This window comes from Oncorhynchus mykiss, chromosome 25, assembly GCF_057628025.1.
Source record: "Oncorhynchus mykiss isolate SJ-2025 chromosome 25, ASM5762802v1, whole genome shotgun sequence".
Taxonomy (NCBI): Eukaryota; Metazoa; Chordata; class Actinopteri; order Salmoniformes; family Salmonidae; genus Oncorhynchus; species Oncorhynchus mykiss.
In genome coordinates, this window is record NC_143046.1 from 53,628,380 (window position 1) to 53,750,275 (window position 121,896).

At 40.9% G+C, this 121,896-nt stretch overlaps 4 protein-coding genes and 2 non-coding genes across 16 annotated transcripts; all 6 read right to left on the bottom strand.

Moving 5' to 3' along the window:
• Positions 1 to 62,767: 62,767 nt before the first annotated feature.
• On the bottom strand, positions 62,768 to 78,107 carry LOC110505287 (heterogeneous nuclear ribonucleoprotein R). 11 transcript variants are annotated; one of them, XR_016491882.1, is made up of 14 exons: positions 76,640 to 77,588; positions 75,014 to 75,171; positions 74,293 to 74,411; positions 74,082 to 74,189; positions 73,854 to 73,967; positions 73,402 to 73,581; positions 73,064 to 73,199; positions 70,865 to 71,070; positions 70,540 to 70,689; positions 70,308 to 70,429; positions 67,416 to 67,960; positions 65,472 to 65,548; positions 63,576 to 63,669; positions 62,768 to 63,506 (listed from the first exon to the last, which is right to left on the bottom strand). XR_016491882.1 is itself a non-coding variant. In XM_090220496.1 (13 exons), exons 2-12 carry the CDS (start codon positions 75,165 to 75,167, stop codon positions 65,517 to 65,519), a joined length of 1,866 nt encoding a protein of 621 aa, XP_090076622.1. In that variant the 5' UTR covers positions 75,168 to 75,171; positions 77,955 to 78,107; the 3' UTR covers positions 62,768 to 63,669; positions 65,472 to 65,516. The 11 variants fall into 11 exon arrangements, 10 of the variants coding, with proteins under 10 accessions (XP_090076622.1, XP_090076621.1, XP_090076623.1 ...); XM_090220496.1 differs by lacking the exon at positions 76,640 to 77,588 and adding an exon at positions 77,955 to 78,107 and having other exon boundaries at positions 62,768 to 63,669; XM_090220495.1 differs by having other exon boundaries at positions 62,768 to 63,669.
• A 279-nt stretch (positions 78,108 to 78,386) lies between these two features.
• On the bottom strand, positions 78,387 to 81,300 carry LOC110505289 (large ribosomal subunit protein uL13). Its single transcript, XM_021584433.3, has 7 exons — positions 81,195 to 81,300; positions 80,487 to 80,559; positions 80,146 to 80,211; positions 79,788 to 79,889; positions 79,267 to 79,352; positions 79,028 to 79,087; positions 78,387 to 78,632 (listed from the first exon to the last, which is right to left on the bottom strand). Exons 1-7 carry the CDS (start codon positions 81,213 to 81,215, stop codon positions 78,423 to 78,425), a joined length of 618 nt encoding a protein of 205 aa, XP_021440108.3. The 5' UTR covers positions 81,216 to 81,300; the 3' UTR covers positions 78,387 to 78,422.
• On the bottom strand, positions 78,780 to 78,861 carry LOC118944381 (small nucleolar RNA Z195/SNORD33/SNORD32 family). The gene has a single exon (XR_005039607.2). It is a non-coding gene; the product is annotated as a small nucleolar RNA Z195/SNORD33/SNORD32 family (small nucleolar RNA).
• LOC118944380 (small nucleolar RNA Z195/SNORD33/SNORD32 family) lies at positions 80,644 to 80,726 on the bottom strand. The gene has a single exon (XR_005039606.1). It is a non-coding gene; the product is annotated as a small nucleolar RNA Z195/SNORD33/SNORD32 family (small nucleolar RNA).
• A 13,882-nt stretch (positions 81,301 to 95,182) lies between the features above and the next one.
• Positions 95,183 to 99,022, bottom strand: LOC110505290 (ATPase inhibitor B, mitochondrial). The gene is made up of 3 exons (XM_036962393.2): positions 97,842 to 99,022; positions 96,866 to 96,978; positions 95,183 to 95,474 (listed from the first exon to the last, which is right to left on the bottom strand). Exons 1-3 carry the CDS (start codon positions 97,908 to 97,910, stop codon positions 95,333 to 95,335), a joined length of 324 nt encoding a protein of 107 aa, XP_036818288.1. The 5' UTR covers positions 97,911 to 99,022; the 3' UTR covers positions 95,183 to 95,332.
• A 947-nt stretch (positions 99,023 to 99,969) lies between these two features.
• LOC110505291 (CAAX prenyl protease 1 homolog) lies at positions 99,970 to 115,682 on the bottom strand. Its single transcript, XM_021584435.3, has 10 exons — positions 114,739 to 115,682; positions 111,950 to 112,096; positions 111,728 to 111,814; positions 111,513 to 111,629; positions 111,219 to 111,371; positions 106,631 to 106,772; positions 105,939 to 106,114; positions 105,487 to 105,591; positions 104,685 to 104,828; positions 99,970 to 101,237 (listed from the first exon to the last, which is right to left on the bottom strand). The coding sequence occupies exons 1-10, from the start codon at positions 114,841 to 114,843 to the stop codon at positions 101,013 to 101,015; spliced, it is 1,401 nt and encodes a 466-aa protein (XP_021440110.3). The 5' UTR covers positions 114,844 to 115,682; the 3' UTR covers positions 99,970 to 101,012.
• Positions 115,683 to 121,896: the final 6,214 nt, after the last annotated feature.

The following is a 121,896-nucleotide window of genomic DNA, read 5'->3' on the forward strand; positions in this document are numbered from 1 at the left end:
AAACAATAGATATTATATTCCTTCTCTTTTAGCCAGGTAAATACTAATTGTCTTTTCTTATTATCTGCTAAGCCATTACAGTTGTAACTGGCTATACTTACTTCACCACTTACCATAATGAAACACAACTTTCAATTATATTTATCAAAATATATGTTTGTAAACGTACCATTAAAAAGTAACATGATGATTGAGTGTTTATATAGCTCTACCATGATTTTTGCATTGCTACTAAGTAAACCTCCAATTGGTCCCCACTTTTCCACCCGCTAACTCATCCCGAGTTGGGTTGTCATCCCAATGCCCAACAGACCACCCCCGACCCCCCGTATCCCATAGCCCTGAAAAGACTGGGATCCATCCTTCGAAAAGAGCACATTTACAGCACAGAAGTAGATCAACCACCAAATGCATTTCCATCACCTTCACCTCGATTTGTATTATATATAGCAATCCCAAAAAATAAATAAATATATATATATATATATATATATACACACATTTTTTAAATCCTGTTTCTTAATTTCCATAATTATCTATTAATATTTGTAGTAATGTAGGCAATTTATGCAAAGGACTTGACCTCTCACCAGTCTCGCCATTACCAAATGTACATTATTGCAAGCAATTATTATATTAGCAAACAATTATTGTGAATCATCCTATATTGTCCCTAACATATTTTACTCCTTAGCAACAGTTGTGGGACACACACATACACACTCAACCCTTTCCTCCCACACAACCATAGGCTCACATTCTCAAAAGTTGCACGATCCCAGAGCCCAACTCAAGAAAGGTCTTGATTTACAAATGCATATACAGTTGCAGCTGTATAAGAAGGCCTGCAAGACCGTGCAGAAAAAATGGGCAGAAATTGAGAGATTTTATTAACCATCGCCACGTCCTAGATGATGGAGGTCAAATGTACACGTGTGTGAGAGTGAGCTAAGGTGCAGAGAGTCAGTGCAGGTGGTCAGTCCAGTTTAAGTGTTCAGCAGTCTGATGGCTTGTAGATAGAAACTATCTCTGAGCCTGTTGGTATCAGACCTTATACTCTGATACCATCTGCCTGAAGGTAAGGGAGGGAACAGCTCGTGGCTGCGGTGTTGTGTGGGGTCCTTGACGAGTGAGAATAATGATGAGAGAAAGTTATAGATGCATAAATAACAGACTCCCAAGAAAATCCTAACTTCAACTGTTATTTGTAATGGCACTCACTTCTGTCATCATGAAGTGCTTTGAGAGGCTAGTTAAGGATCATATCACCTCTACCTTACATGACACCCTAGACCCACTTCAATTTGCTTACTGCCCCAATAGATCCACAGACGATGCAATCGCCATCGCGCTGCACACTGCCCTAACCCATCAGGAAAAGAGAAATACCTACGTAAGAACGCTGTTCATTGACTATAGCTCAGCATTCAACACCATAGTACCCTCCAAGCTCATCATTAAACTCTGGGCCCTGGGTCTGAACCCCGCCCTGTGCAACTTTGTCCTGACTTCCTGACGGGCCGCACCCAGGTCGTGAAGGTAGGAGACAACACCTCCACTTCACTGATCTTCAACACACGGGCCCCACAATGGTGGGTGCACAGCCCCCTCCTTGTACTACCTTTTCACCCATGACTGCGTGACCATGCACGCCTCCAACTCAATCATTGAGTTTGCATATGATACAACAGTAGTAGGCCTGATGACCAACAATGACTAGACAGCATACAAGGAGGAGGTGAGGGCCCTGGAAGTGTGGTGCCAGGAAAATAACCTCTCACTCAGTGTCGACAAAACAAAGGAGCTGATCGTGGACTTCAGGAAACAGCAGAGGGAGCACGCCCCCATCCACATCAATGGGGCAGTAGTGGAGAAGGTGGAAAGTTTCAAGTTCCTCAGCGTAGACATCACTGACAATCTGAAATGGTCCACCCACACAGACAGTGTGTTGAAGAAGGCGCAACAGCTCCTATTCAACCTCAGGAGGCTGAAGAAATTTGGCTTGATACCTAAAACCCTCACAAACGTTTACAGATGCACAATTGAGAGAATTCTGTCGGGCTGTATCACCGCCTGATACAACAACTGCACCACCGAAAACCTCAGGTCTCTCCAGAGGGTGGTGCAGTCTGCCTAACGCAAACTGCACCACCCTCATCCTAAAATGACCCGCCCTCCAGGACCTGCCCCGCGAGGTCAGTACAGGTGCATCAAATCTGGGACAGAGAGACTGAAAAACAGCTTCTATCTCAAGGTCATTAGACTGTTAAATAGCCATCACTAGGCGGCTTCCACCCGGTTACATAACCCTGCAACTTGGAGGCTGCTGCCCCATATAAATAGACTTGAAATCACTAGCCACTTTATTAATGGAACACTAGTAACTCTATTAATGTTTAAATATTTTTGCTTTACTGATCCCTTATGCATATACTGTATTCTATTCTACTGTATTTAGTCTATTCCACTCCGACATTGCTCATCCTAATATTTATATATTCCTTAATTACATTATTTTACTTTTAGGTTGTGTGTATTGTTGTGAATTGTTAGATAGTACTGCACTGTTTGAGCTAGAAACACAAGCATTTCACTACACCCGCAATAACATCCGCTAAACGTGTGTATGTGACGAATAAAAACTGATTTGATTTGATTTTGAGAGATGTTAGCATGTTTTGGGGGCATGGTCTTTGTGCTTCTGTAACTTTCTCATTCACCATTATTCACGATTCATTCAGGGTTATTTGTAATCATGATAGCATCCACATTTTCTGTATAAATGTCCAGAAACATATTCTATTTCCAATCAAAGTAACTCCAAAATGACACAATGCATGATGTACAATTAATTTCTATTGGGTACAACATAATCTGAAACACAACCAAAACAAACTGCACATGCATCCAACAAGTTTGTAGTCATAAACTTGATGTAGTCATTGCATGCTAGGAATTTGCGACCAAACACTTAACTTTTGACGAAATGTAATACGCTATAAGTGAATTTGTCCAAATTCTTATTTGCACCTTCTAATGGAGAGGGGACTATAGATATATAAAGTTCAATTATTCTAAATAGTAAAACAGATATGTATGAAAAAACCCTCAAATGGAAGGTGACATACTGTACTGTCGTCTCATATAAAGCATTTGATCTCAAATCCAAAATGCTGAGTATAGAGCTAAATTAAACGTTTTAGCTTCACTGTCCAAATACATACATAGGGAAGTGTATGTATACTGAACAAAAATCTAAACACAACATGCAACAATTTCAACGGTTTTATTGAGTTACGGTTCATAAAAGGAAATCAGTCAATTGAAATCAATTCATTAGGGCCTTATCTATGGATTTCACATGACTGGGCAGGGGCCCAACCATTGGGGAGCCAGGCCCAGCCAATCAGAATGAGTTTCTCCCCACAAAAGGGCTTTATTACAGACAGAAATACTCCTCAGTTTCATCAGCTGGCCATGTGGCTGGTCTCAGATGATCCCGCAGGTCCTGGGCTGGCATGGTTGGTTACACATTGTCTGTGGTTGTGAGGCCGGTTGGACATTCCTGCAGCCAGCATGCCAATTGCACGCTCCCTCAAAACGTAACATTTGTGCACAAAATTTGAGAGAAATAGGCTTTTTGTGTGCATGGAAGATTTCTAAGATCTTTTATTTCAGCTCATGAAACATGGGACCAACACTTGACATGTTGTGTTTATATTTTTGTTCTAGATATATGTGGGTGAGATAGTGGGCTGTAAACTAATTCACAAACTAAGTCACATAATTTTACAGACACTATCCTCAAATGCACTTCACTGGAAATATGCATCCCACTCCTTCCAATGGAAGCTGTCCACTTAGCATTATCCGAGTCCACTGAGACTGTACTGGGATGTTTGGAGAGGACCGATAATGAATGGTGGACATAATAAAAGCAGGAAAGCCTCTCTCACCCAAAGCTGACAGAGGTATTTGGAGGATTAAGAATCCATCCTCTTGGCTCCCTTGCTCAATGCCAAGGTATCCGTGGAAACCGTTGCCATGCTCAGGCCATCCATATCCTGGTCATGATCTGTCTATCCTGGGTGACAGACAGAGAGAGAGTCAGCATTTCATCTCCGCCAATCCGTCTCTCCTCCCTCCTCCTCTTCCCTGGTTTTTAGTACTTCGTGTGGTATGCCTGTATGCTGCGAAGCTGGTGGTGGGCAAAGAGAGAGATATGAGAGGCAGTGATGATCGATAGGACAACCAGGTCTCAGTGTATTGATCAGGGGGAGATTATTCTTCCACTGACTGACTCCTGAAGACCTTATTACTGAGAGGCATCGACGCCAGCCTCAAATAATGAGCTTGTCAGACGTGTCACACACGGTAAACGACTCGGCAATGACCACTGAGTGCATTTTGGCACTTGTACCACGGCTCCAGTGTCAAGGACAATTGAAGCCTTGAATTCCCCTGTCATGTAATGACAGACCTTCAGATGTTTAGAGACAGGCAGGATCATTGAAGGCTTGACCAAGTGGATGATACCAGACTGTGACTGGTATTTTTCTGCCTGACCTACAGTGGGGTGCAAAATGATTGACACCCATCATAAAGATGACCAATAATGTATAAAAAAAATATAAATTGAGCTAAATTGTATGCTGAAACAAATTGGGAAATTATATTATAATGAACAAAAATATAAACACATTTAAAGTGTTGGTCCCATGTTTCATGAGCTGAAACAAAAGATCCCAGAAATGTTCCATATGCACAAAAAAGCTTATTAAACTAGACGAATGTCGCAAGTCATGACTTCACAGGCGAGCTGTTTGAACGTAAAATGTATATCATTTTTTCTGTCTATTTGAGCTCGTCAGTCTGTGTTGGTAATCCTGTCAAACGCAGCTTTTTTGTAAATGTATTGTGTAGTGGAGCTGCATAAGTGTTGCTCTCCACTTTCTGGAGGATCAAGTTTTGAAATCAGTGGAATTAGAATATGATAGCTAAAGAGATGGATAAAACACCTGTCTCCGGATTACATCTTCAAACTAAGGGCAACCTTGGTATGGCATTCCTCACTGGGAGGCACGTCCGTCATGCATGATGATGTATACAGGTAAGATAGTCTGGCGTTAGCTAGCTACATTTTCAGATATTACACATTCTAATTTTGACAGAAAGTGGTTTCATTTCAAGCTAAAGTGTACTGTTAGCTAGCTAGCTAAGGTTAGCTGGCTGGCTCCCTAGCTGACGTTATTATTAGTTTCCCAGAGCCGTCTGCTTTTCTAGTTAGAGCCTAATGTTAGCTAACTAACATTGACCCTGGTTGGTTAGCTCCCAGCACTGTGGCATTGTTGGCAATTTGTTCATTGTTGTTTAACTAGCTAACGTTCGTTGGCTGGCTCGTTAGCTAACGTTATGTGACATGTGTGATGTTAAACATTGTTTACCTAGCTAGGCTAATTGTTTACTTAGCTAGCTAGCTAGCTATATATGTCTTCAGCTAAAGTGTACTGTTAGCTAGCTAGCTAATGTTAACTGGCTGGCTCCCCAGCTGAAGTTATTATTAGTTTCCCAGAAACGTTTGCTTTTCTAGATAGAGCCCAATGTTAGCTAGCTAACATTGAACCTGGTTGGTTAGCTCCCAGCACTGTGGCATTGTTTGCACTTTGTTCATTGTTGTTTAACTAGCTAACATTAGCTGGCTGGCCCGTTAGCTAACATAACATAATGTGTGTACAACACCAGTGTAATATGGCTGGTGTCAGTAAACGTCTGCAAAAAAGCATTAGGACATTTTTGCCAGCGGAGCTGGATAGTCTGTTTTCATGTTATCCAGATATAAACAAACCATCGGCCAGAGCATCAAGTGTTCGCTCCGAGAGCGTCAACTGTGCACTCCGAGCCCGAAACGAGATGGGTGGGGCTAAAGCTTAAGAGGCTGTGAACGATGCATAATGGTGGTGGACAAAGAAGAGCTCTTCACTAGATACAAAATCATTCAAAGGCCATTTTCTCAAAAGTGAGTTTACAAGTTGATCAACTTTCAAAGCATAATAACTTTCCCATTGTTCCTCAAATGCAGTGTATGATATACCATTTTGCAGCTGTGAGTCTCAACTTTTACCCAATGTAAAAAACATAATATCAAATTTTGTTACATAAGACCAAATCCAGGTGATGCGTCACATTTATCTCCAAAAAATAGCACCAATATACAGTTGAAGCCGAAAGTTTACATACACATGAGCCAAATACATTTAATCTCAGTGTTTCACAATTCCTGACATTTAATCCTAGTAAAAGGATAGTTAGGATCACCACTTTATTTTAAGAATGTGAAATGTCAGAATAATAGTAGAGAGAATGGTTTATTTCAGCTTTTATTTCTTTCATCACATTCCCAGTGGGTCAGAAGTTTACATACACTCAATTGGTAGCATTGCCTTTAAATTGTTTAACTTGGGTCCAACGTTTCGAGTAGCCTTCCACAAGCTTCCCACAATAAGTTGGGTGAATTGTGGCCCATTCCTCCTGACAGAGCAGGTGTAACTGAGTCAGGTTTGTAGGCCTCCTTGCTCTCACATGCACTTTCAGTTCTGCCCACACATTTTCTATAGGATTGAGGTCAGGGCTTTGTGATGGCCACTCCAATACCTTGACTTTGGAGATGATTGTGGACTTCAGGAAACATCAGAGAGAGCATCCCCCCTATCCACATCAACGGGACAATAGCAGAGAAGGTGGCAAGTTAAGTTCCTCGGCATACCCATCATGGACAAACTGAAATGGTCTACCCACACAGACAGCATTGTGAAGAAGAACCTCTTCAACCTCAGGAGGCTAAAGAAATTTGACTTGGCCCCTAAAACCCTCACAAACTTTTACAGATGCACAATCGAGAGCATCCTGTCGGGTTGTATCACCGCCTGGCACGGCAACTGCGCCGACCGCAACCGCAGGGCTTACCAGAGGGTATTGCGGTCTGCCCAACTCATCACAGGTGGAAAACTACCTGCCCTCCAGGACACCTACAGCACCTGATGTCATAGGGAGGCCAAAACGATCATCAAAAACATCAACCACCCAAGCCACAGCCTGTTCAACCCGCAATCCTCCAGAAGGCGAGGCCAGTACAGGTGCATCAAAGCTGGGACCAAGAGACTGAAAAACAGCTTCTATCTCAAGTCCATCAGACTGTAAACTAGCCATCACTAGCCGGCTTCTACCAGGTTACGCAACCCTGCACCTTAGAGGCTGCTGCCCTATATACATAGACTTGGATTCACGGTCCATTTTATAATGGAAAACTAGTCACTTTAGTAATATTTAAATAATGTTTACATACTACTTCACTCATCTCATACAGTACTAGTCAAAAGTTTGGGCACACCTACTCATTCCAGGGTTTTTATTAATTTACACTTTTTTTCTACATTGTAGAACAATAGTGAAGACATCAAAACTATGAAATAACACACATGGAATCATGTAGTAAGCAAAAAGTGTTAAACAAATCAAAATATATTTTATATTTGAGATTCTTCAAAGTAGCCACCCTATGCCTTGATGAGAGCTTTGCACACTCTTGGCATTCTCTCAACCAGCTTCATGAGGTAGTGACCTGGAATGCATTTCAATTAACAGGTGTGCCTTGTTAAAGTTATTTTGTGGATTTTCTTTCCTTCTTAATGCGTCAATCAGTTGTGTTGTGACAAGGTAGGGGTTGTATACAGAATATAGCTCTTTTTTGGTAAAAGACCAAGTCCATATTATGGCAAGAACAGCTAATATAAGCAAAGAGAAACAACAGTCCATCATTACTTTAAGACATGAAGGTCAGACAATCTGGAACATTTCAAGAACTTTGAAAGTTTCTTGAAGTGCAGTCGCAAAAACCATCAAGCACTATGATGAAACTGGATCTCATGAGGACCGCCACAGGAAGGAAGACCTAGAGTTACCTTTGCTGTAGTGGATAAGTTCATTAGCATTACCAGCCCAAATAAATGCTTCACAGAGTTCAAGTAACAGACACATCTCAACATCAACTGTTCAGAGGAGACTGCGTGAATCAGGCATTCATGGTAGAATTGCTGAAAAGAAACCACTACTAAAGGACACCAATAAGAACAGACTTGCTTGGGCCAAGAAACACGAACAATGGACATTAGACCATTGGAAATCTGTCCTTTGGTCTGTTGAGCCCAAATTTAAGAGGTTTGGTTCCAACAGCCATGTCTTTGTGAGACGCAAAGTAGGTGAACGGATGATCTCTGCGTGGTTCCCACCGTAAAGCATGGAGGAGGAGGTGTGATTGTGTGGGGTGCTTTGGTGGTGACACTGTCAGTGATTTATTTAGAATTCAAGGCACACTTAACCAGCATGGCTACAACAGCATTCTGCAGCGATACGCCATTCCATCTGGTTCGCGTTTAATGGGACCATCATTTGTTTTTCAACCGAACAATGACCCAACACACCTCCAGACGGCGTAAGGGCAATTTGACCAAGAAGGAGAGTGATGGAGTGCTGCATCAGATGACCTGGCCTCCACAGTCACCTGACCTCAACCCAATTGAGATGGTTTGGGATGAGTCGGACCGCAGAGTGAAGGAAAAGCAGCCAACAAGTGCTCAGCATATGTGGGAACTCCTCCAAGGCTGTTGGAAAAGCATTACAGGTGAAGCTGGTTGAGAGAATGTAAAAAGTGTGCAAAGTTGTCATCAAGGCAAAGGGTGGCTACTTTGAAGAATCTAAATTATAAATTATGTTGTGATTGGTTTCACACTTTTTTTTGGTTGCTATATGATTGATTCCATATGAGTTATTTCATAGTTTTGATGTCGTCACTATTATTCTACAGTGTAGAAAATAGTCAAAAGAAAGAAAAACCCTTGAATGAGTAGGTGTGTCCAAACTTTTGACTGGCATGAATCTGCAGGAAGCTAACCAACCAGGTTTAATGTTAGCTAGCTAACATTAGGCTATAGCTAGCCAAGCAAATGACTCTTTCTATGAAAATTAGAAACGTGTAATATCTGAAAATGTAGCTAGCTACACTATCTTACCCGTATATATAATTCATAGCTGGACATGTCTCCTGTCGGATGCCATTGTTACCCTTAGTTTGAAGATGTAATCCATCTCCTTAGCTATCATACTTGAATTCCACTGATTTCAAAACTTAGTCCTCCAGACAGTGGAGAGCAACACTTGTTTTTATATTTTTTATTTAACCTTTATTTAGCTAGTTAAGTTAGTTAAGAACAAATTACTATTTACAATGAAGGCCTACACGGCCAAACCTGGACGACGCTGGCCCAATTGTGTGCCGCCCTATGGGACTCCCAATCACGGCCGGTGTGACACAGCCTGGATTCAAACCAGAGTGTCTGTAGTGATGCCTCAAGCACTGAGATGCAGTGCCTTAGACCGCTGCACCACTCGGGAGCCCTTATGCAGTTTTAATACACCATTTTAAAAAAATGAAAGCCGCGTTCGACAGGATTACCTAGATATACTGACCAGCTTAAATAGACAGAAGTGTGCTATATGGCAGACCAATCCAAAGTCATCTCTCGGCATGTCCAGCCCACTCATTTACTCAGCAATCATGGCTAGCGGGAAGGTTGCTCGCTTTTTCTTTGGCCAAACCAACTAGGTTCGTAATTTAACAATTGAATTCGTATTTACAGATGGCATACACATTTGTTATTAAGGCACGTGAAAGTTCACATGTTCCAGAAGGCATTTCTACCAAAAAAAAAGCATATTGATGTAAAAAAAAAGAGTTTACGTTCGAATGTCTCTCCTGTGAAGTAGTGACCCGCGACATACGCCTAGTTTCCTGAAACCGGTTACAAATTAACTTTGAACAAGGCCCCACTGTTAATTGAAATGCATTCCAGGTGACTACCTCATGAGCTGGTTAAGAGAATCCAAAGGGCGTGCAAAGCTGTCATCAAGGCAAAGGGTGGCTACTTCCGTCGAAGTTGGTCCCTCTCCTTGTTCGGGCGGCGGTCAACGTCACCGGTCTTCTAGCCATCGCTGCTCCACCTTTCATTATCCATTTCTTTTGTCTTGTTTTCCCGCACACCTGGTTCACATTCCCTCATCAGACTGAATGTATATTACCCTCTGTTTCCCCCATGTCTGTGTGTGGAATTGTTCTTTGTGTAGGGTGTTACGCTACAGGCTGGCTTACGCTAGGTTTATTTCAAACCTAGGTTTGTTTGTTTTGTTTCATCCGGTTCATGTTACAGTGGTTGTGCTTTGTGCTGCCTCGCCTGTGCCTTTGGGCCAGGGTGTATATTAAAGTTCTCCTGTTATCACCCATCTCTGCTCTCCTGTGCCTGACTTTCCGGCAAAGAGTCACTCACCCTGTTACAGTTTAACACTTTTTAGTTACTACATGATTCCATAATATGTGTTATTTCCTTGTTTTGTTGTCTTCACTATTATTCTACAAGGTAGAAAATAGTACAAATAAAGATAAACCCTTGAATGAGTAGGTGTGCCCAAACTTTTGATTGGTACTGTCTCTTGCTGACATTTCCTTGGATATAAACCAAAGTCATTCCTGTTATTAAAATATTTTTGTTTGAATCCCAACCGCATTAAGGGAATTTCTGTTGAGATAGTGACAATCTCTGTTTCCTTTTTGTGCACTTTGAAATTGTAATGCTTTGAATTGTTACCAAGCTAGCTTTACAAGCTTTGCTAACTAGCCATGTGGCAGCATCCCATCTCTGAACTGGCTCTCTAGTGCCGTGTGAGCTGGCTGCTCTAAGCTTCATACTGGATGTAAAATATATAGATTGATCCACAAATGATTACCTCACTCGTTCAACTAGTCTTTGAATGATTTCCTTTGCTCTGTGTTGTAGTTACCGAACATTCATGCCATCACTTTTAAACTGAATTTTTTAAATGAGCCCAAGAGATCTTGTCAAATGGGCTCCATTGAATTAATTAATGAGCAATGCTTCCATTCATGGCAAAGACCAGGTTGGTAAGAGCCTCTTGCCCTTTTACAACACATGGTCAACTAGAATGAATCACCTATTAAGACAAATCTTGTTTATGATTTCTTAAGGTCAGGAAAACATTAGGTGGCACACGGTTAAACTCCCTCTGTGATATGGGCATTTCAAGATTGTGCCACAACTTTTGGCTGACCTTAGTTTGATGAGAAAAGCATGAAATAAACAAGCAGGCCATCGGGGTCTGTCTGGGAGTCCGGGGAATGTTGGGTACCCAGAATGCATTCCTTCAAAAGAGAGACACAGCAGCCAGCTGTGTCGGACCATCGCATTCTGTTCATCTCTGTAAATCAAATCGCCTCTCCACCCGCCATTTCTCGAAGGCAAAGCAATAACACTTTTGTTAAATAAACCAAGACAGATGGCAAAGGAGACACACTAACTCCTATCTGCCTGAAGCGTAATTCAGAGTCCACAGACTCAGAGACGCGATAGTCCGGTGGCCCATTGTGACATACCTACGTGGCTCTGAGACCACCGTTAGTGGAGGATGCACAGCCTGAACGCGCACCTCCCCCATATTCCCAACCAGTGCGGCTCCGAGGACGTGTCTTATATTATTTTGAATGGGGTAGCAGTTGGTCCAATATTCGTGAACACTGCTGTGCAAACGCGTACACATTTTTGGACTCTGATAGATGCTTGAGTAGAGAAAAAGCTGCCTTAAATGATAGCACTATGTGTCTCACTTCATGCTTCCTGCCAATACAATCTCTGCTTACCCTGTGGCAGATGGAGGGAAGTCCTGATATGTATTGGTAATGATTACATCACCACCAATGCAATGCAATGTGGCATAGAATTTGAAAAACAGCACAATGAAATGCCCCCAGAGAGTAAAATCTGGTGTAGAAAAATATAATTACAAAGCAGTCCCTCTGCCTGTGTTTGCCTGTCACTCACAGCCAGAAGAGCCAGGAGGGCTTCTGGATATGGCGACTGGTTCCTGCTGTCCCATTGGCTTGAATATGATTATAATTAATTAAGTCTGGAAGGCAGTAGGTGAATTCCAAGATTCTCTTTCAATGTTTTGTGATCAAGGGTCTCAAGGGCCCCAGTGTGTGATAGAGGGGTCAAATACTGATGGAGCTACAGGGTGAACTGGGATCTTCCCTCCAATTCCTGATTGAGTGAAAGAAAACTGTCTAATGCAGCGCTGGGGGTGCTCAATAATCATTACTTTTCCAACGCACACATCTAAACTGGGTTAATCTGTCTTGACAGTGACATCACTTCAAACTACAACTTTGCTAACTGTTGTGACAGTTTGCACTGGGAAAATTCATTGGATAACTGTCAGATGTTTTCAACCCATGCCATCGGTTGCATAGATCCAGCTATATGCCCCAACCCCAATAAATGAAAAAGATAAGCACCACAAATCTGGAAATGACATGTCTCTGATCTTTTCCATACATTTTGCCACACTGTGCCACATTATTCTTCCTCCCCTAACTTCTTCTATTGTAGATGCTAGTTCATGTTCCAGTCTCCTACTGGGTACAACAACATGAGATTTTCCAACCAATTTCTTACATTACAGCCCAGAGCAATTCTCCCCAAATTATATTTTGATTAACTAGATGTTTTCCAATTTTGGAGGACAACCTACAACTGAGAGGGGGAAAATAACACAGTTATGGATGTCCTTTCAAATAGCATCTTGTTAGCCGTCGATATGGCATTTTATTGTATGCTGGACATTTACCCTGCATTTGCTATCTAGCACAAAATCAGCTCATTCCAGATGGCATATCTCTTCAAGAGTTCCCTAAGCTTCAGTTACCTTTGAGCCCCCCTCACACCGCCTGGGGTTTGATAAACACCATTGGCACTTAGATTGGAACCAGTGCTATGGGCAGATGACATGAAAATAGAGCTCTTTGGCACACCACTGGTGGGTTTGTCATTGAAAAACAGAAGCATGTGCAGAAAAGTACCTCATACCTATAATAAAATATGGTGGTGGATGTTTAATGTTATGGGGCTTTGTCGCTTCAGCTGGTCCTGGGGCCCATGAATGGTCTATGATCTCTCCCGACGTGTTGTCCAATCTCATAAAACATTTTTTTTTTAAAGGCTCAGTGTTATCCTCACAAGGGGAGGGTGCTAGAGTATTGAAAACATGGTTGTCAATTTTTAAACCTATCTTTTGGGACTTTTTCTATTATTACTTGTCAAACAAAATCTCTTTCTCTGAGCAACTGTATTAGCATAAAATAAAATAAAAATGTAATTGGCCATACAATATGGCTCAGTATTTATGTAATTTATAATACAACATTTGTATTGTATTACTTTGTTGCTCATCTTTATCAAGGGTGACAATAATTATGACCTTGACTGTATTTGGACAGTGAGGTTGAAATGTTACATTTGGCTCTATACATCAGCATTTTGGATTTTAGATCAAATGTATCATATGAGGGGACAGTACAGAACGTCATCTTTTATTTGAGTGTATTTTCATACATATCTGTTTTACCGTTTATCTGTTTTAATGAGCGTATTTTCAATATTCTTTACTATTCTCCTCTCACTTATTTTTCTAATACATAAGAAAGGGACATGATATGATAGATATATTATATGATACAGTGCCTTCAGAAAATATTCACACCCCTTTACTTTTTCCACATGTTGCCTGTGAATGTAAATATCATCCGGGTGGCCATTTCATTAATTGTTCAGCAGTCTTATGGCCTGGAGGTAGAAGCTGTTAAAAGTTTTCAAAAATATTTCTAAATAGGATTGGGTCAGAAGCATGATATAATATATTTTTTCTCTCATTCAATGGCAGGCCTAAATGTCTTGACACATAACATCACTACGTGGTCAAACACGACTCCAACACCATCAATACATTTTCTGATGAAAACAACTGTAGGAGGTCTGATTATTCAAATACGATGAAGAGACAGCATATACTGTAGGGAGGAGGTCAGAGACCAGGCAGTGTGGTGCCAGGACAACAACCTTTCCCTCAATGTGAGCAAGACCAAGGCCGAACAGGCCCCCATTAACATTGACGGGGCTGTAGTGGAGCGAGTCAAGAGTTTCAAGTACCTTGGTGTCCACATCACCAACGAACTAGCATGGTCCAAACACACCAAGACAGTCATGAAGAGGGCACGACAATACCTTTTCCCCCTCAGGAGACTGAAAAGATTGGGCATGGGTCCCCAGAACCTCAAAAAGTTCTACAGCTGCACCATCGAGAGCATCCTGACCGGTTGCATCAATGCCTGGTATGGCAACTGCTCGGCATGTGACTGTAAGGTGCTACAGAGTGTGGTGCGTACATCACTTGGGTCAAACTTCCAGCCATCCAGGACCTATATACTAGGTGGTGTCAGAGAAAAGACCAAAAATTGTCAAAGACTCCAGTCACCCAAGTCATAAACTGTTCTCTCTGCTACCGCACGGCAAGCGGTCCCGAAGCGCCAAGTCTAGGACCAAAAGGCTCTTTAATAATTTTTCTTAAGGTTAGGCGTCCCACTAGCGTCCCACCTGTCGACAACATCCAGTGAAATTGGAGGGCGCACAATTCAAATAAATAATAATAAAAAATTATGGATATTAAACATTTATGAACATACAAGTATCTTATTTAGGTTAGAAGCTTAAATTCTTGTTAATCTAACTGCACTGTCCGATTTACAGTAGGTATTACAGCGAAAACATGCCATGCGATTGTTTGAGAACAGTGCCCCACATCAAAATATTTTTCAACCAGCACAGGCTTCATAAAATCACAAATAGCGATTAAATGATCACTTACTTTTTGAAAATCTTCCTCTGTTTGCAATCCAAAGGGTCCCAGCTACATGCATGGTCGTTTTGTTAGATAAAATCCTTCTTTATATCCCAAAAAGTCTGTTTAATTGGTGCCATTGATTTGAGTAATCCACTCGTTCAACTTGCAGAGAAAGGAATCCAAAAATCTACCCCTAAACTCTGTTTCAACAAGTCAAAATACGTTTATTTTTACTCCTCAGATACCCTAAAATGAAATCAAACTATAATATTTCTTACGGAAAGAAGTATGTTCCACAGGAAACCGATTTTAGCAGGTGTGTAATGTCTTCATGGCGCGCAAACACGAATTTCCAAGACTGTCCTTCTGCTAAAACTGATATTTCTTATTAGTTTTTGAAGTTACAAGCCTGAAACCTTGAACATAGACTGCAGGTTTTTCTTTGGATTTTCTCCTACCATATATATTGTGTTATATTCTCCTACATTATTTTAACATTTCTACAAACTTCAAAGTGTTTTCTTTCCAATGGTATCAATTATATGCATATCCTGGCTTCAGGGCCTGAGCAACATGTAGTTTACTTTGGGCACGTCATTCAGACAGGAAGTGGAGAAAAAAAGGGGCCTAGCCCCAAGAAGATTTCTTAACGAGTGGAAAGGGGAGAAGGTAAGGAACTTGTCTGTCGGCCCTGCATTAAAGACCAACATTGGCTGAAGAAAATTGTGATGAATAAAAAAGTAGACCAGTTTCATTTAAGGACCAAACAATTGACAGCTGTGCCATAAAGGTTGCAAAAGAGTTGGGAGGAAATATTCAATGAACTGATTCCATGGCTTATAAAATGACTATACAAAATTCTTGCAACCAATATAATGCTATATTTCAGTGCATTCGTAAATGATTCGTACCTCTTGACTTTTTCCACATTTTGTTACATTACAGCCTTATTCTAAAATTGATTGAATGTTTTTTTCCCACATCAATCTACACACAATACCCCATAATTTTTGCAAATGTATATAAACAACTGAAATATCACATTTACGTAAGTATTCAGACCCTTTACTCAGTACTTTGTTGAAGCATCTTCAGCAGAGATTACAGCCTCAAGTCTTCTTAGGTATGACACTACAAGCCTGGCACACATGTATTTGGGGAGGTTCTCGCATTGTTCTCTACAGATCCTCTCAAGCTCTGTCAGGTTGGATGGGGAGCGTCGCTGCACAGGTATTTTCAGGTCTCTCCAGAGATGTTCAAACGGGTTTAAGTCTGGGCTCTGGCTGGGCCACTCAAGGACATTCAGATACTTGTCCCGAAGCCACTCCTGCATTGTCTTTGCTGTGAGCTTAGGGTCGTTGTCCAGTTCAAAGGTGATCCTTCTCCCCCAGTCTGAGGTTCTGAGCGCTTTGGAGCAGATTTTCATCAAGGATCTCTCTATTCTTTGCTCTGTTTATCTTTCCCTCAAACCTGACAAGTCTCCCAGTCCCTGCCCCTGAAAAACATCCCCACAGCATGATACTGCCACCACCATGTTTCACCGTAGGGATGGTGCCAGGTTTCCTCCAGACGTGACGCTTGGCACTCAGGCCAAACAGTTCAATCTTGGTTTCATCAGACCAGAGAATCTTGTTTCTCATGGTCTGAGAGTCTTTATGTTCCTTTTGGCAAACTCCAGGCGGGCTGTAATGTGCTGAGGATAATTTACTGAGGAGTGGCTTCCGTTTGGCCATTCTACCATAAAGGCCTGATTGGTGGAGTGCTGCAGAGATGTTTGTTCTTCTGGAAGGTTCTCCCATCTCCCCAGAGGAAGTTTGGAGCTTTGTCAGAGTGATGATTGGGTTCTTGGTCACCTCCCTGACGAAGGTCCTTCTCCCCCGATTGCTCAGTTTGTCTGGACGGACAGTTTTAGGAAGAGTCTTCGTGGTTCCAAACTTCTTCCACTTAAGAATGATAGAGGCCACTGTATTCTTGGGGACATTCAATGCTGCAGAAATGTTTTGGTACACTTCCTCAGATCTTTGCCTCGACAAAATCCTGTCTCAGAGTTCCAAGGACAATTCCTTCAACCATAATGGCTTGGTTTTTGCACTAACATGCCCTATCAACTGTGGGACCTTATATACACAGGTGTGTGCCTTTCTAAATTATGTCCAATCAATAGAATTTACCACAGGTGGACTCAAATCAAGTTGTAGAAACATCTTAATAACGGTCAATGGAACAGGACGCACCTGAGCTCAATTTCGATTCTAATAGCAAAGGGTCTGAATACTTAAGTAAATAATGTGTTTCTGTTTTTTATTTTTTATAATTCTGCAGAAGTTTCTAAAAACCCGCTTTTGCTTTGTCATTATGGGGTATTGTGTGTAGATTGATGAGGGAAACAAATAATTTAATCAATTTTAGAATCAGGATGTAACGTAACAAAATGTGGAAAAGGGGAAGGGGTCTGAATACTTTCCAAATGCACTGTATATCCTATATTACATTTTATTCTCCCAATATATTAAAAACAACATACCACATTTTAAGTGAAAATTAGGCATTAGTCTGAAGTCGAAAAAGCTAGGAAATTCATGAGCACCACAATGCCTACTTCACCCATGCTCTACCAAGGTTTTACAGCACACAGCTTTGACTTCGATAACTATGTTGGTCTATTGTACTTCAAACAATGTGTCGGCAGCCGGGTTGCCATGTCTGCGGTTTTCCCTGAAAATGAGCTACTTTGAAAACAATGTCTTGGGTGAAAATGTATTGACATGGGTTGCAGGTTTTTGGGCTTCTAACTTGCACCACGGCCTCCATGGCATCGCTTTAAAAACTGTTTTATTAATTTCACTGTGACCTGCTACTGCTAACTGTCAGCAGTCAAGCAGGCAGTTGCTGAGTCAGTGAGTGGGGGGATGGAGGGAGAGGGCCGGAGGGTTGTGTGTGCTGAGCACAGTCATTGATTTTGAGAGACCACTGCAATAGGCAGTCATGACAAGTCATGTGAGAACAACAAACAAATTAACTAGCAAAAGCTAGCTACATACTTCTTTCTCCCTCATAATTCTTGTTTGCCTCGTTCGTTGTATCTTGACCGCCCCCCAGACCTACCAATCATTACTAGAGCCAACACAGCAAAGAAGAGAAACTGAGAAAAAAATCATTCAACCGTTTCAGAGAGAGGGGGAGAGGATTGAATAATGTGCTTTTTCTCTGAGATGTAGCCAGGGCTCTAAATTAAGGGCGTCCCATTGTCCAGGGGGATACATTTTTTAAAATACTGTAATGGCTCAAACAGACTCTTGGACAGTTCTGGGATGATGGATCCAAAATGTATACAACTAAGCCAACTGTACATAAAGAAAAAAGCAATGAGGCTAATGCAACAGATCAGAACGTTTAGCTTAAAAGGTTGATAAACTATTATTTCTTCACCTTATAAATGCACTAAGCACAGCAATGTGCACACAGCAATAAGCTACGCAGGAATGTTCCAAAATGCAATTAGCAGGAACACCACACATGTGAGTGGTTTCATGTGACAGAGAGGAAAATATCAGTTTGAAATTTTGAAAGAGGGGAGATCTAAAGATGCAACAACTTGCATGGGTTGCTAATATGACTAGGATTTTGTCTTTGCCTGCTGGGCAATGAAAAATAGCTTATTTGAAAACCAATAGAACAATCAGGAATGCTGGTTTCAAGTGTTTCTAAAATAATTCCATTTGATTTTGGCTAGGCTATTTTGAAACAAGGTAAGACATGCCTCATATAATGAAATAAAAACGACATATTAAAAAAAATATATATACGTTTATGGTTAAAGCTGCAATATGTAATTTTTGGGGCGACCTGCCCAAATTCACATAGAAATGTACGTTATAGATCTGTCATTCGCATTGAAAGCAAGCATAAGTAGCAGTAGATCTGTTTTATATTTCTATGCATCCCGTTCTTAAGTTTCGTTTTTGCATCTTTTACTTTGGTAATTTACAATAGTTTTATTTTTTATTTAACTAGGCAAGTCAGTTAAAAACAAATTCTTATTTTCAATGACAGCGTAGGAACAGTAGGTTAATTGCCTTGTTCAGGGGCAGAACAACAGATTTTTACTTTGTCGGCTTGGGGATTTGATCTCGCTACCTTTCAGTTACAAGTCCAACGCTCTAAACAGTAGGCTACCTGCTGCCCCCACATTGCATGTCTAAGAAGGGTACTGGATGTATACGCCATATCAGTTAATAATAAGGCTGGTGGAACAGATCAGAATGTTTAGCTTAAAGTGTTGATAAACTATTATTTCTTCAAACTTTAGGCATAGCAATGTGCACTTGATGTTTTTCACATATTGTTGTGTTACAGGCTGAATTTAAAATTAAAATGAAATAGAGATAATTTGTCACTGACCTACACACAATACCCCATAATGTCAAAGTGGAAATTTGTTTTAGAAACTTTTACAAATTAAGAAAAACTAAACAACTGAAATGTCTTGAGTCAATAAGTATTCAACCCCTTTGTTATGGCAAGCCTAAAGAAGTTCAGGAGTAAATTTGCTTAACAAGTCACACAATAAGTTACATGGACTCACTTGATCTTCAACAATAGTGTTTAACATGACTTTTGAATGACTGTACTCCACACACACAATTATCTGTACGGTCTGTAAGGTCCCTCAGTCGAGCAGTGCATTTCAAACACAGATTCGACCACAAAGACCAGGGAGGTTTTCATGTCCTGAATACATAGTGTTGTTTGGGGCAAATCCAACACATCACTGAGACCACTCTTCATATTTTCAAGCATGGTGGTGGCTTTATCATGTTATGGGTATGCTTTTCATCAGAATGGACTAAGGAGTTTTTTATGTTAAAAATAAACGGAATAGAGCTAAGCACAGGCAAAATCCTAGAGGAAAACCTGGTTCAGTCTGCTTTCCAGCAAACACTGGGAGACAAATGCATCTTCAAGTAGAGCAATAACCTTATACGAAAGGTCAAATTGAAGATGACATTAAATGTTCCTGAATGTCCTAGTTACAGTTTTGACTTAAATCGTCTTGAAAATATATGGCAAAACTTGAAAATGGCTGTCTAGCAATGATCAACAACCAACTTTACAGAAAAAATAATAATGTGTAAATATTGTACAATCCAGGTGTGCAAAGCTCTTAGAGACTTACCCATAAAGACTCACAGCTGTAATCACTGCTGACACCAATATTTGAAGCATCAGGGAGTTTTTTGTTTTTGTTGGTGATGTCGGGTGCCACTGTCGAAGGAACCAGGGGTGCATCAGCTGGCTCGACTGGCTTCCACGCCTTAGCTGACTCGAGAGGTTTCCTTTCCTCGGGTTGGCTTGGCAGGCTCCCATCCCACATCATGCCTCTGCCGGCTCGTTGGGCTCCCACGCCTCGGCCGGGTGGCGCCCCAAGAGGGGGGGATACTGTCACACCTGCTCCCGCTCCCCCTCCATGGCGCTCGAGGGCGCCAGGCGGCCCATCATTACGCACACCTGTCACCATCGTTACGCTTATCAGCGCTCCATTGGACTCACCTGGACTCCATCACATCACTGATTGCTTCCCCTGTATCTGTCTCTTCCTCAGTTTCATCCCCGTGTCAGCATTAATGTCGTTTTGTTTCTCTTGTCCAGATGCTGTTTTTGCTTTGTCTCATGACGATTCATATTTAATTAAATCCTCACCCTGTACTTGCTTCCCGTCTCCCAGCGTGTCGTCTCAAGACCATTACAGAATGCAGACACCACAATTGGAAGCTTCAGCATGTCACTTTGTTGATTTGCCCACTCTATATCTGTTTGTTCCCCGTGTCAGCATTGATGTTGTAATGTCGTTTTGTTCCCCCTGTCCAGACGCTGTTCTTGTTTTGTCATATGTCCGTTTATCCATTAAATCTTCACTCCCTGTACTTGCTTTTCGTCTCCCAGCATCTGTCCTCACATGGTTGAATAATTATCTAATGAAGAAATGTTAGTGTTTTATGTTTCGTGATTTTTTTAAACAAAATGTTAGAATTTTTCTTCTGCTTTGACATTAGAGTATTTTGTGTAGATTGTTGACAAAAACAAATACATTTCAATTCATTTGAATCCCACTTTGTAACACAACAACATTTTGAATAAGTAAAGGGTTGTGAATACATCCAACCTAATCATTTACAGTATAATAGGGTTTCCTCCAAGCTCTTTCCCCTATGTGTGATAATTAAAGTTTTCCCCTGACTCCTTTGCCCTACTCCTATGAAGTGCCTTCTCTGCAGTCCAATCCGTACGTCACTTACTGTGTTTCGGTATATGTTTTGATATATTCCACCTCAACTATTGATGACTGTAGGGCCTTTTGTCACAAAACCGTAATAAAGAGAGCAGACATGTTTCAGAGGATAATGGAAGCTCCCTCAATCCAAGTCTGAGGATATAATACATGCAGGAGAAGTAGTCGTTGTTCCTCAATTATGTGCTCTGAATGGTGTTGAAAAGATTTGGGGTGAGATACAGTACTGATGATTCACAGACATTTTGGGGAGGTTGTTGTTAACTTCCATAACTTTTCATATGGGAACATTTCGATAGGTTTCTGTTATGTTAGTCATCAGACAGAGGTGGAATGAACAAGATACACAAAATTGGATGTACATTTCAAAATGTTGCTGCAGTACATACCCTCAACACAACCCCTTCCTCAGATAAGTTTGGGTCCTAGATTTGGACGGCGTTCTCTGTTGTGCATCCCAACCAAGATAAAACATATTTACTGACGTTTGTTTGCCATCTTCAGCACCAGCTCAGATATATTATTCAGTAAAAAATACGTCCCCAAGGGTGGCACCATAGCTATTATTTTAAAGGGAAAGGGGGATTCCTAGTCAATTGTTCAACTGAATGCATTCAACTGAAATGTGTCTTCCACATTTAACCCAACCCCTCTGAATCAGGCTGCACCATCCCTACTGTTCCTTTGTTTTTGACCCTCAGGCACACTGGGTCTATGGGGTGTTCTGTACTGCCACACAGCAGCTTCTATCTTTGTGCTCAATATAAAGGGAGATGGGAGCCTCTGTGTGAAATAGATAGCAAGGCAAAAATAAGAAAATCCATTGAGTTATAATTGATCCACTTTTATTTTTATCGCTTGTGGTAAAATTGTTCAACTCTTAGTGCAAAACTCAAAACAGATCATCATAAAGGCTGTTTGTTTTCAAAACTTTAAGCACATTTTCAGTTGACTAAAAGTACAACACATAAAATCACACAGTAACTTTTTCACGAAAACCTAATCAGTGTTTAATATAGAAATCCTGTACCATTCATATAAAGTAATTGCCTTTCATAATGCAATGCTCACAATTATTTTCATATGATTCTCTTCTCATTTGTTTAAATACATTTGACCATTACTTAATCCAACTGTGCTGAATGGTTAATCACTTAACCCATATTAAACCTATAGATTTTTAAATGGTTTGCCTACTATATATGACATGTATGATACATGATAACCATACATAATGACTGATCGTTATTACTTATTGATTTCACATAGTGGTAACCACAATTGGTCACCATAGAAACAGGGTGTGTGTGAATACTTCTTTCAACATGGAGCAAGATAGACCGCAAGGGAGAGGAAGAAATCAAAGAGCAAGTGGACAAGGGGACTGTCAGAAAGGTGGGCATGGGTGCCATCAAAGAGGTCAAAGAGGTGGGCATGGGCACCGTCAAAGAGGTGGGCATGGGCACCGTCAAAGAGGAGGACATCAGAGAGAGGGAGGCCGACGGCATGGAACTGTTGTGTCTAATAAAGTCTGGTTCATCGTCGTTGACCATGTGGTAAATGTGACACACACAAATATGTATTTTTGATGTTTAATTTTATTTGTTATTTTATGGGGCCACCCCTTGTGTCATTTTTTAGGCCTCCTAGGTATTCGCGTTTCAATTCATGTATATGAATACTGCCACATACTGACGTCAAATGGGAGTGTTAGTGAGATCTTCAATCTTGGAGAATGCCTACTACTGAACACCATTAACGTTTCTCCGTCTCATAATTGTGTCCCGTTAATTCAGGTATGTGTTGTGCAAAAGTGCAATATGATCCTCAAAATATTGAGGTAACATGGCTAATTACATAGTCCATGAGTTTGGTGACGTTTGAAGGCAATTGGAGGGAGTTTTAATCGAGAGAAACTTGTTGGTACTCTCCCCATTGAAAGTAATGGAGGTTGGCTAGGTTGCTAATGGTTTACGTTTAAGAGAAGGGATTAAGATAGCGTCCAAACTTAACGTTTTTTCAACAACATTTTAGCTCTTATTTGTTTTATTTTATATGAACGAAGGCTCAGTTTAGTTCAGGGAATATATGTAAATATGTGATGTGACAATAAAATGTGTTAAAGTGGTCATATTTGTACAAACATCATGTTTAACAGTTCCCTAGCTTGATGCTAACCAAATTTAGCTTGGCTGGGCACTAGCTAGCTCTAGGCTAGTTAGTTTCGGTCAATGTTAGCTTACATGTTGGTGGTTAATAGTGTAATGGTTGTAGTATTGTTAGCACAGGCCTCCAGTAATTTACAACTTTTTCTAAATTGACATATATATATATATATATATATATATATATATATATATATATATATATATATGTTAATGTGTAGAAATATGGTAGGTTTTTTGAACCTGAAACCTATTTTTTGGGATAATGGAATGGGAAGATTTAAACCTACAATAGAGTTGTAATGCATAAATGATTTTGAGACAACAAAAAAAGATGAAGAAAATATAATATTTGAATACATCTTGGAGAATGCCTACTATTGAACACCACTAATGTTTCTCCGTCTCATCATTTTTTACTGTTAATTCCAGTTTATTATCTGCTGACCACATCTCAGTCCGAGGCGTGTAACATAAACAGAGGCCTTACCATGGCAGAGGCTGACAGATTAGTTCACCCCAATCTGAAAAAGATCAACTGTCAATATGATCATGAGAGCATTTCGCCAAGAAAACCATTAGGTCTGCAAGATATGCACTAAGCTTTACCATTACATTTGCAGTAAATGACATATTGTAATGCATGTAAATTCACAAAACATGTTACAGTATTCTTACAATAGGATCTATTGTCATTATACTCTGTTCTACCCTCAGAATTGACAGAAGACCACATGGTGGTGGCCATGGCCGGGTGCTGACCGACCAGTAGGAGTGGGCAGTGGTGGAAAATAAATAACATGCGGCTGTCCGAAATAAAGCAGACCATTGAGGAGAACGGTGACACCTTTGCCAAGCCTTTTGAAGAGGCACCAGGTATCTATTAAAACATTTACCTTGTGCCTTTTGAGAGAAACAACGACCGCGTGAAACAACTACGGGCCGAGTATGTTCAAGTACAGCATTATACAGTATCTCTGAAGATGGTGTGGTAGGACCTAGGCCATGACATGGATCCTACAACGCTGCACACCTAATTGCTTCCCAATGAAATTGATCAGGCCTGTCAAGGTGAATGGGTCACCAGTGGTGCATGAACAATGAGGACATTCACTGTGATGTGGACGAGAATTCATGGCCAAGTGCTCAAGACAGGCTTGATGCAAACGTGCTAAACATTGTTTTATTTTCATTCATTGAATTTGTTTAATTGAATTTCTTACATTTGATTACAGATAGTACACCTACACTGAGCATACAAAACATTAAGGACACCTGCTCCTTCCATGACAGATTGAGCAGGTGAATCTATGTGAAAGCTATGATCCCTCATTGATGTCACTTGTTAAATCCCTTCAATCACTGTAGATGATGGAGAGGAGTTAAATGAGGATTTTTAAGCCTTGAGACAATAGTACCAAAGCGATAAAAAAAAAAGATATAATGAAGGATAAAGGTTGTGTTGTTGGTTTCTAACTAGCCTACTGTTGGTTAATTACTATATGTGTGCATCTCTTTGTGTTTATTGGCTGTGGTCTTGAGGGGCTCAAGCCGCCCACCCCACAACATCCATAAGAGGAAGGGAAGAGATGGGAACATTACGTTCCTATCGGAGCTTGCGTTCGTGCTTGTCTGTTTGTTTGTCTATCCACCTCCATGAAATGCAGGAGGTGTGAGACCATAGAGAATGTAGTTAAAAAATAATCCTGAGTCTCTTCTTCTGCTCTGCCTCTTTTCTCCCGGAGAACGCTTGTAATAGTCTGTCACCATTCTAATAATGTAACCAATCTCTCCCAGAGATTCCCTCTGGACGTGACTGGCATTTAAGCTCTGGAAAAACTGAAGGGGTCAGAGGAATTGAACTGACTGCCACGATGCTGCAGTGAGGGAGCCAGCGGCTCCGTGTCTGGGGAGAAACTCAAATCAAATCAAATTTTATTCGTCACGTACACAGTTTACAGCGGGTATTAAAAGGTGCAGCGAAGTGCTTGTGTGCTAGCTCGCTCAACAATGCAGTACAAAAATAAGTAATAGAAGATGTAGTATGCATAGTAATAACGGACTGTATTTACAAATATAAAGTGGGTAGTGTCTTGGTCACGAAGTAGAATAAAGAGTATATGATAGAACAGCAGCCGTATGTGTGTGTCATGTCGCTACTGGACAGTCATCTGATTATCTCATCCTCTGCGCCTCGCTCCAACCTCTCCCAAAACACTATCTTCCAGGCAGTGCGATCAAGCATTCACTGATTTCCTTTGTTCTGCTCAGATGACTGAACATGTTCCCATGGTAAACAGACAGGGTTGAGCCCAGGACACAGATTGACGCTGTTTCACTGGGGGTCAAATTAATAATTTTGGGGGGGGGATTTAATGGTCTATTTCTGTTCCACTAATTGTTTTTTCCTGCAGTCACAGTTGTAAACACGGGCCAAACACAGTCAGAAGAACCCTCCACATCAGCCACAATGTCTCTGGGCGGTGTGGAGTCATGATTCAATTAAAGGATAAAATGTATTTTACATTATAAACTCGACTTCTGCTTTTAACCCAAAACCTCTGAAGCAGAGAGGTGTGGGGGGCTGCCACATTGGACGACCGGAGAGCTGTTCTGGGGGTTTAACTGCCATGCTCAAGGGCAGAAAGAAAGATTGTACACCTTGTCAGCTTGAGGATTCGAACAAACAACTTTTTGGTTACTGGCCCAACGCTCTAACTGCTAGGCTACTCTTCATCGATGCCACCAAACACCCAGCATACCACAGGGCATTTACAACCACCCACTTGAAGGTCTGCTTCCTGTAAAGGCTGAACTGCATCTCGATATGACCCAGGAAGTGTGCCTTGTTGCTGGGTTGGCACTTTGGAGAAGTACAGCCCTCCTGGACGAATTTATCCGGAGACATAGCCTTGGTGCACTCTATTTTAGAACTGTGTCTCCTGAAATGGCAAGCATCCTTACTGTAACAAATCTAATTAAATCAAATAACATTTTATTTGTCATATACACAGGATACAGCGGGGTGTAAACAGTGCAATGAAATGCTTACTTGCAAACTACCTCTCAACATAGCCCTTGATCATGCCCTTGTTCCATTACATTACACAAGTCATTGGATGAAGGCGACTTCTGTAGGGGGGAGTTTTATTAAGAGCCTGGACGCTCGGTCTAAACATTAACACGCATCGCTTGCGGTACAGTTTTGGAAGCATAAGGACTTTATCTTTCATATCAGCAAGAAATAATTTTCAAAAAACAGACGTTTGAATTGATATACACAGTGGCAATCTTGGTGGGGCAAACTCAAAATACAGTGCCTTGCGAAAGTATTCGGCCCCCTTGAACTTTGCGACCTTTTGCCACATTTCAGGCTTCAAACATAAAGATATAAAAATGTATTTTTTTGTGAAGAATCAACAACAAGTGGGACACAATCATGAAGTGGAACGACATTTATTGGATATTTCAAACTTTTTTAACAAATCAAAAACTGAAAAATTGGGCGTGCAAAATTATTCAGTCCCTTTACTTTCAGTGCAGCAAACTCTCTCCAGAAGTTCAGTGAGGATCTCTGAATGATCCAATGTTGACCTAAATGACTAATGATGATAAATACAATCCACCTGTGTGTAATCAAGTCTCCGTATAAATGCACCTGCACTGTGATAGTCTCAGAGGTCCGTTAAAAGCGTAGAGAGCATCATGAAGAACAAGGAACACACCAGGCAGGTCCGAGATACTGTTGTGAAGAAGTTTAAAGCCGGATTTGGATACAAAAAGATTTCCCAAGCTTTAAACATCCCAAGGAGCACTGTGCAAGCGATAATATTGAAATGGAAGGAGTATCAGACCACTGCAAATCTACCAAGACCTGGCCATCCCTCTAAACTTTCAGCTCATACAAGGAGAAGACTGATCAGAAATGCAGCCAAGAGGCCCATGATCACTCTGGATGAACTGCAGAGATCTACAGCTGAGGGTGGAGACTCTGTCCATAGGACAACAATCAGTCGTATATTGCACAAATCTGGCCTTTATGGAAGAATGGCAAGAAGAAAGCCATTTCTTAAAGATTTCCATAAAAAGTGTTGTTTAAAGTTTGCCACAAGCCACCTGGGAGACACACCAAACATGTGGAAGAAGGTGCTCTGGTCAGATGAAACCAAAATTGAACTTTTTGGCAACAATGCAAAACGTTATGTTTGGCGTAAAAGCAACACAGCTCATCACACTGAACACACCATCCCCACTGTCAAACATGGTGGTGGCAGCATCATGGTTTGGGCCTGCTTTTCTTCAGCAGGGACAGGGAAGATGGTTAAAATTGATGGGAAGATGGATGGAGCCAAATACAGGACCATTCTGGAAGAAAACCTGATGGAGTCTGCAAAAGACCTGAGACTGGGACGGAGATTTGTCTTCCAACAAGACAATGATCCAAAACATAAAGCAAAATCTACAATGGAATGGTTCAATAATAAACATATCCAGGTGTTAGAATGGCCAAGTCAAAGTCCAGACCTGAATCCAATCGAGAATCTGTGGAAAGAACTGAAAACTGCTGTTCACAAATGCTCTCCATCCAACCTCACTGAGCTCGAGCTGTTTTGCAAGGAGGAATGGGAAAACATTTCAGTCTCTCGATGTGCAAAACTGATAGAGACATACCCCAAGCGACTTACAGCTGTAATCGCAGCAAAAGGTGGCGCTACAAAGTATTAACTTAAGGGGGCTGAATAATTTTGCACGCCCAATTTTTCAGTTTTTGATTTGTTAAATAAGTTTGAAATATCCAATAAATGTCGTTCCACTTCATGATTGTGTCCCACTTGTTGTTGATTCTTCACAAAAAAATACAGTTTTATATCTTTATGTTTGAAGCCTGAAATGTGGCAAAAGGTCGCAAAGTTCAAGGGGGCCGAATACTTTCGCAAGGCACTGTATATATTTTTAGATGCATGGCAGCAAAGCCACTACACAACACAATACTAAATACTACATGAATTGCGCTATAACGGTGCCCACAAACTGTTAGGGCCTACATAAAGCTGTCCCAACAACACCTTTCCGCTGCTACACCTGGCCTATAAGTAAATGGAGCGTAAAAGCAGACAATGAAAGCTCTTACAATATTTGATGATGACATTTGTCTAAAACAGGCTAAATTAAAAGGACTAAAATACTGGTTTTGCCGGAGTTCCTTCACCTCGAATGGACTGGGAGTCTACAAACTTAGCCGATGCATGGCGCAGGTTCAAACAGCATGTGGAGCTAATGTTCACGGGTCCTCTGGAGGAAAGAGGAAAGGTGCAGCTACCTGCTCCTGTGGATCGGTGAAAAGGGGAGAAATATTTCCAACACATGGACTCTTACCGAGGCTGAATCAAAGGTACCGAAAACATACTACGATCGTTTTGAAGCATATGTTGTGCCGATGACCAATGCAATTTTCGCTAGGTACAAATTCCATGAGAAGGTACAGGAAGCTGGCGAATCGTTTGAACAGTTCGTGACTGCGTCTGCTTGTGAAAGACTGTGATCATGCAAACAAGGACGAGATGGTCAGGGACCGTATTGTATTTGGAATGCACTCACCGCGAGTGAGAGAGAAACTTTTGAATGTTGGGTCTGAGCTAACGCTGGACAAAGCTATCGACATAGCCAGATCTCACGATCCCATTTCGGGTGGTAGCACGAGTGCATCACATGAACAAGCAGTGCACTCAGTCTGGCAGACATCAAAGCACAGACAGAATTCCAAAACAGAGCGAATCAGACTCAAAACGCCCCAAAACATGTGGATATTGTGGATACAAAGTGCATGGCAAACAGGGAAATCGCCCAGCTGAAGGCAAACAGTGTACTAAATGTGGAAAATGGAATCCTTTGCAAAAGTGTGCAGAGCTTACCGTGAAAAAACAGTATTTGCAGTGAGTGAAGATGAAATGTCAATCAAAGAGTCAAATGCTGATGAACTGTTTATTCATTCAGTGACATAGAAAAATCTCATATCAGAGACAGAGCAATCCTTTGCATTGAGATAGGAACACAAGGCACGGAGCTAAAGTTCAAACTAGACACTTGTGCACAAGTAAACATTATTCCTCTGAATAAGTACCTCGAGCTACAGCCCACCACGCGCAGACTGACTGGTTATGGTGGTGAACAGCTCCCAGTAAAAGGCACATGCACTTTCAAATGCAAATACAAGGAAAGTGACATGATGTTGGACCTTTACGTTGTTGACACTCGAGCACCTGCAGTGCTTGGTCTTATAGCATGTTTAGACTCATCAAGCTAGTTTTATCAGTAGAGACAAAATGAAATGGAGGAGTTTGCTGATGTTTTTACAGGAATATGACTATTCCCAGGAGAATGTATCATTCACCTTGACCCAGACGCAACCCCTGTGGTCTACCCACAGATAAAGATTCCCCTTGCTCTCCGTGCCCGTCTGAAGAAAGAGTTGGATAGCATGGAGCAATCTAACATAGTCACCAAGATTACAGAACCAACAGATCGGGTAAACGTGTTAGTGGTGGTAGAGAAACCACGCACAGGCAAGCTCAGCGTATGTCTTGACCCAAGAGACTTGAACAAGGCTATCAAACGCCCCCTTTATGGACGCTAGATGGCATCACACACAAGTTAGCGGGAGCACGCTACTTCAGTGTCATGGACGCCAGATCAGACTACTGGGCTATCAAACTCACAGAAGAGTCATCTAAACTCACAACGTTCAACACACCGTTTGGATTCTACAGGTTTCGTTGCCTGCCTTTTGGGATTATCTCAGCCCAAGACAAGTTTCAGCGAAAGATCGACAAATTGTACAAAGGCCTCAACGGAGTTGTGGCAATTGTGAATGACATACTTGTCTATGGTCAAACCAAAGAGGAACACGACAGAAACCTCCTACGCGATGCTGCAAAGGTCCTGCGAGAGAGGAGTCTGGCTCAACCCAGAGAAGAGCACAGTTGGCGCTACAAAGGTCCGCTACTTCGGACATCTTCTCACAGCGAAAGGAATCAAGCCAGAACCACAGAAGATCTCAGCCATAAAAGAAATGGAGCCACCAAAGAACCGCACAGAGCTGGAAACAGTGCTTGGTATGATCAACTACTTAGCCAAGTTAGCACCCAGCCTCTACAATGCTAATGCACTCCTGTGTCAGCTGCGAAAGCAGCCCAGTGAGTTCCTCTGGGACAAGGGACAAGCAACAAGACATTGCTTTCCAGAGAGTGAAAGACGTTTGATCACAAGAGAACCAGGACCAATCCTCTCCTACTACGCCCCCAGCAAAGAGCTCAGACTCCCAAGTGGATACACTTAAGTAAATGAAGATACAAAGTATATTAAAAGCAGATGTGGTTCCTGAGTTAATTAAGGAATTAACATCCAATCATGCTTAGGGTAATTATTTTGGCTACCATGGCTATGCCCCCATAGGATGACAACGCCCCCATCCACAGGGCATGAGTGGTCACTGAATGGTTTGATGAGCATGAAAACGGTGTAAACCATATTCCATGGCCGTCTCCGTCACCAGATCTCAACCCATTGAACACTTATGGGAGATTCTGGAGCAGCGCCTGAGACAGTGTTTTACACCACTATCAACAAAACACCAAATTATGGAATTTCCCCTGGAAGAATGTTTTTTTAGTAGTCGTATGTACAGGATACACATGGTATACAGCGTCCAACAGAAAAAGGGGGGATTGGGGGGCAAGTGTTTAAATTGTGCATTATTAGCAATAGTAAATAAGTGTCTGGTAGCAGCAATTGTGATGGGTGTGTATCATGAATGTATGTGTGTGTGTGTGTGTGCATGTGTGAGTGAGTATATGTGTGCTAAGGTGTGGAGAGTCAGTACAGATTTTCAGTTCAAGTGTTCAGCAGTCTGATGGCTTTTAGATTACAACAGGCTCAGAAACAGTTTCTATCAGACCTCATGCCCAACGGTAAGAGAGTGAACAGCTCCAGGCTGAGGTGTATGGTATCCTTGATGATGCTGCTGGACTTCCTCAGGCACTGTTTCAAGTACATGTCCTGGATGGGAGGGAACACGGCCCCAGTGATGTTCTGGGCCATCTCACCACCCGCTGGAGGGCTTTGCGGTCGTGGTAGGAGCAATTCCAGTCCCAGGCCATAATGCAACCCGTCAGGGTGCTCTCGATTCCTGGATCTACGGGCTCATGTTATAATACCTCTCGCCCGTCCTGACTTTGGGCAGAAATGTGACTATTCCTGGTGCAATGTCCTATCCCGGAGCTTGAGTAAATTACATTACTAAGCTGCTCCCAAATGTACTATGCCAGGACATGGATATTGAATCTATCGTAGTCCATCTCGGTTTTAATGACAGTATGAAGGGCAGCTCTGAACAGTTGAAACTGGACTTTAAAGAGCTGACTCTCCGCTGGACACTAATAAAAGACCCATCATACCTGGCCCTGTGCCCTCTCTGAATCGTGGCATTGAACGCTTTAGCAGGATTCTTTGTCTTCACAACTGGCTACGTGTTTATTGCAGCTCAATGGGTGTAACTTTTGTTGACAATTTTGATACCTTTTGGAAACAAAACACGTTTTATAAGGAGGATGGGATCCACCCAAATTATTTGGTTTCCTGGATCCCTTCACAGCATTATAAGTAGAGGTCGACCGATTAATTGGAATGACCGATTAATTAGGGCCAATTTCAAGTTTTCATAACAATCGGAAATCTGTATTTTTGGGCAATAAAAAAAAAAAAAAAAAGTATTTTATTTTATTATTATTTTATTTTTTACACCTTTATTTAATCTTTATTTAACTAGGCAAGTCAGTTGAGAACACATTCTTATTTTCATTGACGGCCTAGGAACGGTGGGATAACTGCCTCGTTCAGGGGCAGAAAGAAAGATACATTTTCAACTTGTCAGCTCGGGGGATCCAATCTTGCAACCCCACAGTTAACGAGTCCAACGCAATAACGACCTGCCTCTCTCTCGTTGCACTCCACAAGGAGACTGACTGCCTGTTACGCAAATGCAGTAAGCCAAGGTAAGTTGCTAGCTAGCATTAAACTTATCTTATAAAAAACAATCAATCATAATCACTAGTTAACTACACATGGTTGATGATATTACTAGTTTATCTGGCGTGTCCTGTTTTGCATATAATCTGACTGAGCATACAAGCATACAAGTATCTAAGTATCTGACTGTGCGGTGGTAGGCAGAAGCAGGCGCTTAAACATTCATTCAAACAGCACTTTTGTGCGTTTTGCCAGCAGCTCTTCGTTGTGCGTCAAGCATTGCGCTGTTTATGACTTCAAACCTATCAACTCCCGAGGTGAGGCTGGTGTGACCCAAGTGAAATGGCTGGCTAGTTAGCGCTCGCTAATAGCGTTTAAAACTTCACTCGCTCTGAGCCTTGGGGTGGTTGTTTCCCTTGCTCTGCATGGGTAACGCTGCTTCGATGTGGTGGCTGTTGTCGTTGTGTTGCTGGTTCGAGCCCAGGGAGGAGCGAGGAGAGGGACGGAAGCTATACTGTTACACCGGCAATACTAAAGTGCCTATAAGAACATCCAATAGTCAAAGGTTAATGAAATACAGATGGTATAGAGGGAAATAGTCCTATAATAACTACAACCTAAAACTTCTTACCTGGGAATATTGAAGACTCATGTTAAAAGGAACCACCAGCTTTCATATGTTCTCATGTTCTGAGCAAGGAACTGAAACGTTAGCTTTCTTACATAGCACATATTGCACTTTTACGTTCTTCTCCAACACTTTGTTTTTGCGTTAATTAAACCAAATTGAACATGTTTCATTATCTACTTGAGGCTAAATTGATTTTTTTGATGTATTATATTAAGTTCAAATCAGTGTTAATTCAGTATTGTTGTAATTGTCATTATTACAAATAAAACATTTTTTTAACCGGACGATTAATCGTTATCGGCTTTTTTGGTCCTCCAATAATCGGTAACGGTATTGAAAAATCATAATCGGTCGACCTCTAATTATAAGGCTGCATTGAGACAATGACTTATCAATGACCCAAGCCCAGCTCAGTTAATCCCTACCATTGTGTTGCTGAGTCATCATTATGCTTTAGCAAATGTACACTATACCAGGGGCGTTGGTAGACACAATGTAAGTAACTTAATTTTTGTCCCTCTAACTGCCCTGAATGCCTCTGTTGATCCTACAGCCATTGTATGCAGCAATCATGTGCCTATGAACCAGATGTATGCTGTTAGCCCTGAGGTGTTGTGCCCTAGTAGGAAGTCCACTGTGTGCAGCTCACCCCGCATTAACATAAATAACATGAGAATATCTACTTATGCTAAGCTTCCCAGTAAAGCAATGGAAACAAGCAAGCATCCCATAAAAGTGCTGAAAATAGCCCACATGAACATATGTAGCTTAAGAAACCAGGTTCATGAAATGAATAACTTGCTAGTAACAGATTACATTTGTATTCTGATTATCTCTGAAACTCACTTAAACAATACCTTTAGGCCTCCGGGTGGCGCAGTAGCTGTACTGCAGCGCCAGCTGTGCCATCAGAGTCCCTGGGTTCGCGCCCAGGCTCTGTCGTAACCGGCCACGACCGGGAGGTCCGTGGGGCGACGCACAATTGGCCTAGCGTCGTCCGGGTTAGGGAGGGATTGGTCGGTAGGGATCTCCTTGTCTCATCGCGCACCAGCGACTCCTGTGGCGGGCCGGGCGCAGTGCGCGCTAGCCAAGGTTGCCAGGGGCACAGTGTAGCCTCCGACACATTGGTGCGGCTGGCTTCCGGGTTGGATGCGCGCTGTGTTAAGAAGCAGTACGGCTGGTTGGATTGTGTATCGGAGGACGCATGACATTCAGCCTTCGTCTCTCTCTCGAGCCCGTATGGGAGTTGTAGCAATGAGACAAGATAGTAGCTACTACAACAATTGGATACCACGAAATTGGGGAGAAAAAGGGGTAAAATTCAAATAAATAAATAAATAAAAAATAACAATACCTTTGAGATCCTTGGTAGTAATACATTTACAGAAATGCCAGTGGTGGAGGTGTTGCTGTTTATATTCAGAACCACATTCCTGTAAAGATTAGAGAGGATCTCATCTTAAATAATGTTGAAGTAATATGGTTGCAGGTTCATATCTAGGAAAACCAAAGTTCCAAAGGCTGGGCCTAATATAGTGTATAAGAGGGCATACAATAAGTTTTGTAGTGATTCCTATATTGTTGATGTAAAGAATATTTGTTGATCCGTGGTGTGTAATGAGGAGCAAACAGATGTTGCACTTGACACATTTATTAAATTGCTTATCCCAGTTTTTAATAAGCATGCCCATTAAGAAAATGACTGTAAAAAGTGTTAAATTCCCGTGGATTGATGAGGAATGGAAAAAATGGTTGAGAGGGATTAGGTGTCACCCCCTGATCTGTTTCACCTGTCCTTGTGATTGTCTTCACCCCCTCCAGGTGTCGCTTATTTATCCCTGTGTTTCCTGTCTCTCTGTGCCAGTTCGTCTTGTATGTCTTTCAAGTCAACCAGCGTGTTTTCCTGTACTCCTGCTTTTATTCTCTTTTTTGCTAGTCCTCCCGGTCTTGACCCTTGCCTGTTTTCTGGACCCCGTACTTTCCTGCCTGACCATTCTGCCTGCCCTGACCTCGAGCCTGCCTGCCACTCTGTACCTCCTGGACTCTGAACTGGTCTATACCTTTTGCCTGTCCACAACCATTCTCTTGCCTACCCCTTTTGGATTGATTAATAAATATCAAAGACTCAAAACATCTGCCTCCCGTGTCTTCATCTGGGTCTCGCCTTGTGCCCTTATATTAGGCAAAGGGAATGGCACATAAAGTCTGGCTGCACAACCGATTGACAAACATACTGCAAATTGAGAGATTTTGTGACTAAACTACACTATGAAACAAAGATAAATGACAAAGAATGATAGTAAAAAGCTTTGGAGCACCTTCAATGACATTTGGGGAAAAAAGGCAAACTCAGTACCATCACTGAATGAAATTGAATTTATTTTGGGTAACAGACATATACAACAAAATGTACAATGTGCACCCAGAGGATATCACTTGAAAGTATTAATCAAAACGCTTGTTTCCAAAGTGGTCCTCGATGGTAAAAACAATAACACATATAATGATTTAAAAGGCAAGACAAAATTACAAACAACCATAAATAGATTCATTTATATTGACATCCTAAAAAGTGTCACTATTCACTGCACTTCTCCCTAACCTTAAAAATCAACCATATTCATTTCACATTAAAACAATCTATTAATTGCACATCATACCGATCCTTCAAATAAATACACCTGACCAGCAGTAGGGGGCACAAGGGGCAGTGGAGTGGTTTCTCTTATTTAGACAACCTTGTTCAAATGAAAACCTATGCCTGCTTTTTAAAGCTATTTTTACTTGATCTCCAAGGGAAGGCTATCCCATAGACACATTCCTGTATAGAAGAATGTGCCCCTCGCAATGCTGTGTACTCTTGGAATTGTACAAGACAATACTAGCTCTAGTAGTATTGTGTTGGTTATAGACCATATCAATGTGGTTTTTCATGTAACCTGGGGCACGATCCTTTCAGATGTCAAACATGATTAAGTTTAAATTGGTCCACTCTGGACTCCAAAGGCAACAATAATTTGCAAATAAATTCATTAAAAATCCTACAATGTGATTTAATTTTGTCTGTCATAGTTGAAGTGTACCTATGATGAAAATTACAGGCCTCTCTCATCTTTTTAAGTGGGAGAACTTGCACAATTGGTGGCTGACTAAATACTTTTTTGCCCCACTGTATATGCATATTATTATTATTATTGGATAAAAAACACTCTAAAGTTTCCAAAACTGTCAAAATATAGTCTGTGAGTATAACAGAACTGATATTAGAGGTGAAAACCTGAGGAAAATCAAAACAGGAAGTGGCTTCTATTTTGAAAACTCCATGTTCCATAGCCTCCCTTTGCTGGATTCAAAGGGATATGAACCAGATTCCTTTTCCTATCGCTTCCTCAAGGTGTCAACAGTCTTCAGACATAGTTTCAGGCTTTTATTTTGAAAAATGTGCCAGAATGATAACATCGCGTCAAGTGGTCACATGAGTTTTGCTCGCGCAACAGAGTTTGGATAGGTATTGCTTTTCCCTCTCCTACTGTGATAGACATTTGCGGTTGATATATTATCGATTATATATTTTTAAAACAACCTGAGGATTGATTATAAAAACGTTTGACATGTTTCTGTGGACATTATCGTCTGCGTTGTCGTGACCGCTCTTTCCTGTGGATTTCTGGACATAACGCGCCAAACAAAAGGAGGTATTTTGGAAGTAAAAATTATCTTTATGGAACAAAAGGAACATTTGTTGTGTAACTGGGAGTCTCGTGAGTGAAAACATCCGAAGATCATCAAAGGTAAACTATTATTTTGATTGTTTTTCTGATTTTCGTGACCAAGCTACCTGATGCTAAGTGTAGTTAATGTTTTGTCGTGCGATCGATAAACTTACACAACTTATTTTTGCAAATAACAGCTGGTGCACGATATCTAAGGAAGTCTCAGGGTTTTGCTCGCCTGAGGTAGAGTGTCTCATGATAAGCTGTAAACCACATCTCTCTAGAGAGTTTTCATCTGTACTTTTCGGAGCAGTTTACATACCACCACAGACTGAGGCTGGCACTAAGACCGCACTCAATGAGCTGTATTCCGCCATAAGTAAACAGGAAAATGCACTCCTAGTGGCCGGGCACTTAAATGCAGCGAAACTTAAATCGGTAATACCACATTTCTATCAGCATGTTAAATGTGCAAACTGATGGGGAAAAAAACTCTGGACCACCTTTACTCCACACACAGAGACGCATACAAAGCTCACCCTCGCCCTCCATTTGGGAAATCTGACCATAATTCTATCCTCCTGATTCCTGCTTACAAGCAAAATATTTAAGCAGGAAACACCAGTGACTCAATCAATAAAAAAGTGGTTAGATGAAGCAGATGCTAAGCTACAGGACTGTTTTGCTAGCACAGACTGGAATATGTTCCGGGATTCCTCCAATTGCATTGAGTACACCACATCAGTCACACGCTTCATCAATAAGTGCATTGATGACGTCGTCCCCACAGTGACCGTACGTACGTACATACCCCAACCAGAAGCCATGGATTATAGGCAAAATCCGCACTGAGCTAAAGGCTAGCCAGAACGAGTCGGTGCAGCCAACTGGTTTCTCCACGCATCGCGCAGACAGAAACAAACATCTTTCTGGTAAGAAGAGGGGCGGGGGCGTATGCTTCATGGTTAACGTGACGTGGTGTGATCATAACAACATACAGGTACTCAAGTCCTTCTGTTCACCTGATTTAGAATTCCTCACAATCAAATGTCGACCGCATTATCTACCAAGGGAATTCTCTTTGATTATAATCACAGCCGTATATATTCCCCCCCAAGCAGACACATCAATGGCTCTGAACGAACTTTATTTGACTCTTTGCAAACTGGAATCCATTTATCCGGAGGCTGCATTCATTGTAGCTGGGGATTTTAACAAGGCTAATCTGAAAACAAGACTCCCTAAATTTTATCAGCATATCGATTGCGCAACCAGGGCTGGAAAAACCTTGGATCACTGCTATTCTAACTTCCGCGACGCATATAAGGCCTTGCCCCGCCCTCCTTTCGGAAAAGCTGACCACGACTCCATTTTGTTGATCCCTGCCTACAGACAGAAACTAAAACAAGGAGCTCCCGCGCTGAGGTCTGTTCAACGCTGGTCCGACCAATCTGATTCCACACTCCAAGACTGCTTCCATCACGTGGACTGGGATATGTTTCGTATTGCGTCAGACAACAACATTGACGAATGCGCTGATTCGGTGAGCAAGTTCATTAGAACGTGCGTTGAAGATGTCGTTCCCATAGCAACGATTAAAACATTCCCAAACCAGAAACCGTGGATTGATGGCAGCATTCGCGTGAAACTGAAAGCCCGAACCACTGCTTTTAATCAGGGCAAGGTGACCGGAAACATGACCGAATACAAACAGTGTAACTATTCCCTCCGCAAGGCAATCAAACAAGCTAAGCGTCAGTATAGAGACAAAGTAGAATCTCAATTCAACGGCTCAGACACAAGAGGTATGTGGCAGGGTCTACAGTCAATCACGGATTACAAAAAGAAAACCAGCCCCGTCACGGACCAGGATGTCTTGCTCCCAGGCAGACTAAATAACTTTTTTGCCCGCTTTGAGGACAATACAGTGCCACTGATACTGCCCGCAACTAAAACATGCGGACTCTCCTTCACTGCAGCCGACGTGAGGAAAACATTTAAACGTGTCAACCCTCGCAAGGCTGCAGGCCCAGACGGCATCCCCAACCGCGCCCTCAGAGCATGCACAGACCAGCTGGTTGGTGTGTTTACGGACATATTCAATCAATCCCTATCCCAGTCTGTTGTTCCCACATGCTTCAAGAGGGCCACCATTGTTCCTGTTCCCAAGAAAGCTAAGGTAACTGAGCTAAACGACTACCGCCCCGTAGCACTCACTTCCGTCATCATGAAGTGCTTTGAGAGACTAGTCAAGGACCATATCACCTCCACCCTACCTGACACCCTAGACCCACTCCAATTTGCTTACCTCCCAAATAGGTCCACAGACGATGCAATCTCAACCACACTGCACACTGCCCTAACCCATCTGGACAAGAGGAATACCTATGTGAGAATGCTGTTCATCGACTACAGCTCGGCATTTAACACCATAATGCCCTCCAAGCTCGTCATCAAGCTCGAGACCCTGGGTCTCGACCCCGCCCTGTGCAACTGGGTACTGGAATTCCTGACGGGCCGCCCCCAGGTGGTGAGGGTAGGCAACAACATTTCCACCCCGCTGATCCTCAACACTGGGGCCCCACAAGGGTGCGTTCTGAGCCCTCTCCTGTACTCCCTGTTCACCCACGACTGTGTGGCCACGCACGCCTCCAACTCAATCATCAAGTTTGCGGACGACACAACAGTGGTAGGCTTGATTACCAACAACGACGAGACGGCCTACAGGGAGGAGGTGAGGGCCATCGGAGTGTGGTGTCAGGAAAATAACCTCACACTCAACGTCAACAAAACTAAGGAGATGATTGTGGACTTCAGGAAACAGCAGAGGGAACACCCCCCTATCCACATCGATGGAACAGTAGTGGAGAGGGTAGCAAGTTTTAAGTTCCTCTTCGTACACATCACAGACAGACTGAATTGGTCCACCCACACAGACAGCATCGTGAAAAAGGCGCAGCAGCGCCTCTTCAACCTCAGGAGGCTGAAGAAATTCGGCTTGTCACCAAAAGCACTCACAAACTTCTACAGATGCACAATCGAGAGCATCCTGTCGAGCTGTATCACCGCCTGGTACGGCAACTGCTCCGCCCACAACCGTAAGGCTCTCCACTTACCTCGACTAACCAGTGCCCCTGCACATTGACTCTGTACCGGTACCCTCCTGTATATAGGCTCACTATTGTTATTTTACTGCTGCTCTTTAATTAAGTGTTACTTTTATTTCTTATTCTTCTTTTCTTTTTTTTTAACTGCATTGTTGGTTAGGGGCTCGTAAGTAAGCATTTCACTCTAAGGTCTACTACACCTGTTGTATTCGGCGCATGTGACTAATAAGATTTGATTTGATTTACTATAGGTGTACATACTTTCTTGTCAATGTATTGAGTGTTAATATACACATTTCTTCTGTGTGTTCAGACAAAAAAACGCTTACATGGGTAACGTTTCCCTTAACCCCAAATGACCGCTTTTATCCAATTAGAGTATAAGCCCTCCTTTGCTTCGCTTCCTACTTTTCCCGGGGGGGGTCGGGGGTCATATTTTTTACTTTTCCATCTGGAACGAAGCCCTGTGTGGAAGGCTCTACAACACCTTAGCTTTGGAGTGTTGTCACTTTAACGAGGCCATTTGAATGGTTCAGAACAATGATGCACTTTTTTTATTTCAGCATAGAGAGAAAAGAATATCAATATTTAATAAAAGGAAAAAGGAAGTTGTCTTCAGTAACATGTTTAATAGTATATCATTACATAGGCTAATCATTACCCATGTGACTGAGTTGACAGCCTGTTACTAATACCGCATCTTTGGGATTAATAACGATGTTTATGATCAAGTTTTCAAGTTTTTCTGTTCCAAGTACAGCCTCTTACATTGAGCTGGATATATGATAGTAAGTACTATTCTGGTAGGTATGACCTAATTGTTACTTGTTATTTCCTTTGTCACTGCTTTTCATGTAACACACACACACAGTTTCTGCTGTTATATCCTGTGAACTCTGCTCCTCATCTCTCTCCTGGCCTCCGCAGTTAAGACAGGGCCTGTAGACAACAGTGAGACTGACTATCACAGAAGGCAGCACTGGACAACCATGCAGGCGAAAAGGTAACACCATACACAGTTTCAGCCTCTCATCTCTCTGAGGGATGAGGAAGGAATCCAGCAGGTTGTCCTACAGGAAAATGGCCCTGGAAATCTTGTGGAATTACCTGCAGGACTCTTACCTACAGGATATCCCACAGGAATAGGGGCCATTTTGGTGTAAGACAATTCCTACAGGTAGGGTATTCAGGAAATTTCACTGCACAGTTAAATATACTAGCTATAGCTAGCAGGCCAGCCAGCCAATCTTGTATAGTTAGCGAGCAACTGGTACTTGCTTGCTAGCTAGCTCTAAGATGTTTTTATGTAGGTGGTTCAAATGTAACTAAAGCCAGCACTATGACTGATACTTAACTTCTTGGTGACAGGGGGGCAGTATTGAGTAGCTCAGATGAATAAGGTTCCCAGAGTAAACTGCCTGCTACTATGTCCCAGATGCTAATATATGCATATTATTAGTAGTATTGGATAGAAAACACTCGGAAGTTTCTATAACTGTTTGAATGATGTCTGTGAGTATAACAGAACTCATATGGCAGGCGAAAACCGAGAAAAATCCAACCAGGAAGTGGGAAATCTGAGGTTTGTAGTTCTTCAACTCTTTGCCATTCCAATATACAGTGTAAATGGGTCATATTGCACTTCCTAAGGATTCCACTAGATGTCAACAGTCTTTAGAACGTTGTTTCAGGCTTCTACTGTGAAGGAGGGGGAAATGAGAGGGGATTGAGCCAGGTGTCTGGCAGAGTGCCACAAGCTCTGAGGCGCGGTCACGAGAGAGTTAGCTCTCGTTCCATTGCTTTTCTACAGACATAGGAATTCTCCGGTTGGAACATTATTGAACATTTATGATAAAACATCCTAAAGATTGATTCTATACTTAGTTTGACAAGTCTCTATGGGCTGTAATATAACTTTTTGAACTTTTCGTCTGACGTTCAGCTGGACCTGAATGCGCGTTTGGATTTGTTTACCAAACGCGCTAACAAAAGAAGCTATTTGGACATAAATTATGAACTTTATCGAACAAATCAAACATTTATTGTGGAACTGGGATTCCTGGGAGTGCATTCTGATGAAGATCATCAAAGGTAAGTGAATATTTATAATGCTATTTCTGACTAATGTTGACTACACAATATGACGGATATCATTTTGTCTGCTTTGTTGTCTGAACGCTGTACTCAGATTATTACATGGTTTGCTTTTTCCGTGAAGTTTTTTTGAAATCTGACACAGCGGTTGCATTAAGGAGAAGTATATCTCTAATTCCATGTATAACACTTGTATTTACATCAACATTTATGAGTATTTCTGTGAATTGATATGGCTCTCTGCACAATCACTGCATGTCTTAGAACTACTGAATGTAACGCGCCAATGTAAAATTAGATTTTTTTGCTATATGCATTTTATCAAACAAAACATACATGTATTGTGTAACATGAAGTCCTATGAGTGTCATCTGATGAAAATCATCAAAGGTTAGTGATTAATTGTTTCTCTATTTGTGCTTTTTGTGACTCCTCTCTTTGGCTGGAAAAATGGCTGTGATTTTCTGTGAGTAGGTGGTGACCTAACAATCGTTTGTGGTGCTTTCGCTGTAAAGCATTTTTGAAATTAGACACTGTGGCTGGATTAACAAGAATTTTATCTTTAAAATGGTGTAAAATACTTGTATGCTTGAGGAATTTTTGTTTTGAATTTGGCGCCCTGCACTTTCACTGGCTGTTGGCGAGGTGGGACGCTACCGTCCCACATATCCCAGAGAGGTTAAGTCAGAAACAACTTACACACCATTGACACGGATTTCCACAAAGTTCCCACTTTAAGCCCAAATATATCATACTTTGACTAAAGCTATGATTTGATTGAAATCGTTGTGCAACATCATGGGTAAGCTGGAATGTTAGCTGGTGTGGGTGTTTAAAGAATAGCACTAAATAAAATCCAACTTTAAATGCACTTCAAATAAAGTTGAATTTAGTTCTATTCTTCAACTTAGATTTTTGGTTGAGATGGCGATGTGAATCCAGCATGTTAATTATTAACTTGTAGATTAATTTGGAAATCAACAAACCATCCTTCATATAAAATGCAATATCTAAAGGTAAGTGTGTATTATTAATAGCATGAATTTGACATCCTATTTATAGGGCTAAGTACTTCTAAACTTCAACCATGGATGAATGATAGTATACCTAGCTACATCAGATGTCAATGTAGCCTACACGTAAACCCAACCTCACTCCGAATTTACTTAGTACACATACAGCTTGTAAAAGAAAAGTTAGGAGTTACATTCAACTATTCAATGTTATTTAGGTAGTCTGCACACAATGAATATGGAAGCTGATCCAAGTCTGTGTTGACATGATAGCTCAGCTGTAATGAACACAGCTAGTTTCCAAAGCTAAGCAGGGTACATATACTAGTAGGAGTCACTGTTCAGGCAGGAATCATTGGCAGTGGCAACCCGTCAGAACCACCTGTTTTAAGCCCCACCTGTTTAGCTAAAAATATATATATATGTTTGCGCAACGTGACTACAAAATATCTCAAAAGTTACCTGTAAACTTTGCCAAAACATTTCAAACTACTTTTGTAATACAACTTTAGGTATTTTTTTACGTAAATAATAGATAAAATTGAAGACGGGATGATATGTGTTCAATACAGGAGGAAAACAAACTGTAGCTAGTTTTCTGGTCACTGCCTCTAACAGTACACTTCAAGTGACCCTCGTTTTGAACAGGGCTACTTCTTCATTACACAAAGTCAAAACCTCAACCAATTTCTAAAGACTGGTGACATCCAGTGGAAGTGGTAGGAACTGCAAGAAGGTCCCTTAGAAATCTGGATTCCAATGAAAACCCATTGAAAAGAGAGTGACCTCAAAAAAAAAAAACATCTGAATCGTTTGTCCTTGGGGTTTCGCCCGCTAAATAAGTTCTGTTATACTCACAGACATGATTCAAACAGTTTTAGAAACTTCAGAGTGTTTTCTATACAAATCCACTAATAATATGCATATCTTATCTTCTGGGGATGAGAAGCAGGCAGTTGAATTTGGGCATGCATTTCATCCGGACGTGAAAATACTGCCCCCGGTCACCAAGAAGTTAAGTAAAAATACTTGAAAGTACAAAAATAGTTTTTTTTAGAGTATCTGTACTTTACTATTTATATTTTTGACAACTTTTACATTTACTTCACCACATTCCTAAAGAAAATTATGTACTTTTTACTCCATACATTTTTGCTGACAACCAAAAGTACTCGTTACATTTTCAATTCTTAGCAGGACAAGAAAATGGTCTAATTAGCACACTTATCAAGAGAACATCCCTAGTCATCCCTACTGCCTCTGATCTGGCACTCACTAAACGCATGCTTCATTTGTAAATTATGTCTGTGTTGGAGCGTGCCCCTGGCTATACATAAGTAAATTAAAAAATATATAAAAATGATGCTGTCTGGTTTGCTTAATATAAGTAATTTGAAATGATTTATACTTTTACTTTTGATACTTAAGTATATTTTTGGAATTACATATACTTTTGATCCTTAAGTATATTTAAAACCAAATACTTTAATACTTTTACTCAAGTAGTATTTTACTTGGTGGCTTTCACTTTTACTTTAGTATTTTCTATTAAGGTATCTTTACTTTTACTCAAGTATAACAATTGGGCACTTTTTCCACCACTGGGTTTAAGGGCCTCTTTTCCAAGATTAAAAGGATAAACAGCAGGACTTTTGCCACGTTCAAAACAACCGGAAACAAACGAGCTCAGACTGGGAAAATACATTTTGAACGGTCATCTAACTGGGACTTCCAAGAAGGGAACTCTGGCCTCTTTCTAGAGCTCCGACCTGAAGATCCCTGACGTCATGATTAGACCCCCCCCCCCCCACCCCCAGTGCTGCTGTTGGGACTGCTTTATATAGGCCCTAACAGTTTGTGAGCACCATTTGCCCCTCTAAGATTAACATGCTAAAATCAACACTAATCATTGGACTGTGGCTTGACATTTTATTTCAATATACCTCTTTATTTAGGTTGATGGCATGACATTGAAACAATGACGTTGACTCAAACATACCATTTTACGATCAACATTGAAACTATGTCAAATAAAATTCAACAAGATTGAAAATTGTTAAATTCAATTTCAACGTATACATAGTTCTGATGATTATGTTGGAATTAGATTGATGTAACAACCTGTAAGTCAGGTTAAGTAATTGTATTTAAGTTGAAGTTTTACCCCAATTTCAATGTTTATAACACTGGTTGAAATTAGATGAAAGCAGTACTGGTTGATGACTTGTTTTTCACATAGATTCCACCTCACAATAGGTTGACAAAGGACATTGAAACAACATTGATTCAACAAGTGCAAGCCCAGTGGGATGGCATAGGCCCCATCACCGTGGGATTTACTTAAGATACTTCTTGAAGAGGTAGGGTTTCAGACATTTTTGGAAGATGGGCAGGGACTCTGCTGTCCTGATGTTAGGAGGAAGCTCGTTCTGACTTGAAAATTGTACAGCCAAGCAGAGCAGCCAAACCCTCTGCTGACAGGAAAGGCTATACATTCTGATTGCCTAATGAACCCAATTTAACTGATGTGTTATGGCTTTTCAACCTCTACCATATTGTGGATTCAGAGCTATAGATCTAATACAAAGCAGCATATGCTAAGGCTGAGGGGTGGGGTTTTCTTTGAGGGTTTTCTTTAATGGAAGCTTCTCTAATGTCAAACACGTAAAGTGTGGTGTACTGCAGGGCAGCTCTCTAGGCCCTCTACTATTTCCCCCAATGACCAGCCACTGGCATTAAGCAAAGCATGTGTCTCCATGTATCCTAATGATTCAACCATTGACACATAAGCAACCACAGCTAATGAAGTCACTGAAACCAGTAATATACTGGTCATGAACATACAACTAAGTTGTAGGCTTCAGCTGACTCTGTTAATGAATGGTGTGGCTGTTGAAAAAGTTGAGGAAACTAAATTACTTGGTGTTAACTTAGATTGGTCAAAAAACATAAATTCAATGGTTATAAAGATGGGGAGAGGTGCTCAGCTTTTTTGACACAAAGAGATGCTCTGCTTTTTTGACACCACACTCCAAAATGCAAGTCCTATCTTGATTATTGTCCAGTCGTGTGATCGAATGCTGCAAGGAAAGTCCTACACTGCATTCGGGAAAGCATTCAGACCCTTTGATTTTTCCACATTATGTTACGTTACGGCCTTATTCTATAATGGATTATATAAAAATGTATTATCATCCGACTACATAAAAATACCACATAATGACGATTTGAAAACAGGTTTTTAGAAAATATGTTAAAAATAAAAAACAAAAATACCTTATTTACGTAAGTATTCAGACATTTTGCTATGGGAATCGAAATTGAGCTCAGGTTCGTCCTGTTTCCATTGATCATCCTTGTTTCTACAACTTGATTGGAGTCCACCTGAGGTCAAAGGAATTGTCTGTAGAGCTCCGAGACAGGATTGTGTCGAGGTACAGATCTGGGGATGGGTACCAAAACATTTCTGCAGCATTGAAGGTCCCCAAGAACACAGTGGCCTCCCTCATTCTTAAATGGAAGAAGTTTGGAACCACAAAGACCCTTCCTAGAACGGGCTGCCCGGCCAAACTGAGCAATCAGGAGAGAAGGGCCTTGTTCAGGGAGATGACCAAGAACCTGATGGTCACACTCCAGATGGTCACACTCCAGAGTTCCTCTGTCGAGGTGGGAGAACCTTCCAGAAGGACAACCATCTCGGCATCACTCAGCGAATCAGGACTTTATGGTAGAGCGGCCAGACGGAAGCCACGCCTCAAGATGAAATAGGTTGGTGGCGGTAATGCACGTAATTTAGGAAAGTTGCCAATCGCAATATAAAGTCAAGAGAAGAAAAAGCCTGGAAGGAGGAGAGATGACTAGAAACGATTCAAGAAAGCGTACAGTATTATATAGAGCCATTATTGCATGGAAGTCTGTTCCATCTCATATTGCTCAAATGAACAGCAAATTTAAAATATACATATTTTTTAACAGATAAAGCAACACTTCACGGTACAACGCCACTCTCGTACTTGACCTAGATAGTTTGTGTATGTATTGATATGTTGGCTACGTATGCCTTTTTAAAAATGTATGTAGTTCTGTCCTTGAGCTGTTCTTGTCTAATAATGTTCTGTATTATTTAATGTTTTGTGTGGACCCCAGGAAAGGTAGCTGCTGCTTTTGTAGCAGCTAATGGTGATCCTAATAAAATACCCAAATATCCCACCCCTCAGCCTTAGCATATGCTGCTTTAATGAGCCTAATTGGGGTCTGGGTGAGAACAATAGGGAGGCGGTTGTCATCAGATGCCATTGCTACCATTTATGGCTTAAAGATACGTTTGTCATGTAGACCTAGTCATCTACTATGGCAACACTTTCCTCATCCAAACCTAACAAGGTTGCTCTTGAGGTCTCAGGCAAGGTTACGCATGTGAGTGTGGTTTTACAAAATCACGTCTCGTTATACCTCACTACTTGTTAGGTTGACTGGGGAAGTATTGGGTATCTCCCTACTCACTGACCGACCACCATGGGGTTGGTTTATGCCAGAGTTTGATCTCTCATGCAGGATTTTAAGATTAAAAATCACTTTCTTGGAAAGCTAAAATCTCCCGTCGAGAGACAAAATCTAAATTCACAGTCAGAGTGCATGGTAAGCATGTAACTTAACCAAAATGCATTATGACCGCCATGCGTCAAGCCACTTCCTTTAGTGTCCCTGTGCACTCAAATACTGTTTACTTTCTGTCCTATCCAAAGTTTGAATTCCAGCCTTAAAGTAGCTGTCCAGTTAATATCTCACTTTAAAAAGTTGTTGACTCATCCTACACTCGTACTTGTGGCCAAAGCATAAATTGGAGAAAAGAACACTTTAAAAAAACGACCTCTAACAGGGCTGCGTTCAGTACATTTTTACGTTCTGGAACGTTCAATTGAACGCAAACCATGCTGTACTGAACGTCCAGTTGAAAAACAGGGAGGGGTTGTGGGTTGGGGCACGCTTTCAGCATGGCCACTGCCCTTAAAAAACATCACTCATTGCTTCAAGCCACAACTTGCCACACCCACCAAACAGAAGCAAATGTAACTCAGTCTGTTCAAGAACGTACAAGAATGTTTTGGGGGAAACGTCTCATTCCACAATGTAGCAAACGGTCAAGAGAACTGAACGCACCTCTGACCATTTAAAAAAATGCTTGCTATTTCCTCAGAGGATGATGTCATCCTGCTGGCCAATCAGTGGTCTACTCGCATGAATATTTCTCACTTTAACAGTATCCCTCCAGCACTGGGGGACCAACCGCCTATGGTTAAAGAGAGCTCTATAGCAGCACCATCTAAAAACTACATTTTTTGGAGTAGTCATGGCAATTTCTCAATCTGTTTTCTCATGCACACCATTTCCCTCTTAAGTCAGGTACATTTCTCCTGCTCATTTGTCTCCGCTTTTCTCTCTGATTTGAAGGCCTGAGCAATTAGCCACCCAGGAGTTTGCGTGTGCGTCACACACACACAATCCTACACATGCCTTAATTACATTAATAAGCTGCAGTTCATGATCGGGTTGGAGCCACTTGAAATTAAAACTGTCAAACACACACACAATGCCGAAACAACCCTGCCCATAATCACATTAGCACAAACTCTATATTCCGCTCTTCTCACAGAGGCAGTGACTCAGATTCTCTGGTGTCTTTTGTTGGTGGGATGTGCTCTAGGCCCGTCAATATCACCAATGCTCCTTATAGGACACATCACTGCACTCTACACTCTTCTGTAAACTGGTCTCTGTATACCCGTCGCAAGTCCCACTGGTTGTTTCTTATTTACAAAACCCTCTCAGATAGGGGGGAGTGAGGCCTGAGATATCTGCTGCAGCCCTCATCATCCACATACAGCACCCATTCTGCCAGTCACATTCTGTTAAAGGTCCCGAAGGCACACACATCCCTGGGTCACTTGTCTTTTCAGCTCGCTGCAGCTAGTGACTGGAACGAGCTGGCTGCTCTTTTTTCTGCAGTTTTCTTGAAGATCGCTCCGCAACAGCAGCGCTGTTGTTCAGCAGTAGATGATGATACGCTGTCAGACATTGACTTGTCATTCCTATTCGCCCTCACTAACCACTGTCATCAAATGGACTCAAGCTAGCCACAAGTTCTGACTGAGCACAATTGTCATGAAACGCAAAAACATCAATGAGTTTCTCTCTCTTGGTTTTATACAAACTTAAAATAAGGAGGAGCACCCACAATGTGTTTTGTGTGGGGAAGTGCTTAGTAATGACTCTCTCAAGACTAACTAATTAAAATTACATACTGACCAAACATCCACAGCATGACGGTAAACCCAGGAAGTTCTTGGAGAACAGGGCAGGATGCTTCAAGAAATAGTGTTTCGACAGTGTGTGAAAAGTAAGCTGGCAAGGCATTGATGTCATTTTATAACAGGTGATAAGCAGAAATAAGTGAGTACTATCACATCTCTCATAGTAGGTGTGAGTTCCTCTTTCAAACAATCCTCTTGTACACAGCTAATAGCTAGCTAGTGTTAGCCAAAGCAAATTAGCTAGCTACTGAGCTAGTGCAACCCTTAGTAACAGTACAGATGAAGACTACATATTACTGTAAAAATGACTTGGAAAAAAAGTCTAGGTTGGAACTGTTGCTATTATAATACAAGTAAACATTTTTATTCTGTAAATAAGAATTTGTTCTAAACTGCCTTGCCTAGTTAAATAAAATAAAATAAATAAGAGATGTAGACCATAACAGACAGACACACACTGCTGATAAATCAAGAGCATGGAATTTATTTTCTGTGAACATTTACAAACAACATGGGGAGAGGACATTTTCAGCATGGTAGACAATAATTTGAAAGACTTACAAATTGACTGGGCAAATTGTGTTGGGATTTACACTGATGCTGCAAGATGCATGACTAGCTGCAACTCGGGATTCATAGCTCATGTCCGCATAGTGGGGCCCAATGTGAAGCTGACACGTTGTTTCTGCACAGGGAGTCTTTGGCCAGCAAAGCATTACAACATAACCTAGGGGCAGTTTTCAACTCAGTTGTAAAGGTAATGAATCTGATCAAGAAGAGACCTCTTCAAACAAGGCTGTTCAGAGAGCTTTGCAGGGAGATGGGAGCAGACCATGAGCACCTGCTCTTTCAATTTGAGGTTAGGTGATTGTCCAGGGGGAGGGTCCTGGAGGGCTGTGGGAACTGAGAGAGAGGAGGTTCTGGCCTATCTGAAGAAAGAGGACAGCGACCTTGCAGACCTCTTCCGTGACAAACTATGGCTGGCTATGCTGGCTTACCTGGTTGACATTTCCAGAAAGCTCAATGAGCTGAACACAAGCCTCCAGGGCAAGGAATCAACCATTTTGGAGCTTGAAGATGGCATCAGAGGATTTACTGCATCCCTGGGATTGTGGCAGTCGCAGCTGAATGCTTGAGCATATGGCATGTTCCTTGTTCTGTCAGCTCACTTGTGAAGGACATGGCTGAGCACACGGCCAGCCTGCAGAAGAATTTTGACCGGTACTTCCCTAACCGACAGATCTCGAAAACTTAAGTGGGTGAGGTATCCCTTTCAAGTAGTGTCCTCATCAGACCTAGGACTAAGTCTGCCAGAAATGGAGGCCTTAGTGACACTGGAAGCAATCAATGGCAGGAAGCAATATGCTTTTTGAGGCAAACACACACAATACTGGGATGCTAATCTATAGCATGAAGCAGTCTCCTGCCTGGCTGAGAAAGCAGTAGATGTGCTAATACAGATTGGCACCACATACCTATGCGAGTCAGTGTTCTCAACTCTGGCGTACTTAAAAAACAGGTACAGAAACAGACTCAATGCTGAGCTTGACCTCACGGTTGCACTGTCAAACTGAGCCCATAATAGACCTGCTTGTTAAACTTTAACCAGCCACACACCTGTCATTAGGACTGTGTGTGTTTGTTTTCTGGTCTACATCTATTGTGATGCGATCAATCAGTTTGTTCCAGTTCAAAATTTTTATTTTACTTTAACAGCAACCTACATTTTCTTCAAAAATAATTTATGCAGTAAGACATACAGTAGGCCTCATCTGTACTATTACTTAGGGTTGCACTATAAACAACTGAACCTGTGTGTGTGTTCTGTTATCTGTGTGATGTGATTAATCAGTTAATTCCAGTTCAGAATGAAAATGATTTATTGTATTTTAACAGCAACAGTTCCAACCTAGACACAAGAGTCTTTTTAATTGGGGAAAATAAACATAAATAGCTATTTATATGGGTAATTCATTGTTATTAGTTTTATTCTATATTGCATTTGTTTTAGGCATAAGGGCAATGAAATGTACCGATATTTACATATAGTTGCATGTTTTCATAAACTTTTTCTGCCTGGGACCCAAGCTTAAGAAACCCTGCTCTAAAGTAAGCAGAGCAGACAGGAGTTTAATGTTAAATTTTTAAGCTGTCATTTGTTCAAGGTTTTATATTTTGAAATGAGATTTGGAGGAATGAGACATGGCCACTGAATTTAGATGATCAACATCCAAATAAATGTAACTTTGCTATTCGTCAAATGACAAGCTCAAATGGTCTTTGTCAATAAAATCACCATCACAACTTCACTACAGCAAACACTTACGGCAAACATCTGTACCAGTTTGACTTACATTTCAGTCATTTTAGTATACTCTGTCTAGTAGATCATTTTTCATATTGTAGAGGGCCAGGTAAAAGTAATAATACCATGAAGCTAGTACAAGCCAAGCACTTCAAAAGTGAGGTGGTCCTATTACTATACTGAACAAAAATATCAACACAACATGTAAAGTGTTGGTCCCATGTTTCATGATCTGAAATAAAATATCCCAGAAACTTCCCATATGCACAAATAGCTTATTTCTCTCTAATGTTGTGCACAAATTTGTTTACATTCCTGTTAGTGAGCATTTCTCCTATGCCAAGATAATCCATATCAAGAAGCTCACTAAACAGCATGATCATTACACAGGTGCACTTTCTGCTGAAGACAATAAAAGGCCACTAAAATATGCAGCTGTCACACAACACAATGTTTAACGTTTTAAGGGAGTGTGCAATTGGCATGCTGACAGTAGGAATGTCCACCAGAGCAGTTGCCAGATAATTTAATGTTAATTTCTCTAACATAAGCTGCCTCCAACATAATTTTAGAGAATTTGGCACTATTTCCAACCAGCCTCAAAATCGCAGACCATGTGTATGGCATCGTGTGGGCGAGCGGTTTGCTGATGTCAACGTTGTGAACAGAGTGCCACATGGTGACGGTGGGGTTATGGAATGGGCTGGCATGAGCTACAGACAACGAACACAATTGCATTTTGTCTATAGCAATTTGAATGCACAAAAATAGTGACGAGATCCTGAGGCCCATTATTTTGTTATGCATCTGTTGGCTACAGATACCTTATCTGTATTCCCAGTCATGTGAAATCCATAGATTAGGGCCTAATGAATTTATTTCAATTGACTGATTTCCTCATATGAACTGTAACTCAGTAAAATCTTTGATTGTTGATTTGATTTGTTGCATGATTTGTTGCATGTTATGTTTATATAGTAAGAAGCATCCTCAAAATATAGTAAGAAGTATCCTCAAAAGAAGCATCCTCTTCATTCTCAAAGGGAAGAGGGTCAGGGAGCGGGACGCAATGAAATGTCTCTTCCCTGCCCAGTAGCCAAGCATAGAGCCAGCATTGAACAATTAGGAGTGTAGCATATTACTGGTGTACTGAGATAGGAAAACTACAATGAATATGCTCATAACACTTAAGCGTTTGGCAGTGAGTTTAATGCTTACTATTATAAAGAAACCGCCTGAGAGAGCAACAAAATGGTCCAATTAACAGCCTAGTTCTAAATCACCATTTTATCAAGGAGTCACTTATACAATAAAAAATGTATGGACACTTCCATTTAGAAAAGCAATAGTTACATTTTTCCTATGTGTAAATTGAACAGTTAGTGAGATGCAACTATTAATATTTTAAACAGTTTAGAGGGAAGAAAAGCTGGACCCGCCTTCCTTCTCTGCTACAAGCAAATATTTCACTGCCCTCAAGTGGTAGCAAAAGGCCATTTATTTTGAGATTAAATCATCTCCAGACACCAAAAGAATTTCCCAAAATGAAGCCATTGAACATGTGGCATGAGCCTGATTAAAAGTTTCAACCCCTTGACCCCTGATTGGGTTGGATACAATTGGTGTTCACTGAACAACACAGCTGGAATATAATCACGCAGATAACTGAAATGATTCAACAATAAATCCAGCTCAGTAACCCAGTCCATGTCTCGGTCTTGGTCTTTGCAGTCAGATCACAGTCTAGCAGTTGGTCAATAAAGGTACACTAACAGAGGGCAGACAGATCAATAAATCTCAACTCATTAATATGCATCACAGTACATTTTGAATTGGACTGCGAACTCTAATTGCGATTTTGGGGGGACTAATATTCCAATTGCGATAATGAATTGAGATTTTCTGACACTAGGGATAAGGAATATCAACCAGATTCCTTTTTCTATGGCTTCCCTAAGGTGTCAAGTCTTTAGACATAGTTTCAGGCTTTTATTTAGAAAAATGAGCGTGAAAGATCACATTGCGTAAGTGGATAGGTGGGGGCTCTCAGAGTGAGTTTTTGCGCTACAGAGTAAAGAAGCCATTGTTCCTGCCTCTTGTTATTGAAAAACCTACACACTCTTGATATATTATCGAATATATATTTTAAAAACTACCTGAGGAATGATTATAAAAAACGTTTCACATGTTTCTGTGGACATTATGGAGACTATTTGGAATTTCCGTCTGCATTGTCGTGATCGCTCTTTCCTGTGGATTTCTGAACATAACGCGACAAACAAACGGAGGTATTTTGGGTATAAAAATGATATTTATGGAACAAAAGGAACATTTGTTGTGTAACTGGGAGTCTCGTGAGTGAAAACATCCGAAGATCATCAAAGGTAAACGGTTAATTTGATTGCTTTTCTGATTTGTGACCAAGCTTCCTGATGCTAAGTGTACATAGTGCTATGCTAGGCTATCGATAAATTTACACAAACGCTTGGATTGCTTTCGCTGAAAAGCATCATTTCAAAATCTGAGACGACAGGTTTATTAACAAAAGGCTAAGCTGTGTTTTGCAATATTGTACTTGTGATTTAATGAATATGAATATTTTTTTGTAATATTATTTGATAGTTGCGCTATGCTATTCAGCGGTTGCCGACGAAAATTATCCCGCGACAAGGATGGGTAGCGTCAAGAAGTTAAGCAGACAATGAAAGCTCTTATAATATTCAATAATTACATTTCTCAAAAACAGGTTAAAGGCTACATGTGCACCACCAAGTCAGAACAGTATGTGAAATAAAGAGGTGAAAATAGACCAAATTATTAGGCTACTAAGAGCTTACTACACAACATACACTTAGTATTACTTTCTTAGCTACAGTATACATACGCTTACCGGTCAAAAGATTTAGAACACCTACTCATTCAAGGTTTTTCTTTATTTTTACTATTTTCTACATTATAGAATAATAGTGTAGACATCAAAACTATGAAAGACCCAGAGATACCTCTGCCGCAGAGGAGAAGTTCATTAGAGTTACCAGCCTCAGAAATTGCAACCCAAATAATTGCTTCACAGAATTCAAGTAACAGACACATCTCAACATGAACTGTTCAGAGGAGCCTACGTGAATCAGGCCTTCATGGTCAAATTGCTGCAAAGAAACCAACCACTACTAAAGGACACTACTAAGAAGAGACTTGCTTGGGCCAAGAAACACGAGCAATGGACATGAGATTGGTGGAAATTTGTCCTTTGGACTGGAGTGAGACGCAGTGTGGGTGAACGGATGATCTCTGCATGTGTATTTCCCAACGTAAAGCATGGAGGTGGTGTGATGGTGCTTTGCTGGTGACACGGTCTGTGATTTATTTTGAATTCAAGGAACACTTGGCTACCACAGCATGGCTACCACAGCATTCTGCAGCAATACACCATCCCATCTGGTTTGGGCTTAGTGGAACTATCATTTGTTTTTCAACAGGACAATCACCCAACACACCTCCAGGCTGTGTAAGGGCTATTTTACCAAGAAGGTGGGTGATGGAGTGCTGCATCAGATGACCTGGCCTCCACAATCTCTCAACCTCAACCAAATTGAGATGGTTTGGAATGTGTCGGACTGCAGGAAAAGCAGGAAACAAATGCTCAGCACATGTGGGAACACTTTCAAGATAAGCATTCCATGTGAAGCTAGTTGAGAGAATGCCAAGAGTGTGTAAAGTTGTCATCAAGGCAAAGGGTGGTTACTTTGAAGAATCTCAAATATATTTTGATTTCGTTAACACTTTGATGGTTACAACATGATTCCAGACATGTTATTTCATAGTTGCGATGTTTTCATTATTATTCTACAAATGTAGAAAATAGTAAATAATCATCTAGTTTTTCAAAAGTATCTGTAATCGGATTACAATATTTTTCCTAGTAACATAATAGATTAGTAAATAGTAACCTTTTTATTGTAAACCCTGTGTGTGATACACAGAATAAGAACAGACCCAAGTCAGACAGTTAAAAACATGTTTTATTGATGAATGACTTATGGCGTACACTCAGACTTCTCCTGTCGCAGAAAAGTACCCAATTATCATACTTGAGTAAAAGTATACTTAATAGAAAATGACTCAAGTAAAAGCGCAAGTCACCCAGTAAAATTCTACTTGAGTAAAAGTCTAAAAGTATTTGGTTTAAAATATACTTAACTTTCAAAAGTAAATATAATTGATAAAACATAAAGCAAACCAGAAGGCACTATTTTTTAAATATATTTACAGATAGCAAGGCGGGGCACAGTCCAACACTGACATCATTTACAAACAAATCATGTATTTAGTGAGTCCGCCAGATCAGAGACAGTAGGTACAGTGCCTTGCAAAAGTATTCATCCCCCTTGCCGTTTTTCCTATTTTGTTGCATTGCAACCTGTAATTTAAATTGATTTTGGGGGGGATTTCATGTAATGGACATGCACAAAATAGTCCAAATTGGTGAAGTGAAATCAAAATTATTTATTATTTATTTTTCGACTCCTCCACAAATGTCTTGTTAACAAACTATAGTTTTGGAAAGTCGGTAAGGACATCTACTTTGTGCATGACAAGTAATTTTTCCAACAATTGTTTACAGACAGATTATTAAACTTATAATTCATTGTATCACAATTTCAGTGGGTCAGAAGTTTACATACACTAAGTTGACAGTGCCTTTAAACAGACTGGAAAATTGCAGAAAATTATGTCATGGCTTTAAAAGCTTCTGATAAATGATGTCAATTAGTCCGAGTCAATTGGAGGTGTACCTGTTGATGTATTTCAAAGCTGACCTTCAAACTCAGTGCCTCTAGTTGACATCATGAGAAAATCAGAAGAAATCAGCCAAGACCTCAGAAAAAAATGTGCAGACCTTAACAAGTCTGGTTCATCCTTGGAAGCAATTTCCAAATGCATGAAGGTACCACGTTCAGCTGTACAAACAATAGTACACAAGTATAAACACCATGGGACCGCACAGTCGTCATACCGCTCAGGAAGGAGATGTGTTCTGTCTCCTAGAGATGACTATACTGTGGTGCGAAAAGTGCAAATCAATCCCAGAACAACAGCAAAGGATCTTGTGAAGATGCTGCAGGAAGCAGGTACAAAAGTATCTATATCCACAGTAAAAACGAGTCCTATATCGACATAACCTGAAAGGCCGCTCAGCAAGGAAGAAACCACTGTTCCAAAACTGCCATAAAAAAACAGATCACGGTTTGCAACTGCATATGGGGACAAAGATGGTACTTTTTGTAGAAATGTCCTCTGGTCTGATGAAACAAAAATAGAACTGTTTGGCCATAATGACCATCGTTATGTTTGGAGGACAAAGGGTGAGGATTGCAAGCCGAAGAACACCATCCCAACCGTGAAGCACGGGGGTGGCAGCATCATGTTGTGGGGGTGCTTTGCTGCAGGAGGGACTGGTGCACTTCACAAAATAGATGGCATCATGAGGCAGGAAAATTATGTGGCTTTATTGAAGCAACATCTCAAGACATAAGTCAAGAAGTTAAAACTTGGTCTACAAAGGCCTACAAACCTGACTCCATTACACCAGCTCTGTCAGGAGGAATAGGCCAAAATTCACCCAACTTATTGTGGGAAGCTTGTGGAAGGCTACCAGAAACATTTAACCCAAGTTAAACAATTTAAAGACAATGCTACAAAATACTAATTGAGTGTATGTAAACTTCTGGCCCACTGGGAATGTGATGAAAGAAATAAAAGCTGAAATAAATCACTCTACTATTATTCTGACATTTCACATTCTTAAAATAAAGTGGTGATCCTTACTGACCTAAGACAGGGAATTTTTACTAGGATTAAATGTCAGGAATTGTGAAAAACTGAGTTGAAATGTATTTGGCTAAGGTGTATGTAAACTTACAACTTCAACTGTATTTAACCCCTTGTTATGAAGACCCTAAACAAGATCTGGTGCAAACAATTACCTTCAGAGGTTACATGATTGCAAACAGGTGGACTTTAATTAAGTGTCACGTGATCGGTCACATGATCTAAGTATATATATACACCTGTTCTGAAAGGCCCCAGAGTCTGCAACACCACTAAGCAAGGGGCACCACCAAGCAAGCGGCACCATGAAGACCAAGGAGCTCTCCAAAAAGGTCATGGACAAAGTTGTGGTGAAGTACAGATCAGGGTTGGGTTATAAAAAAATATCAGAAACTTTGAACATCCCACGGAGCACCATTAAATCCATTGTAAAAAACATGGAAAGAATATGGCACCACAACAAACCTGCCAAGAGAGGGCCGCCCACCAAAACTCACAGACCAGGCAAGGAGGGCATTAATCAGAGACCACTTTAAGCCATACACTCTACAGAGCTGGGCTTTACAGAAGAGTGGCCAGAAAAAAGCCATTGCTTAAAGAAGAAAATAAGCAAACACATTTGGTGTTCGCCAAAAGGCATGTGGGAGACTACCCAAACATATGGAAGAAGGTACTCTGGTCACATGAGACTAAAATTGAGATTTTTGGCCATCAAGGAAAATGCTATGTCTGCCGCAAACCCAACACCTCTCATCACCCCGAGAACACCATTCCCACAGTGAAGCATGGTGGTGGTAGCATCATGTTGTGGGAATGTTTTTCATCAGCAAGGACTGGGAAACTGGTCAGAATTGAAGGAATGGTGGATGGCGCTAAATACAGGGAAATTCTTGAGAGAAACCGGTTTCATTCTGCCAGAGATTTGAGACTGGGACAGAGGTTCACCTTCTAGCAGGACAATGACCTTAAGCATACTGCTAAAGCAACACTCGAGTGGTTTAAGGAGAAACATTTAAATGTCTTGGAATGGCCTAGTCAAAGACTAGACTTCAATTCAATTGAGAATCTATGGTATGACTTAATGATTGCTGTACACCAGCGGAACCCATCCAACTTGAAGGAGCTGGAGCAGTATTGCCTTGAAGAATGGGCAAATATCCCAGTGGCTAGAGCTTATAGAGACATACCGCAAGAGACTTGCAGCTGTAATTGCTGCAAAAATTGGCTCTACAATGCATTGACTTTGGGGGTGTGAATAGTTACGCACGCTTTCTGTTTCGTTTTTTCTTCTGTTTTTTGTCTTATTTCTTGTTTGTTTCACAATAAAACATATTTTGCATCTTCAAAGAGGTAGGCATGTTGTTTAAATCAAATGATACGAACACCCCCAAAAATGTATTTTAATTGCAGGTTGTAAGGCAACAAAATACGAAAAATGCCAAGGGGGGTGAATACTTTCGCAAGCCACTGTATGACATGGGATGTTCTCTTGAGAAATGTGTGAATTACACAGTGTTCCTGTCCTGCTAAGCATTCAAAATGTAACAAGTACTTTGGGTGTCTGTGAAAATGTATGGAGTAAAAAGTACATGATTTTCTTTAGGAATGTAGTGAGGTAAAAGTTGTACAAATATAAATAGTAAAGTAACGTACAAATACCCCAAAAAACGACTTAGTAGTACTTTCAAGTACTTTTACATCACTGCTCCTCTCAAACTCTACTTTGTGACTACTGAATAAATCAGGTCAACATATTCACAAAGGAAATTTGCCAACCAATGAAATTGGCAAGATTCATGGGAAGAAAGATAAACAATTACAAAAGTACTATCATCTCTTTTCATTCAATCGCGCTTGCAAACCTCAACACTTACAGCATGTGCACCTCTAGCAAAAAATATTGGATGAGGCTATATTTTGCATGGTCGGAAAACGAACATAATAAAGTAGATTAATTAAACATGGCATTATAAATTCAGGCTGGAACACAACAAAATGTGGAAAAAGTAAAGGGCTGTGATTACTTTCTGAATGTACTGTATATACACTGAGTGTATGAAACACTAGGAACACATTGCTCTTTCCATTACATAGAGTGACCATGTCAATCCAGGTGAAAGATATTATCCCTTAACGATGTCACTTGTTAAATCTACTTCAATCAGTGTAGATGAAGGGGAGGAGAAGGGTTCAAGGATTTTTAAGCCTTGAGAAGATTGAGACATGGATTGTGTACCATTCAGGAGGGTGAATGGGCAAGACAAAATATTTAAGTGCTTTCAAAGGTGTATGGTTGTAGGTGCCAGGCACACCAGTTTGTGTTGTGAACTGCAACGCTGCTGGGTTTTTCACGCTCAACAGTTTCCCGTTTGTGTCAAGAATGGTCCACCACCCAAAGGACATCCAGCCAACTTGACACAACTGTGGGAAGCATTCAAGTCAACATGCATCCCTGTGGAACGCTTTTAACACCTTGAAGAGTCCACACCTGACGAAATAAGGCTGTTCTGAGGGCATTACGCAATATTAGGAAGGTGTTCCTAATGTTTTATACACCCACTGTACAGGAGTCAATGTGTACCAATCTCTGTGGTCTAGAACGGGCTTTAAAGCGTCTGATCGGTCCATGCTCTGGATCTGCACCAACAGTGCTGACTTAAATTCCTAATCTACATTTAAAGAGCTTTTATTAATGCAATTGGATTTATGAAAACCATGCAAGTCATAATTGAAATCATTTCTAAAACACAAGTGATTAAAACGGATAATGGCTCCAACATACTACTCTGATCTACATGCACAAATTCCATGCATGGTCTTTTGAATGTGAAACCTTTTACGGCAGTAAAAAAGGAAAATGCCTATGGCTAATATAATATGAATGGAGCTATGAATTTGCTAATTGTAAAACTAAGATTTTTTTTTCTCTCTCAATTCCATTTTAGGTGGCCAAGTGAAGTCATGTTAATGAATCAATCTTCAATTACCTAAGGGGCATTGGATTGAAATCATGTAATGATAAATTTAATCCTAAAGAGGAGAAAAAAAGTAATAACTCCCAACATTGGTAGCTGATGTGCAGTGAGTGTTGGAGTAAGCTCAAACCCAACACATTTAGAGTACAATGAGGTATTTTTGTTTTTCCCTTCTAAAATTGTTTTCCAATTGCCAATCCTTATGATACATTACATTTGATAAAAGCAGTGAATGTTGGGTGTTTAGTGTAGGTTTCTGTAAACTAAGGCTTTTGATAAAGAACATAAGGGACTTTTTTGGAGGGGGGGGGGGGGTATTCAGAATCAGGGTGACTGTATTCTTTCTACAAGTAGCTCAAACATTCTCCCAACTCCAAAGTGAACTTATCTACCCTTTACACTTGTGGAAATTAGCCAATATGGACAGGGCTAAATGTAACTGTTTCTTACAGAATAAATATGAAAAGCATATGCATACGCATTTTAGCAATTGAAAGGGAACATTTTGGAGATTATGGTAAAATTATAAGACCCAAGTTGAGGACAAAACAGTTAACCTGACACAAGACTGAATACAAACATTACCCTGTTTAATTTACAGTACATTCGGAAAGTATTCAGATCCCTTCCCCTTTTCCACATTTTGTTACATTACAGGCTTATTCTAAAATTGATTCAATTCATGTTTTTTTCTCATCAATCTACACACAATACCCCATAATGACAAAGCGAAAACAGGTTTTTATAAATTTTAGCAAATGTATAAAAAAAAAAAAAGTAGGTATTCAGACCTTTGCTGAGACTCGAAATTTAGCTCAGGTGCATTCTTTTTCTATTGATCATCCTTGAGATGCCGCCCGTCCAATTTCAATGACAACCATCTCTGCAGCACTCCTCAGTAAAAAGGCACATGACAGCCCACGTGGAGTTGTTGCACATAAAGGACTCTCAGACCATTAGAAACAAGATTCTCTGATCTGATGAAACCAAGATTGAACTCTTTGGCCTGAATGCCAAGCATCACGTCTGGAGGAAACCTGGCACAAATCCCTACGGTGAAGCATGGTGGTGGCAGCATCATGCTGTGGGGATGTTTTTCAGAGGCAGGGACTGGGAGACTAGTCAGGATCAAGGGAAAGATGAACGGAGCAAAGTACAGCAAGATCCTTGATGAAAACCTGCTCCAGAGCTCTCAGGACCTCAAGACTGGTGCAAAGGTTCACCTTCCAACAGGACAAGTCTCTGAATGTCCTTGAGTGGCCCAGCCAGAGCCCGGACATTAACATTTCTGGAGAGACCTGAAAATAGCTATGCAGCGTGTCATGGAAATTAAGTACTGAGAGAGACTTGATCATTTCTTCAAACAATCATCTTTATTAATATTGATTAATTATTGCAATAATGAAACCGTCACCCCAACACAGCCTAACTGAAAATGAACAAAACTGATATTATATAGGACCTACAAATGCTTCGTCACAATGGTTCCATCTCCCATAAGCCACCTTGGTTATCTACACAGGATGGTGTTTTACCCCCAACCTGGCTTAGTTTCCCAGATGCCAGGAAGATAAGACAATGAGGCATTGTTATAAACTCTTCTAGGCTATCACTCTCTTGGATCACACACACCACATCTTGTATATAGAATGGCAGTTTTTAGGTTATCACCAACATCAATCATTTGTCAGTTTCAATCTCTAGTAGAAACCCATGTCCTCAACACCCAGACTAGGTGCAGGGTGCTAGAGTGGGGACCATAAAACACAGAATTAGCAGTATGGAAATATAATACTGTTTTTTAAGTAAATAATTTTTACATATCCAACAAATAAGGTGAATACATAATTTTTCCCCATCCAACCTGATAGAGCTTGAGAGAATCAAAGAAAGGAATCAAAGAAACTTCCCCAAATACAGGTGTGCCAAGCTTGTAGCGTCATACCCAAGAAGACTCATGACTGTAATCACTGCCAAAGATGCTTCAACAAAGTACTGAGTAAAGGGTCTGAATACTTATGTAAATGTGATTTCAGTAAAAAAATAAGAAATTTTGCAAACAATTCTAAAAACCTGTTTTTGCTTTGTCATTATGAGGTATTGTGTGTAAATTGATGCGGGGAAAAAACGATTTAATACATTTAAGAATAAGGCTGTAACGTAACAAAATGTGGAAAAAGTCAAGGGGTCTGAATACTTTCCGAATGCACTGTAAATTAAACAGTGTAATGTTTGGATTCAGTCTTGTGTCAGGTGAACTGTTTTGTCCTCAACTTGGGTCTTATAACGTGCATTTGACATTGTGGGTTAGGTGCAACATAAGGGTTTGAATGAGAGGACTAACTGGTGTTCAGGTTTTTTTTTAGCTCTCCTAGCTGTGCTGTTGAGGAACTAGGCCAAGCACACTTGTAGTTGTTTTGTTTGGAAGACAACCCAGCAATCACACAATTACTGTTGTTGTTTACGCAACCCAAAAACAGCCCATTATAAATTGCAATCAGGGTCAGGTGGGCTTGTTAAATGCTTGTTTTATTGCCAACATGACTAGCTAAGTTATAAAATATGATCTTACAGTGTTAGGCTTTCACAAAGCAATTCAGAGAAACAGATTGTAATTTTGGTGCGCATAGAAAGGAGTCATGAGGTGTATTCAGGCAAGATTTTCTTCACAACAGACAAACATAGGCTCCATCTGTTCAGAACAACCCAGGGTATGACATGTCATCTATGTCATCTTGTAACTGTACAAACAGTCATCATAAATGTTGACACTGTATATGACATGAGTTTTATGATATGGAAATGCACATTTGGACTTACAGGTATTTGGCTTGCTTGTATGACATCAAAGCAGTATTTATTATAATCCTCAATGTCTCATCTTTCAAAATACATTGTGGAGTCCTCTTAATTTGCAGCATTTCCCTCTCCCAGAAAACAAAACAATTACAAAAGTTGCCCAATTAGCGGGAGATGGGGGCAACGTCTTGTCGCATGCGGTGCTCAAGCTCAGAAAGGCTGTCAGTCAAAACTCACACAGCGCTGTGAAGCGCAGAGCCTGTGCTCTGACGTCATTTATAGCATGTTACTGTACAGCCACTGCGTTCCAATTTAAGCGCTTATCAGTGCCCAAAACTGAAATGTTCAACCCGTATACGTGTAAAGGGTTAAGGGATACTTTTCTCTCTTACCTCACCCAGAAACTGACTTCTGCTTTCAGGATCTTAATCCCCACAGGAATTTGGTCAAACCTGAATAATGGGAAGTGTAAGAAAAACAGTGAAAGAGAACGGTTTAGGAAGAAAACGTCCTAAACTTACCCCCATAGTCCTCACAGCTGCCTCTGACTGCAAGCCCCACCTAGCAAGTCCACATCGTGACAAGACTGGGTCGGGGCCACCTCTGACACGCACCCTGATAGATAAGCCAGGTGACAAAAACAAGGAGTTAAAATATGATACGGAAGTACTTGCATCACTCTTTCTGGAAGTCATCTGAAATTAATCAGACTATTTTGTTGATTCCTTTCCTGTTTTTTTTAAACCACAGGTTAGAGATTCAAAACAGTTTTGGTCGTGAATTTGTAAAGTTGGGTGTGGTGCTTTGGCACTGATTGGTTGTTGAATCATTTGTAGCATGGTAATAATCAATTGTATTTAACTTCTGGTTCAGTGATGATTTGGTTCTAATTGCAAAATCTCATTGCAAACCGAGTATAAAACACTTTCTGTACATGTTGTTAACCAACGTTTTTCAATTGATTTCAAGCATCTTGATAAAGATGAGCAAAAAATACTATATAAAATGTATAATATTATACTCAAACAATGTGGGAAAATATATTATTTTCATGACGAAGGACACCAAGGATCTGTATGAATGATTGTATTCGTATAAAAAAATATATATAATTTCCCAATTTATTTGCATTCATTGTAGTATTTGAATTATTTTATACAGTCATTTTTGCTCATCTTTATCAAGGGTGTCAATATTTAGGACCGCACTGTATAAAACATTTCCTTTTCGTACAAAGCAATATTAATAATAGAAAAAAAATATTGTATTATCATTTGTCTCTCTAGTAAAAGTCGACCATCAACTGTACTAAGAGAAAAAACTCACACCAGATGCCATTGTATCGAAAATACTAACACATCAAATATCACTAACCTCCAGTAAAATAATAAACACTTGACAAGCAGTCCTATTGTAAACAAAATGTATTTTGCCTATAATACAATAGTAGCAAGCTAACGGCTATATTCTGTCCATCTAATAGTCTGTCAGAAGACATATCTGATCAGCAAAGTAATGTCTGAGGGTATAAACAAATGACTGAAGGGGTTGTTGGTTCAACTCCAAGGCATAGAATTTCTGTGCCCTTGAACAAATTAGGTTTGGCAAATTTGAAATTGATGTATATCTGAGTACACCCTAGATAGGGTGCCAGAGTAGAGACAATGATCAGAGATCATGAAGTCCATCTGTACTTCCAAAGATCCATTATGAGGCAACAGGATCCAATCAGTCTGTACAAACAGATTAGCCAATCGTGTGGTCCTTCCATGAGAAGTTCAGCAGACATAATATTCCAATTGCATTAGTCCTCGAGATTCAAAATGGTGAGCAGAAAAACATTTATCACAATGTTCAGAGGATCACTGGTTTTCCAAATTTAGACATGAGCATTTGGGACATGATAGGTCTATAAAACAGGATTGTCCTGAGTGCAGGCTAGTCTTTTTCGTCTGCCCTCTTATAATTCTTATTCAGGATGGCAGTGAACTTTTGACTTTAAACAGGTGACACCTAGTATAATATGCAGCATCTGTACCCATCTTTGGTCTCTGGCAAGGTAGTCTAATATCTGTTTAAGGCAGTGCTAGTTTTGGGAAGCTTTGTGACTGAATTCCTTATAAGAGGAAAGCGCTATTTTCTGTTTTACTCAGTAAACACACCACGGCATTATCTTTGTTCACACGTGTACCTCTTATTATTAAGCTGAAATTCCCATTCATGTTACCAGAATTTGTTTTTACTAGAGGTGTTTACTAGAAAACTAATTGTCATTTTTAACATTAATTAAAATCAGACACTAGCTGATGTAATCAAACTGGTGTATTATTTTACTGAGCAAAACAAGTGATGTGGGCTGAGGCCCCTCAGCAGAGGGGTAGCGCCAGTTTAGCAGTGAAGAGGTAAACCAGGCTCACCCTTCTTTGGGGAAGAACACAGCAGAGAATAGATGTGTTCCACATTCACTCAACCGCTGCCGTTCTCGCGTCTTCACCTGGGGTAATTCGGAATAAAAGGAGAAACTTAAACAAAACACAAAATAAAACTTAAGTTGTAATAAAATGGGAGAGTAGCTAAATAAGAAATCAAAACGATAAAAAAATGTAAGAAAAAGATGCTGTACTATTTATATTGCCAGGTAATAGATGGACGAGGAAAGAGCACATTAGCGTGAACTGCCAGGTGTTTGGTGTAAATGCGTTGGTCACTCAACTTACACTTTTTGGTGTAAAGATGCCCAAAACAGAATAGTACAACATCAGTGAAATAACTACTTGATCTCAATAGATGTAGTTGTACTGTGTCTTTCATTAAAAAAATTATATCTCACATTCGAGGCCAAACATGGAGATAAAAATTGGTCTGATCAAAATATTCCACGACTGAATTTGAAATAGCTGATAATTCATTGTAGTATGGTTGAGTTTTATTGAAAGGTAACAATAACATTTTTATAAATACAAACACAACAAAGAACAAATTGTCTTGGCGATTAAGGTTTTGCCAGACCCATTATCTAAAAGGGGAAATTTGAGAGAAAATAGATGAAGTTATACATTTAGAAAAACATAAGTTTGTCTACTTCAACAAATGCTAAACATACAACTTTAACGCAACTGTTACGGTAGATGAAAAAGTCTAATTTTCCTTTTTTACCCACCTCTGCAACAGCTCTCACTTTAAAGCCTTGTACAAGCAATGTCCTATGTCTACCTATCAGAGGTAGGGGAGGAAACTGTCCAATAAGGAGGGGGTTCTGGGAAGGGGTTGGTCGCCAGTCACTGAATAGTTCTCATGATTGCATATGCTTTCTCAAATAATTGTTATTTTTTTAAATGATTGTCCACTTTTTCCTATAAATGCCAACTTAAAAAATATATAAATGATAATTTACTTTTAAAAATAATAAAATAAATGGCTTGCTTTTTAAGCCCAAGATGTCCCAAGTAGCCACAAGAAAAGCAAAAAAGGATTAGAACAAATTAAGCAAATTATTTGATATGTACTCTTTTGCTCCATATTGGTTACTGTAGTGAAACCAATCTATATTTCAAAAAGGGTAATGTTTAGCCAATTTAAACATGCATTTTTTGTTACTATTTCCTTAGAATGTGAAGGTTGATATATACACACAGTAGAGCTGGGACGATAAACTGAAAATTATCGACACCGTCCACTTATCGTGGACATTTTGCTGCTATAGTTGATTATGATATATGGGTTACTGTTAATGGGAAAATTGATAGGTATATCATTCAAAGTAGTAGTAGCAGTTTTAAGGGTAATATCGAAACATGTGGTGCACATTAAAGGCCCGGTGCAGTCTAAAAATGCGATTTGGCTGTGTTTCACATACATTTCCATACTATGAAGTTGGAATAATACAGGGAAAATTATGATAATGCCATTTTAGTGTAAGAGCTGTTTGAAAAGTAAAATGTTTTGGCCTGCCTGTAAATTGGTTAATAGACCAATAAAAAGTTTTAAATCTCTCTGCCAATAACAGCCACTCCCATACAGTCCTAGCAAAATTCTTGCTTGACAATTGCTTTGTTAAGAAGCTATTTTTGTTTCTTTTTGACCATTTTAATTGAAAACAAATCACAGTATAGTACTTAATTGTTACCCAGAAATTATTTGATATTGAGATAAAAACGTCTGCATTGGACCTTTAAAGTTAAACATATCGTTCAATTTAGTTATCTTGATAATTCGGTCAATTTATCGTGATATGGATTTTTGTCCATATCGCCCAGCTCTAACATACAGGCAATCAAAAGTTCATTTTTTTATCTACTTCCATTGTTGCCAATAAGAATCTTGGTAAAACTCCTGGTTGTCATTATTGTAACCATAGTTACCAGAATAGTTGCCACCTTGTTGCAGGGGTTGCTGGGCAATGGGTTGGGAGCCCCAGTTCTGGTTGTTGGTCTGCCGGCGCTTGGAGTCTGGTTGGTTGTAACCGTCAGCCTTCCTCTTCCCGCCCACATTGCCCCCGCGGTTCCCCCTGGCCCCTCTGATGCCGCGGCCCCTCTGCAGCTGGGGCGGGCCTCCCCGGCCCCCACGGCTCCCCCTCGGTACGCCCATAGGAGCCCCCCTTTGGACGTAGCCACCTCTGCCACGAGGGGGTGGTGGTCCTCGGCCTCTGGCAGGGAGGGGGGCACCTCGATTCACCCTGCCCCTTCCTCTCGGCACGTAGACGTCATCGTAACCACCGTAGTAAGGGTCGTCGTAGCCACCTCTGTAGTCATGGTAGTCGTAACCACCGCTGTAGTAATCATCGTAGTAATCCTCATAACCGTAGTAGTCCGGTGGGTATGAATATCCACCTCTCCCGCCTCTCCCCCTGCCACGCATTTGAGGTGGCATGCGTGGAGCAGGATAGTAGTAGTAGTAATCATCATACCTGTGACAACAAAGCAAGAGAGGCAACATGACAGTTTTTTTTGTGCAGACAGGAATATAGAGTTGCACCCCCTTTTTCCCACAGAACAGCCTCAATTTGTCAGGGCATGGACTCTGCAAGGTGTTGAAAGCATTTCAGAGATGCTGGCCCATGTTGACTCCCAATGCTTCCCACAGTTGTGTCAAGTTGGTTTGGGTGGTCGACCATTCTTGATACACACGGGAAACTGTTGCGCGTGAAAACCCTAGCAGCGTTGCAGTTCTTGACATACTCAAACCGGTGCGCATCGCACCTACTACCATACCCCGTTCAAAGGCTCTTAAATATTTTGCCTTGCCCATTCACCCTCTGAAATGGCCCACATACACAATCCATGTTTCAATTGTCTCAAGGCTTAAAAATCCTTCTTTAACTTGTCTCCTCCCATTCATCTATACTGTTGATTTAACAAGATGACATCAATTAGGGATCATAGCTTTCACATGGAGTTACCTGGTCAGTCTATGTAATGGAAAGAGGTGGTGTTCCTAATGTTTTGTACACTCAAGTGTGAATACTTCAGAAAATGTTCATACCCCTTGACTTAGTCCACATTGTTGTTACAGCATGAATTTAAAATAGATTAATTTGAGATTTGTCGTCACTGATCTACACACAATACCCCATAATGTCAAAGTGGAATTATTAAAAATGAATAAATAATTAAATGTCTTGAGTAAGTATTCAATCCCTTTTTTATTGTAAGCCTAAATAAGTTAAGGAGTAAAATGTTGCTTCACAAGTCACATAATAATTTGCATGGAATGGACACTGTGTGCAATAATAGTGTTTAACATGATTTTTGAATAACTACCTCATCTCTGTACCCCACACATACAATTATCTGTAAGGTCCCTCAGTCAATCAGTGAATTTCAGACAACGATTCAACCACAAAGCCCAGGGAGGTTTTCCAATGCCTCGCAAAGAAGGGATCCTTTTGGTAGATGGGTAAAAATTCAAAAGCAGACATTGAATATCCCTTTGAGCATGGTGAAGTTATTCATTACAATTTGGATGGTGTATCAATACACCAAGTCACCACAAAGATACAGGCGTCCTCCCTAACTCAGTTGCTTAAGAGTAAAGAAACCGCTCAGGGATTTCACCATGAGGCCAGTGGTGACTTTGCAACAGTTGCAGAGTTAAATGGCTGTGATAGGAGAAAACTGAGGATGGACCAACAACATGGTAGTTACTCCACAATACTAACCTAATTGACAGAACGGAAAGAAGGAAGCTTGTACAGAATACAAATATTCCAAAACATGCATCCTGTTAGTAACAAGGCACTAAAGTAATACTGAAATAAAAGGGTCAATTCACTTTTTGTCCTCAATGCAAAGCATTATGATTGGGTCAAACTTCATACCACACATTACTGTGTACCAATCTCCATACTTTCAAGCATAGTGGTGGATGCATTATGTCATGGGTGTGCTTGTAATCGTTAAGGACGGGTGAGTTTTTCCAGGATAAAAAAGAAATTGAATGAAGCTAAGCACAGGCAAAATCCTAGAGGAAAACTTGGTTCAGTCTGCTTTCCACCAGACACTGGGAGATTAATTCTTTACAAACAATTGTTTACAAACAAATTAGTGCATGCGCTAGAGAGCTAAATAGCTACCTAGCTATCTAGTTGAATGCTGTGGCTAGCCAAAAAGGACTTGCTTGGATCAAGTTGGATCATGTTATTCTTTGAGGCTTTAAGTGTTCTTAACCTATGATTTTGAACATTCAAAGCAACTGGGAAATATTAATGGTAGGCATTGTTGTCAATTTTGCTTGCTACATAACTTCTGAGTGATAGGAAGCACAAGCACCACCACCAAAAAGCCTACACCCGTCATTACTATGAAATCTAGCATAGCCTCGTCAGCAAATGACTGATGTCTGAACACACACAAATCCAATTTGGTCATTTGCTGTTCGGGACAGTCAGTAATCCAAAATGGATTTGAAAAACAAAAATGATTTCAGCATCAAGGCCTGCAGTGTGAACAGGGCTTTAGGGACTTACCCAGAAAGACTCACAGCTATAATCTCTGCCAAAGGTGCTTTTACAAAGTATTGACTCAGGGGTATTTCTGTATTTCATTTTCAATAAAAACATGTTTTCCCTCTGCCGTTATGGGGTATTGTGTGTAGATGGGTGAGAAAATTGAATTCAGGCTGAAACACAACAAAATGTGGAATAAGTGTGAATACTTTCTGAAGGCACTGCAAAACACAAAAACAGGTCATAAGACGGTCACACCAGCCACTCCAAGCAGACTGGGTGTCGCTAGGTGTGGTCGAACACTACTCACCCTGTGGTCCTGGATGGCTGTCTCTGGGCCTGCCGCTCTTTCCTCTTCTTGTCCGGAGGCTTTGCCAGAACAATCTCTATCTCCTCGCCTTCCAATTCTTTGCCGTTCATTTCTTGCATTGCCTAAACGGGGGTGGGTTTCCCCAAATGAATTTCCCAGAGATTCTCCATAAGCACAAGGCAAACACACAGCATGCATACTCAAAGGAGGCGTAGAAGACGCCTGTACTCACCTTCACGGCAGCATCTCTGTCCTCAAAGTGCACAAAGGCATAATCTTTCAGCTTCTTGACCCGTTCCAACTTCCCAAACTGGGAGAAGGTTTTCTCCAGGAGTTCCTCTGTGACTGGTGTGGCCAGGTTCCTCACAAACAGCACTTTTACCTGGTGCAAGACCAAAAGCGAGCCTTTAGATGTGGTTCTCTGACCAAGGATGACCATTTTATTTCTAAATGAAAGATATCTGCATATTTTCTCTACACCCAAGTATCTGTGATTTATCATCGCTTTGCTGTGTTCAGACACTAGACCCCAGAGGTGCAGGTCTTTAAGATCTCACCTTTGCCATAATCTCTGGATCCGGTTCGTCTACTGGGTCTGCCCACTCAACAGTAACAGGGTTCCCCCACACCTTCACCTTGCCGCTCATGAGGCGCCGACGGGCCTGGGCTGCAGACTTGTGGTCCTCGTATTCCAAGAAACAGAAGCCACGATTTTTCTTTTTGTCATCTGGCTGGTGGTAGAGTATCACCTCCATGAGGCTCTCTGGTGGAAGCAAACAGAAGTGCATGGTCAAAAAATTCCTAGACAAGCTTCCATTACACTGATCGTATAATATGATTGACTAGGATATGTCGTCACTGGGTGGTTGTCAAGTGTGTCTCCGGTAGGTTTCATGATTAATGAAATCCTTTAGGGTGAATATCAGAACACACAGGGCTGTACCAAATGGTACAGTACGGCGGCAGGTAGCCTAGCAGTTAATTAAAAGCGTTGAGACAGTAACCAAAAGGTTGCTGGTTCGAATCCCCAAGCTAAATAAAGCATATGCCGATATGCACTTGAGCAAGGCACTTAGCCCTAATTGATCAAGGGTACGCACCCACCTAATTATAATTGTGCATTATTACAATGTAAAAGACAGAGAAAGAATGGCAGGTCTTTATGTCTAGGTGGAGTATGCAGGTATTAAAGCATGAATACCGAATCACTGATCTTCTCAGATAGCTTAATAACTTGTTGAAAATCTCCATCTACAGTAAAGTATTCCTACCACTTGACTTACTCCACATTTTGTTGTGTTACAGCCTGAATTCAAAATGGATTATATATATTTTTTTACTCATACATCTACACACAATACCCCATTACGAAAATGTACTTAAAATTAAATACAGAAATATCTAATTTACATAAGTATTCACACCCCATAGTCAATACTTTATAGAAGCACCTTTGGCAGCGATTACAGCTGTGAGTTTTGCAAGTCTCTAAGAGCTTTGCACACCTGGATTGTGCAATATTTTATTTTTATTTATTTTTATTTTCAAAATTCTTTAAGCTCTGTCAAGTTGGTTGTAACTCGGCCACTCAGGAACCTTCACTGTCTTGGTAAGCTAGTCCAGTATAGATTTGATGTTTTAGGTTATTGTCTTGCTGAAAGGTGAATTAATCTCCCAGTGTCTGGTGAAAAGTAGATTGAACCAGGTTTTCATCTAGGATTTTGCCTGTGCTTAGTTCCATTCTGTTTTGTTTTTATCCTGAAACCGATTACAAGTATACCCATTACATGATGCAGCCACCACTATGCTTGAAAATGTGGAGAGTGGTACTCAGTAATGTGTTGCATTTGCTGCAAACACACCACTTTTTTCAGTATTACTTTAGTGCCTTGTTGCAAACAGGATGCATGTTTTGGAATATTTGTATTCTGTACAGGCTTCCTTTTCACTCTGCCAATTAGGTTAGGATTGTGGAGTAACTACAATGTTGTTGAACCATCAGTTGTCTATCACAGCCATTAAACTCTGCAACTGTTTTAAAGTCACCATTGGCCTCATGGTGAAATCCCTGAGCGGTTTCCTTACTCTCCAGCATCTGAGTTAGGGAGGACGCCTGTATCTTTGTAGTGACTGGGTGTATTGATACACCATCCAAAGTGTAATGAATAACTTTACCATGCTCAAAGGGATATTCAATGTCTGCTTTTTTATTTTTACCCATCTATCAAAAGGATCCCTTCTTGGCGAGGCATTGGAAAACCTCCCTGGTCTTTGTGGTTGAATCTTTGCATGACATTCACTGATTGACTGAGGGACTTTACAGATAATTGTGTGTGGGGTACAGAGATGAGGAAGTCATTCAAAAATCATGTTAAACACTATTATTGCACATTGAGTGAGTCCATGCAACTTATGTGACTTGTTAAGTACAGATTTTTCTTCTGAACTTATGTAGGATTGCTGTAAAACTGGGGTTCAATACTTATTGACTCAAGCCATTTCAGCTTTTCATTTTTAATTAATGTGGAAAAATGTTGACATTATGGGGTAATGTGTGTGGGCCAGTGACTAAAATCTCAAATTAATCCATTTTAAATTCAGCTGTAAGACTACAAAATGTGGAAAAAGTAAAGGGGTGTGATTACTTGCTGAAGGCAATTTCCTTTGACTTGTCAGCCGATATTCCAAATATAAATCATTATTTAGATTTAAGGGGAACAAAAAAAATAGAAAAATGGTACTAATCTTTCTCTAACCTGTGACTTTGCTGAAATCTTCCAATATGCTTTCTCTTGTCTTGTTCTTTGGAATTGACCCAACAAACAGACGATTGTTTGCGACAGAGATGCAGACACCCAGGTATTTACCTGACCGGATTTCATAATTATCACACTAAAACAAAAAGATAAACAAAAAGTGTTCTCAAAATGTAGCCCCACACAGGTAAGTCATGCACATTTACACTTCCCAGATAACTCTGGTATGATGAGACAAAGTGATCCACCTATCTACAAGGTGCAAGGATAGCAAAGCAAATACTGTTAATTACCAAGTCATGCTCTTTATGTCTGGTGATTAAAAGGGGAAATCTTACAAGCTTGACGGCCTCTAGGGCAGCATCTTTATTGCAGAAGGTGATGAAGGCATATCCTCTGTTCTGACCCGAGAGAAGGGGGTCCATCATCAGACGCAGGTCCCAAATAGGCCCGGCTTTCTCAAACAGAGGGACCAGCTCATCCTCATACAGGTCCCTGGGGATCTTGCCAACAAATACCTGCATTGATAAGATAAAAATGTCAAATTATAGACATACTGTGTAACTTTGATTGTATTTGACTTGGATAAGATGGTGCTCCCTAGAAATCTAAGAGGTTTGTTTGTGAAAAGGCATATTAGATGTTTAACAGTCTTTCACCAGCATTCATTTCCATTAGGTGACAAAGATTTTATTTTTTACAACTGCCAATAATTGAGAGGACATCGTCCTAACAGCCAATACATGAGATAGCTATGTCTTTCACAACCAGTAAAGTTTGTGCTTCTTGCCTCTGTTCCGATTCCAGGCTGGGCCCTTGAGTGCACCTCGTCAGGTGGAGGCCCCCCATACTTCCTCTGTCCTGTGGTGACATCCAAAGTGTAACCTGTTCTTTCCAGAAGAGCCTAGACGGCATCAACAACACATACATTCATTCAGAGACCTACATGACATATTTCCATCCCTGTTAAAACAAAGGTACTGCACTTAACGGAAAAAATGTGAAACAATTTGTTCACCTTTATCTTAGTCTCATCAGGTCCCTTTGTGGATTCTTGAACTTTACTTCCTTGCTTTTCTCGCTGTCTGTATGTCTTCATCACGCCACAGAGAAACGCACTTTTGTTCTGAGAAAGAGAAGCAATAGATTTTAAGTGTAAATAACAATTTTATTTTTTTAGCTTCTTTGTGTAACTACTTTTGAGGGACAGTGTGGACAAGACCGCTCACCTGCACATGTGACAGGTCACTCTCCTTGAACTGCAGTAACACTGACAAGGCTCCCTCCTCATTGAACTCCCTGAGGGCGTCAATGGCTCTCTCGTCCAGGTCAGTGTAAGCCACCAGTCCTAGAATGCACAGACAACACACACACACACACACACACACACACACACACACACACTGGGTGGCAGGTAGCCTAGCGCTAGGCCAGTAACCGATAGGTCGATGGTTCGAATCACCGAGACGATGAAAAAACTGCCGAGGTGCCCTTGAGCAAGGCACCCTAATTGCTCCAGAGTCTCCATTAATAATGGCTGATACCGTTGGAGAGTGGGGTCACAGCCAGGTGTCTCAGGGTGTGGGATATGCAAAAAACAAAAGCCTAATTCACACATATAACACACACTTGTACATGTGTGAAATAGCTACAAATGTAAAAACCCACATAATATTTTATTATTATACACACAGACAGAGAGAAATTCTACTTATAGGGTCACATTTGATAAGAGTCATATATTCCTTGTGAGAGCCACCGAAACATGATGTCGCTCAGCATGTCACCATTGCACAGCTATGCACATACTGCCCCCTTTACTCAAAGTGACTTAAATCATATGACCACTGACCAAGGTGGAATCCTTCGGTTGATACAGTGCTCTTGAGCTTGCAGAAATATAATGAAATGCCATCAAGTAGTACTGTGAACAACCCCCCTTGCACTTACCAGTCTGAAATATCTTATCCAGGCTCTCCACCACTTTCTGTGGAAGGCCTGCGTCTATGAGGGTCTGGTAGAGCTCTGTGTGTGTTACAGTTATGTCCATGGGCTCCTCGTCCTCTTTAACCAGAGCTGAACTGCCATTCACCTTAGCTGCCATTCTCCTAAGGGACAAATTATGGGAATCAAGAGATATCACTGCATCATGGCTTTGACTAGAAACCACATGAAGGAGTATACATGCCGCACATTAATTCACAAACAATATGCAAGACATAATACTATACTAGCTAGTCTACAAACAGTCTAATAGTATTGTCTGCCCAATTATGGATATGAACATGTTAGATAAAGGGTCAAATGCAACTGTTCTGCATTAGGCCTTACTAACAATTATTTGCCATTGCCACTTGACCTAGCTAATGTTACCGTCGTACAATAGCCCAATAAACCTCCAGCAGAGAAAGAATGATCAGACCTAAATCAACAGAAATTCAGTGGATGCATATTTAAAATGGGAAAAATAGGAAGTTGAACTTGGTATATTAGCTATCTACACTGCAAACAATGCAGGAGTTAAGTGCCAGTTGCTAGGTTTCCATACAATTGATGACAGATTTATGTGAATATTCTAAAATCTGCATTTAAAAAATATGCGCATTTTTCCACCAGTGGTATGTTTCCACCAAATGGACTTGTTGTGGATAAAAATCAGCACGTGATGAAGTAGTGCACACAAAATATACTTTTTAGCTTAAGTTTTCATGCATCAAATACAAATCTAAAATGAAGTGTGTTTCCACTGCATTGTTAACTCTACAGATAGTCGTCTCAAAAACTGTTGCGTTAAATAGCAAATGTGCCTAATCTGGTCTTGGCACCTGCGCTCTAGCCAACAGCTTGCAGTTACAGTGCGAGTAGGCTGTGCGGGTTGTCTAGTCTACTTAATGAGATTGTTATGGATAAGATGGAGAATATTTATTTACAAGCATAGATCATCATGTTACCAGAATAAGACCCTCAATATTTATTGGAAAGCAGCATCAACCTCATTACCGTGCACTTTCACCACCGTGTGAAGCTCATAATTGATTTCATCTGAAGCCTAATATACTACATGGTTTCCAGAGTCGTAGTGGAATGACGACACCACACATCGCATGACTCCAAATTCACTTTCATATGATGGTTATTATATCAATATTTGCACATGAAGGCGTTTCCACGCGATTTTAGCATAATTATTTTTACTGACAAAAAAAGATCCCACCATGTTGAACGAACAAATTATCTGTCGGAGTTAATAAAATTACACCGGAACTTCCTGTTTCTGTCACAGCTATTATAGATTTTTTTTTAATAAAAAGGTGGTGTGTGTCCAGTATGCAGAAAGTTAGAGGTAGTTTTGTGAGCCAATGCTAACTAGCGTTAGCGCAATGACTAAATGTTTTGGGAGTATCAAGTTAGCAACTTCCTTCAAACTGCACGCAGACATAAAAATGGTATCCACAAATTAATCTGACTCTGGGAAAGTAGATGGGGGTTTTGGCAATAATGCCCTAAGTACCCCTTTAACATTACCCACCTAGCTAATGTTAGCCACAACAAATAAAAAATGTATAACATGACCACCTGCTCGTCGAACATCTCATGGGTATTAATATGGAGTTTGTCCCCCCTTTGCTGCTAAAACAGCCTCCAATCTTCTGGGAAGGCTTTCCACTAGATGTTGGAACCGTTTCTGCGGGTTCTTGTTTCCATTCAACAACAACAGCATTAGTGAGATGGAGCACTGATGTTGGGCGTTTAAGCCTAACTCGCAGTCAGCGTTGCAATTCACCCCAAATGTGTTCGATGGGGTTGAGGTCAGGGCTCTGTGCAGGCCAGTCAAGTTCTTCCACACCGACCTCGACAAACCATTTCAGTATGGACTTCGCTTTGTGCACTGTCATGCTGAAACAGCAAAGGAACTTAAGCTGTTGCCACAAAGTTGGAAGCACAAAACCGTCTAGAATGTCCTTTCACTGGAAATACAGGGCCTAGCCTAAACCATGAAGTTTCCACTTCACAATAGCACCACTTCCAGTTAACCAGGGCAGAAATTTGACGAACTGACTTGTTGGAATGGAGGCATCCTACGACCGTACCACTTTGAAAGTCACTGAGTTCTTCAGTAAGGACATTCTGCCAGTGTTTGTCTACGGAGATTGCATGGCTGTGTGCTCGATTTTATACATCTGTCAGCCACGGGTGTGGCTGAAATAGCCGAATCCAGTCATTTGAAGGGGTGTCCACAAACTATATACAAAAGCATCATACGAATCGTAATTCGTGACATGCGAAACGGATTATGGGATCTCCACAAATTAACATATCACACGAAATGTAGCAATTATGGGCATCCCGTATTCACTTTGTTTAGTCTACCCGAGTCCAGGTTGGGCTACTTTTTCACGAGCTAAGCTGAAACGCATTTTAATGTATGAAATGCTATTACAATGACGTTTAAGTTAGGGAAGTTGCTAGCTCCTAGTCGTTCGCAATATATTTTGCATGTGTGCGACACGTCTATTACTCGCTGGACTGCACGACGCACGTCTGTCTGTATGTTATATATGGGAGTGGGACGCGGGTTTGTCTCGAGTCATGTTTTGGTTCGTACTGTATACAAATGCGACCGACCCACCCCGTAACTGAGAATTAAATTGACAATTCGCTTAAAATACTGGTCCTTTGCTATTAAATATAAACTTTAAGAAAAGGTATGACTAATATTCCACTTGATTGCGTTTTACCCCATTATTGTTCAACTCCTATCCAACGGGCCTGTAGCTGTCTTGCTAGCTAGTAGTACTGCTATAGCGTTGCCAGCGAGCGTTAGTCGCTTCAGTATTGCAATGGCCAATCCTTTCCTCTCCACAATACCAGAAAAACAGGAAGCACTTACCGATCCACAAAGCCTAGTATAACTGAAAATTGTCACAATATAACAAATGTGGTGTTCTTGTTTATTTTGGTTTGCACACTGGCGAATTGACAGCTAGGGCAATTGACGCGGCCTCCTCTCCAACCGCCAGTCGCGCGCACGTATTTGATAAGCGGGGTTTCCAATAGCACCACACATGGCCATCGTGTTGAATGGAATTGACGCCGTAGAAAGATTCACAATTGATTGTGCTGTCATACCCCAAATTAGTCGGTCTTCTTGAAAAATGTACAATCTGGATGTTTCTCCAAATGCTTCTGTTGTGTTCAAACTTAACACTTCATCTCTTGTTGTAGAACTACATGTCATGATGCATTGCTCATTACTTTCCTTCACAACGAACGCCATGTCAACTTCATGCACCTCAAACATGCCAAGAAATCAAGCGAGTCAAACATTTATCTATTTTATAGGCAACCATGAACAAGCTCAGACAAGGACACCGTATTGTTTAAGGACAGCAGTGTACTTTGAAATCTTGCTCTCCACGTTCTTCTCTGCCAGCTTTGACAGCTTGATCTCTGTCTTTTTCTTGGTGTACCGGATCTTGGCCTTCTCTTTCCTCTTCTCTTCCAAAGTGGCTGTGATAGCCTGGTACTTCCAGCCAACCTCATGGGCCAGACGTCCAAGGAGGGCAAACTAGGGAAGGCAAGTTCACACAAAGGACAGGAAAAATTACTAATGAAAAAGCATTACAAATCAAATTATTAGACTAACATAATCCAATATCAGATCACAGAACAGTTGCCATTACTTGGGATTCAAATAATTATTTGGATGTTGCTTTATGCCTCAGATGGTAGTGCATGTAAGGTATTCTCATGGTCGTCAAACTCAAATACTTACTGTGGTAAACATCACTGACAATAAGCAAAGATTGGTACCTGGCTAAATACATGTCAGCCAATGTCATTCAAGAACGCCGTGGCTAAACATTAGCACAATCTGCAACTTTTGAAATACAGCTACCTACTAGTTAATGTAGCTTTGATAAAGTCAGTGGCATTATTTGACAAACTAATTTTAGGCTTTACCTTGCGAGTGGGCTTCAGACGCACAATCTTCAGGGCGGCAGGTACGACCATGCGCTTCCTCTGTAACAAAATAAACGTCAGCTCCAAACAAATGCAAGTCCATTAGAGGGGAGGACAATTGCGTCTCAGTTTCAGGGGTATTTTCAAAGTCAAAACTCAAACAATGTATGTATGGAAAAGTAGCATCACTGACAGCACACAATCATAGAGTTACACTTAATTATTGAAACATCAGTCACCTTGTCATAAGGAGGGGGGACACCATCAAACACCTTCAACCTTTCCAATGCAGCCTGTCCTCTTTTGGTTTTGTGAGGGAGCATGCCTGTTGGGGTCAAAGTGGCCATCAACAAAACATTTAGGCAATTAGGTCACCCTGCACTGGATTGGCAATATTTCGTAGTGTTAGTAAAGCCAGGGGGGGGATCACAATACTTAGGGATACATTACACTTCAGTTCAGTTATGACAATTTTGGATTGTGAATATGCTTAAATTCCCAATGTACAGTAACTTCCCCGTGACTTAATAGATCAACACAACATTGTGGCCTTGACTGAACTCAGCAGTCAGAGCCGGGATAAGTGTTCATCACAGTCAAGTAGGATCCATCCATTGCCCAAAGTAGAGTTCAGAATGTGTGTACTTCATGCCATCAACCCAATATGGACCATTTAAATAAATATCCATATAGGTTAAATCCACGCAAACCACTGGACCAGTAAGCCAGAGCTGAAAAACAGGAGGGATTTTGATCTTACCCCTTACGGTCCTCCAGAAGATTCTGCTGGGAGCTCTGAAATGGTATGGTCCACGAGAGGGGTTGGTGTTCATCCTTTTACGCAGGAAAGCCAGGTACTTCACTATTCATAAAACAGGTGCAGTACACCATCAAGCTAAGCCATAGTCTCAACCGCTTTACCACAGCCACAATTATTTCACAACTGTGGTCAACATATACTATGTTGCTTAATGTGTCAGATGGTAGTGCATGTAAAGTATTTTACTGGTCGTTAAACTCAAATATTAGGAGAAAATATTTTACTCTGAATCAAAATAGAACCACACAACCCTTAACAACGTTACAATTAAACCAAAAAAGTAAACCTGACAACTTACATTTGTTACGGTAGAAGTTCCCAGAGATGTTGATACCCTCACATCTCACAACTACCACCTTGTGTCCTGAAAAGGAGAGAAATCATGACTTACATATTGAAACATGGACAAGTACACAGGCCAATTATTTAATATATCTCAGAGGGTAATGTGAGTTATCATTGTAGTTACTCAAGCAATGTAGGTTAAAAAAGCATCACTGACCGTTGTAGCAAACTAGACATGGCTGTGTCCACATCAAGATGTAACTACACATCAAGTAACAATATCATTGGACTGGATAATGATCAAAGTCTGGAGATGGGTATTAATTGACAAAATATTGGACTTCCAAAACTCACCCAGCAGAACTTGCTTAGCCACCATGGCAGCAAGACGACCAAGTAGATGGCCTCTGCCATCAAGCAGCAGAACCTTGGAGGAAAAGCGTAATCAAGTCATTTGCGAAAAGCTAGTTGCCCACCACCTGGGGTTCAAATTATTCAACGAGCTTGTTTTTATGTCTCAGATGGTAGTGCATGTAAAGTATTCTCATGGTCGTCAAACTCGAATACGTTACTGTGGTAAACATCACTGACAAGCAAAACGAAATACGAACTTGGATAAATACATTTTAGTTATGGTTTTGTGTCCACATGGCCACGTCCGGCTGGCAAGAACGTTCAGAGCTTAACTGGAGCTAAACATTAGCTCGCGCAAATTATAGCGTTACCCAACTATTAAGTTGAACTCAGTCATGTTAATTGAGAAATCTTACATGGCAAATTGAGGTATTTCATCTAAACACTATCAAAAAGGCCTAAGAATCAGCAATTCATTTTGCAGGATCCTTGTAGCTAGACTAGCTTGCTTTAATTAGCTAGCTAACGTTAGAAGGCATGGCTAGCGATGTCAGCAACACCATTCATGTGTCAAATAAAGCAACGAATAACCTCCCCCCTAGTCTTCACTTAGCACTGAGCAATAGTTAGCTCCATTTCTGGATACAATATGTATATGGCAGTATTATAAACAAATATAGCAATGTTGGTTCTAGCGCTGTTACACACCTTATTGAACCGGTCCGCCATGATGAGCGAAAAGAAAGACAGACGGGGTTGTCCGCTGTAAAAGACAGGGGTTTCTGGGCGGCGCTATAGCGTTAAAGGAAGTTACGAGTTTTCATTCTTCTTCTGGGCTTTATACGCAGCACATAATATGCACATTGCCACCCCCTGGGCAGAGGGGGGATTACAGAAAACATTTCCCATTACATTTTGTCAAACATTTTTAAAATGTCCCATTAAATTTAGCATACGGAGACAATGCTGTGGCATGCTGAGTTTTCAGCTGATGCAGAGCAGCGTAGCTGGAAAGCAAGGGTTTGCCTAGTGGAGGTTGGGTGTCGTGGATTTGTGGCGACATCCACCACCAGGTTGCTGTCGTCACATTGAATCTTTATTTAACTAGGCAAGTCAGTTAAGAACAAATTCTTATTTACAATGACGGACTATCAAAGGCCTCCTGCGGGGACGGAATAAAAAATACATTTTATATATATATATAATGTATTTTTTATCCCGTCCCCGCAGGAGGCCTTTGATAGTCCGTCATTGTAAATAAGAATTTTATATATATATATATATATGACAAAACAAGAGAACAACACTACATAAAGAGAGACGTAAGAACAACATAACAAGGTAGCAACACAACATGACAACAATATAGTAGCAGCACAAAACATAGTACAAACATTGGACACAGACAATCGCACAAATGGCAAGAATTAGAGACAACAATACATCACGCAAAGCAGCTACAACTGTCAGTAAGAGTGTCCATGATTGAGTCTCTGAATTAAGAGATTGAGATAAAACTGTCCAGTTTGAGTGTTTGTTGCAGCTTGTTCCAGTCGCTAGTTGCAGCAAACTGAAAAGACGAATGACCAATGGATGTGTGAGCTTTGGGGACCTTTAACAGAATGTGATTGGCAGAACGGGTGTTGTATGTGGAGGATGAGGGCTGCAGTAGATATCTCAGATAGGGGGGAGTGAGGCCTAGGATGGTTTTATAAATAAGCATCAACCAGTGGGTCTTGCGACGGGTATACAGAGATGACCAGTTTACAGAGGAGTATAGAGTGCAGTGATGTGTCCTATAAGGAGCATTGGTGGCAAATCATATGGCAGAATGGTAAAGAACATCTTGCCCCTCGAGAGCACCCTTACCTGCCGATCTATAAATTATGTCTCCGTAATCTAGCATGGGTAGGATGCTCATCTGAATCAGGGTTAGTTTGGCAGCTGGGGTGAAAGAGGAGCGATTACAATAGTCTAGATTTAACTTTAGCCTACAGCTTTGATATGTGCTGAGAGAAGGACAGTGTACCTTCTAGCCATACTCTCAAGTACTTGTATGAGGTGACTACCTCATGCTCTAAACCCTCAGAAGTAGTAATAACACCTGTGGAGAGAGGGGCATTCTTCTTACCAAACCACATGACCTTTGTTTTGGAGGTGTTCAGAACAAGGTTAAGGGTAGAGAAAGCTTGTTGGACACAAAGAAAGCTTTGCTGTAGAGCATTTGACACAACATCCGGGGAGGGGCCAGCTGAGTATAAGGTCGCAATTGTAAATGAGAACTTGTTCTCAACTTGCCTACCTGGTTAAATAAAGGTGAAATAAATAAGACTATCATCTGCATATAAATGGATGAGAGAGCTTCCTACTGTCTGAGCTATGTTGTTGAGGTAAATTGAGAAGTGCGTGGGGCCTAGGATCAAGCCTTGGGATACTCCTTTGGTGACAAGCAGTGGCTGAAGACAGCAGATTTTCTGACTTTATACACTGCACTCTTTGAGAGAGGTAGTTTGCAAACCAGGCCAAAGACACCAATAGTCCTTAGCCGGCCCACAAGAATGGAATGGTCTACCGTATCAAAAGCTTTGGCCAAGTGAATAAAAATAGCAGCACAACATTGCTTAGAATCAAGGGCAATGGGGAAATCATTGAGGAACTTTAAGGTTGCAGTGACACATCCATAACCTGAGCGAAAACCAGATTGCATACCAGAGAGAATGCTATAGACATCAAGAAAGCCAGTCAGTTGATTATTGACAAGTTTTTCCAACACCTTTGATAAACAGGGCAAAATAGAAATAGGCCTATAACAGTTAGGATCAGCTTGATCTCCCCTTTAAAGAAAGGACGAACCGTGGCTGCCTTCCAAGCAATGGGAACCTCCCCAGAAAGGAGAGACAGGTTAAAAAGGTTGGAGAAAGGCTTGGCGATGATAGGGGCAGCAACCTTAAAGAAGAAATGGTCTAAACCATCTGAAGGACCTTGGAATCTGCAGCCATGCCCTTCGCCAAACCATCAAGGCAACATCAGGTGTTGCCAAAAGGAGTAGCCAATGGCTCTGGCTGAAGTGAAAAGATCCCAGCTGGTACTCAAAGTGAGAGGGAGAAGACTAGGCAGGTACAGGTTCTGGGACGCTAGAACTCACTGTTGAGCTTTCTTGGGATGTTGCAAGCTCATCAATGAAACATTAAAGATGGAAGGTGCCAACTTGAAAACTCCACTGGCGTATCTGCCCTGTCCCAACACCGGAGCAAGTATTTTAGGTAATTGCTCATGATCTTCTATTGGCACTAAGGCACTTTAATATCTATATTAACTCATATAAAAAAAAATACACTGATGTCTCAAATGTATAATATTCTACAAGCGTCTCTTGTGGATTCTCAATACATGATGTCTTATGGCTACTACGTTATCCTCAGTGGACAAATTAGTGTCTGATTCTCAAGGAAGAGTTTTACCCGTTTTCATACGTGTCAGCTTCATGTTTTCATACATGTATTGGCTCTCATAGCTCTCTAAAATAATTACCATACCTTATATCTAATTAATATATTTTTTATCGTGCATCCCTTGTAAATGTAAATCACAAACAATAGTGCAACAAAAACAACAGCTGGATAGGGGTCATTAAATTAGCTACAGTTCATAGGAGGAGGGGGGGGGGCATTGTTGGGAGTTAAAATGTCTTATACTGGTGGGGACAAATTATTTGTGAATTCTGGCGGTTTTGTGTACATGGGATTTGTATCGGTGGCCTGGCGGTAATAGCTGGTATCACCTAATCGATTACCATCTACCAGGGGCATCATGCACCATTTATTTTGGAGGGGGCACGAAGTTGTTGAGGTTTGAATTTAGCATTTTTTCAAACAGCTGAAACAGCCTTTCCTGCAATCTAGAACCATAATCATTATGCATAATTCTGTAAAAAAAACATGTATATTTTTCTATATAGGTTATCTAAGCACACCTCATAACCTATTAATTTGTCATTTAATTAATAATGCACATTGATTAAGAACCTTTATGCCTTTTATTGAGTTTAGTACAAAGGACACACTGGTAAATTGTACCGTAACCCAAGAATTAAAGCAATTTTAGTATTTTATGAAGTCTAGCAACCTTGCCAGCAGGCATTCCAGCTAAAATAGTTAGACAAGTTACTTACTTGATTGATAGGCTGAAATGGCTTGGTAGCTAGTTAGGAGGTTGGGAGATTGGGAACTTATCTAGCTGGCTAACTTAAGCCAATTTAAAAAAAAACTGGTAGGTGGCTAGCAGTGGCGATTTTAAGCATGTAAATCTTGGTGGCCCAAAAAAATAAAAGATAAAGTGGAATGCATGCCAGCAAAGCCACTACACAACATTAAACAATAAATTAATTGCACTATAACAGTGACAAACGGTGCCCACAAACTGTTAGGTCCTACATAAATCTGTCCCAACAGCAGTCCCAACACCTTAACACTTCTAGCGTAGCCTTGTCTGTCAGTGAGAAAGTTAATTCAGCCTCATTTACTGCCTTTAAAAAAACCATAGCTGATATGGTTGACTTGCTTAAACAAATGTGGTTTCTACTGACAATTGACATGTACAAACTATGGCATAAGGGGATGACAAGCGGATAAGAGACAATCCGTAATTTCGATTAAGACATCAATGAGCCAGCTAGGACGGACGTAGTCAATATAACTATTTGTTTAGCACTTTTGAAATGTACAGCGACAGAATTCAGAACATGGGCCATTCTTACAGTCTTCTCCCTGTACACCAAGTTAGAACCTTAAGATAAATAAAGGGGACTTGTAAAGCAGACAATGAAAGCTCTTACAAAATTTGTTGATTACATTTCTCTAAAACAGGCTATGGGCTATATGTGCACCACCAAGTCAGAACAGTAGGTGAATGAGGGGGTAAATAGACCAAATTATTAAGGTGATAAACATGGGCTATTAACAGCTTACTACACAACATCCACTTAGAATTACTTTCTTAGCTACAGTATACATATCTCCCTGACATATAAAATAATTTATGCAGCAGCATACAAGACATTTTTGGACTCACCTTATTGTGCTGTGCTCCCTTGAACAGGAAGGTGGCACAGCGGTCCATCATGGGCAAATTTTGTCATCAAAGTCTGGCATTCTCTGGATTTATGGTGCCTTCAAGACAACTGGGAACTCAGAAAAAAACAAGGTTGAATCATGATCTTCAGTGCCCGACTTACAATTCCGAGTTGGATAACCGTTCAAAGCGTATTTCCCAGTCTGAGTTTTTTTTATTTTTTACAGAATTCCCAGTTGTCATGAACTCAATGAAGTTAAGTTAACAGTTGTTTTGAGCGCAGCACAAATCAAGCTTCATTGACAGCATGGCCAATGATGAATGCTTCTCATTTTAAACTTGGAAAAGAGCCCCTTAATCCCAGATTTGGGACCACATAGCCACTGTCACTGATTCCATCCAAACCACTCATTGTTGAATTTGCGATTTTCAACTTGTTGTGTAAGGTTTATGTTAAATGGCCGATGTGCACCAATACATTTTATTTATAATTTATCTTCATATGACAAGGATTAAAAAGGATTTGCCAGTAGATTGTCGACTAGATTCATGATGACTGGTAGCTAAGATTTTGAAAGCAATCCAATCAAAGCTACTGTATATATCACGTGAATTGACAATTCTATCTGTGGCCAATGACCTTGAGCCTTCTTGGATGGGCACTTCTAATATAACTATGGCAGCACCCAAGGGGCTAGAATTTAAGGTCTGACCTTAGACCTGGCAGTGATGTAGTGTCCCCATGAGTGACAGAACACTGAGCCAATCATGGCGCAACGCTCCTTATTTTCTGCTGGCATGCCCCACCACCACAGAAAGCACTGAGCTAGGCTGAAACACCTGCATTTTGGAGCTGCCTTACTTAAGAAAACAGACCATATTTGTATGCGGCTTTACTAACTCCGATATATATTTTTTTTACATTGTTTACAAACTGATATGTGACACGTATTAATGCCAAAATAACATGCAAAACAGGCAAGCCCCCCCCCCCCCCAAAAAAAAAAATTGGGGGGCTCAAAACCCGGAATGACGGGTCAACAGTGGTGGCTAGTATTTGAGAATCAAAACGGCTTTTTTAGTTATTCACCAAGAAGGAATTAACAGGCCACCTAGCTTGACCTATTAACTATTACAGACTAAAAAGGTAACCCAGCCGCGAGCTGCCCAGTGACGCGAGCCTACAAGACGAGCTAAATTCCTTTAATGCTTGCTCCGAGATAAGCAACACTGAAGCATGCTTGAGAGCACCAGCTCTTCCAGACAACTGTGTGATCACGCTGTCCGTAGTAGATGTAAGAAAGACCTTTAAACAGGTCAACATTCACAAAACTACCGGGCCAGACGGACTACCAGGACATGTACTCAAAGCATGCGCGGACCAACTGGCAAGTGTCTTCACTGACATTTTCAACCTCTCCTTGGCCACCTTGGTCCCTGTGCCCAACACATATATGACGCCACCATCTCAATCGCACTCCACACTGCCATTTCCCACCTAGACAAAAGGAAAAACCTATGTGAGAATGCTATTCATTAACTACAGCTCAGCGTTCAACACCATAGTGCCCTCAAAGCTCATCACTAAGCTAAGGACCCTGGGACTTAACACATCCCTCTGCAACTGGATCCTGGACTTCCTGATGGGCCACCCCCAGGTGGTAAGGGTAGGCAACAACACGTCTGCCACGCTGATCCTCAACACTGGGGCCCCTCAGGGGTGCGTGCTTAGTGTCCTCCTGTACTTCCTTTTCACCCAATACTGAGTGGCCAAGCACGACTCAAACACCATCATTACGTTTGCTGATGACAAGAGTGGTAGACTCAATCACCGACAACGATGAGACAGCTTTTAGGGAGGTGGTCAAAGACCTGGCAGTGTGGTCCCAGGACAACAACCTCTCTCTCAATGTGATCAAGACAAAGGAGATGATCGTGGACTATAGGAAAAGGAGGGCCGAACACGCCCCCATTCACATCATTGGAGCTGTAGTGGAGTGGTTCGAGAGTTTCAAGTTCCTTGGTGTCCACATCACCAACAAACTACCATGGTCCAAACACACCAAGACAGCTGTGAAGAGGGCACGATAACACCTTTTCCCCCTCAGGAGACTGAAAATATTTGGCTTGGGTCCCCAGACCCTCAAAAGGTTCTACAGCGGCACCATCGAGAGCATCCTGACCGGTTGCATCACCGCCTAGTATGGCAACTGCTCGGCATCTGAACACAAGGCAGTAGAGGGTAATGCGTACGGCCTAGTACATCACTGGGGCCAAGCTGCCAATCTACTTTGTACATGACACAAGTAATTTCACCAACAATTGTTTACAGATAGATTATTTCACTTATAATTCACTGTATCACAATTCCAGTGAGTCAGAAGTTTACATTCACTAAGTTGAATGTGCCTTTTAAACACTTTGGAAAATTCCAGAAAATGATGTCATGGCTCTAGAAGCTTCTGGTAGGCTAATTGACATCATTTGATTAAATTGGAGGTGCACGTGTGGATGGATTTCAAGGCCTAGCTTCAAACTAAGTGCCTCTTTAGTTGAGATCATGAGAAAATCAAAAGAAATCAGCCAATACCTCAGAAAACAAATTGTAGACCTCCACAAGTCTTACTTACTTACGAACTCAAAGAAACATGTCGGTGGTTTCGGAGGATTCAAGCATTGTCAAGGACAACCACCCAAATCTACAAAACAAAACAAAACCAGGTTGGCCAATGGAACCAAACCATCCCCTAGTGGCGAGTGGGGAGAGGTTTACTGATATGGATGTTGACTTGTTAAAATCCCTTAATGAAAGGCTTGCCAAACTTGATATCTTGGATATATTACGAGAGGACATCAATGCGTTATGTGCCAGTCTCGAATTCAGCCAATGTCAGATTGATGATCTAAGGAAAGAGAACACTGCGCTGAAAGGTACTGTAGACTCTATTCATAGCAAGGTGGAGGTGGTGCAAAGGGAGAACAAACAAATGAAAGAATCATTGCTTGATGTACAGTGTCGATCAATGCGGAACAATCTAATATTCTCAGGGATACCGACGAGACTTTAAGTCAACTCAACTAAAACTGCCCACCGATGTTGTGCGCAATGCCACTTTCTCCAGAGTCCATAGAATAGGTAAGGCCTCTGGAAATAGGCCACGGGCTATAATTGCATGTTTTGATCAATTTAAGCAAAAGGAAATGACGAAGAACATGGGCAGAGAACTCAGAAACACTGATTTTGGAATGAATGATCACTTCCCCACCGAGATCAATGAAAGGAGAAAAAACTATATCCCATCATGAAGGAAAAGCGTTGCCTAAATCAACAAGTCTCCATGGTGATGGATAAACTTCATATCAACGGGCAACTGTATCAGGACTCTAGAGTAACTCCCTGGTTATTTTAATTTAATGTTTAAAACTGAGTTTGTGTGTTGTAGTGTATCATGACAACTTCAACTATAAGAAATACATGCTATATTGATCTCAAATTGATAAGGAAAGGGCTGCATATAGCTCAGGTTAATGTATGTAGCCTTCCTAACAAAATACATGAGGTTTTTAACTTGGTCAACATAAATAATATTCATATTTTGGCCTTGACCGAAACGCATTTAGATGCATCTGTAAATGATGGGCAAATGAACATTCAAGGATGTAGTTTACTGAGAAGGGACAGGAACAGGAATGGTGGGGGTGTTGCGCTGTATATTCAGAATCATATACCTTTTAAGAGGAGGGATGACCTTAATGTAGGTCAAATAGAGGCAATATGGGCTCAAGTACATCTACCTCACCAGGCACCCATATTGGTAGGATGTGTGTATAGACCTCCTAGCTCTAAGGTGTCCTATCTGGATGACTTACGTACTGGGTTTGACCAGGCCACAGATACCAACAGAGATGTATTTATCTTGGGGGATTTTAATATAAATTGGAAGGATCACAATAATTCGAAAAGAACAAAATTGATGAGATATGCTAAGAACTGTGGTTTGAAACAAATAGTTAATGATACTACTAGATCTTCAATTAAGTTGGGTCATCATTCAGACACATGCATTGATCTGATTTTCTGTAATATACCATTGCAATGCTTAAAAGCCAGATCAATGCATAATATTGTGACCATAACCATGAACACAAAGGTTCCAAAGAAACCCCCTAGGATTGTGGTCAAAAGAAATGTTTAAACATTTAATCATGAGTTATTTCTAAATGATTTAGCTGCTGTACCCTGGGAGCTGATTTATCTAGAGGATGATTTAAATCACGCTACAGAATGTTTTATTGATTTGCTCACTGAGGTAATGGACTATCATGCCCCTATAAGGAAGAGAACAGTTGGTGCCCGTCCATCTCCATGGATTGATGATGAACTGGGTGAAGCTTTTTCTCAAAGAAATATGGCAAAAGTCTTAGCAGCCAAGTCAAAATTAGAAATTGATGAACAGAATTATAGAACATTATGTAAATATGCAGTTAAATTGAATCGAAGGGGAAAAAAAGTTATTTTACAACAATGCTTTTACTGATTGTAAAAAATTCTAAAAAAGGTATGGAACACAGTTAAGGGCTTACTTGGTACATCTATCTCATCATGCCCATCTAGTGTGGAGGTTGACGGGAGAATAATAACACATTTTTACACAGAAAATTAAATTACTAAGCAACAATGTAGACATAAATTCTTCCAAACAAGCTATTGTCCAATGGATTGATGATCATATTATGAGCATTAAGATCTGCTCTTTTAGTCTACAAACGGTGTCAGTGGAGGAGGTGTTAAACCTATTGAAGTCATTACCTGATGGTAAATCTACAGGTTATGGTCTTATGGACAATTTTTTGCTTCGCTGTGCTGCTCCCCTGATTGCAGTTCCACTGAGATACATATTTAATTGGTCACTGGAAAAGGGGTTGTTTGCAAATGTATGGAAGCATGCGAAACTGTGTCCTATTCCGAAAGACTGCAAAGAACCCATTACTCCTGCCAATAGTCGACCAATTAGTCTACTCCCTACACTCAGTAAGATATTGGAGGGTATTGTGCGTAGACAAATGTGGGAGTATATGGAAAAGAATGATCTGATTACAGCCAATCAGCATGCTTATCGCAAAAACCATTCCACTACCACTGCATTGGTTGACATGACTGACCAGTGGCTCAATGCTATGGATAATGGCAGGTTTGTAGGTGTACTATTTTAGATTTCAGTGCAGCATTTGATTTAGTGGATCATTAAATTATTTTGACAAAATCAATGCATTATGGTTTAAAGGAGGTAGCATTGAATTGGGTACAGTCATATCTAACTGACAGGAAACAGTCTACCTATATCAATGGTTCATTTTCTTCCCCTAATGTGTTAAACTGTGGAATACCGCAGGGCAGCTGCCTTGGGCCACTTCTCTACTTAATATACACCAACGACCTTCCCTATGCCTTGGTTGAAACTCAAGCTACTGTATTTGCAGATGATACTACAATTTATGCAGCAAAACAATCGGTTCAACAGGTACAGCAAGCTTTGCAAGGAGATTTGGAGATTATCAGGAAATGGGTTTGCCAAAACAAACTTGCTTTAAACACCAAGAAAACCAAAGTTATGTTGGTCTGTTCAACTAGGAAAAGGCCAAAACAGCATGGGATACAATTAAGTATGGGAGGAGTACAAATTGAAGAAGTGGCAGAAACCAAACTACTAGGAGTGCAGCTAGACAACTGCTTATCATGGTCGTCTCAAATAACTAATCTATGTAAAAAAAAGAAATTAAACAGCATGCATAATCAGAAGGATAGCTAAATATTTACCAGGGAAAATCCTTCAGCAAATAACACTGGTTGGTTGAATAACACTGGTCAACATTGGTTGAGAGTCAAGTGAACTATTGTTCGGTGGTCTGGGGAAATGCATCATCTAGTGAAGTTAGGAGGCTGCAGAATGCACAGAATAAAGCAGCAAGGATTGTTTTAAGGCGGAGATATGGTTCTTCTGTTGCAGTCATGCGCAGTGTTCTTGGTTGGTCATCAATCAACAAGATAATTGAAAAAAAACATGCTTATCTTATTTTATAATATACATCATTTAAAACGGCCAAGTTCTATTCACAATGGTATTCAGTTGGTAAGAGACAGACATTCCGTAAATACTAGGAATAGATTGTCCACCATGCGTCATCCAGACAGAAAAAATAAATGGGCAAAATAACATTTCGATTTAGAGCAATAAAGAAATTGAATAAATTAACTGAGCAAACTAGAAACCTTTCAATATATAAGTTTAAACATTATTTAAAAACAATTTAAATATAGTATATAGAAATGTTGTGGGACTATAGTAGATGAAGAATCAATATTTTTTTAGATTGAGTATTTATTGGGTCATTATGCTAGTGTATTATGTATGTTTGTAATAGTGTGTTATATGTGAAAGTGTGTTTGTATTATAAATTAATTGTATTTTAATGTTAAGGACTCTTGGAAGATTAGTCCAAATGGGGACTAAAAGAGATCCTAATAAAATAAAATCAAGTCTGGTTCATCCTTGGGAGAAATTTCCAAACGCATGAAGGTACCACATTCATCTGTGCAAAGAATAGTACACAAGTATAAACACCATGGGACCACGCAGCCGTCATACCGCCCAGGAAGGAGATGCATTCTGTCTCATAGAGACTAATGTACTTTGGTGCAAAAAGTGCAAATAAATCACAAAACAGCAGCAGAGGACTTTGTGAAGATGCTGGAGGAACAGGTACATAAGTATCTATATTCACAGTGTGACGACCCTCCCACTCTGTCTGCCGTATTTTGTCTTTGTTCTTGTTTCCTTATTAGGATGCCGGTGGGCGGAGTTGAGAGGGTCGTCAGCTACATGGGAAACACCCGGGCCCAGGTGTTTCCCAGGATAAATACACCCCTTCCCCATTCATGGAGGAGACTCTCTCCATGCAGACATTTGTAGATTGTGTTGTGGTTCTTGTTGGCTTTTTGTTTGTTTGCTTTGGCACCTTTCAACACCCTGCATTATCACATTCATGCATGCAAAACACTCACTTACGCTACTGATTACTGATTACACACATCATTGTATATTTTCCTTAGTTGCTTTAGTTAATAAATATCTTTTGTTACTCCTTATCTCCACGTTGTCTCCCTTTGTTACGGGCTTTGAGCCGGTTCGTGACACACAGTAAAACGAGTACTATATCGCCATAACCTGAAAGGCCACTCAGCAGGGAAGAAGCCACTGCTCCAAAACCGCCGTGAAAAAGCCAGACTATGGTTTGCAACTGCACATGGGGACAAAGATCGTACTTTTTGGAGAAATGTCCTCTGGTCTGATGAAACAAAAATAGAACTGTTTGGCCATAATGACCATCGTTATGTTTGGAGGGAAAAGGGGGAGGCTTGCAAGCCGAAGAACTCCATCCAAATCGTGAAGCACAGGGATGGCAGCATCATGTTGTGGGGGTGCTTTGCTGCAGAAGGGACTGGTGCACTTCACAAAATAGATAGCACCATGAAGCAGGAAAATTATGTGGATGTATTGAAGCAACATTTCAAGACATCAGTCAGGAAGTTAAAGCAAATGGGTCTTCCAAATGGACAATGACCCCAAGCATACTTCCAAAGTTGTGGCAAAATGGCATAAGGACAACAAAGTCAAGGTATTGGAGTGGCCATCACAAAGCCCTGACCTCAATCCTATAGAAAATATGTGGGCAGAACTGAAAAAGTGTGTGCAAGCAAGGAGGCCTTACAAACCTGACTCCGTTACACCAGCTGTCAGGAGGAATGGGTCAAAATTCACCCAACTTATTGTGGGAAGCTTTGACCCAAGTTAAACAATTGAAAGGCAATGCTACCAAATACTAATTGAGTGTATGTAAACTTCTAAAATAAAGTGGTGATCCTAACTGACTTAAGACAGGGATTTTTTACTAGGATTAAATGTCAGGAATTGTGAAAATCTGAGTTTAAATGTATTTGGCTAAGGTGTATGTAAACTTCCGACTTCAACTGTATATACAAGGTGGTGTCAGAGAAAGGCCCCAAAAAATTGTATAAAAGACTCGTCACCCAAGTCATAGACTGTTCTCTTTGCTACTGCATGGCAAGTGGTACCGGAGCACCAAGTCTAGGACCAAAAGGCTCCTTAACAGCTTCTATCCCCAAGCCATAAGACCGCTAAACAACTAATAGAATGGCCTGCCCTGACTATTAACAGTCTGAGGTCCTGAGCGCTCTGGAGCTGGTTCTCATCAAGGATCTCTCTGTACATTACTCCATTCATCTTTGCCTAGATCCTGACAAGTCTCCCAGTCTCTGCCGCTGAAAAATATCCCCACAGCATAATGCTGCCACCACCATCATTTACCATAGGGATAGTGCCAGGTTTCCTCCAGACGTGACGCTTGGCATTCAGGCCAAATAATTTGATATTTTTTCTCATGTTCCGAGTCCTTTAGGTGCCGTTTGGCAAATACCAAGTGGGTGGTCATGTGCCTTTTACTGAGGAATAGCTTTCGTCTGGCCACTACCAAAAAGGCCTGATTGGTAGAGTGCTACAGAGATGGTAGAACCTTCCAGAAGGACAACCATCTCCACAGATGAACTCTGGAGCTTTGTCCAAGTGACCATCATGTACTTGGTCACCTCCCTGACCAAGGCCCTTCTCCCCTGATTGCTCAGATTGGCCGGGCAGTCAGCTCTAGGAAATCTTGGTGGTTCCAAACTTCTTCCATTTAAGAATGATGTAGGTCATTGTGTTTTTTGGGGACCTTCAATGCTGCAGAATGTTTTTGGTACACTTCCCCAGATCTGTGCCTCGACACAATCCTGTCTCGGAGCTTTACAGACAATTCCTTCAACCTCATTGGTTGGTTTTTGCTCTGACATGCAGTCAACTGTGGGAACTTATAGACCGGTGGGTGCCTTTACAAATCATGTCCAATTTATTGAATTTACAACAGATGGTCTCCAATGAAGTTGTAGAAACATCTCAAGGATGATCAATGGAAACAGGATACACCGGAGCTCAATTTCAAGTCTAATAGCAAAGGGTCTGAATACTTATGTAAATAGTCTGTTTTTGACTTTTAATACATTTTAAAATGTTATTGCTGAGGATATTTTAAAATCAGTTTTAGAATAAGGCTGTAACATAAAATGTGGAATAATTCAAATGGGTCTGAATACTTTCCAAAGGCACAGTATGAATATATTATAGGTACTTAAGTTTTATTTGTAGTAGTAGCAGTAGTTTATTAATGTTTAGACAGTAGCTTCTATATTATTCTTGTTACTAACTATAGTTTTTTCCCCCCGACACTCCTGAAAATGAGATTGTGCATCAAGAGATTTCATCCTTAATTTTCAAATAAAAATAAATATTGCGTACTCTTTGCATGGTCCAGTCAGTATGCCGCTTATAAGTATTATAAAATGTGGGCTTAAAAATTACGTTTAGTAATTAATTTAACATCAGTAAATGTCAAAACAGGACCCCGTTGCCCCCTATGGGCATGACGCCTCTGCCAGCGCCACGGACTGTCATCATCCTTCTGTAATGTGGCATCTCAAATCATCATCTTAGCATTAACAATAACTGAAAGCATTAACCATTTCAAATAATTGTTTTAATAACCTTGAGCATATACAGAACAATTAATCACACATACACAGAGCTGGCCCAGAGAGGCAATGCAAGCGATGTCTAGGGGTTGGCAATAAAGAATCCCTGGGCTTCATTCAAATAGAGTGAGTCTCAATCATCATGATTCAGCTTCCTAATTTTCCCCTTGTGACGGTCAATCTCGCTCTGCAGCCTCGAAATCTCCTTCTTGTGGTGATCAATCTCCTCTTGGTGGTGCTGCTTCAGTGCAGCCAACTGTTCCTGCTCTTTACGTCTGGATTCAGAGATAGGAAAGCATGAGATACAGTGATGACATGAGACAGACTTCCACAAAGCCTCTATAGGTCGGGAGACTGCCACAAAACCTCTAAACACAAAAGCATGTGAACACCCTTTCAAATGAGTGGATTCAGATATTTCAGCCACACCTGTTGCTGACAGGTGTACAACATTGAGTGCACAGCCATGCAATCTCCATAGACAAACATTGGCAGTAGAATGGCCTAGAAGTGGCACCGTCATAGGTTGCCACCTTTCCAACAAGTCAGTTTGTCAAATTTCTGCCTTTAGAGCTGCCTTAGTCAACTGTAAGTGCTGTTATTGTGAAGTGGAAATGTCTAGGAGTAACAACTCAGCCATGAAGTGGTAGGCCACAAGCTCAAACGGGACTGGCGAGCATGTAAAAATCAACCTGTCCTCGGTTGCAACACTCACAACCGATTTCCAAACTGCCTCCGGAAGCAACGTTTGCACAAGAACTGTTTGTCAGGAGCTTAATGAAATGGGTTTCCTTGGCCGAGGGGCCGCACAAGCCTAAGATCACCAGGTGCAATGCCAAGAGTCGGCTGGAGTGATGAATAACACTTCACCATCTGGCACTTCGACTGGCAAATCTGGGTTTGGCGGATGCCAGAAGAATGCTACATGCCCAATTGCATAGTGCCAAATGTAAAGTATGGCGGAGAAGGAATAATGGTCTGGGGCTGTTTTTCATGGTTCGGGGTAGACCCCTTAGTTCAAGTGAAGGGAAATGTTTATGCTACAGCATACAATGACAGACGATTCTGTGCTTCCAACTTTGTGGCAACAGTTTGGGGAAGGCCCTTTCCTGTTTCAGCATGACAATGCCCCTGTGCACAAAGCAAAATCAATAGAGAAATGGTTTGACGAGATCGGTGTGGAAGAACTTGACTGGCCTGCACAGAGCCCTCACCTCAATCCCTTCAAACACATTTGGGATGAATTGGAACGCCAACTGCGCCAGGCCCAATGGTCCAACCTCACTAATGCTCGTGGCTGAATGGAAGCAAGTCCCCGCAGCAATGTTCCAACATCTAGTGCAGGGCTGCCGAACTGGAGATATACTGTCCTATAGGTTTTCAATCCAACCCTAATTTAGCATATCTGATTTAGCTAGTTAAGGTCTTGTTGTGCAGCTAATTAGTAGTAAATTAGAGTTGGACTGAAAATTCACAGGACTGTAGATCTCCAGAAAGACGGTCGGGCAGCCCTGATCTAGTGGAAAGCCTTCCCAGAAGAGTGGAGGTTGTTATAGCAGCAAAGGGGGGGGACCAACTCCATACTAATGCCCATGATTTTGGCATGAGATGTTCGACAAGCAGGTGTCCACATACTTTTGTCAATGTACTGTAAGCCCCAACTCACCTGAAGTACATTTCCTCCTCTGCGGCCTGTTTCTTTCCAAGGGCTCCTCCTGCCTCTCTGACAGATCCTCCGCCACCCCCTCCTTTCCCTGCACCTTTGCCCAACTCACCCAGCTGGTACATGAGGAAAGATAAATGAATAAGTAAACATAACAACAAGTTACTCCTAATAAGGAACATGTATGACATTGGTGTGTTGTGTAATTCACAAATGTTATTACCGAAAAAAATGACCTTCAAATTGCATAAAGCTTTCGTTGTACAATGGTAAAGGCTGTTATCAGCATATGCTGTATAAAAGTAAATGGTTGTTAGTACTAATTGGTGTCATGTGACATGCAGCTGAATTAGCTAAAGCAAAGATTGAAATGGGAATCTTTTTGCATGTGGAACACTAATATAATATGTCAATACATTGCAAAATGTTAGGCCATATGGCCTCACACATTGATTTTCATGCCCCAATGTAAAACGCCTTCCTTTAATGTTCACTTAAAATACCTATTGTACGGAGTTGACAAGAGAACGTCAACAATGCCTTAATTTAAAAAATACCTCTGACCATCAGCAAAAGCTGACAGCACCAGAGACTTGTTTCAATGATTCAACGATTCATAGGATGGGCGAATTCAACCAAATGCCATGAAGTCATCAGACCGGAGGTGTATATTTTTATTTTTTATACTTGGCTTTCAACTAACTGGACACATTGAACTGCTTACAAAACTATTTCGCTTCATAGAATGCTGTCAGTACAGTCGTTTGCTACAATGTTGCACCAGAATCTAGATGAAAGTTCCAAATATCTGTGAAACGGTAACCGACTGACTGAGTAGGTAACAAAAATAACAAAAAAAATTGTCGAAGGCCATAGTCAAATCACCTGACAATTGAATACCACTTGTTTCACTTGAACTTTAGACTGTATTAGTAGCGAAAAGCAAAACGTGGTCTTATCATATGTCATGCGTTTTTACCTGGTTAGATGTCATCCTTAGCTGTGTGGTGAGTAGACTCCTAACGTCGGGTCTCAAAAACCTTGCCATTTCGCACCAAAACAACTATCATTTGACCATTTGCCCTTGTCTACCAAAATAAACCAAACAGGTCCTCACCATTGTCTAAAATGGGTGTGGAAACGGATGAGCTGAGTCTTTATTATTTTTCGATTAAGGATCAGTTAGATCCAGCTCAATAGTACCATCCGTAAAAAGGTGTGGATTTTTTTCATTAAACACGTTTTAATAAATGACTATCAGTCTTAAACAATCAAAATGTCACTTGGAAATATGTCCACCCCTATTTGTAATGGTACGGCCTCATATAGCGGACAGCGTGATACCCACAGTTTGATGTGCATGCGCTGCGCACTACGTAGTGGCGTTGCCATTTGTTTATTGCATTGGTCTACTCCAGCCTGTGAGCACTTCTGCTAAATTATAGATTTGTTTGCCATAGATGCATGTTGTCAAATACACAGTAGACCTACACAACTACTTGACATTTACAATAAGATATTACCTTTTGTATTTTAAAATGTCCAAGTTGTTGCACAGGATACAACAGGTCTAAAACAGTACAGGGAAATTCTTACCTTAGGAGCTCTTTCCCAACAATGCAGTGATAATAATAGAAAATAGAATAACAAATGTAATTAAAATGAAAACACAACAACTACAATGTGAGTTAACACTAGAACGGACGTATATACAGGTCAGTGACAGTACCTTATTTAATGTGCAGGGCAGTGGAGGCTACTGAGGGGAGGACGGCTCATAATAATGGCTGGATCAGAGCAAATCGAATGGCATTTAAATACATTGAAAACATATTTGATAACATTCCACTGACTCCGTTCTAGTCATTACCACAAGCCCGTCCTCCCCATTTAAGGTGCCACCAACCTCCTGTGGTGAAGAGATACTGAAATGATTGAGGTAGGTTTATATATTTTTTAAGTGACTGGTAGTAGAATGTACATGTAAACAGGGCTGAAAAGTGATTGGTAGCAGGACTATATAAATACTTACAGCCTCAATTTGGCAGGGCATGGAATCTACAAGGTGTCGAAAGCGCTCCACAGGGATGCTTCCCACAGTTGTGTCAAGTTGGCTGGATGTCCTTTGGGTGATGGACCATTCTTGATAAACACGGGAAACTGTTGAGCATGAAAAACCCAGCAGTGTTCCAGTTCTTTACATAAACTGGTGCGCCTGGCACCTACCTACTACCACTTAGTTTGTGTCTTGCCCATTCACCCTCTGAATGGCACACAAACAATCCATGTCTCAAATGTCTAAAAGCATAAAAATCTTTCTTTAACCCGTTTCCTCCCCTTCATCTACACTGATTGAAGTGGATCCATACGGGATCATAGCTTTCTCCTGGATTCACCTGGTCAACCTGTCATGGAAAGAGCAGGTGTTCTTAATGCTTTGTACACTGTGTATTCTTGTAAACAGGAGTAATAGTGGATAAATAGATACTAATGGTAATGACAATCAATGGACAGCAGTTTAATGGAGTAATCAATAATCATTTTAGCAACAACGTAGGTTGTGTCTGTGTGGTTAGAGACCTATGGATGGGGCCTCGAGTCTGTGTGGATAGTGTGTAGGAAAGGGAGAGCAGTAGCTGTTAGCCATAAGTCTTATGGTCAGGGGATAGAAGCTGTTTAGAAGTCTGTTTGCTAAGCCTTGATGCACCAGTGTCGCCTGCCAGATGAGAGTATGGAGAACAGTCCCTATCTCGGGTGGCTGGAGTCTTTGCGAAAGGCCCCAGAAAATTGCTTGACACTGCCTAGCATGTAGGTACAATAAAAATAAAAGTGACTCCACAATGACAGAATACATTATTTACCATTCATGTCTATTGGGCACAAAATAATCTGAAACAGCAAAGGCATCCAGTCACAAGCTTGATGTAGTCATTGTGTGCTATGAATATGGGATCAAATAACTTTTTACTACTTTTATACAAGTGAATTGGTCCCAATACTTCTGTAATTTCCAAAACGGTTCACCTGATATGGATGAAGCTGCCCTCAAATCCAAAGTGCATGACTCACTACCATTACCAGAGCAAAGGTGAGACAAATAGGACAGCTGCTGTGAGGGACTTTATTCACAATACTGCAAGAAAAGTACTGTGTCCTATATCAAACCAAACACTTGAGTTTTGTGATGTGACTTATAGCCACCCCAGTCCCCCAGCCTTTGTCGATCAAACCTCGCACATAGGCACCAGAAGTAGAGAACTAAACAATAAAACATTAACAGAAGATTCCAAACCACATTCAAATAGGCCAAAAGTTTACATACACTTTTTTCTCTTTTTGCAAAGCTAATCGCTAATCAATTATTTACAAGTACAGTATGGTCAGACCATTGTTAACAAACAAGTGCATAAAAAAAATGAAATCGTGTCAAAAACAAATGCGAAGAAATGTAACCTAAAGAGTGAATTCCTATGTTGTCACTGGCCAAAGCTTTACTTAAAAACTATCACAAGTCACAGATCCCTGGGAAGTCACAGGCACTCAAACTATATATAACAGTTGTAGATTGAGCCAGTCGACCAGCCTAGGCAGCAGTTTATACTATTAATTAATTGATGGCCCATTCTTTGTACAAGCAATACATCCTATTGACACTTGATAATTCTGGGAGCAGTTTCTTTTTCAAACCCCTCTAAAAATGGATTGGACCGGGACCGTTACAATACAATTTGAGGTTTAATGAGAAAACATTTGGAACGACAAATTCTTCGGGAAGTAAATAAAACTGAGTAAGAAATAAAAACCTTGCTGAAATATAATGAGCAATCCTTGATAAATGTGACCTGTACTAGTGGCAAGTGCTTAAAATAACATTAAGGCAATTATTTATGCCCACAATGGTTTTGTGTTTATGACATCTGTATCTTCATGTTTGCCTAGAATAAGCATAGATGAGATATCTTCGTCGTCTCATCAAAACATTTTGGTATTGTGCAAGTTCGAAATTGAAAAAAGGAACCTACTGGTGAGGATAAAGGATAACAAAAACAGGGCAACAGCAAAAGAGATGGGGAGGACATCAGAGGGCCAGAAGTGGCTTGCGGAGGCCCTTGGGGAGAGGCAGCAGACGTGGCTCTCCCTTCAGGGCCCGTCAGTCCTGCTTGGTGCCTCCCAGGGCCCGTAGGCGCTCCAGGAGGGGAGGGTGGGAGTAGTGCCACATGGAGAAGAGCCAGTCGGCCACAGGGAAGCCCAGGTTGTCTTTGTTGAGCTTGATGAGGGCAGAGTAGAGCTCTGAGGCTCGGCCCATGCCCCGCGCAAAGGCATCTGCCTGGAACTCAAACCTGCGGCTCAAGACCGTCAGACAGAAGGACAGGACCTGGAGGTAGGAATAGGAAACCATTTCAGTTTTCCTCAGTGAAGTATCAGAGGTACTCTTAGCATCCCATCCTCATCTCCATTTTAACAACATTTTCTGTTTAAAGCTGACTTAAAGGAGACCACCTGCTCTGATTCTCCTCACACATCAGTACTGCTGCTACCAGATTCTTATAATACTGCTCAATTTATACACTCCTTCCCCAAAACAGATGTAAAATTGTACTATAAATTGTGCCTTCCTGTATTATAAACTCAGCAAAAAAAGAAACGGCCCCTTTTCAGGACCCTGTCTTTCAAAGATATTTAGTAAAAATCCAAATAACTTCACAAATCTTCACTGTAAAGGGTTTAAACACTGTTTCCCATGCTTGTTCAATGAACCATAAACAATTAATGAACATGTACCTGTAGAACGGATGTTAAGACACTAACAGTTTACAGACGGTAGGCAATTAAGGTCACAGTTATGAAAACTTAGAACACTAAAAATGCCTTTCTACTGACTCAGAAAAACACCAAAATAAAGATGCCCAGTGTCCCTGCTCATCTGTGTGAACGTGCCTTAGGTATGCTGCAAGGTTATAACACTAGGAACACACAATCCCTCATCAGTGCTCAGACTATACGCAATAGGCTGGACTGAGGGCTTGTAGGCCTGTTGTAAGGCAGGTCCTCACCGGCAACAACGTCGCCTATGGGCACAAACCCACTGTCGCTGGACCAGACAGGACTGGCAAAAAGTGCTCTTCACTGCCGTGGTTGTCTCACCAGGGGTGATGGTCAGATTCGCGTTTATCGTCGAGGGAATGAACATTACACCGAGGCCTGTACTCTGGAACGGGATCGATGAGGTGGAGGGTCCGTCATGGTCTGGGGCAGTGTGTCACAGCATCATCGGACTGAGCTTGTTTTCATTGCAGGCAATCTCAACGCTGTGCGTTACAGGGAAGACATCCTCCTCCCTCATGTGATACCCTTCCTGCAGGCTCATCCTGATATGACCCTCCAGCATGACAATGCCACCAGCCATACTGCTCATTCTGTGCATGATTTCCTGCAAGACAGGAATGTCAGTGTTTTGCCGTGGCCAGCGAAGAGCCCGGATCTCAATCCCATTGAGCACATCTGGGACCTTTTGGATTGGAGGGTGAGGGCCATTCCCCCAAGAAATGCCCGGGAATTTGCAGGTGCCTTGGTGGAAGAGTGGGGTAACATCTCACAGCAAGAACTGGCAAATCTGGTGCAGTACATGAAGAGGAGATACACTGCAGTACTTAATGCACCTGGTGGCCACACCCAATACCGACTGCTACTTTTGATTTTGACCCCCCTTTGTTCAGGGACACATTATTCAATTTCTGTTAGTCACATGTATGTGGAACTTGTTCAGTTTATGTCTCAGTTGTTGAATCTTGTTATGTTCACACAAATATTTACACGTTAAGTTTGCTGAAAATAAGTGCAGTTGACAGTGAGAGGATTCTTTTTTTGCTAAGTTTACTTATACTCAAACATTTATTCTATTCTACTGCCATTTAATTTATGTTCGTATTCTATTTTTTACTTTTTTATTATTGTTGCATTGTCGAGAAGGAACCAGCAAGTAAGCATTTTGTTGGACGATGTATACCATGCGTATCCCGTACATACAGTACGACTAATAAAACAACTTCAACTTAGCTTTTTTTACAACCAGATCTCAATTTCTTTATGTAAATGTCATGTTTTTTATAAACTTACCCCAACCAGCGGTTCACGTCCTCATTGTGCAGTACGGAGACTCAGGAAAAAACTGCTCCAAAAACATCCAAATATGTCCTTTATAAATCTGAAAGGCTCTCAGTACAGTGAATCAGGTCTTTAGATGTTGTACATATGGAATTGTCATTGCAAACTTTACCGGTAACGTAATACTTCATTTTGTGCGATACCAGCTGTTTCCCCTATCCAGCTGTTCCATTCTCTGTACAGCCTGCTTCTAGAATGGATGGAGAGGTATTACTCATGTAGCAACAAAATGGAATATAACGGTGCGGATAAAGTTTGGAATTACAAATTTCATGTGTACAACATCTAAAGACCTGCATCACTATACTGAGAGATTTCCATTTCTAAAAGATAGTGCTGAGCGATTAACTGAAATTTGTTATTTTCAATGCTTCAGTTATTTGAATTCCCGAATTGTGCAATGTAGTAGGGTGTTGTAGTTTCTAACAGACCAATAATCGATAGTGTAGCGCAGAAAATGTGGTAATTAACTACAATGACCATAATCCATTGTGCACCTACTTGTCCAGTCTGTTCCTTTTACGCCTGCTACGTAAAAGAGACAGAAGAATTTGAGATATGCGAGAGATAGAGAGCAGTTGGTTTGTGAGGTCTCTACCTGAAAGGACATGATCTAAGTGATTGATAGTTGGTAATCAGCAGTCAAAAGTATGTCTTATTTACTTTGCTGTCTGACAAAACCACAATTTTAGTATTTCTTCATAGAAAGCAGCCCACTCTTTATAGATAAGATGACTAAGAATGAAATAATAAAGACATAAAAAATATATATATACACAACACATATTTTATTAAAGTAAAGTAATATGAATAAATTATGGCTAATAAGTGATAAGCAGTAATGGGCACTCACTACCATCATGGGACTTTTATTAATTGTTTTAGTCTGTATTGTTATATCATTAAACCCACATAATGCATTTAATGTTTACAAGATTTTAAAAAAATAATCGAACCAAACTCAAAAAGGACTCAGCACTACTAAAAGGACGTATTTGGAGAATGTAAAAAAATTCAACATTCTGAGCGTTACTGCACAATGAGGTGTTGGAGGGCCAGTAGGAGGCACTCTTTCCTCTGGTTTAAAAAATAAATAAAAAATATCCCAATGCCCCAGGACAGTGATTGGGGGACACTGCCCTGTGTAGGGTGCAGTCTTTCGGATGGGAGTTTAAACGGGTGTCCTGACTCTCTGAGGTCATTAAAGATCCCCTGGCACTTATCGTAAGAGTAGGGGTATTAACCCCGGTGTCCTGGCTAAATTCCCAATCAAAACATCACGGTCACCAAATAATCCCCAGTTGGCTCATTCATCCCCCTCTCCCCTGTAACTATTCTCCAGGTCGTTGCTGTAAATGAGAACGTGTTCTCAGTCAACTTACCTGGTAAAATAACAAATAAAATGAAGATGAGAAAGTATAACATGCCATTTCCATCAAAAATAGAGATTTGCTTACACATTTTATATCCTTTAATAGATACTCTATATTGTAGGTTTAGATGTATATTTCATTGGATAATATTTGCTACTATGCCCAGGGTATTTTCGCAAAACAAACACTGCACAGCACTTGCAGCGCTAACATCTAAGGCCTCCACTGAAGTGTATTAAGACGTTAGATATAAATGCATTGTTTAAGAGATGGGAGTCACTCACCTCATTATATGGGGAGAAGATGAACTGGAATATGATCATCAAACCAATCAACGTGGGCTGGCTGTCATAGAAACCAAAGGCTATGAATAGCTCCTTTCGTCCAATCAACACAGCAAAGAGGAAAAAGCACAGGAAGGAGTTCATCTGCAAGGACAGGGGCAGGGGGGGAGAAAAATGTTACCATTACCAAGGTTTCCATTCAATTGGCGACAGATTTTAATGCAAATATATACACATTTTTAAAAATAGCCGAAAAATAATTCACTCACCAGTGGTGTTTCCACCAAACGGACTTGTTGTGGATAAAAATCAGTGCGTGATGACATATGCACACAAAATATACTTTTAGCTTATGTTATGCACCTAAACATTTTTATGTTCAATGCGTTTCCATCGCATTTTCAACTCTACCGATAGTTTTGTCACAAAAACTGTTCTTGTTAAATAGCAAATGTGCCTACTCTGGGTCTTGAGAGCTGCGCTCTAGCCAACAGCTCGCAGATACAATGCGGGTAGACTAGTCTAAGTAATTAGATCATTTGACCGACACAATATCACACCATATCAAATGAACAAATGATCTGTCGGCATTTATAAAATTGTACCAAAACTCTGTTTCCATCACAGCTGTCGTGATTATTATACGTTTTTTACACTATGACTTTACTCGCATAAAACCTGTGGATGGTAACATGCTTATTGACATTTCTACATCAACATGTGAATTTCCAGGATCTGCAAGAATGGAATATTGGTATAGATCTGACATGCAAAAGCATATCAAGGGAATTTCCAAACAAACCTGACTGATGACAATGTTTTTCACAGTGTGGCCCAACTTCCAGTGGCCAAGCTCGTGGCCCAATACAGCCAAGACCTCTGGGTTGTTGCAGCCTTGCTTCTTGTTCTGAAAAGAGTTAGAACATAAATAGCTTGATTTTAATGAAGTATGTATGAAACACTGACTACAAATACTAGTATACCATCTTATTGGTTTCTATGATAGGACCCCTCAACAAATTAGATTCATAACATGAAAATTGTAGTGTGCTTGCAAAGCTCCAACCAAGATTACAAAAATGTTCTGTAATGCTGAAGCCGTGCTCAGTAATAATGGAGTGCTTTGAAGAAGAAGCTTGTTTCAGCAATAAATATAATTGAAGGAAATCAAGTTGCAGTCCTGAACCTTCCTTCAGTATTTTAGATTAATAACATGTTGAGACACAGTTCTCTGTGTAAAGGAGTATGTCTGACCTTGGGCTTGGCTTTGGCCTCAGTTGGTGTGTCAGTCTCCTCTGCAGGCCCATTCTCTGGCTCTCCGTCCTTGTTGAGGGGAGAGTAGTCCTCCATCAGGGTGTCGAACAACACTATGCGCTTGTTCTTGAAGAACCCATAGAAGTAAGCGTTACTGTGGGAGGAGCGCTTGGAACCTGGAAGAGTAGGTCAAAACAGATCATTTCAACTAGGGCTCTCAGAGTTAAATCAGTTAATTTTTTGCAATTTTAGTGCAGTTCATTTTTTTGAATCGTGATTTAAGTGCATTATCCGAAACATTCAAAATACACTGAAAACATCCCAAATACATAATCTATAAAGCTAAAAACAAGTTGATATTGAGGTTAAAGAAAGTGTGGTTCCTCAATTTACCTAACCGTTACCTTAAGACAAAAATCAAGACGTCAATATTCTTGTAATGTTTTTTGTATGAAAAATCGTAAATTACAGCTTAATTTGAGCAAATTCGATTAAATGTTTTTAGCGCTTGACAGCCCTAATTACAATACAGCTTTACTGTCCATATGTTACAACAAAAATGTGACCACCTCCCACTTATGCCTTGGACTCCTCAGCGCCCACTCCTCTGATGATAAACAATTATAGATACAGTGGAAGCAGTCCCATCTTTTGGACAAAACTAGTTGTTGAGTTAATGTATTGTGCCTTACCTTCTACTACATAGACCTTAGTGAGGGGGAAATTGATAGACTTAGACATGCTCTCAATCTCTTCCTTCAGCTCGCCCTCTGGCAAAGGAGTAAACTTGTCAAATAGGGGAGCAATGTAATCAGCATAGATGGTCACCAGCACCTAAGAGCGAGGAAGAATGATCAGAATGAAATAGTTTAGACTAATTTGACTATAGCTTAACTCATTTAGCATAATTGAATTGCTTGAGCCTATAAAACTGCTGTTTCAAGGTAGCTAAGAGGTGAAAGTAGGGCTGTTACGGTGACCGTATTACCACCACACGAGTCATGCCAGCAGTCAAATTCCACTTGACCGTTCAGTCACGGTAACTAGGTTTCCCCAAACTCTGAAGCTGCTGATGGCCATTAGTTGTCTACCAAACTTGCCAACTGACTGGTACTCAGCATTCTATTTTCCCTCTAATAACTGACATCAATGCAAATGTTTTTGAAAATCAAACACTTCATGAGAGCCCATGAGCTCAACATTTCTATAGGCTCTGCAATTGCATGCAAAAACATAGTTGATGGCCTCTATTAAAAAGAGGTGGATCCCATTAACTTTCTATAGGCTAGGCCTGCTATATTTTATATTCTCAACTTTCCTAATATTAAGCACATTGCTTATATTTACAACAGGAGTATAGCCTACCTGGCTGCCATGAAAATGAACTACGGGAAAAGCGTCCTCCATTCACTATTTAAGTGCATAGACTACATGTATTTTTTCCCTGTTTCCAGACAGGTGCATGATAATGGTCCATTCTAAATCAAAACTAATTTCACACATACAGTACCAGTCAAAAGTTTGGACACACCTAATCATTCCAGGGTAGATCTTCAGTAGAATAGTAAAGACATCAAAACTACGAAAAAAATACATATGGAATCTTGTAGTAACCAAAATAGTGTTAAACAAATCAAAATATATTTTATATTTGACATTCTTCAAAATAGCCACCCTTTGCCTTGAATACATTTCAATTACCAGGTGTGCCTTCCTAAAAGTTAATTTGTGGAATTTAATTCCTTCTTAATGTGTTTGAGCCAATCAGTTGTGATGTGACAAGGTAGGGGTGGTATACTGAAGTCAGCCCTATTTGGTAAAAGACCAAGTCCATATTATGGCAAGAACAGCTCAAATAAGCAAAGAGAAATGACAGTCCATCAATACTTTAAGAAATGAAGGTCAGTCAATCCGGAAAATTTGAAGAACTTTTTCTTCAAGTGCAGTCGCAAAAACCATCAAAAACCATCACCTCGGCTGCAGAGGATAAGTTCATTAGAGTTAACTGCATCTCAGATTGCAGCCCAAACAAATGCTTCAGTTCAAGTAACAGACACATCTCAACATCAACTGTTCAATCAAATGTATTTATAAAGCCCTTAGAGGAGACTGCGTGAATCAGGCCTTCATGGTCAAGTTGCTGCAAAGAAACCACTACTAAAGAACACCAAGAAGAAGAAGAGACTTGCTTGGCCCAAGAAACATGAGCAATAGACATTAGACCGATCTGTCCTTTGGTCCGATGAGTCCAAATGTGCGATTTTTGGTTCCAACCGCCGTGTCTTTGTGAGACGCAGAGTAGGTGAACGGATTATCTCCGTATGTGTGGTTCACATCATGAAGCATGGAGGAGGAGGTGTGATGGTGCTTTGCTGGTGACACTAATTTATTTAGAATTCAAGGCACACTTAACCAGCATGGCTACAACAGAATTATTCAGTGATACGCCATCCCATCTGGTTTTTGACTTAGTGGGACTATCAGTTGTTTTTCAACAGGACAATGTCCCATCAAGGCAAAGGGTGGCTACTTTGAAGAAACTCAAATATATTTTGATTTAACACTTTTTTGGTTACTGCATAATTCCATGTGTTTTTTCATAGTGTTGATGTCTTCACTATTACCGTACAATGTAGAGAAGAGTAAAAATAAAGAAAAACCCTGGAATGAGTAGGTGTGACCAAACCTTTGACTGGTACTGTATATTATTTAGTATATGTAAAGACAACATTAAATTAAGAATAGTCTGATGGGTGACAATATTAGCCATTCACTTGTGAAATATGTATTATCACTTGTGAATGATGCCCAGCGTGTGCAGTAAGGCAAGAAACAGTGCATGCCTTTTGTGACCTTTTCAAATCATAGTTGCACACATCATATAGCCTAGGCCATAGGCCTATATGTATCACAACTAAAGTGGCCAAATAATTTAAAGAAGGTAAGCACATTAATCCACTTTACAACTGATGTAGAGCCTAACTGGCATACATAGACAGTGCATGAGTTTCAAGTTTGGGGAAGATCATTTTCACCATAAAAATGCACCTTTATAATAAAGCATCACATGCATAATTACATTTGCGGGCACTTTTGAGAATGTTTTTTTTCCTGCTACGTGATTGCATTTTGGAACGGTCGCACTTATAGCCTACTGCCATGTGTGCATTGCTGCGCATTGGTGTTTAGAAATACATTACCGTTCAAAAGTTTGGGGTCACTTAGAAATGTCCTTGTTTTTGAAAGAAAAGCACATTGTCCATTAAAATAACATTAAATTGATCAGAAATACAGTGTAGACATTTAATGTTGTAAATTAATATTGTAGCTAGAAATGGCTGATTTTTTATGGAAATCTACAGAGGGACATTATCAGCAACCATCACTCCTGTGTTCCAATGGCACGTTGTGTTAGCTAATCCAAGTTTATCATCTTAAAAGGCTAATTGATCATTAGAAACCCCTTTTGCAATTATGTTAGCACAGCTAAAAACTGTTGTCCTGATTAAAGAAGCAATACAACTGGCCTTCTTTAGACTAGTTTAGTATCTGGGGCATCAGCATTTGTGGGTTCGATTACAGGTTCAAAATGGCCAGAAACAAAGTACTTTCTTCTGAAATTTGTCAGTCTATTCTTGTTCTGAGAAATGAAGGCTATTCCATGCGAGAAATTGGCAAGAAACTGAAGATCTCGTACAACGCTGTGTACTACTCCCTTCACAGAACAGCGCAAACTGGCTCCAAACAGAATAGAAAGGAGTGGGAGGCCCTGGTGCACAACTGAGCAAGAGGACAAGTACATTAGTGTCTTGTTTGAGAAACAGACGTCTCACACTTCCTCAACTGGCAGATTCATTAAATAGTACCTGCAAAACACCAGTCTCAATGTCAACAGTGAAGAGGCGACTCCGGGATGCTGGCCTTCTAGGCAGAGTTCCTCTGTCCAGTGTCTGTTCTTTTTTCCCATATTAATCTTTTATTTCTGTTGGCCAGTCTGATATGGATTTCTCTTTGCAACTCTGCCAATAGAATAGGTCAACTTCTGTACTATTGGGGATAGTAGCACAGCATAACATAGGCTAGTGCAGGGCTCATCAACTAGATTCAGGCGCGGGCCGATTTTTTTTCTTGAGTGGATGGTCGGGGGGCCAAAACAGAATTACAAATCATTTGTAGTCTGCAAATTGACCAAAAGAAGACCAAACATATATAATATTTGACTAAAACAATCATTTCAAACCTTGCTTACATTTGTACACAATCACATCTCTCTGTTGGAGCTGAGATGCCAGTGAGAAGGACCCGATCACATCACGGGCATTGGCTAATAAGAATTTAGATATCTGGGAGAGCCATGTGAGAGGTGCTTAGGAGCATGGCAGCCGGGAGAAGGACATTATAATTATTATATTCAGCCCAAGTGCACAACAAGTGGCTGCAAAAGGCATGGATTTTTTTAGGGGGCATTATGGTCACACAAGGGGGATGCCGCCAGGAAATTCAAGGCCTGGTGAAAATATTATCAAGTGCTTGTCAAATTGTGAATGAGAGACTGATGAAGTGTTCAGTCTGCACAAGAAACAAAATCAGAGCTCATGCCTTTCATGCAACTTTTTTCAAATCATCATTAGGTTTGCATCATGTAGCCCTAGAATGTATAAAAAAATTTTTTTTTTAAACATATAGCCCAACGTTTTGTATCACAACTAAAGTTGCAAAGTAAATAAGTTAAGGACGTAGGAGAACCTGTTTCTTTGTTAACCGCTCAACATAGAATAGCCGTATGTGCGCACTTCCTTAGAAAATATCCTTTCTATGTTGCTACAGTCAATTGTATTCTTCATACTATAAAATAATAAAAAAAGAATGCCACGGAATTCTAAGCAAATCTTGTCGACTAAATGAACTAGTGTGGCCCACAGCCATATGGCATAGCCATATCAGGGCCTAACATAAGGACAACTCAGAGTATGCTATTCTGTTCTTTTGAAATAGACTACATTTTCTTCAGATCATGCTTCTTTAGACTGGTCTAAAATAAATCATGGATTTATTGTGATGGTGTAGGCTATATTAAATGGATTTATTATACTTTTTAAAAATATAGATGTTCCCAAGGTCTGCATCAGTAGCTTGTAGGCTACGCGTGGAAGCCAGGAGATGCTAAACGTGTTTACATTAATTCACGGTCCATTAACATGAGACCGGCAGTTATTTACTTGACAATCACCGGCTGACAAAAATGTAATGACCGCCACAACCCTAGGTGAAAGGACTAACCAGAGAGACCCCCAGTGCGAAGAGCCAGGCGTAGATAAAGAAGAAGTCTCCACCAATCTTGATGATGTAGAGGAGCAGTGAGGTCACTGGCAACAAGATACACTGGGTCACAATAAACTTCTTCCCAGCATCCTTCAGGAAGAACCCCAGCGTCTGAAAGAGGAACCGTAGACGACAGCAAAAAAACACAGACTGTATGTTTAAAACCATGCCAGGGAAAAAGTGTAATTGATTCAAACTACGAAACGTTTGCCTGTATAATAAGGATGTCCCCAGAGAGTTTGGACATGGTACCTGCTGGTTGAAGCCATGCTTCTCCTCAATGACAAAGGTGTTGTAGATACTCCAGGGAAGACCAGTGAAGGCACTGAACAGAGTCGCAAGCATCAGAAACGAAAGAGACTGGAAGATCTGAAAGAAAAAGAACCATTGAAATATATGTAATGATTCAAGAAAATAAACCTTCGTAATACTGGACTGATCATTTTAACCGTGGAGCATTCACACACTTCATAGTCGGGACCCAATCCAAAACGAGCAGTCACAGTCCCAGCAACTTTCCAAAGGAAAGGGATTCCACCAAGGAGCAGGATCAGCTATGAGACAACAACAGTGTTAAAAACACAAAATTCCCTGTTTGGTGATATGCTCTGTAAGCAGATATAGGCAACTACGTTCTAATATAACAAAGTAGGTCCTAACAAACCAATGGATCTTGTAGTTGGACCTACCGTCCCCTCAGTTTCTGAATATAGTCCAGACCAAAAACTGAAGTTGCTCTTGTCCAGTTGATAAAGACGTGACTTCTCAAAGGTATCCGTGTCCATGATCTTCCCCAATTCTTGTGGCACGTGCATGGTCGACCTGTATATCCTCCGCTATGTGGTTAGAAGGTTATGCTATGTGGTTAGACAAGTTATTCATATTATTTTTCCATTCATATAGCTAATCCTAAAGGCAATCTCCATGTTACAGAATAAAGTTAACTTTTAGATAAAACAATTCCAAACAGTCCTTTACAAGTCAGAACGTTGACTAAACTTAATTTGAACTGACTCGGCCAATTGTCTATTGGGTTGGTCCTTCAGCTGGTCTAAATTTGACAAAATATCCACAGGAAAGTATTATCGAAACGCAGGTTTCTGTTCTGCTATCCCGATTTATTTGCTCATCAACTAAAGGCACAAGACAGAAGTAAGTACATGCAAGCAAACTAACCAACGTCTTGCATGCATTTAGCTACATGGTTTTGCGCATGTAACCGGTGACAGGTATTTGGCAGTACTGGCGGTCTAAAAAGTTGACAAAATAATACTTTCCTGTGGATATTTTGTCTCAAGTTTCAACCAGCCGAAGGACCAACTGCACAGACAACCAGTAGAGTAGCTAAATTAAAATGTAATTGTATTCATCATTCTGGCTTGTAAGGAAATGTTCCATGTTTTTTGTGGTGCTTTGTTTCAGACTGTATATCAACAATTGGTATAACACTGATTTTAGGAAATCCTGAAGGCAGCGTTGTTCTTGGAAAAATATTGAGAGACTGGCAAACACCATTCAATTGGTGACAGATTCATGCAAATATTCAAAAAAACACACCAATAAAATATGCGCATTTTCCCACCAGTGGGAAGTCCAAACAGACTTGTCGTGGATAAAAATCACTGCGTTATGACGTAATGCACAGAAAATTTATTTTTTCGCTTACCTTTTCATGTACCGAATAAAAATCTTATGTTCAATGTGTTTCCATTGCATTTTCAACTCTACCAATAGTTGTCACAAAACCTGCGTTTAAATAGAAAATGTGCCTACTTTGGTCTTGGCACATGGACTCTAGCCAACAGCTTGCAGATACAGTGCGGGTAGTCTAGTCTACATGATGAGATTATTATGGATAGCCTTGAATTGAGAATATTTGTATTTGTCAATCAGAAGTCAAGTATTGATCATCATGTCACTAAAATAAGACCCTAGATATTTTTTAGAAAAGAGCACCAAGATCACTGTGCAATTTCATCACCCTGTGAAGTTGATCATAACTTATTTCATTTGTATCCTAATAAACTCCATGGTTTCTCTGAGTCATAGTGGGAGGACCACACACACCATATCATCGCATTATTTCGATACGTTGGTAATTATATCAACGTTTTCGCATAAAGGCGTTTCCACCTCCATTTCTTACATAATACATTTTACTGACACAAAAAGATCCCACCATGTCGAACAAACAAATGATCTGACAGCAATTGAAAAATAGCACAGAAACTTCCCCTTTCCAGCACAGCTGGCGCAATAATTTTTTAAATACGGTATGACTTTACTTGTATAAAAACTGGACTGAAACATGGTTATTGAAACAATATAAATGAAACTGAGTCAGCATGCTGCTATCTACCTCTCGAAATCCCTTCAGCCATTACATTCGCCCACATTTGGCTCCTTGTAAACGACAATCACTTTTGAACATATGCTGAAATGCCCCTTATCTTTCATGTCTGTGAGAAATAATCTTTCAAATAAAAAAATATGCTTACTGTAGTAGTTTTGCACAGATCCATACACTTTGTGCCTCCAGCTGACAAACTACACTTCCTCCCCAGTTATCTTTCACACAGATGTTCAGAGCATGCTAGATAGCTAATTAGCACTGGTGGCGGCCTTTGACTTCCATAAACAAGTGCTGTAACATGGAGACATGGCGCTGTGGGAACACAGCGCAAAGTGTAGCTACTAATGTACATTTTGTTTTTTATTAAGCATTTATGGCTGATATGAAAGACATTCCTTATGTTTCCAAAAAAGTACCGCAAGCTAATTTTCACCTAAAATCTAACTGCCTGTAGCTCAGGACCTGAAGCAAGGATATGCATATTCTTGATACCATTTGAAAGGAAATACTTTGAAATTTGTGGAAATGTGAAATGAATGGAGAATATAACACATTAGATCAGGTAAAAGATAACCCGACGTAAAAAAACGTTGTTTTTTTAACCATCATCTTTGAACTGCAAGAGAAAGGCCATAATGTATTATTCCAGCCCAAGCGCAATTTAGATTTTGGCCACTAGATGGCAGCAGTGCACGTGCAGTTTTAGACTGATCCAATGAACCATTGCATATATGTTCAAAATGTTGTATCAAGACTGCCCAAATATGCCTAATTGGCTTATTAATACATTTACATTCATAATTGTGCACTCTCCTAAAACAATAGCATGGTATTATTTCACTGTAATAGCTACTGTAAATTGGACAGTGCAATTAGATTAACAAGAATGTAATATTTCTGCCCATATGAGATATGTCTAGGTCCTGGGAAAAAATGTTGTTACTTAAACTCTCTTGCTAATCACATTAGCCGTTAGCCGATCCCGTAGAGGTTATTAACAAACATCACCGGTCAGAAGGTTCTATTGTCAATTGGCGCTAGAGTAGTTACGTCTATGAATGGGGCAGCAGCCGGGGCCTGGTGCGGTATTGACAGAGACAGTTACGAAACAAAGTAAACAATTACCTGTCTGTACGCAAGGTAGGCCTCCCATAGATAAACCGTCCACGAGAACACCAGAACAGCATAAAATATCTTATTTTCGATTGGTAGGTCAAGTATCGTTTCCATCTTTATTCTGGCCTATTTGAAGTTACCAAGGTAGCTAGTTGGACTGCCGCCCGTCGTTCACACACCTTCCGGTCTTTATTCAGAAGATAATAGTTTTATTTAAATAACTTAGTAACTTATGTTAATATACGCAGTTTAAATTGACTAGCATTCACCAAACCACTCAAAATGATGGCTAGCTCATTCGCTTCCAATTTCCATGAATTCATGCAACGGTATGGTGCAGCAGTTCATTTTGCTCCCCGTAAAACAAATGGTTGCACTAACTAGTTCCATGCTTGTAGTGAGCAATAGGTATAGCAAAGATTTATATAACTAAACCAAGATAGACCACAGCCCATCGTTTCAAATGGGAATAAATTAGTCACAGTGGGCAGAAAAAGCAAGGAGTTGGGCAGAGCTAGCGAGATCCTATTGGCGCGTTCTAGCATTCATTGCCTACTCTCTGAAGTTCGCATGTGTAGTAATCCAATTCGCCTATGCGCTCCTTCTAAATAACGCACGTTTTTAAAACTTTGACAAATGGCAAAGTCTACAAAACGTAGTCCACTCTGATCGTAACAGATTTTAGTTTTGGGAATAGAAAACTGTATTGATATCAAATGTTTCATCAATGAGCAGAATGTCGGCCCAAATCCATCTCGTTCCACCTTCTCCCACCGCGGCCACTGGGCTACCATATTTTGTAGTGAGTGGAAACGCCAAGCGCAAGCTTCACATTTATACATCCGGTGAAATATCTGTTTCATTTTTCTATCTGTGGTAAAAGCGTCATTTTGCAGGCACTGCAAGGATACACTTGTTTAACTAACCCAAGATTGACCATAGCCTGCCGTTTCAAATCGGAACAAATCTCTGCTCACTGCTCACCATTGCAACACCCACCCACAGCACGCATTCCAGCAGGTATATTTCACTGGTCACCCCCAAAGCCAATTTCTATTTGGCTGCCTTTCCTTCCAGTTCTCTGCTGCCAATGACTGGAACGAATGGCAAAAATCACTGAAGCTGGAGACTCATATCTTCCTCATCAGCATCACCTGTCAGAGCAGCTCACAGATCATTGCACATGTACATAACCCATCTGTAAATAGACCATCCAACTACCTCATCCCCATATTGTTATTTTTTATTTTTTGCTCCTTTGCACCCCAGTATCTCAACTTGCACATTCATCTTCTGCACATCTATCACTCAAGTGTTTAATTGCTAAATTGTATTTACTTCGCCACTACGGCCTATTTATTGCCTTACCTCCCTAATCTTATCTCATTTGCACACACTGTATATAGATTTTTTTCTATTGTGTTATTGACTGTATGTTTGTTTATTCCATGTGTAACTCTGTGTTGTTGTATGTGTCGAACTGCTTTGCTTTATTTGGCCAGGTCGCAGTTGTAAATGAGAACTTGTTCTCAAATGATTAAATAAAGGCGAAATAAAACATTTAAAAATTAAAATTAGTCATAGTAGGCAAAGTCAAGCACAAGCTAGCAGATCCTATTGGCTTGTTCTAGAATATTTTAGCAAATTTCCATTAGGGAAAGCTTACTCTGTAAAGTGCGCGTGTGCAATAACTAAATTCGGCCTTGCACTCCTTCTAAACAACACTATTTTTTTAAAACTTTGGCAAAGTGTAAAATCTACAAAACTTCGTCCACTCTGTTCCACTCATTCTAGTTTTGGGAACGGAAAACTGTACTGAGATCAAATTTCATTGATGAGAACATTTGCATATCGTTGGCCAAAATCCATCTTGCTCCACCTCATCCCCCTGTCGAACACTGGGCTTCCTCTCATCGTCATATTTGGTAGTGAGTGGAATAGCTAAACGGATGCTTCACACCTATATACATGAAATATCTGGCACATTGTTCTATCTGTGCTACAAGTATAGATAGATGTGTACCGGACCAAGTATGTCTTGGAGTAGTGGGTGTGTCGAAAGGAGTGGGTGTGTCAAAAGTACTCTGCTATAGGTTAGACGCTCTTGATTGAACAATGTTTGGCTATGCAATTAAAAGGGTTCCCATTTGTCAATTCCTGACCGTTCTCTACCTTACATTGCAGAGACATCTGACAAGAAGGGTAGTTGCAGCTCAATATGGCTGCTAGAGTGCAGTATATGGGTGAGTAGGTGTGTCGAAAGGAAAGGAATGGGCGTGTGGAAAGGAGTGGGTGTGTCGAAAGCACTCTGCTATAGGTTAGGTTGTTTTGATTGAGCTGTTTTTCCTTCTGTTTCTTAGCACGCCACTACCCTACCGCAAGCATTAGGATTTCTGTTCTCAAGACAGGATTAGCCTGAGTCATATTTCATTGTTAGTTTTACTTAAATAATTGTACATTTTCAGTTATAAAACTGACAATTGTTTATTTTTCGACTAAAAAGTAATCATGAAGGGTGGGTGTTGCTCCGTGTCCTTATTGTGATTGTCACCCTGACACCAGGTAGCTACTTCCCATGCTGTTTCTGGACATTAGTACTTGTCAAGTGGGAGCGAAGGGCACTCTGTCCGGGTCTTGTTTGCATTCACACCATATCCGTTGAGTAAACAGTTTCAAATCAAATCAAATTATATTTGTCACATGCACCAAATAGAACAGGTGTAGACCTTACAGTGAAATGCTTACTTCCAAGCCCTTAATAACTTCTTATGGCTGGGGGCATTATTGAGTAGCTTGGATGAATAAGGTGCCCAGAGGTGCCCAGAGTAAACTGCCTGCTACTCAGTCCCAGAAGCTAAGATACGCATATTATTAGTATATTTGGATAGAAAACACTCTGAAGTTTCTAAAACTGTTTGAATGATGTCTGTGAATATAACAGAACTCATATGGCAGGTAAAAACCTGAGAAAAAATCCAACCAGGAAGTGGTGACGGGGCGGCCCGTCAGGAAGTCCAGGATCCAGTTGCAGAGGGAGGTGTTTAGTCCCAGGGTCCTTAGCTTAGTGATGAGCTTTTAGGGCTCTATGGTGTTGAACGCTGAGCTGTAGTCAATGAATGGCATTCTCACATAGCTCGGAGTACACGTCCTGGTAATCCATCTGGCCCAGCGGCCTTGTGAATGTTGACCTGTTTAAAGGTCTTACTCACATCGGCTGCGTAGAGCGTGATCACACAGTCGTCCGGAACAGCTGATGCTCTCATGCATGTTTCAGTGTTACTTGCCTTGAGGCGAGCATAGCTTGTCTGATAGGTTCGTGTCACTGGGCAGCTCTCGGCTGGCTTCCCTTTGTAGTCTGTAATAGTTTGCAAGCCCTGCCACATCCGACGAGTGTCGGTACCGGTGTAGTACTATTCGATCTTAGTCCTGTATTGACGCTTTGCCTGTTTGATGGTTCGTTGGAGGGCATAGAGGGATTTCTTATAAGCTTCTGGGTTAGAGTCTTGCTCCTTGATATGGCTGGTCTACCCTTTAGCTCAGTGTGAATGTTGCTTGTAATCCATGGCTTCTGGTTGGGGTATGTAAGCACAGTCACTGTGGGGACAACGTCCCCGATGCACTTATTGATAAAGCCAGTGACTGATGTGGTGTACTCCTCAATGCCATCACAAGTCCCGGAGTCCCGGAACATATTCCAGTCTGTGCTAGCAAAACAGTCCTATAGTTTAGCATCTACTTCATCTGACCACTTTTTTATAGACCGAGTCACTGGTGCTTCCAACTTTAATTTTTGCTTGTGTGCAGGAATCAGGAGGATAGAGTTATGGTCAAATTTGCCAAATGGAGGGTGAGGGTGAGCTTTGTACAGGTCTCTGTGTTTGGAGTAAAGATGGTCTAGAATTTTTCCTCTGGTTGCACATTTAACATGCTGATAGAAATGAGGTAAAGGTGATTTAAGTTTCCCTGCATTAAAGTTGCCGGCCACTAGGAGCACCGCCTCTGGATGAGAGTTTTCTGTTTGCTTATGGTGGAGTACAGCTCATTGAGTGCGGTTTTAGTGCCAGCCTCGGTCTGTGGTGGTATGTAGACAGCTACGACAAATACAGATGAAAACTCTCTAGGTAGATAGTGCGGTCTACAGCATATCATGAGATACTCTACCTCAGGCGAGCAAAACTCTGAGACTTCCTTAGATCTCGTGCACCAGCTATTGTTTACAAATATGCATAGGCCCCCGCCCGTGTCTTACCAGGGGCTACTGTTCTGTCCTGCCGATGGGGTGTTTAACCCGCCATCTGTATGTTCTTAATGTCGTCGTTCAGCCACAACTCGGTGAAACATAAGATATTGCCGTTTTTAATGTCCCGTTGCTAGGATATACGTGCTTTCAGTTCGTCCCATTTTTTTCCAGTGATTGAATGTTAGTTAGCAAAATGGAAGGCAAGGGCAGATTAGCCACTCATCGCCTGAGCCTCACTTTTTGCGAAACCTACGTTTCCTTTTCCAATCACGGGGATCTGGGCCTGGTCGGGTGTCCGTAGTATATTCCTCATTCGACTCATTGAAGAAGAACTCCTCATCCAATTTGAGGTGAATAATCACAGTTTTCGGTCATAAGAGACGGTAGCAGCAACATTATGTACAAAACAAGTTATGAACAACGCGAAAAAACAAACAAAATAGCATGTTTGGTTAAGAGCCGATAAGACGGCAGCCCTACCCTCCGGCTCCATCTTCCAATGGCTGGAAGTAAGTTTGTGTTTATACTGGACCTCCCACCCCCACCTACTGTCAACCAATCATGTCACTTCAGAGCTATACATAGCCATCCGCATTGTTACAAAATTTGAGAAGCACACTGCAGTATGGAGAATGATTTGGCCTCTGCATGCCTCTGGGGGCTCCGTAATTGCGTCACACCCTCCATAAGAAGCCTCCAATCACATTTTCGGATCAAGCATAAATTGGCTTTTATCGTCTCGTCATGCAGCCCAATCAGCCACGCAAAACGGTCTTGAGGGGCAACAAATATCCCCAATTAGGTGATTCTCTTTCCATTCGCCCACTCCTTTCGACACAAGCACTCGCCCATACTCTGGTCACCATATTAGGCTGCAGCTACCCATACTTGCTGCTGACATGCTGTGTTGTTTTGTTGCTAATATGTCCTTTGTCTGCTTTTGCCTATTTCAAGGTCACTTACTATCTAGAGAAACTGCATCACCAGATTAGTGTAAACAGTGGGTCGCACTGTAATGATAGCTTTTTCCATGTACTATCCAATGTACCGGTAGTTATAGCAAATCAAATCAAATTTTATTGGTCACATACACATGGTTAGCAGATGTTAATGCGAGTGTTGCGATGGCCGAGCGGAGTAGGCAAGATGCAATAGATGGTATAAGATACAGTATATACAGATGAGATGAGTAATGTAAGATATGTAAACATTATTAAAGTGGCCTTGTTTAAAGTGACTAGTGAGTCTCTATGTAGGCAGCAGCCACTCTGAGTTAGTGATTGCTGTTTAGCAGTCTGATGGCCTTGAGATAGAAGCTGTTTTTCAGTCTCTCGTTCCCAGCTTTGATACACCTGTACTGACCTCGCCTTCTGGATGGTAGCGGGGTGAACAGGCAGTGGCTCGGGTGGTTGTTGTCCTTGATGATTTGGCCCTCCTTTGACATCGGGTGCTGTTGATGTCCCCACCCTCTGGAGAGCCCCACCCCTCTGGAGAGCCTTCCGGTCGAGGGCAGTGCAGTTGTCGTACCAGGCGGTGATACAGCCCGACAGGATGCTTTCAATTGTGCATCTGTAAAAGTTTGTCACCGTTTTAGGTGACAAGCCAAATTTCTTCAGCCTCCTGAGGTATACTTCTTCTTGTACCATTTCAGTTTGTCTGTGATGTGTACGCCGAGGAACTTGAAGCTTTCCATCTTCTCCACTACTGTCCCTTCAATGTGGATAGGGGGGTGCTCCCTCTGCTGTTTCCTGAAGTCCAAGATCATCTCCTTTGTTTTGTTGACGTTGAGTGAAAGGTTGTCTTACTGACACCACAGTCCGAGTGCCCTCGCCTACTCCCTGTAGGCTGTCTTGTCATTGATGGTAATCAAGCCCACTACTGTTGTGTCGTCTACAAACTTGATGACTGAGTTGGAGGCGTGCATGGCCACACAGTCATGGGTGAACAGGGAATACAGGAGGGCGCTGAGTATGCACCCTTGTGGAGCCCCAGTGTTGAGGGTCAGTGAAATGGAGATGTTGTTTCCTACCTTCACCACCTGGGGTCGGCCCGTCAGAAAGTCCAGGACCCAATTTCACAGGGTGGGGTTGAGACCCAGAGCCTCCAGCTTAATGATGAGCTTGGATGGTACTATGGTATTGAATGCTGAGCTGTAGTCAATGAACAGCATTCTTACATAGGTATTCCGCTTTTCCAGATGGGATAGGGCAGTGTGCAGTGTGATGGCGATTGCATCGTCTGTGGATCTTTTGGGGTGGTATGCAAACTGAAGTGGGTCTAGGGTGGCAGGTAAGGTGGAGGTGATATAATCCTTGACTAGTCTCTCAAAGCACTTCATGATGACAGAAGTGAGTGCTACGGGGCTATAGTCATTTAGTTCAGTTACCTTTGCCTTCTTGGGTACAGATCAAAATAATCTTGAAGCGTGGATTCCGATTGGTCAGACCAGCGTTGAATGATTCTAGTCACGGGTAAATCCTGTTTGAGTTTCTGCCTAAAGGACGGTAGGAGCAAGATGGAGTCATGGTTGGATTTGCCGAAAGGAGGGCGAGGGAGGGCATTGTATGCATCGCGGAAGTTAAAGTAGCAGTGGTCAAGTGTATTGCCCGGGCGAGTGCTGCAATCAATATGCTGATAGAATTTAGGTACCCTTGTTCTCAAATTTGCTTTGTTAAAATCCCCAGCTACAATAAATGCAGCCTCAGGATATATGGTTTCCAGTTTACATAGAGGGGGTATATACACAGCTGTGACAATAACTGACGAGAATTCTCTTGGGAGGTAATATGGTCGGTATTTGATTGTAAGGAATTGTTTGTTCTGTTGGCACGACGCATGAAGAAACCCGGTGGCTGTACCAACAACCTATCCCAAGAGAGCCATGTTTCCATGAAACAGAGAATGTTACAATCTCTGATGTCTCTCTC

Coding starts and splice junctions, on each gene's coding strand:
- LOC110505287 (XM_036962357.2), bottom strand. CDS start 76,659: ATGAGATGTTCGACGAGCAG. Junction 70,690..70,864: donor ATCCAGAGATTATGGCAAAG/GTGAGATCTTAA, acceptor GTCTTGCACCAG/GTAAAAGTGCTGTTTGTGAG. Junction 67,961..70,307: donor CAGCCATCCAGGACCACAGG/GTGAGTAGTGTT, acceptor TTGTTGTCACAG/GTATGATGATTACTACTACT.
- LOC110505289 (XM_021584433.3), bottom strand. CDS start 81,215: ATGGCGGACCGGTTCAATAAG. Junction 80,560..81,194: donor TGGCGGACCGGTTCAATAAG/GTGTGTAACAGC, acceptor TTTTCCTCCAAG/GTTCTGCTGCTTGATGGCAG. Junction 78,633..79,027: donor GTCTGAAGCCCACTCGCAAG/GTAAAGCCTAAA, acceptor TGCCTTCCCTAG/TTTGCCCTCCTTGGACGTCT.
- LOC110505290 (XM_036962393.2), bottom strand. CDS start 97,910: ATGGCAAGGTTTTTGAGACCCGACGTTAGGAGTCTACTCACCACACAG. Junction 96,979..97,841: donor TAAGGATGACATCTAACCAG/GTAAAAACGCAT, acceptor CTCATGTACCAG/CTGGGTGAGTTGGGCAAAGG. Junction 95,475..96,865: donor GAGGAGGAAATGTACTTCAG/GTGAGTTGGGGC, acceptor CTCTGAATCCAG/ACGTAAAGAGCAGGAACAGT.
- LOC110505291 (XM_021584435.3), bottom strand. CDS start 114,843: ATGGAAACGATACTTGACCTACCAATCGAAAATAAGATATTTTATGCT. Junction 111,630..111,727: donor GATTGGGTCCCGACTATGAA/GTGTGTGAATGC, acceptor TTTTTCTTTCAG/ATCTTCCAGTCTCTTTCGTT. Junction 106,115..106,630: donor TAAGGTCTATGTAGTAGAAG/GTAAGGCACAAT, acceptor CTACTCTTCCAG/GTTCCAAGCGCTCCTCCCAC.